Here is a 144,179-nt window from a genome sequence, read left to right as displayed (position 1 = left end):
TGGAATGTCAATGTGTCGGTACGAGGTCAAAGGTCAATGCGTCGGTACGAGGTCAAAGGTCAATGCGTCTGTACGAGGTCAAAGGTCAATGCGTCGGTACGAGGTCAAAGATCAATGCGTCGGTACGAGGTCAAAGGTCAATGTGTCAGTACGAGGTCAAAGGTCAATGCATCGTTACGAGTCGCTGAATCACGTTCCGTTTGTCGTACGATGTGTTTTATATCACACGGTCGTACGATGATGTGATGTCATTCCTGATGATGTCATTGTGAATGGTGCTACTCAACCTCCATATTTGGTCATATTGAGGGAAATCAAGGACGGATGGTTTCCTTTTCCTTTCAAGTACAAGTTGTTTGTCTCTCATACAAGTACAAGTTCATTGAGACACTTCAGCTCAGATTGACCATAAATAATTTATTGCAAAGCTATTAGTATGGCGGTGTGGCTCTTCTCATGTGATATCAGATGATCTGTGCACCGAGACACAGGTCTGATATCACATTTTGATATCTCCGATTATCTGTGGACCGAGACACAGCTCTGATATCAACGATCCCACCAGAGCAGAGCCAAAGATACAATAATCCATGAACAACAATACACAGTGATAAGACATCAACACATGATTCAACACAATGAATCTACACAATCGCAAAGAATACAATAATATCCCATAACCCCAGGACTAAGAACTACAGGGAGGAGGCTGGGGAGGTGGGGGACATTTTCACACAGACGCTACACGAGCTGCTTGACAGCTCAGCGTGGAGAATGAGTAGTGAGCCGAGGCTGCCTAAAGGGATCCCTGGCTAATAAGACAAATATGCCTTAAACCTCTTGAGCCCCATTGCCCCCGCCGGCGGGGGCAATGGGGCTCAGAACCTCTGAAAAGCGCTCAGCGGGTCAATGGAGACCCAATTGGTCTCCGGTTCCAACTCCGATGTTGCGGATTTTCCCCATGGACCCCCCTGGGGTTTAAGAGGTTAAAACATTATACATGTTGATTTCGTCGACTAGAACTGAGACGAAAAATGTTCGTCGACTACCTTTTTTCACTGACGAAAACTACATCAAAACTGTCGACAAACCACCTGAAGCTCAACCTGGACAAGACCGAGCTGATGTTCCTCCCGGGGAAGGGCTGTCCGCACCGAGACATGGCCATCACCATTGATAATGCTGTGGTGACCTCAACTCGGACTGCGAAAAATCTGGGTGTGACCCTGGACGATCAACTGACGTTCTCGGCAAACATCGCATCAGTGACAAGGTCCTGCAGATTCCTCCTCTACAACATCAGGAGGATTCGCCCCTTCCTCACGGAGAAGGCAGCCCAGGTGCTCATCCAGGCTCTCGTCATCTCCCGCCTGGACTACTGCAACTCCCTCCTTGCTGGTGCTCCGGCATCTGCCATCAGACCTCTGGAGCTTGTTCAGAAAGCTGCGGCTCGTCTGGTGTTCAACCGCCCCAAGTTCTCCCACACAACCATCCTTCTCCGTTCTCTACACTGGCTCCCCGTAGCGGCCCGCATCCAGTTCAAAACCCTGGTGTTAGCCTATAGGGCAGTGAAAGGAACAGCTCCTTCCTATCTCCGGGCTATGGTCGATGCCTACACCCCTGCCCGACCACTTCGGTCTGCCACCTCGGGGCGACTGATTGCCGCGTCACTCAAGGGTCCTTCTGGCCGATCCACACGGTCACGACTCTTTTCTGTTCTGGCCCCACAGTGGTGGAATGAACTCCCCACTGATGTTAGGACAGCAGAGTCACTGCCCATATTTCGCCGCAGGTTGAAAACCCACCTCTTCAGGAAACACTACCCTTCCTCTCTGCCTGACCTACTTGTTGTTAACTAGTTGTACGAACGTTTGTTTTCTATTGTTGTATTGTTTATTGGATCTTGTTTAGTCGATACACTTAATTGTTTTAGCTCATGCTCATTTGATTTAGCTATTTTGTCTCATCCGGTTAAGGAAATAGGTAGCTGATATATTGCACTTTTACCTTAGCGCTAGGTATACTCTTGGTTGCTTGTTTTTGCAGAAAATGCACTAAAGACTTCTGGTGATTAGTAGTTTTTGTTCCCTACCTATGTTGAATACACTTATTGTAAGTCGCTTTGGATAAAAGCGTCTGCTAAATGACTGTAATGTAATGTAATGTAGTGGACAAGAGATCCAGTATAAGTCATTTTACACTTTACACTAGCAGATCTACAAGCCCTGAGCTTGTAGATCGGCTATTTTCAGCAAGTGTAAAATCAGTCATTACGACAGCATCAAGGCCCGCCAAAATACATTTTAGTCGACTAAATCAACTGTAGACTGTAGATAGACTGTAGATAGATAGACTAAAATCTTATGATATTTTGGTCAAACTTAAACATTCCAGTTGACTAAAATGTGACTAAAACTAAATGAGAACTTTTCAAAAGACTATGAAAATTAAAATTTGCTGCCAAAATCAACACTGTCTCTCATACAAGTACAAGCAGGGACATGTTGGTGCGATCCGTTCCGCACATAGTTTAGATTGGGAGTGAGTCTGTAGTTCTAACTGCAACGGGAAGTCCATTCCATAGTTTAGATTGGGAGTGAGTCTGTAGTTCTGACTGCAACGGGAAGTTCATTCCATAGTTTAGATTGGGAGTGAGTCTGTAGTTCTGACTGCAACGGGAAGTTCATTCCATAGTTTAGATTGGGAGTGAGTCTGTAGTTCTGACTGCAACGGGAAGTTCATTCCATAGTTTAGATAGGGAGTGAGTCTGTAGTTCTGACTGCAACGGGAAGTCCATTCCATAGTTTAGATTGGGAGTGAGTCTGTAGTTCTGACTGCAACGGGAAGTCCATTCCATAGTTTAGATAGGGAGTGAGTCTGTAGTTCTGACTGCAACGGGAAGTCCATTCCATAGTTTAGATTGGGAGTGAGTCTGTAGTTCTGACTGCAACGGGAAGTCCATTCCATAGTTTAGATTTACAATTTACAATTTACAATTTAGGCATTTAGCAGACGCTCTTAATCCAGAGCGACTTACAATAAGCAAGAACAAAAAGCATGGGAATACATCACATATGTAAAAATGCATTTATCGCGAAACATGCGTAAGCTAAGAACGTGACTAGAACATATCTATATAATGACACTATACATATAAACTATAACTAGAACATATCTATATAATGACACTATACATATAAACTACACATATATGCTATACTATGCTGTACATATATACTATATATACTATGAAGTGCTATGACTACATACAATGCACTTATTGTGCTGTCTACATGACATGCTATAAGTCTGTTTCAAATGCTATATAAGTCTAAGAAGTGCTGTCTAAGGGGGGTAGGGTAAGTGCTATGGGCCATGATGGAGTCTGAAAAGGTGGGTTTTCAGACTACGGCGGAAGATCGGGAGTGATGCTGCAGTTCTGATTGCAACGGGAAGTGCATTCCACAGTTTTGGGGCCAGAAGGGAGAAGAGTTTGGGACGTGTGGAGCGTTGTCCCGGCGTTTTTAGTGAGGGTACTTCCAGCTTCCCTGCGTTGGCTGATCTGAGTGCGCGGGAGGGTTTGTAGGGTTCAATCATGCTGGCAAGATTGGGAGTGAGTCTGTAGTTCTGACTGCAACGGGAAGTCCATTCCATAGTTTAGATTGGGAGTGAGTCTGTAGTTCTGACTGCAACGGGAAGTCCATTCCATAGTTTAGATTGGGAGTGAGTCTGTAGTTCTGACTGCAACGGGAAGTCCATTCCATAGTTTAGATTGGGAGTGAGTCTGTAGTTCTGACTGCAACGGGAAGTCCATTCCATAGTTTAGATTGGGAGTGAGTCTGTAGTTCTGACTGCAACGGGAAGTTCATTCCATAGTTTAGATTGGGAGTGAGTCTGTTAGTTCTGACTGCAACGGGAAGTTCATTCCATAGTTTAGATTGGGAGTGAGTCTGTAGTTCTGACTGCAACGGGAAGTCCATTCCATAGTTTAGATTGGGAGTGAGTCTGTAGTTCTGACTGCAACGGGAAGTCCATTCCATAGTTTAGATTGGGAGTGAGTCTGTAGTTCTGACTGCAACGGGAAGTCCATTCCATAGTTTAGATTGGGAGTGAGTCTGTAGTTCTGACTGCAACGGGAAGTCCATTCCATAGTTTACATTGGGAGTGAGTCTGTAGTTCTGACTGCAACGGGAAGTCCATTCCATAGTTTAGATTGGGAGTGAGTCTGTAGTTCTGACTGCAACGGGAAGTCCATTCCATAGTTTAGATAGGGAGTGAGTCTGTAGTTCTGACTGCAACGGGAAGTCCATTCCATAGTTTAGATTGGGAGTGAGTCTGTAGTTCTGACTGCAACGGGAAGTTCATTCCATAGTTTAGATTGGGAGTGAGTCTGTAGATGTGGTGTATAGTTTTTTTTATTGGCCTAAAATATTGTCTATATACAGTAGTAGTACATACATTCATGAAGCCACTTGCTGACCGGCTGTCGGTATTGAGCAATTTGTTTTATAGGGGTTTATATATTTTATATTTTAAGGCAAAAATGTAAAAATGTCAGGTAGCAGGTAACTCAAACTAGGGGGTTTTCATGATTCTGAATCCATTCCAAGCATTAGTTTTGCATAAAAAAACACTCCTTGGGCTAAAAACGGACATAGCCGTCATCACAAATGTGATGAGGTCAGCACATTTTGGACACATTTGGGTAAGTGGTTACGGCCGTTTTTAGCCCAAGGGGTGTTTTTTGTGCAAAACTAATGCTTGGAATGGATTCAGAATCATGAAAACCCCCTAGTTTGACATGTCACATGGTACATAAAGCATAATGAAAATGTGAAAATCTTGCCTTATATAGGTAGGGTCACAAATATCCCCCTATAATAAAATATTGCTCAATACCGACAGCCGGTCAGCAAGTGGATTCATGAATGTACTGTATGTATATACTGTAGACAATATTTTAGGCCAATAAAAAAAACGATGTACCAAGTTTCCCACTTCAAACAAAAGAAGCCTGTCGGCTGCCGGACCTACTTTAGTAGTTACTAATAAAGTATCCTGGGAGCTCAAGAGAACAGTGTGCGGACTGCCTTCCTTTTTCATTATTCCATACTGTTGCCTAACTATAAATCCACAATGAATCATTATTTCATAGTGAGAAGACTCTAAGAATGTAATATTTGGAAGGGCTCGTACTATAGCAGATCTACAAGGTCGTAGCACGGCACGAGTGCCGCGCTACGACCTTGTAGATCTGCTATGAAGTGATGAAGTCGTCCACATGTGCTTTTGAATTAAGTTTAATTCGGTAAATAAAACACTAGAGGGCACTGAAGGCCTGTGAGTAAAACAATATTGTTTTTTCATTGCACACTTTAGAAGTGGCTCTACCTGCCACTCTGCCCCTGAGCCACTGCTGCCTTGTATAGAACTGTACTCACTGTGCCTTGATTTTTTTTTGCAAATTGTTAATGAAGTATTCAATCAATCAATCAATCAATCAATCAATCAATCAATCGCAGCATGAATGCATTTCTTTAACCCATTCTGGGCGAGAACCCCTTTTGGTGTTTTAAGCATTACGTTATACTTTAGCTATTGAAAAATAGCAGATCTACGAGCTCTAAAAAGATTTTTTGAAGAATCGTGAAAATGTGGCACAAATCTTTGAATATTATATTCTTTCAGAGTGAACGTTTTAACTCAAATCTTTGCTTCTGGGAGGTCCCTGGAACAACATATTTTCAGATGGGGGTCGGCTGCCAATTACATATAATTCTAGGGGCCCTTGAAGACATGAAATAGTTTGAGAACCACTGACCTAGAAACATAGGGTTTTCAGAAAACTGTCAGGATTTAGAAGGCATTTTGTCATCGTCCTCAGGTCTAATTGGGTAATATCCAGGACAGTGGACTATAAGGGATTTTAAGAGAGTCTTCATCCACAAAGTAACATCCTCTGTGTTAAATGTGTGTTGGGCAGAGAACAAGATACAGTATGTAGACAGATGCCAGGTCATTATTAGGGTGACCAAATGTCCCTCTTTGCGTGGGACATTTCCAAGACTTTTCACATTGTGACCGGCAGGCAATTGCATCAGTGTTCAAATGCCCTAACAGTTAGTCCCCTAATAGTTGGCCTTCTGTTGTAAAGCTCTCTCATTGTCTCTTCCTGCAAAATGTGTTGTTAAGCCTGTTAAAATAGCATTAAAAAATAAAGCATGATTTTAGAACAAAATGTGAGACACCAGAGGAGTTTATAAATGATAGCCAATAGGCCTATGGTCGAATATGACATCAAGGCATTTAATAGCAACTCAAGTAGTTTTCGGGTCATTGCTAACCCGGTACTCCAGTATCGCTTGTGTGGGACAAGTGGGATGGGGCTTGTCCCACACAAGCGATACTTCTGTCCCTCAAATGAACAGTTTGGATCTGGTCACCCTAGTCATTATTGATCTGGCATTCTATAGTGTTTATAGTTTCACTGTACTCGATATTCTACTGCTATATTCTACTGTTAGACGGATTATAGGTTCTTAATTTATTTACGGTGTGATCCTAGATGACTATTTCTATGCATTTTTCTGTCTTTCTTTCTAACCTTTATTTATACTCGGAATACAGTTGAGGGCAAGCCCTCATTGTCAACGTAGCCGAGGTTACAATACACTAAATACAGTCACAAAACCATACATCAAACAACATTATAAATCAGGGTAAATTACAAAGGAACTTTATCCAGAACAACCATCAGTAAAATAAATCAATTGAAGCAGGAGCAATCACGGTGAAAAATATTCTGGAGTTTTGGAATTCAACCCATGAAGTTGGGCCATTGACAGAAAAAGCTGTCTTGCCCAACTCTGTCTGGGTCTGAGGAACCTTGAGCCTTAAGAAATCACTAGAGCGGGTCTGATAGGTGCTATTGTTCAGTTCCATCATGGAACAAATATAGTCAGGGAGCATCCCAGCAATGGCTTTATATAAAAATAGGTGCCAATGCGTATCTCACCTCTCAGTCAGAGAGGATAAACCTGAGTTCTCATAAAGTGCACAGTGGTGGGTACCATAACTATCACTAGTAGTCCACCGCAAGGCGGAGTGGTAGACAGTGTCTAGCCGCTTTAAAGTGAAGGAGCAGCAGACCTATAAATAATGTCCCCGTAGTCCAGGACCGAGAGGAAAGTGGTCTCAATAATAGCCTTTTTACTGGAATTTGGAAAACAGAATTTATTGCTATACAGCTATTTGATTGCCTTGTGTTGTTCTTGCTATATTCTAAATCGCTCTGGATTAAGAGCGTCTGCCAAATGGCGAAAATTATAATTGTAAATTGTAAGATCTTTGACAGTCACACATGTCACACCTTAATTCAACAATGAAATTAGGATTGTTTTACAAACCCTTGTTGAAAATTATGATTATATAATGTAGCCTGTACTGTCGTGTCCAGTAACAGGTCTAGGCAAGGCAAGGCAAGGCAACTTGTATAGAACATTATACAACAAACTACCATATAAACAAATTATTGTTATGCAATTTAATTTAATAGCCTCTTATTTTCTTTGATATGTTTATTTTGAAAGTCATAATATGCATCAGTGCTGGATAATGCTGTCCAAAAACTCTCTTATGTGACGACGAGTGATGTGCATGACTATGTCTGTCCATCACTGCACACTCACACTCACAGTGCACATTTATGCAAAAATAGCAGATCTACAAACTCAAAATGCGTCGCACTGCGAAACATTTTGAGCTTGTAGATCTGCTATTGTTGCTATATTTTAATTGAAATCTTGATTTATTTTTTATTTTTTAAATGCTATTTTTGAATTGAATCCTGAAAAGTAACATTTTTATTTAATTTCAAACCTCTTATCCCTAAACTTCTTTAGCTTTTTTTTTTTTTTACTATTTTGAAAAACATAATAAAACACATCTTGTGCCCAAGACGTCTGTGGACGTCCTGGGTATTGCGCAACGTGCATAGCCCAAGACGTCTGTGGACGTCTTTTTTATTATTTTTTTTAGTAAAAAAAATCAGAAAAATCAAAACACTTTTTTTTTTTTTTTTTTAACACGTGGTGCCAAAGTTTGTTTTTTTCGCCATTGAGAATGCATTTGGCGTTTAAATTAAATAACTCAGAAACTATAAAACATTTCAAAGTAAAAAGTTCCAGCATGTGTCTCCACAGTCAGCTGAATTATAAAAAATGTGAATAGATTTTCTAGGTGAAAGTGATTTTGGGCAGTTAAGCGTGGGCTCTCAATGTTTAAAAGTGTTCGATCTACATCAACACGTTGTGAGCTTGTAGAAACAAAGAAGAGCTGATAGCAAGCATCGAGGAAGCCTGGACAATGCCACAGGCTGATTGCCTCAATGCCACGGCGTATCGAGGCAGTGATGAAGGCAAGGGGATTCCCAACCAAGTATTGAAGACTGACATTTCTGTTTTGAAAGTACCATATTTTGATTGATTTGATGTACTCCTAATTTCTTAATGTGGCATTCAGATTAAAAAACATGCATGCTCTGCAAAAACTGAGGAGTAAATGGTGATTTCTTCACAGTATTCAATTTTTTAGAAATTCTGTTTTAGTGGGTTTTATGAGCTGGAAGCCAAAATTGTGTAAAGATAAACAAATTGAAACCATTTACGTTGTGTGCATGAATCTATAATCTATGAAAGTTAAACTTTTTGAATGGAATTATGGAAATAAACCAACCTTTCCATGATATTCAAATTTTTTGGAAAGGTGCTGTATAGATTGATGTTGATTTTAACTATTCAAAAATGATTTTCAAAACAGTAAAAAGGCAAAGAAGAGGAAAATAGGGCCCTGGGCCTCTATCTAGCCTTAAAGACATGAGGAGCTCCAGATGACCCAATGTGCACATTCCACTGCATCTCCCCCAGGATATCAGCTCCCCAGTCGGGCCGCACCTCTGCGTGGCCTGGCCTCCCCTCCAGCAGAGCGTCAAAGGGAATACGTTTCCTCCCCGAAGTATCTCACTGTACCCCACGCAGCAAAGTTTCCATCATATTTTTGGCAAGACGAGACACTTGTTATCATAACAGAGGAGCGAAGGGAAGAGCTCATGCATGTGACCTTGTTGTGTATATTATATTTGATATTGTTGTTTTGTCATTTGAGATGATCCTTTTCTTATGATTATCTCTTGAACTTCATTTTGTGAAAGCTTGTAACGTGAAATAATTTCACCCACTCTTTTACACCAGTAAAATATATGATGTGACAATAAGCTTGGCGTTGAAATTGATGCGACTATATAGGAGAGCCATAGGATGCAAAGTATAGGCTTAACAGAAATACAAATACAAAGAGTGAACTGAAAATCAATCAATTTCGGAGGGTCAACGTCCATTGCTTTGAGATGGCAGGAAAGTAGACGAGAGGATAATTGAGGAGAATTTGTGAAAGGACAAACTGACTGAAACACTTGAAGCGTGGGAAACGTCTCGTTGAGTGACCCGAGTGGAAGAGGAAAACTGTGCTATATCAGTGACCCTGCAGGGTGCTCAGGGCTCAGACCTTCTGTCCCCATGCAGCGAGCACACACACACACACACACACACACACACACACACACACACACACACACACACACACACACACACACACACACACACACACACACACACACACACACACACACACACACACACACACACACACACACACACACACACACACTTCAGATGCCGCATGTCTGTTGCGTCATTCACTCTCCTGATCATGAGATCGTAAAGAGTTTTCAGCTGCTGTTTTGTGACATTAACGGACATTGCGGCTAATTCAGTTACAGTAGATTATTATGAACACTGTTTCACTGACCATTTTTATTAATTTGACTTTATAGAATATTTAAACAAAGCATTTCAGTTTTGTTCTTTAGATTTGAAGCTGCTTATGTTTTCTCTCATACATTGGCCATAGTTGTAGAATAGAGGAATTACAGTCTGTACATATCCCACACTGTTCAGTTTCTGACATACAAACATGTGCGCCAATGGTTCCACAATCTAGATGAGAACCTGACTGAACTGTAGGGTCAGTTATTGACTGTAGGGTCAGTTATTACAGCAACGATTTGACCCCGATGCCCTACACATGAACCTGTACATAAGGTTACGTAGTACAGCAGAGCAGGTAGGTACCATAGGTACCCCAACGCTAACAAACATCTGGCTAGCACTGGAGCTTCTTGGCACTCTCAACACCTGCTTGACCTAAACTCAGATGAGGACAATCAGCCATATAAACAGAGTGTAAACATCTGTCAACAGACTACCCATCCATCCAAACATCCAAGATTAGTTTAGGTCGGCTGATGTCGTCCATCCTGATAATCTTTGTGTGAATTCAACACACTGTATGCCATTCAGCTTCTTTTACTAAATTAATAATTTGTTTGTGAAAATGTTAACTTGCTTAAAGGACCACTTCACCACTTTTCAACCTATCTTCATATAGTAGGTCCTCACTAATAATCATGATAAAATGGCACGATTTTTTTCTACTCAGTCTGTGTCTCATAGGAGGGCTGTGGGCAAAGTTATTAGTGCAGCCGCGCCCAGGGCAGCCAGCAAAAACTAAAGTTCTCAACAGGCCCGAAAATTAAGGCCGGGCCCTATACCTGGGCCCTCATCAAACCCTGTACACTCAAGACACTGCCCTCGCTGCCACCCTTAGATTTCCATATATGGAGCTGACCTGTTCTGACATTCCATATTATGTTGGTCTGACCTCATCAAACCCTGTGCACTCAAGACACGCTCCATATATGGCCAGACCTCATCAAACCCTGTACACTCAACTCAAGACACTGGCCCCGCTGCCTCCCTTTTGGGGCGGTGAGGTCGCTTCTCCCACTGGGCAAATTCAGTTTCAGCTTCACCAGCGCTCAGATGGTCATGATGAGCGCTCTGGGGGGGAGGGGGCGGGGGGTCAGATGTTTGGGGTTAAGCGTCTTGCTCAGGGACACTCCGACACTCCGACACGGGAGGCCAACTGCATGGTGACCTTCTGAATACCAGACGGTCTGTCTCTCTCTCTACCCACTAATCTACGGCCACTAATCTACGGCCGCCCAAGTATGTGGTTTAAGTGGTTTGCCTCAACCTTGACGATGGTCAACATAGATGTACTGTAGGGCAGGCCATACTGTAACATTGAAAGATACAAATCTTCAGTGCTTTTAGTGTTTGGTTCACGTATTAAGGCTTTGAACACCTGCCAGATCTAATCACACGTGGTTTAAACACAATGATCACACTGACATATTTCAGTTGTAGACGCAATAATGAAGGCCAGATGTTGGAACAAAAACAAAGCCTGTCATCCGAGTACGAGGATTTAGCAGAGTCTGTTAGATATTGGTCAGTCGAGGGGTCCTTTATTTCTCCTGAAGCTGAAAGGTCTTTTGTCATATTTTCATAATAAGCGGGTTCTGTGTCTTGTCTTGTCCTAGAGAAAGTAAGTTAGGATAACTCACTTTCTCTATAGGTCAAATATTTATAACATCAAACAAACATGGCTGTCTGGTTCCGTAGAAGTTGGAACAGTCAGTGAAGACATCAACGCGTTAGAAACCGTTTTCATGCAGTACATACAGTACTGTAGGCCTAGGTAGATTACATACAGTACTGTAGGCCTACCGGTAGATTACTTTGCCCACTACTTTGCCCACTAGCCTATTTCCAACATGCCAACTTCAGTGGCTATACTTTAACAGCAATCATGCAGCCTAATGTTAACCCATTTAGGCCTGACGTCGAAATAAATAAAAAAGTCTTCTGAAAGAATATACGTTACATTTTCAAAGATTTGTGCCGCATTTTCATGATTTTTCAAAAATAGCAGACCTACAAGGTCGTAGCGCTATGAGCTTGTAGATCTGCTATTTTTCAATAGCTAAAGTATAACGTAATGCTTAAAACACCAAAAGGGGTTCCCGCCCAAAATGGGGTAAGACATGATAATTGACTTTGATGTAAATACCACCATTAGACAGACATTAGCACTGCATCATTATCCAAATATTCTGCTTATTGCATAATCAACCATAAAACCACTCAGTTGCTTCCCATGTACAATACTAGCACTCAGGGGTCAGGTTAGCTCTGTTTGGAACCTCATATCTAAGCTTCAGCTCCGTGTCAGGATATCCCTGCATTGGTAGAACGGGGGTTGAGGAGCCATCCAAGAACAGTGGTGAAAACTCCTTTCACAGTATCGTTTCCAAAAAGTACGAGTAAGAGAACTGAGCTACAGATGATAAACTTAGCACGTAACATTACGGATATTGAAACAACCGCTTACAAAGCTTAGGAAGTCAGCCAGTACCATGTTTTCCCAATGCAATCTTACGGAAGCAGTACTGCGCATGCGGATGGGGCTTGACTGGACTCAATTTTGATTTAAGCCTGATTTAAGCAGTTGTTTCACCCCCGTCCTAAGATTGTACATGCCTATCCTAAGTTTATCATCTATAGCTCGGTTCTCATACCTTTACTTTTTGGAAACGATACTGCGAAAGGGGTTTTCGCCACTGTTTTATGGACGGCTGAACCCCATTTCTACTCTTGCAGGGATATCCCGACACGGAACCTCTTCTCGGAGCTAAAGCGTAGATATATGAGGTTCCAAACGGAGCTAGTTGTCATCACTGGTATCAATACGCACTTAAGCAGTGACCTCTATTCACAGAGCAATCTTACGAATATATTTGTATAATATTATTGATATAATAATTTAAATATGACACTTTTTGAAAACTAAGTGGCCACCTCTGGCAACCGCTAAACGTTGTCTGAACTTAATTTCCAAAAGCATCCACTGCAGCAATTAATATGTTAGTTTACAAAACCTCTGTCAGACTTGAGAAGCACAGACATAATTCTTTGGCAGGAGGACAATTTCCTCTTCACTGACTGGGACCAAATCATCGTTACAGTTCCCACGTGGGAGTCAGTTTAGACGACCGGCACATAATATACACAGAGCACAGCTAAATTAAACCATTCTGGGCGGGAACCCCCCTTTGGTGTTTTAAGCATTATGTTATGCTTTAGCTGTTGAAAAATAGCAGATCTTCAGCTATTTTTGAAAAATCGTGAAAATGTGGCGCAAATCTTTGAATATATATTCTTTCAGAGTGAACATTTTTAACTCAAATCTTTGCTTCTGAGGGGTCCCTGGAACAACATATTTTCAGAAGGGGGTCTGCAGCCTATTATATACTTTTTGGGGTCCTTGACATGAAATATTGAGCACCACTGATACAGAAACATACTGTAGGTATTTCAGAAAACTAAAAGGATTTAGAAGATTTTTTTATTTATTTCGACATCAGGCCTAAATGGCTTAATGACGCATTATATCTCTCAAAAAAGTTGACAAAGTGGTCATAGATATCACATCTCTCATTGATGTGCTCCTTAGTGCATTAACCCATTTGGACCTGGGAACGATTCTACAAATGTCTTCTAAATCCTGACAGTTTTCTGAAAAACCCTATGTCAGTGGTTCTCAAACATTTTCATGTCAAGGACCCCCAAAAATATATGTAATTGGCCGCTTACCCCCATCTGAAAGTATATGTTGTTCCAGGGACACCCCAGAAGCAAAGACTTTAGTTAAAAATGTTCGCTCTGAAAGAATATATATTCAAAGATTTGCTCCACATTTTCACGATTTTTCAAAAATAGCAGACCTACGAGCTTGTAGATCTGCTATTTTTCAATAGCTAAATTATATAACAATGTTTAAAACACCAAAAGGGGTTCCCGTCCAAAATGGGTTAACCCCTCCTCCATGTGAAGCTGCCGAACACACTACTATGGAATTCTAAGAGTCCTATATGGCCTATAGTATATCGGCCAACAACAAGCCATTTAAGATTTCCCACCATTGGAGCTAATATTACGCAACCAGCTCCGGTCTTCCGTTCACTGGCCACGTCCAGCTTCACAGATGCCAACAAGCGGTCACTTCAAACTAGTGCTATTTTCCATCGTGCAGGCTTATAGCTACAGTGTCCAGTTTGGTTTGGCCAGTGGTTATCAGTGTAAAGGCTATTTCTGCTGGTTTCCCCCCCAAAAAAACAACCTATGAGAAAACCAAACAGAGTTATCCCATTTTGGGCGGGAACCCCTTTTGGTGTTAGCATTATGTTATACTTTAGCTATTGAAAAATAGCAGATCTACAAGCTCGTAGCACGCCACCGAGTGGCGCGCTACGAGCTTGTAGGTCTGCTATTTTTGAAAAGTCGTGAAAATGTGGTGCAAATCTTTGAATATATATTTCAGAGTGAACATTTTTGACTACAATATTTGCTTCTGGGGGGTCCCTGGAACGACATATTTTGAGATGGGGGTCCGTGGCCCAATAGAGATAATTCTGGGGGTCCTTGGCATGAAAAAGGTTGAGCACAACTGACATAGAAACATGGGTTTTTATCAGTCCAAAATGGGTTAAACTACAGTGTACAGACTTAGACTGAGAACTTTGCGATAATCACTTGATGTGCAGTTTGAGGTTATCTAGTTCATCAGAAGCTGATGTGGAAGTCTCTTGATTGCACAAACCAACACAGCTTTGCAATGTTTCTTTTAGATTTCTATCCAGTGTGTACGCCACTTTTTGCAGCTCATTATTATAAAGCACTTAAATCATATTATTAACTGCAATAGTTATTAACAGGGTTAGTAGTACTACAATATCTGTTATGTACTGAATATATAAAATCACTCGCATACATTCATTATTTTATGTGGTATAAGGTATTAGTGTTACATTAACACTATACGGACGAGCAAGATTGACTGTTAACATTTTTTAAATGGAAAAAAATGTTTTTTTCTCTGAATACAGAATGTAATTTATTTCTCTAAGCCTGGAATAATAAGGAACACACAATTATTTAGACTCAGATTCAAGTTCACCCCTTAATATTCCGGCCTGGTTGCATAACAGACAAAGGCATTGTAATGCAAAAGAAAACAGCTTCTGTAGCTCTATCCTACTCTGTTTAAGAACCAGGTTTACCGGAAAAGCCTTCGCAAATAAACACGTCTTTGTGAAAGCAATTAAACTGTGCTGTGGGAACATCAGTTTAATTTCCTTTCGCTTCCTCTGGACACACAGCACAGAGAAACTGGACACGTACCTTCTCTGGCATTCAGCCTGATGTCCGAAGACCAAGCATCAGAACACAAAAAAGGTCATCTTTTTTTTGGCTACATTTTTTATCCCACGATTTTGTAACCCATTTTTTCACCCAGTGTCAATTATCGAATGTAATCCTGGGCGCTACACTTCCTCTGCCAACGTTGGTGGGCAGCGGACTGACCTCATGCTCCTTTGATGCATGAGGAGTCCAAGCTGCTTCTTTTCACCTGATGGGAGAGTTTCCCCGGCCGGACGTAGTGTGGAAGTGGAACACGTTATTCCGACCAGTTCAGCGGTGGAACACGTTACTCCTACCAGGGGTAGCGGTGGCCTAAGGGTTAGAGGAGCGCCCTTGTTGCCGAAAGGTTGCCGGTTCGATTCCCCGGACGGGCAGGAAAAATCTGGGTGGGGAAGTGATTGTCATCACTCACCCAACACCGCTGAAGTGCCCTTGAGCAAGGCACTGAACACTGCTCCCCCTGGAGCTGCTTAGTGGCCAACAGTATAAGATTGTGGTTGTACTGGTCAGCTCCCAGGTTTTAATGTGTGTGCATGTGTGTGTCTGTCTGTGTGTTTCTATGTGCAGGGCGTTGCTGAAAATGAGCACCTGTGCTCAGCTACTTCACTGGGTAAATAAATAATTTTATTTCAGGCGCCCCAGCTGGCCAGGGGGAGGTAGTTTAGAGACCAGGATTACTGCATGTTTTTGTGAGGGTATCTACCCTAGGGGACACGGAGAGAACATGCAAACTCCACACAGAAAGGCCCTTCCGCAAAAAAGAACATCCACAGTTTGACAGTAGCATCACGATATCAGTGAAACATACAGTTTTTTGTTTTCCATTGACTAGCATGTCATAATTGGTAAATAAATGGTAAATGGTGCATTTATACAGCGCTTTTATCTAAAGCCATAAAAAAACATCAAAGCAAGCCTGGGAAAGGCTCAGGGTGCCTTCTCCCAACTCTGTTCCATCTGGAGATCAAAACAATATAGCCTATAGCCTTAAAACGAAGATGCTCCTATAACAGCAATGTCAAGTCTGTTCTGCTGTATGGTTCTGAGAGCTGGAGAGTGGTCAAAACAGACACTAGGAGAATAGAAGTGTTCCACAACAGATGCCTCAGACGTATATGCCAGATCTTTTATATCTTATCTTTTAATACAATCTCAAACAATTAACTGTACAAACAAGCAGGGTGCCAGAGCATCACACAGTACACGCCTGAGATGGCTTGGACATGTACTGAGGATGGAGCAGGACCACATCACAAAGGTGGCCTTAAGATGGACACCACCAGGCAAAAGAAAACCTGGGAGGCCCAAAACAACCTGGCGCAGAACTGTGACACAGGAGCTGGAACGGATGAACCTGTCCTGGGGAGAGGCGCATGCTGGAACATGCTGCCAGGGATCGGATGCAATGGAGAGCGCTCATTGAAGCCTTATGTCCCATAGGGGACGAAGAGGAGTAAGAAAGTTTATCTAAAGCGCTTTCATAGATTGTGCATTACGTTCACCCATTCACAGTTCACACGCACATTTATACACCGATGGCGGAGGAAAGCATGCAAGTCACGAACCTGCACATCGTGAGCAATTAGGGATTCAGACTCTACCGGCCACTCTAACCCTGAGCCACTGCCACAGGCTAGGCAAAGGTTCCGTAAGAATAAAACATCAAGCTCACATTGTGTTGCAAATTTGCACGGAGTGGCAGTGGAGTGTCAAAATGATGTCATTTGTATATAAATATACAAGCGTTTGTCTGGCAGGCTGTTGGAGGATCTGTGGACTGTCAGTATTGAACAGAGCAGCTTTGTTCATTTGATCACAGAAACCCTTGGCCTGGTTTCCAGGCTGGTTCGCTGCGTTCCGTGAATGTATTTTGTCACTTCGAAGTGACAAAATAAATACATTGAAGTGATTGAACACAGCGAATCAGCCTGGAAACCATAGGCTATAGGCTAGTCTGACATTAGTGTTGGTCCAATAGGCTAGTCTGACATTAGTGTTGGTCCAATAGGCTAGTCTGACATTAGTGTTGGTCCAATAGGCTAGTCTGACATTAGTGTTGGTCCTATAGACTAGTCTGACATTAGTGTTGGTCCCATAGACTAGTCTGACATTAGTGTTGGTCCTAGGCTAGTCTGACATTAGTGTTGGTCCTATAGGCTAGTCTGACATTAGTGTTGGTCCTATAGACTAGTCTGACATTAGTGTTGGTCCCATAGACTAGTCTGACATTAGTGTTGGTCCTATAGACTAGTCTGACATTAGTGTTGGTCCCATAGACTAGTCTGACATTAGTGTTGGTCCTAGGCTAGTCTGACATTAGTGTTGGTCCCATAGACTAGTCTGACATTAGTGTTGGTCCCATAGACTAGTCTGACATTAGTGTTGGTTATAGGCTAGTCTGACATTAGTGTTGGTCCTATAGGCTAGTCTGACATTACTGTTGGTCCTAGGCTAGTCTGACATTAGTGTTGGTCCTAGGCTAGTCTGACATTAGTGTTGGTCCCATAGACTAGTCTGACATTAGTGTTGGTCCTATAGGCTAGTCTGACATTAGTGTTGGTCCTAGGCTAGTCTGACATTAGTGTTGGTCCCATAGACTAGTCTGACATTAGTGTTGGTCCTATAGGCTAGTCTGACATTAGTGTTGGTCCTATAGGCTAGTCTGACATTAGTGTTGGTCCTATAGACTAGTCTGACATTAGTGTTGGTCCTAGGCTAGTCTGACATTAGTGTTGGTCCTATAGGCTAGTCTGACATTAGTGTTGGTCCTATAGACTAGTCTGACATTAGTGTTGGTCCTAGGCTAGTCTGACATTAGTGTTGGTCCTATAGGCTAGTCTGACATTAGTGTTGGTCCCATAGACTAGTCTGACATTAGTGTTGGTCCTATAGGCTAGTCTGACATTAGTGTTGGTCCTATAGGCTAGTCTGACATTAGTGTTGGTCCTATAGGCTAGTCTGACATTAGTGTTGGTCCTATAGACTAGTCTGACATTAGTGTTGGTCCTATAGGCTAGTCTGACATTAGTGTTGGTCCTAGGCTAGTCTGACATTAGTGTTGGTCCTATAGGCTAGTCTGACATTAGTGTTGGTCCTATAGGCTAGTCTGACATTAGTGTTGGTCCTATAGGCTAGTCTGACATTAGTGTTGGTCCTATAGGCTAGTCTGACATTAGTGTTGGTCCTATAGGCTAGTCTGACATTAGTGTTGGTCCTATAGGCTAGTCTGACATTAGAGTTGGTCCTATAGACTAGTCTGACATTAGTGTTGGTCCTATAGGCTAGTCTGACATTAGAGTTGGTCCTATAGGCTAGTCTGACATTAGTGATGGTCCTATAGGCTAGTCTGACATTAGTGTTGGTCCTATAGACTAGTCTGACATTAGTGTTGGTCCTATAGGCTAGTCTGACATTAGAGTTGGTCCTATAGGCTAGTCTGACATTAGTGTTGGTCCTATAGGCTAGTCTGACATTAGTGTTGGTCCTATAGACTAGTCTGACATTAGTGTTGGTCCAATAGACTAGTCTGACATTAGTGTTGGTCCTAGGCTAGTCTGACATTAGTGTTGGTCTTAGGCTAGTCTGACATTAGTGTTGGTCCCATAGACTAGTCTGACATTAGTGTTGGTCCTATAGGCTAGTCTGACATTAGTGTTGGTCCTAGGCTAGTCTGACATTAGTGTTGGTCCAATAGGCTAGTCTGACATTAGTGTTGGTCCAATAGACTAGTCTGACATTAGTGTTGGTCCAATAGACTAGTCTGACATTAGTGTTGGTCCAATAGACTAGTCTGACATTAGTGTTGGTCCCATAGACTAGTCTGACATTAGTGTTGGTCCTATAGACTAGTCTGACATTAGTGTTGGTCCTAGGCTAGTCTGACATTAGTGTTGGTCCCATAGACTAGTCTGACATTAGAGTTGGTCCCATAGACTAGTCTGACATTAGAGTTGGTCCCATAGACTAGTCTGACATTAGTGTTGGTCCCATAGACTAGTCTGACATTAGTGTTGGTCCCATAGACTAGTCTGACATTAGTGTTGGTCCTATAGGCTAGTCTGACATTAGAGTTGGTCCTAGACTAGTCTGACATTAGTGTTTGTCCTATAGGCTAGTCTGACATTAGTGTTGGTTATAGGCTAGTCTGACATTAGTGTTGGTCCAATAGGCTAGTCTGACATTAGTGTTGGTCCTATAGACTAGTCTGACATTAGTGTTGGTCCTATAGGCTAGTCTGACATTAGTGTTGGTCCTATAGGCTAGTCTGACATTAGTGTTGGTCCTATAGACTAGTCTGACATTAGTGTTGGTCCTATAGGCTAGTCTGACATTAGTGTTGGTCCTATAGGCTAGTCTGACATTAGTGTTGGTCCTATAGGCTAGTCTGACATTAGTGTTGGTCCTATAGGCTAGTCTGACATTAGTGTTGGTCCTATAGGCTAGTCTGACATTAGTGTTGGTCCTATAGACTAGTCTGACATTAGTGTTGGTCCTATAGGCTAGTCTGACATTAGTGTTGGTCCTATAGGCTAGTCTGACATTAGTGTTGGTCCTATAGACTAGTCTGACATTAGTGTTGGTCCTATAGGCTAGTCTGACATTAGTGTTGGTCCTATAGGCTAGTCTGACATTAGTGTTGGTCCTATAGGCTAGTCTGACATTAGTGTTGGTCCTATAGGCTAGTCTGACATTAGTGTTGGTCCTAGGCTAGTCTGACATTAGTGTTGGTCCTATAGGCTAGTCTGACATTAGTGTTGGTCCTATAGACTAGTCTGACATTAGTGTTGGTCCTAGGCTAGTCTGACATTAGTGTTGGTCCTATAGACTAGTCTGACATTAGTGTTGGTCCAATAGGCTAGTCTGACATTAGTGTTGGTCCTATAGGCTAGTCTGACATTAGTGTTGGTCCTATAGACTAGTCTGACATTAGTGTTGGTCCTATAGGCTAGTCTGACATTAGTGTTGGTCCTATAGACTAGTCTGACATTAGTGTTGGTCCTATAGGCTAGTCTGACATTAGTGTTGGTCCTATAGACTAGTCTGACATTAGTGTTGGTCCTATAGACTAGTCTGACATTAGTGTTGGTCCTATAGGCTAGTCTGACATTAGTGTTGGTCCTATAGACTAGTCTGACATTAGTGTTGGTCCTATAGACTAGTCTGACATTAGTGTTGGTCCTATAGACTAGTCTGACATTAGTGTTGGTCCTATAGGCTAGTCTGACATTAGTGTTGGTCCTATAGGCTAGTCTGACATTAGTGTTGGTCATATAGGCTAGTCTGACATTAGTGTTGGTCCTATAGGCTAGTCTGACATTAGTGTTGGTCCAATAGGCTAGTCTGACATTAGTGTTGGTCCAATAGGCTAGTCTGACATTAGTGTTGGTCCTATAGACTAGTCTGACATTAGTGTTGGTCCAATAGGCTAGTCTGACATTAGTGTTGGTCCTATAGACTAGTCTGACATTAGTGTTGGTCCTATAGACTAGTCTGACATTAGTGTTGGTCCTATAGGCTAGTCTGACATTAGTGTTGGTCCTATAGACTAGTCTGACATTAGTGTTGGTCCTATAGGCTAGTCTGACATTAGTGTTGGTCCTATAGGCTAGTCTGACATTAGTGTTGGTCATATAGGCTAGTCTGACATTAGTGTTGGTCCTATAGACTAGTCTGACATTAGTGTTGGTCCTATAGGCCAGGGGTTCTCAACGTTTTTGGCTGGGGACCCCCGGAAATAACCTGACTCCGCCAGATGGGGCAGCAGAGAGTTCCCCCTCCTGCTCCCATCTGGGAACTCTCAGGCAGACTTGATGCCCGGCCACAAAACGGCCTGGCCAATCAGCAGCAGCTATCCCGCCTCTAGCTGCTTCTGATTGGCCAGGCCGTTTTGTGGCCGGGCATCAAGTCTGCCTGAGAGTTCCCAGATGGGTACAGGAGGGGGGAACCCAGTGTACTCTCTGCTGCCCCATCTGGCGGAGTCAGGTTACCCCGGAAATGCTTTGACCATGTCTCGCGACCCCCTGCCCCGCCCCCCTCCCATGCACCCCCAATACAAACTGACTGTAAAAATAAGCAATGATAGAGAAAATATATCAAATGAATACTGAAACCAGATATAATCATTAAGGAAAGTTTATGCATGTACTATGTGTAATATGTAAAGTCTTCATTTCCATTTTCCAGCCATTCAGTTGCCACTCTAGATAGGCAGCACCCGTAGCTGGCATTTGTCTCAGAGTTCACTATTGTTGACCTTTAGCCATGAAGGGGGAAGTGAGCCAAACGTCACGTAGAAGTAGAACTGTCTGCGGTCTCCAAACCGCTGAGCCGTGGAGTCATAACAGCCCAGAGAGATTAGTCTACCATCAGTGTTCATTGGCATTTCTCGAATAATGTCAGGCAGAGATTACGTTTTGCCTTCCTGCTTGGCTAAAAGTGTTTGTTTTATGTTCTCCCCTGAAAGAGAGCGATTATATGGCCAATACCACCTGTTATTGCACTCGGACAAACAAACAATAGTAGCATACTGCAAATGTACCCGTTATGTGACAATGTTCACACAGTGGCCATTTTTGCTTTTATCTAATCTTCCGTCTATGGCATGAGAAGATATGTACACTTTGTACAGTACATAAAAACACAGAATTTGAGGTTAATCATGTGAACGCTTTTTGGTGGAAAACGACCATCCAAATGACACCCATGGTTGTATAACACGTTATACATCTCTTCATATGATTCCATCCATACTATATGACAGCGATGATGACAGCATGCTGGAGACCATTAAGTCTTTTATTATGTTAGTTGTGCTTTCAGCTGCCGACTCCCTTTCTGAGGGGCGAGCTGTCAGTGGGGTAAACACGGTGCCCCGGCTGCCAACTGCTCCCAGTTTATTTGAACAGTACTCAATGCAGATGCCATGACGCCTGAGCACACATCCACTCAGAGGGCTTTCTCCTCCCGACCCTGCGCTTCCCGTAATTCAGTAGAATGAAAACAAACTCCCGTGTGTGACATTGTATGCCTGACGTGTCTGTGTGCACCGCTATACTTTGGCTTTTGTCCCGCTGCTGCAACTAAGCAAACAAACATCGTTTTAAGTTGCCACAGATCAGTGGTTTCCGATTCCGAATCTTTTCTGGATCAGGGCGCACTTGAAAATCTCAAAAGTGTCTGTGGCCCACCCACCTGACCACTTTAAAGGCGGCAGCCGTGTTGAAGGGTCAGATGGATCAATGGAAACAATGGAGTAACTGTATTTTAAGTTCCTATATAAGTTCCTATCGAAAAAATTCAACAGCACAATGCTTTGTTTTTGAGCGGTGCCTCCGCTCCATTACGGAGCTATGTGTGTCCGTATGTCATAATGTCTGTATGTCTGTCTCTGTGTCTGTCACTAGCAATAACCCCATCCTTCAAATACCTTGGCAGTATCCTTTCAGAGGACTGCAGCATCGACTGTGAAATTCAGAACCGGGTCAAGCAGGCGTCGGCTGCCTTTGGGAGACTACGGCGCCGGGTCTTTGAGAACCAAGGTTGCTGTCTACAACGCTGTCTGCATTACCACCCTCCTCTATAGCTGTGAAGCATGGACCACATACAGCCGGCACGTCAAGACCCTTGAGCGCTTCCATATTGGATGCCTACATCGCATCCTGGGCCTCACCTGGCGTGACCGTGTGCCACATACGGAGATTCTGGCAAGAACAAGCTGCCATATGTAGTATGGAGGCTACAATCGCCCAGCACCAACTGCGCTGGCTTGGACATGTAATCCGGATGCCTCAAGACCGACTTCCCCGCAGAGTGCTGTATGGCCAGTTACACCATGGTCGGCGCCTGGCAGGAGGGCCAAAGAAGAGGTACAAGGACCAGCTGAAGACCTCACTGAGGAAATGTAAGATCAGAGGCTGGAGGAGGACAGGACTGTCAGAAGACAGCAACAGAGACACAGGAGGAACACACCCATGGCTGCCAGTACCACTACCACCACTACAACCTACCCATGCCCCACCTGCAATAACAAATGTGGATCCAGTATTGGTCTTGGACTCTTTAGCCACCAAAGAACTCACCGTTAAGGACATAAGTGGACGTCATCATCGGAATCGATGGACAACCATAAGCAAGTAAGCATGTCCGAGCACGAAAAGCAGAGTAAAGTGGCACAGAGTAAACTACAGTACGAGCCCTGGGTCGTTCCTGGGGCTCTGGATGTTCAGGGGGACCCCCGCACGGACCCCCCAGGGACCCCCACATGGTAACTCTGTCATTTCTCGACCGTTTCAGACGTGGGTCAGCTCGTTTTACTGCACTGAACTGATTATATTACCGAACTCAGCATAATGTATTCTTCTTCTTCTTTTGGCTAATTTCCACCAGGAGTCGCCACAGCTGATCATCTTTGGTTCGGTTTTCTGCATCTTCCGTGATTCCAGCCACCTGCCTGTCCTCTCTCTCACCATCCGAATCCACAAACCTCCTCTTTGGCCTTCCTCTTCTGCTCTTATACCTGGCAGTTCCATCTTCAGCATCCCTCTCCCAAGTTCCCTCATCTCTACAAACCATCTCAACCTCGTCTCTCGTGGTTTATCCCCAAACCTTCTGACCTGGGCTGATCCTCTCGTGTAGTCATTTATCCCCAAACCTTCTGACCTGAGCTGATCCTCTCTTGTAGTCATTTCTGATTTCCTTCCTCAAGTAGCATCCACATTTGTGTGCTAATTTGGTGCATGCATGACACAAGTATAAACAAAGAGGCAGAGGGAGACGATGCACAGACGTTAACCATTTTGGACTGAGGTCGATTAAAAAAACATTTTTCTGAAAAACCCATGTTTCTATGTCAGTGGTGCTCAACCTTTTTCATGTCAAGGACCAACAGAATTATCTCTATTGGGCCACGGACCCCCATCTCAAAATATGTAGTTCCAGGGACTCCCCAGAAGCAAATATTTTAGTTAAAAATGTTCGCTCTGAAATATATATTCAATGATTTGCACCACATTTTAACGATTTTTCAAAAATAGCAGATCTACAAGCTCGTAGCGCGCCACTCGGTTGAGCTTGTAGATCTGCTATTTGTCAATATTCAGATCTGCTATTTGAAACACCAACAGGGGTTCCCGCCCAGAATGGGTTAAGACTGAATAGAGCACTTATACACTGATGAGAACCACTCCAGTTCAAGCATGGCTAATGTCGTCCATCGTGATTCATCATGAATAATATTTCCAGACAGTCTCATTGAAACAGTCAGCTCGGCAGAGTGCAAATAACAATAACAGGCTACTGAAATTTTTCCCAATAGTCCAACTCCAAGAAAAACAGTCCAGCAGCAAGAACACACATTCAACACATTGTTGGCAGTGTAATGAAATAATAAGAAATACTAGACAGGGGGGGGGGGGGGTATATGCCCACCATGCACCCATGCACCCACCCAGCCACAACATGACGCCCTCACTGTAGGGCAGTTTTGGGCGGGAACCCCTTTTGGTGTTAGCATTATGTTATGCTTTAGCTATTGAAAAATAGCAGATCTACAAGCTCATAGCGCGCCACCGAGTGGCGAGCTACGAGCTTGTAGGTCTGCTATTGTTGAAGAATTGAAGAACGACTGACATAGAAACATTGCTTTTTCAGAAAACTGTCAGGATGTAGAAGACATTTTTAGAATCTGATCTCAGGTCAAAATGGGTTAATCACTCAGCACTCGGACCAGCCAGAGACCACTGTGGCAGCACTCGGACCAGCCAGAGACCACTGTGGCAGCACTCGGACCAGCCAGAGACCACTGTGGCAGCACTCGGACCAGCCAGAGAACACTGTGGCAGCACTCAGACCAGCCAGAGACCACTGTGGCAGCACTCGGACCAGCCAGAGACCACTGTGGCAGCACTCGGACCAGCCAGAGACCACTGTGGCAGCACTCGGACCAGCCAGAGATCACTGTGGCAGCACTCGGACCAGCCAGAGACCACTGTGGCAGCACTCGGACCAGCCAGAGACCACTGTGGCAGCACTCGGACCAGCCAGAGACCACTGTGGCAGCACTCGGACCAGCCAGAGATCACTGTGGCAGCACTCAGACCAGCCAGAGACCACTGTGGCAGCACTCGGACCAGCCAGAGATCACTGTGGCAGCACTCAGACCAGCCAGGGGGGCTGCCGCTCCGGTTCGGCCTCTATCCTTTTACTCAATGCAATCAGTCCATGTTTCAGAGGCAGGAGGTCAAACTGGCAGGGCAGTTGACCAGGCTGCCCATGCATGCACCACTGCCCTATATATGGCGAGGGTGTTACGTTGTTGGGGCAAAGTGGGGGCATTTTCCTGGCATGGTTTGGGTGCACTTCAGGGCAGGAAGGGTCATTGCCATTGATCACCTTTGTAGCCTACTATGACGGAAATGTTCTATCCTCATGGGAGCGGTGTCTCTTACAGCAGGGGTTCTCAACCCGTGGGTCGCGACCCCTCGGGGGGTCGCCAAATTATTTTAGGGGGTCCCCAAATTATTTTCAAAAAAAAAAAAAAAAAAAAAAAGATTGTTTTTTTGTTTTTTTTCACGATTTTTCAAAAATAGCAGACCTACAAGCTCGTAGCGCGCCACTCGGTGGCGCGCTATGAGCTTGTAGATCTGCTATTTTTAAATAGCTAAATTATAACAATGCTTAAAACACCAAAAGGGGTTCCCGCCCAAAATCGTTAAGGTTATTGTAGCAGTCAATTTATATTGGGGGTCGGGAGGGGGCGGGGCGGGGGTCCCGAGACGTTGCCAAAGCATTTTCGGGGGACCCCGGCCAAAAACGTTGAGAACCCCTGTCTTACAGGATGACAATGCCCTCATCTACAGGCCCACGATCATATACGGAATGATTTGATCAATATGAAATTGATGTGAATCATACAGTATGCTATATATAGCCTTCGCAGGCACCAGATCTCAACCCAATTGCACACCTGCTCTCCACCACCATCATCATCAAAATGATGGACATGAGAGGGAATGACCATTGAATGGTGTTCCATCTCTCCAGTAGAGTTCTGGAGACTTAGGCCAAGGAAAAATAAACATTGGTCTCCGATTGGCTGTCATTTTTGGGCTGAGTAGGTAGGGAATTTATTTTATTTTATTTATTTATTTATTTTTTCGTGGGAAGGATGGGTAGCAAGGAATTTATTTTATTTTATTTTATTTTTTTATTTATTTTTTTCCCCCATCGGCAATGATGGATAGGCTTCTTTTTTAATAACTTCAATATGTGCCTGAGTTACCATCTTTTAAATAATTCTAATTAGGGATGCACCGAAAGGGAAATTCTTGGCCGAAACCGAATACCGAATATAGTAAACAGTTGGCCGAATACCGAATAGCCGAATACATCTTTGTTGTAAAGCTACCTGATTTAGGTATACAAGGCACAAATGTATTATATGTTCATATTCATTATGAACACCTGCAGCAGAGTTGGATGTAAGTTGGGTGTTTTAATGAAAAATTAGAAAATATCAAAAGCCTATGAATTAATTAAGGGACCAAGCCCGAAGGGCCTATGGTCCCTTATTGTATTTGCCCGGATTTTTCTTCTCCCTTCTTCTTCCGCCAAAAAAAAGGCAGCAGGGGCGGCGGTGGCTCAGGGGTAGAGTGGACAGATGGTTCCTTGAGCAAGACTCTGGTTGGTGCCTTGCATGGTTTCCTCCAGCATCGGTGTGTGAATGTGTGTGTGAATGGGTGAATGTAATGCACACAATGCACATCTATGTAAAGCGCCTTGCATAAAGGCGCTATATAAATGCACCATTTACTAATTACTAACTTAACATAACCAGCCAGCGGTGTTGTTGAGCAGCCGGCACCGCTCAGTTCACATGGGTGTGATTTGTCTTATTGCTTGTTCCCGTCTTAAGGTATAGCTTGCAGCTATATTTCATATAAAATGTTGTGGTAAGAATGGGGCAAGGGAGAAGTGATTAACTTATAACTACGGTCATTTGATTGCTCAAAGGGTGTGTTGCAGACTCTGCAACACACCCTTTGAGCAATCAAATTACACCCTCTACAATGAGGGTGTGATTTCTCATAAAAAGGCCAACTGTATAACTTCTGAACAGTTCCACATGACACAAAAATGGGAGTGCTGGGCTGCTCACTTTTGGCCACTGAGCATACAATACTACGCACAGCAGGGCTGGACTGGGACAAAAATTCGGCCCGGTCATTTTCGCGTGAATTTGGCCCAGATGTAGTCACTACGACCACAAATGTCCCAAGAAACTAGCTAGCCTAGCCACCGAGTTTGCTGCACTCTGGGAAAACTCTTTGGGAAAATTCTTTGTTTTGATTAGGTGTGGAGTGGTGCTCGTTTGAACCACGGCTAGAAGGCTGTTTCAACCAATCAGATTGCTTCCTCGAAACGACCTGTTGTATAATATCCGACGTATGTAGGCATATCTTGACAATTACTGTATATCTAGGATTCCCGGAGGTATATGCACTGAGTGCCAACTTTCGAGTTTAAATACTGTTTGGAGCTATAGCCTCAAAGCAGGTTATTACAACCTACATGATGAGGTGCACTTTCTGAAGGGCACTTAGGCTATATGCCAAGAACTAAACTAAACTCTCCTTGATGGTTTCTGCCAACAGAACACACCACTCACATTTAAGAACACTGCTACCCAAATAACTATGTTCATGAATTGGCCTTACACATTGTAAATTATTTAAACATGTTCTAAACATTTTCTAAAGATGAAGTTGTGTTAAAATTAGATGCCACGTCACGTGTCCTTGTCTTTATGATGGCCATACTGTAACTATTGATAATTGGATTATATGAAGACGATTCTGGAGTCGACTACAATGTATAGATGTGTTTTAACTGAATGCCATGTCTTGAATTAAATCTCCACCGAGTTAAAGTAATATTTTGCAGCATTTAACAGAACAGTTTACTCCTTGACACATCTACAAGGGCCAATAATATTATTGTCATCATGCCCTATATGAATTACATATAGTTTAAAAAAATGTTTTCTAAATCCTAAAAGTTTTCTGAAATACCTCATGTTTCTATATCAGTGGTGCTCAATATTTCATGTCAAGGACCCCCAGAATTATGTGCAATTGGCCGCCGACCCCCATCTGAAAATATGTTGTTCCAGAGACCCCCCCCACCCCCCGAAGCAAATATATGAGTTAAAAAAAGAAAGAATATATATAAAGATTTGCGCCACATTTTCACGATCTTTCAAAAATAGCAGACCTACAAGCTCGTAGCGCGCCACTCGGTGGCGCGCTACGAGCTTGTAGATCTGCTATTTTTCAATAGCTAAGTTATAACAATGTTTAAAACACCAAAAGGGGTTCCCACTTCCCGCCCAACATGGGTTAATGTTATGACCACTACTCTGATCCCAAATCAAACACTTTGGTTTAACACCTCCTCTCCGTTACCGAAAGCGCTCACTAAGCAGTGGTGGAAAGTACTCAAGTACTCAAAGTTTGTACTTAAGTAAAAGGTATCAGTATTGCAATATAGAAATACTCTGTTACAAGTGAAAGTCTGGAATTCAACATGAACTTGAGTAAAAGTACAAATAATCTTTAGAAAACAGCAGATCTACACAGGCTACTACAGGCTATTTTCAAATGCCCGAAATGTATGTATTTGTTATTTTTTTATAATATAATAATAACAAATACGTGACTGCTACTTTTTTCTGTATTACTATTTGCTGGCATGTTGTTGATTTTTTTTTTCCCTCTTTTTGTACGTCTTTGTAATGTAATGCATGTTTATAATTTTGTGAAAAACCAATACAAAATATTGAAAGAGAATAATCCAAATCTACAAAGTAGCGACTGTAGTAATCATCAAAAAATAGGACTATCATCAAACAATAGCTATGCATACTGTAGCTATGCCGATATTCCTTTTTGGTGTGCGCCAATAAAGAAATGGAAATGTGAGTACTTTGTCCGCCGTTTATTCAATTTTTGGATGTGCTATACCTTTTTGGAATTTTTTAAATTCCTATTTTTTTTTTTATGTATATTGGATTTGGTTTCAGCACTCCACTGAAAACCATTGCTGATGCACAACCTCTTTTTTTTCATTTAGCTATACTGTAGTAACTAAAGCTTTCAAATAATTGTAGTGGAGTAGAAGTAAAAGCATTGGAAATTGGAAATACTCATGTAAAGTACAAAATGCCTCAAACTTCAACAAAGTACAGTTACTTACTAAATGCATTTAGTCCATCCCACAATGTTCCTAGCCCATTTTGAGTTTTCTGAAAAAGCTGTTTCTATGTCAGTCGTTCTTCGACTTTTCAAAAAATAGCAGACCTACAAGCTCATAGCGCGCCACTCGGTGGCGCGCTATGAGCTTGTAGATCTGCTATTTTTCAATAGCTAAAGCATAACATAATGCTAACACCAAAAAGGGGTTCTTCCCGCCCAAAATAGGCTAGACCAGTTGTTGTTTAAGCCCTTCCTTCCCATCCACACAAACCCAGGAGCCACAGCTGTTTGTGACTACAACAACACAGCAGCGATCCTAATCTGATTGGTTTAGCGGTTGGCCCAGAGCCCACAGGGCGTCTGGATGTATATATACTCCTCCTGGAAGGCACTATCAGAACTATAAGGAGACAGACTGAGACAACTTAAGCACTTTGTTTCGTTTTTCATTTTTGGATTTCTCACTAAACTTTGGAACTGAGCGCGTTTGGATAATGTGTAGAGGATTAGCAGCCTTACCCCAGACATGTCTGGTTAGGTGAGCTATGTCCTTCATGTATTGCTGTTTTACTACTATATTACTACTATTACATACTATATGCTTAGATGGGTGTATTTACTGTATTACTGTGGGTTTGTTGGACCACTCTTTAATATGTGTTGATATTTTACTCCATTATGTTTATCCCATGAATGTTATTATATTGACTAACCTTGTTTTGAAATGATCCTAATTACTATTTCTTTTTTTTTATGAAAGACAAAATAATAGAGTCAAGTTATAAAACGACATGTTGCACAAAATGAGTAATTCAATGGGTATGGATTTCATGCTCTTATTTCCAAAGGGTTCTCATTGTATATAGTTTTCTTTCTTTTTTTTTAATCATTTTCCATTTATACGAAAAAGTCCTTCTGCACACCTACAAAGGACAGGTGCGTCGGATAACAGGAACTGATAGGTAGAAAAAAAGGAGAATCCCGCACACTGTCTTTGGTTAGGTTGGTTTTTATTGCAACGTTTCGGTCGTCAGGCATCTGCCTGATGAAGGGTCTGCATGACGACCGAAACGTTGCAATAAAAACCAACCTAAGTGAAGACAGTGTGCGGGATCATTTTCCATTTAAAAGTTTCAGTTGTGATGAAATGTGTATCATTCTACATATACAGTACTAAATTATTTAACAAAAAAATCAAATAACGATGAACAATTTTACATTTGACTCGTGAACATGTTTCGCATAATAAATAATATCATAAATATAATTATACTATAATAATAGTATAAATGTAAAATGTTGCAGATTTTTTTTGTTCTACATGTTGAACATAAAATAATCATACATTACGAAGCGCCAATGGCCTAGCGGTTATGGCACGGCTCTGTTGCAGCCTGACAGGGTTCGATTCCTTTTTGTCACTCTCTGAATCTTTCCCCGTTTCCTTTCATGTCTTCACTCAGTCCACTATGAATAAAGGCAGATGAGCCCCTAACTACTGGCCCAATAATTTAAGATTCGCCACTAATGTTTACCTCGTTCCTTCAACTTTCAAAACTAAACTACGTTATTTCATATAAATGCTTTATTCTGTGACAAATTTAACATGATTTTACATTATTTCTCTGCCCTCACTTTGAGCATTTCGTAGGACCGATTCACTGAAGAAACAAAGACTGCATCATGCAAGAGTCACCATGGTATCTTGTCTTCTATTTCCCATACAGGGCTAAAGAGATTAAGAGTAAACTGGGAGTTTTTCTCCAGAAGCCAGATAATGCCATTGACCTGATCATCCCCTACCCGGAAAAAACCGAGAAGAAGCCAGAAAAGCTTCTGAAGTAAGTACTGTACTTTCATCTCTCTGCCTAATAAAGAGATAGTGGTGCCTGGTGGGGTACAGTATAGACATGTACTTCTGTGCGGACAAGGAACCTCGACTTTACATGATGTGATGTGGAGATCCATGGTTTGAAACAGCATCTTCTCATTCACACTCCACAGGCACTGGACACTTTGTATGGTTACAGAATACCAAGGTGGCATCTTGGTATTCTGTAATACTACCATGTGGGAATGACCCGGGTCAAAATACATTGATTTATAACAATATGTGACCAGATTTGACTGAGAGACTGCCATCGCGCAAATTACAGCTTTTCACCAGAGGAGAAAAACTTTTCAAAATGAGTTAATAGCACAGGCAGACTATTCACATACTAGAACATGTCTGAAATAAGTGTGAAATTGTCATGTAAATATGAAATAAATGCCCAAACATGTAGCTACTAGCTAGGTGTAAGGTGAGAGACCACAGAAGTGAACCTTTCAAGCCTGTTTTCTCAACTCGCTGTTTTCTGCAAGACATTACTCTATAAGCCATATCTCCAAAACTGGTGGGTCAAACTGAACAACCAATATGTCAATTTGAAGCTATGATTCCCTGAAAACGAAAATTCTAAAAAATCCAATGGCAGTCCCTCAGTCAAATTTAGTCACATATATATATAAATGTTATTCTACGGTATACAATGCACACTATATGAACAGCCATGTGGCTATTTATCTTTGAGGTTTTCATACTATGTTCTACATTTTAGCATTTGTCACATTGCGCTCACTTGCTAAGTGAGTATACAAAAATGTAACTTCTAATAATATGCCAACTGTTATGTTTCTAGACCTACCGCTGAGGAGGCTGCTCTATGGCGCGAGTCACTGGACATGGTTTTGTCCCACAACTGTAAGTTTGACTGATACTGTACTGCGCACACACACACACACACACACACACACACACACACACACACACACACACACACGCACACGCACACACACACGCACACTCACACTCACATTTTGACTTTGATAAACGATCTACAGTCTCTCAAGAGTTATTTATCAAAGTTGTACACATATATATATACACATAAGGGTTTAATCACCTTCCCAGTCATCACTTCATGTTACCGCGGCAACCTAAGACGCTATTCACACATACAGTACGTACACATGGCTAGGTATGCATTACAAGCTCATAAAGTGGCGCTGAAATGTCTGTTTGATGTATTAATGCACTGTAATGCGTGCTTGGCAGGAATTAGCCCTTGTATAAAGACAGTACTATATATAGTAGCTATACGGTACGCAGTCCCATGGGAGCATTGGTCAGTAGCCCATTTAGGCCTGACGTCGAAATAAATAAAAAAGTCGTCTGAAAGAATATATATATTCAAAGGTTTGTGCCGCATTTTCACGATTTTTCAAAAATAGCAGACCTACAAGCTCGTAGCGCGCCACTCGGTGGCGCGCTATGAGCTTGTAGATCTGCTATTTTTCAATAGCTAAAATATAACATAATGCTTAGTTAAAACACCCAAAGGGGGCCTGGGCCATGGTTCAGCGGTCCAGGCACCTTGGCTGGTAATCCAGTCTGGCAGTGTGCCGCAGGTTCGACTCCCGATCCTGACGGGCTTTACTGCATGTCTTCCCCCCATCTCTCTCCCCATTTCCTGTCAGCCTACTGTCTGTCCCTCCATAAAACATATAAAATAAAGGCGAAAGCAAAAAAAAAAAAAACATTAAAAAAAAGAAAGAATATATATTCAAATATAATATAATATAATTTTCACGATTTTTCAAAAATAGCAGACCTACAAGCTCGTAGCGCGCCACTCGGTGGCGCGCTATGAGCTTGTAGATCTGCTATTTTTCAATAGCTAAAGTATAACATAATGCTTAGTTAAAACACCAAAAGGGGTTCCCGCCCAGAATGGATTAAGAGAAACATATAGGAGTTAAACCTTGGGAAACAAGCGCCTGTGTACTGTAAGCCAGAGACCAGACACCGGCTCTGGTGTTTACACCTGTTGTCGGAAGGAAAGCACACAGAAAGACCCCAGAGCAAGTGGGATTGATCGTTAACTCTTCCCAGCGGTATGCGTAAACTCTCCGCTATACAACACGCTCCCTTTAATAACTTCTGTGTGTCTAAACAACCTTGATTCCATGATGATAGGGACCAGTAACAATATATACAGTTGACATGGTCTAATTCTTAAACTGGATTTTGTAGTATGCTTATCCCATTTTGGGCGGGAATCCCTTTTGAAGTTAGCTTTAGCATTATGTTATGCTTTAGCTATTGAAAAATAGCAGATCTACAAGCTCATAGCACGCCACCGAGTGGCGCGCTACGAGCTTGTAGGTCTGCTATTTTTGAAAAATCGAAGAACAAGTGGGATTGATCGTTAAGTATTCCCATTGGTATGCGTAAACTCTCCGCTACAACACGCTCCCTTTAATAACTTCTGTGTGTCTAAACAACCTTGATTCCAGATGATAGGGACCCGTAACAATATATACAGTTGACATGGTCTAATTCTTAAACTGGAAGTATGCTTATTTGGTGTCACATCTTATGCTTATTTGGCATAACATGTGTAAGTGAGTTCTCTGTTACACCGTCCATGTATTGTATTGCAGCTGTTAGGCTGTTTAAAAAGCCGCGAGGAGCTAAACACGAGAGTTAAAGGGACACTGTATGACGCACGCACACGCACAAAGAATTCAGGTCCACTCCCAGAGGGGCGGCAGATGATACTAGTGCCCAGCAGGTGAACGGCACTGGGAAATAGAGGGGGCATCCGTCCTCCCTATTGCTTTCCTAGAAGCCCCCGGGGCTTGCTTCTAGGAAAGCAATAGGTAGGGGCCAGAGACTAAATGTTTTTATAAAAGAAAAAAGTTGAAAAGAAAGTTGATTTTTTTTATTTTTTTCGTTTCACACTAAACCCAAGCGTTTAGGTTCTAAACACTTTTTAAACGTGTCACAGTGTTTAGATTATAAACAGAAGAGCATGTTTAAATGCCATGATTGCAGGCTAGTCCTGTCCGCCTCAGCAGGTTCTGTGTTCTGTCGCTGGGACGGCGGCAGGTTTCAACGGCAGGCTGGCATCGCTGTTGCCAGCCAGGGTGTTCTTGCTGGTGGTGGTTTCATTGTGAACAAGTAGCCTAAGCAGAGTACAGTACAGTACTGCATACCCTTACCTATCTGGCAGGTGAAAACAAGCACCCAAATTAGCATTTCAATGCCTGATCTGCATGTGTACAAGAGGATAGGAAACGCGGTCCACCACCCACCACCCCCCGCCCCGGACAGTGAGGAAAAAAGAGGTGTTAAGGTGCCAGACTTGGATGGTTAGAGCGGCGCGATTACATACAAAGTCAATGCAAGGCGAATATATATATATATATATATATATATATTCAGGTCCAATTCCTCATGGGGGCCGAGATCCCTGGTCCAATTCCTCATGGGGGCCGAGGCCCCCACAGACTCACTGGGTAGGGCAGCTAATAGAAATATAGCAAGCTTAATTACGCATGGCCACTTGGAAGCGTGCATTCATTTGGGCTTATAATTATGCATGGCCACTTGGAAGCGTGCATTCATTTGGGCTTATAATTATACATGGCTACTTGGAAGTGTGCATTCATTTTGTGTGTATCTTTACCACAGACATTTTGTGTGTTGTGGTAACATTGTGGCAACATTGCTTTCCTAGAAGCCCCCGGGGCTTGCTTCTAGGAAAGCAATAGGTAGGACGGCTATTAGAAATATAGCAAACTTAATTATGTATGGCCACTTGGAAGCGTGCATTCATTTGAGCTTATAATTATGCATGGCCACTTGGAAGCGTGCATTCATTTGAGCTTATAATTATGCATGGCCACTTGGAAGCGTGCATTCATTTGAGCTTATAATTATGCATGGCCACTTGGAAGTGTGCATTCATTTGAGGTTATAATGATGCATGGCCACTTGGAAGTGTACATTCATTTTGTGTGTATCTTTACCACAGACATTGTGTGTGTTGAGCTAGCTCTGGTCCATAGCCTTCTACTGCTTCTACGATTCTGCCCTGCAGTATAAGGCTATGGGACTTTCGGTTTTAAATCTCAAATCGAAATCAGACCAGCCTCTCCTCTTTAGCATATTTAAAAAAAAACGTTTTTGCTACTCACCAAAACAAAGGCGGGTTGTGTCATTAGAAAGCCTACTTTCCTTAGTGGACGCACTCTGAGCCCCCCACCACACGTATAAACGGTACTTTTTGGCCAGAAAGGGATTTTTTTTCACCGGAGGAAAAATATTCTCTATGAGGCAATTCTCTGGGCAATATCGGTAGAGGGCGCATTGGAGTAACTAAAAGTATTTTTTTTCCGGTGGAAACAAAATCCCTTTTTGGCCAAAAAGTATCGTTTATACGTGTGGTGGGGGGCTCAGAGTGCGTCCACTAAGGAAAGTAGGCTTTCTATTGACACAACCCATCTTTGTATTGGTGAGTAGGTCAAACGTTCATGAGATTTCCACTAAAGAGGAGAGGCTGGTCTGATTTCGATTTGAGATTTAAAACCGAAAGTCCCATAGCCTTACTAGTGTTGTGGTAACATCTAAAGCAGGGGTGCCCAAAAGGTAGATCGCGATCTACCAGTAGATCACAAAGGTTGTGCAGGTAGATCACATGACATGCCCCTAAAGAGTATTTCATTTAAATATATTGAAGAAAACTATTTTCAGCAATGGTATAATAATTGATTTGGTGGGTAGATCTTGCCGAGCTGGTCATTTTGAAAGTAGCTCTCAAGTCAAAAAGTGTGGGCACCCCTGATCTAAAGGCTTCTCACAGCATGATGCATTACCACTTTCATTCTTTACATTACATTGTTCTTCATGTGTGCTCATGTTCATTCTTAATGCATATGGGACGCTAAGATGTGTGTCTCACATCTGGAAATACAAACAAAGAAGTGGATAATTATATACAATATTGCTATGCTACATAATGTACCATACAGTATATTGTCCAACAATAGTTTCATCATATATTTCCAGTGTTTACGCTTCTTTTTCAGGCTGATACAGTAGGCTATACAAGCTGTTGTAGAATAATGCAGTGAGTATTATTGGAATGCTCTAATAAAGAACAATTCAACACCCATCTATGTGTGTATGTTATAGTGTGTCAAGTACATACAGTATTGGTAAGGTCTGGTATTAACACTAATTGATTGATTAATGTAAATAACTCTGTTGACTAAAAAGGAAAAAATATAGAATAAAACATGCATCATGCCAATAGTTTGCAGGAACAAACGACGGTAACGTTTCTTCTCAGGCGATAGACTTGCCTAAACAGTGCTGAGCATACAGTCAGTGGAGTTATTACAGTGCAGTACAGGAGACAGCGGCCGACGTCAAAGCGAGCATTCGGCGAAAAGCCGATCTACAAGCTCAGAACACATGGCTACTTCTTGGCACGTTGCGAGTTGTAGGTCGGCTAGTTTTGGTGGAGAGACTTGGTATAGCCCGGAAAAAGAGGAGGGGAGCCAAGTAGAGAGCCCTGTGTGACCCCGGTCAGCTATAGGGTTTAAAACAGTTCACTAAACTGAAAGTGGCAGAAGGCAGGTTGATGAACAAACCCGAACTGATTTATTGCAAGGACAGTGTGAGAATATTGTGCAGATAAATTCTGTCGAAGGTTGTGGACAAATGGACGGACGGACACAGACAGACAGACAGACAGACAGACAGACAGACAGACAGACAGACAGACAGACAGACAGACAGACAGACAGACAGACAGACAGACAGACAGACAGACAGACAGACAGACAGACAGACAGACAAGACAAGACAAGACAAGACAAGACAAGACAAGACAAGACAAGACAGACAGACATACATTATGTCTGTAGTGTGCACGTATATACAAACAACCTCTTCTAAGGAGAAGAGGATGTTTTTGTGTTCTTGTAACCTTAAGAAGTGCCAGGTGGTCATGTGCGATTGTGCGTGGGACCGTGGGGTGTAAACTGTGTACTTTGGCATGGTTCTGACGCCAGTGACGCCCGGTCACTTCACAGAGACGGTTCTGACGCCAGTGACGCCCGGTCACTTCACAGAGACGGTTCTGACGCCAGTGACGCCCGGTCACTTCACAGAGACGGTTCTGACGCCAGTGACGCCCGGTCACTTCACAGAGACGGTTCTGACGCCAGTGACGCCCGGTCACTTCACAGAGACAACAATTTGCATTTAGCAAAGCATTTTACTCTGAATTTTCGCAGAATGCTCGCCTTGCTGTCGCAAGTAAGTTTCACAGTTACTTGGTATCCATAGCAACGGAGTCCACTTGAGTGAGAAGAGAGGTTGTTAGTCACATACGCACTCACACACACAATTTAATTCAATTCACACACACACACACACACACACACACACACACACACACACACACACACACACACACACACACACACACACACACACACACACACACACACACACACACACACACACACACACACACACACAGGAGTGTGTTTTTGAGTGGGTAATATGGGCATGTTTTAATGAGCTGCCCTCGGTTACCACTCAGTCCTATTTTGAACCAAGCTAGCCGACTAGATCACAGATAAATGCCCGAAGGAGTTACAGAATGCTTATCATCATCAGCATGTGTTTTACAGACAATGGGAAACGTCATGGGTATTGTGTTGCATTACAATGCTCCATTGGCACGCGTTTACACACAATTCCAATCATATGTAGTCTAGCTGCTATTTTAAACTATGTTCTAATCTATACACTTTCCAGCATTCTTTTTTGTTTCTGTAGCTGTTTGACTATAATTCATCACAGTTAAAGTCTGGGTTTTTGGGATGGTGCAATTTTAATACCCATCCTTAGATTTGTTACTAAAATGCCAATACAAAAATTCTGATCAAAAATATATTTTTGTCTCCACCAGGCCGAAGGCATGGGGAGAGAGTATGTTTTGCACTGTCCGTGTGTCCGTCCATCCGTGTGTGTGTCCGTCCGTCCTGCTAATCATCGGCACCGTTAACCCGGTCGATGCCAAATTTTGCACACACACTCCCTGGATGCCAACGATGAACCTCTGCCCCAAATGTTCCAGAGCGGCCTGTTATAGTGCCACCAGGAGACTTTTGTAAAACACATTTTCCTCCATATTTTGTCCAATAATCCCGCAAATCGTTACACAGTATCTCAATAGTCATGTGCTCAAAACAGATCTGTCCGATATTTCATATGCCATCCTGATGGGCTAACATTGGCTTTCAAAATTTGCAGGATTGGCCCGTTTTGAACAAAAAGCCTCAAATCATGAACGCAGCGTGCAATTTACGTGAAATCTTTCACAGACGTTCCTACTAGGCTGAGCAATATATCCCACCCTTTTCACATTGGCATGTTTTAGCACCACCAACAGGTGGATTTTTGCAAAACACATTTTTGGAACAAAATGCCTCAAATCATCCAATTGCCATCCAAGGCATAAGAAGAAATGGCACCCTTTTCACATGGGCTTATTATAGCGCCACCAGGAGGCCACAAGAAGAGACACAGGAGACCTGTGCCCCGAGGGGCACTTTTTGTAGTTTAGAATTTCTTTTCACCTCTTTAATCTCTGTGCATTTTAAGTGGATAGCGTTTAAGTGGTCAGACCCTCCTTCCAATTAGTCAAATTTGGACACATTTCTATGGTTTAGTGTTGACTCCAACTGGTGTACTCAAAGAGTTCAATGTTTGAGAGAGGAGCTTGTGTGTGACAGGGCCGAGTCACTTTAGAACATATGCCTGCTTGTTTTGTTTTCCATAACCAGGCAAAAATATATAAAAATGTCAAACAATGTCAAACAATATCAGCAAACAGAATGCTGAAGTCTCTAAACCCAGCTGTTTTCTATTCATAACATTCTAAATTACTGAGACAACTTGCCAACTAAGTGATGTGTTCATTTTACACCTCTTAGGCCTATCGTGATTGGAAAACAAAGAATGTTAACACTAGGACGGTTTCAACTATAGCAACATCCCCATATATGTACTTCTCCTACAGTATCTGTCTCTGTTTACACTTATGTATATATTTCTCTCTCTCTCTCTCTCTCTCTCTCTCTCTCTCTCTCTCTCTCTCTCTCTCTCTCTCTCTCTCTCTCTCTCTCTCTCTCTCTCTCTCTCTCTCTCTCTCTCTCTCTCTCTCTCTCTCTCTCTCTCTGTATCTCTCTCTCTCTCTCTCTTAGATGGAGTGGCTGCCTTCCGTACCTTCCTGCAGTCTGAGTTCAGCGAGGAGAACATTGAGTTCTGGGTTGCCTGTGAGGAGTTCAAGAAGACCAAGAACCCAGTGAAGATGGCCACCAAGGCCAAGAAGATCTATGAGGACTTCATCCAGACCGAGGGGCCCAGAGAGGTCAGACACTTAACAGCGCAGTGTTGTTTTCGCCGACTACCTTTTTCCACTGACGGAAACTAAATGGAAACGAAATGAAAACTAAGCTATGGTGACTAAAACTAAGACTACATTTGCTGACAATTTCGTCAACAAATAAAAACTAGACTAAAATGTTAGGGACTAGTGCAAGCTCACAACACAACTATTCAAGAGACTATGACTAAAACTAAAATTTGCTGCCAAAAAGTGGATTCAGAATTATGTCAGTCAGTTTCACATGTAACTGCCAGGTGAAAAACAAGACTTTTTACATCCAAACGAACCGGCCGGCATTGCCGTCCTTCGCGCCCTTATTTGACTTTTAGTTTGGGAACACCGTGTTGGGCCTTGTTGGACTAGGGCACTAGCGGCGCTAAAAAGTGAAAATGAAGTGGTTTCAGGTAGTGTTCCCGGATCTACTGTAAGTCTGAAGCTCCAGTGTATCCATCGGGTGTCTGTCAGCGTTGCGTCATCGTCAGGGAATGTTCCCTTTTTAATCAATGAAGGGTGCTCCACCGTTGCGCTTGGACGGCGTCACCCATTCGCCCCGGTTCTTTTTTTTTTACGCCGCCAAACGCACTCATACTCAGTGGAGCCCCGGCGTAAGGGATTTACAGAACATTGCCTCAAGGTTGTAAAAAAATACATTAGTGATTATCACATTGTTGATGGAAGGATATGAAGGCATGGACTTTCTACATCTTTTTAAAACTACTTTCTGTGGCATTAAATCAGCAGTCCTTCATGAAAGACATACTGTACATGTTGCACTGAGACGGCCGGAGAGACAGAGTGAGTTTACGGTGCAGGACTTTGAGGGAGACTGATAGTGTCGTGAGAGGAAGGTGCCATTGTAAAACAGGAAGGGATAAACATTTTCAGGAATTATTATGACTCACGGAAAAAAGATTTAAATGCCCTTGAGTGCACTAGACTCTAAAGTCAGCATCCTTTCCAAATGAAGCCAAACTTTCTACATTTATCTTTGATCCATTAAATCAACGAGCAAAGCGTACCGTTTCCAGTTTCCTCTTGGATTACTTTTAGATTAATTCGTTTGGGATTAGAGGGCAATTGCTGCAGTGATAATGATGACAATGATGATGATATACTGATGATGATGTATATGAGAGGCCCCTACTTTTCCCTCGTTCTTCTCTCCAGCATCATCAATAATATAGTTGTGAACACCAATCATTCTGGTCATGAGCGTTATCATTTCTGTGCCCATTAAATTCCATCTCTCCGATCCTGTCAACTACTGTTTTTGAATTCAAGTTAACTGCACATGTTGACCACCTGTCCTGTCCTGTCCTGTCCTGTCCACATAGGTGAACATTGACCACGTCACCAAGGACGTGACCCTCAGGAACCTGGTGAACCTCTCCGCTGAGACCTTTGACGTTGCCCAGAAGAGGATCTTCGCCCTGATGGAGAAAGACTCCTTCGCACGCTTTCTCAAATCTGAGCAGTACCAGGAGCTCCTGGTCAACTAAACCAGCCAAATGGGCTGCGTGTGTTGGGGTGGTGTGTTCCAGCAACAGTTATGCACATAACTAAAACTAAAAATAAACTAAAAATAAAAAAACAGGAAAGTGATTTGAACAAAATTACAGATATCATGGAACATTAGTCCCAGATTAAGTTTCGGATGCACTATTACATTTCAGAAGTAATGTAGCCTATAAGGTATTGTAAATGGCCTCTGAAAATAAGTAATGAAGTGGAACACCCCACCCATTCACACTTGAGTGTTATGCCTGAGGGGACAACATCTAGAACGCTAAAACAATTAGAAAACAAAAACAAAAAAAGAATCTTACCCCTTATGGCCATGTTCTACTGTATTTAGTGTTTTCATCACACAGTTTGTGAAACTGGTTCCCAGATTGTATTTAAAAAACAATCCTTAAATTGGCCATTAAAAAGGTTCAACTGAAAAATGACATGATTTTAATTTGTTAACCGTCAACCTTATCAGACAATGACAACAATGTAATCCTTATTAATTATATCCACACACAAGAAGAGTTTTAGGATTCTTACATCACCGCACGGCAGGCAACGTCACATGCCAAAGATTATTATATGTAATTGCTTATTACAACGGAGCATAAATTCAATTACTGGGTATTTTTCAGACAGGAGACGCAGTGATAATGACATAGTCTACTTTGTGTATAGCTTTCTCAAGGAGGGACGTGTGAGTTTCTGGGGTTTCTGGAGAGGTTAGTATAATCCATTGGTCCAGGGACCCATATGGGTACTTCAAGTTCCAGGGGGTCCCTAGCTAAATTAGAGAGGAACCAAATGGACCCTTGTGGGTCTGTAACTCAGAGAGTGTACAAATGGAACCAAGTGGACCCTAACGGGTGCATTTGGTTCCATTTGTACACTCTCAAGAGTTAAATTAGCTGTGATTTGAAATTGGGGTCCCAGTGATATAGAAATGCCATTAAATGGGGGGTCTGAGGCCCTGAATGCATGTCAAACTGGGGGTCCTTGAAATTTAAATGGTTGAAAATAACTGCTAGAGACGTAAACATCTTCACTTATGGGGGTCCGTGGCCTAATAAATGTGGATTTGGGGGGTCCTTATGGGGGTCCGCGGCCTAATAAATGTGGATTTGGGGGGTCCTTATGGGGGTCCGCGGCCTAATAAATGTGGATTTGGGGGGTCCTTATGGGGGTCTGTGGCCTAATAAATGTGGATTTGGGGGGTCCTAACTGCTAGAGACATAAACATCTTACTTATGGGGGTCCGTGGCCTAATAAATGTGGATTTGGGGGGTCCTTATGGGGGTCCGTGGCCTAATAAATGTGGATTTGGGGGGTCCTTATGGGGGTCTGTGGCCTAATAAATGTGGATTTGGGGGGTCCTAACTGCTAGAGACATAAACATCTTACTTATGGGGGTCCGTGGCCTAATACATGTGGATTTGGGGGGTCCTTATGGGGGTCCGTGGCCTAATACATGTGGATTTGGGGGGTCCTTATGGGGGTCCGTGGCCTAATACATGTGGATTTGGGGGGTCCTTATGGGGGTCCGTGGCCACCGAGTGGCGCGCTATGAGCTTGTAGATCTGCTATTTTTCAATAGCTAAAGTATAACATAATGCTTTAAAACACCAAAAGGGGTTCCCGTCCAGAATGGGTTAAGCCCTAGATTACACAAATAGTGAAAAAAGACGATCTACAAGCTCAAAACATGTCACGATGCGACGCGTTGTGAGCTGGTAGATGTGCTAATTTCACTATTTATTTAAAAAAAAATCTCGAAAAATCTTATAATTTTATTTTATTTATTTTGAAATCTTTGAAATCAAAAAACTAAAATTTAAAAAAAAAACATACCCGTGACCCACCAATAATGGGTCCGTCCGTGACCCAAAATCAGGTTCCGACTCAGTGTTTGGGAAACCACTTATCTAGTCCATCCAAATCCTTCTGTCTGTGGGTGTACAGTACAGTACAGTACAGTACAGTACAGTACAGTACAGTACAGTACAGTACAGTACAGTACAGTACAGTACAGTACAGTACAGTACAGTACAGTAGGTGGGATAACGGATGGGGAAATCTTTTGTATCCTCTCAGTATTACATTCACACAAACCTTTTCAAGCAGTCAACGGGAAAGTTATGGATTTTTCCAACAATGACCACCATATAAAATCTAAAGACTAATAAAAATTTAAATAGATGTACTTCTCTCGCTCACGCACACACAACACACACACACACTCTCTCTCTCCCTCTCCTTGGGAACAGTATACCGGTAGTGTAGTTGGAGCAGTGGTTAGACTTGTTGACTTTACCACGACATTGCAAGTTGCTGAGATGGGAAAACAAAACCGAGCAGGAGGGAATCTCAGGATAAGAAGTAGAACACAGCAGTGGATTTACAGAAAGTTATTTCCCCCCTTTTCCCATTTGAGTCATAATAATTAATGCTATAGTCCTTCCTTGTAGTTACTCAAGACGGCAATACCCAGATATACCCAGATATAATCCTGTTCTACAGTATGGACATGTAGTGATACTAAGGAAGAGCAGATCAGACAAACGTTGTCAGAACCAGTGTTGATTTCGTCGACTAAAACTAAGATGAAAAATGTCCGTCGACTACCTTTTTCCACTGACGAAAACTAAATGGAAACTAAATGAGCTATGATGACTAAAACTAAAGACTAAATATACTGACAATTTTGTCAACAAATAAAAACTAGACTAAAATGTTAGGAAGGGACTAGTGGACAAGATATCCACAATAAGACATTAGTTGTCTTATAGACAATTAGTTGCATGCTGAAAATAGCCGATGTACAAGCTCACAATGCGCCGCGCTGCGACGCGTTGTGGGCTTGTAGATCGGCTATGTTCAGCAAGTGAAAAAGCTCATTACGACGGCACCATGCAAGGCCCGCCAAAATACATTTTGTTCGACTAAATCAACTGTCCATTTAGTCGACTAAAATCTTATATTTAGTCAACTAAAACTAGACTAACACTAAGACATTCCAGGTGACTAAAATGTGACTAAAACTAAATGAAAACTATTCAAGAGACTATGACTAAAACTAAAATAAAAATTTGCTGCCAAAAAACAACTGGCCTTTGCTTAGGAGTGTGTTAAAAGGCCTATAGATAACATTATATACTCTGCTCTTACCACCAACAAGGACCCTTTGCTAATCCCCAAAATAACAATAAATGCTACTTATAATAACAAAAATGATAATTACGCAAATAGCTACAAATGTTTATTTTGTCACTTGATTGTTTCACAATTGACTATTACTAGTAATAACCTATACTGTAATACTACGTTACTTATTTCGTTCAACGATTTGAGATGAAAAGGATGGATCCAAGAGTGTTGGCATGCAATATGAAAGAATATTCTCACTTATAAATGTAGCCGTTCTAACTGTAATTTGTTGTGATTATATTTACTGTTGCATGCTTTTTAATAAGCATCTGTCACATTCATTAACAAGTATATTACTACCGTATCTAGCATATGTTTAAATCTTAGTTGTCACCACAAAATTAAGTCACAAAGTTATTACAAAATTCCTTGCATTTTAAATGTACAGAATTACGCAACCATCCAAACACATTAAGTAAATCCGAATGACAGACATGTTCATGTTCCATGCTTTAACTTTATTTTTTTACTGATTATAATTTTCGGTGGTATTGATGAGGGTTCCCATTGGCACAGATTAGCCACTCTGGTGCTGCAACCCACTGTCAGTAGTCACCAACAATGGAAAAGAAACTCAATAAGGATTTATTCAATGCTAGGTAGTGGGTAGCCTACACATTATTTGATATAGCCTTTGCATGTATGTTTTGTAGTCAACCACATAAAAGACAAATGCATTAAATTCCTGAAGATGTATTTATTTTTACATGTAAATATCTACCAAAAATAAGTGTTTATGTCTTAAATTATTCTTAAATTCCGCATTGGAATCCGTAGCTCTCCAAAATGGAGCACCGTGAGGATCATCCATGGAGGAAAAACATGTCTTTTCACTGTCATAAAAGAAGAAACATCAACAAACAACTCAGTCTCTCCATTGTCACTTTGTATTTTTCTTCTCAAATATCAATTTTAACCCATGAGATCAAAATCTAAAAATGTCTTCTACATCCTGACAGTTTTCTGAAAAAGCTATGTTTCTATGTCAGTCGTTCTTCGATTTTTCAAAAATAGCAGACCTACAAGCTCGTAGCGCGCCACTCGGTGGCGCGCTATGAGCTTGTAGATCTGCTATTTTTCAATAGCCAAAGCATAACATAATGCTAACACCAAAAGGGGTTCCCGCCCAAAATGGGTTAATGTATCTTTACACAAGCAATCATGAGATATACAAAACACATTAACTATTTGTTTAATCAGTTAAAGGGATACGATTACCAGAATGGTAATCGTAGGAGAATTAAAGAATTCAATTAAAGAATTAAATATTAAATATTTGAGGTACACAGCAATTTGATTATTTGTTTTAGGTTAATCAGTAACCAAACCAAAGCAATTAGAGGGAGATCTATACTCCGCATCTGGAAATCATTTCTTTCCTCACTCAGCCACAGGTTATTATAGGCCTATTGTTCTGTGAAGAAAGTATAACAATATAACAACAACTAGAAAGGTGCAATTCTGGGAAATTGCAAGTGTCACGGTTGCAATGGTTGAGTCGCGAGGAATCCACTGGCAACTCAATTCCGTCTTACCATTTATGTTATATATTGTGGTGTCATGTGAAGCATGACGACAGTGAAAGAAAGCAAGGGCTCGCAACTCACTTTGATGCTCCAAAAAACTGCGACACTGCAGGCAGGACAACGTTTCGATTGTTAAGTCTTTTTCAAGTATATATTCTTCTACGTTATCCGTCTTTACAGTTTGGCTCAGCACCAGGAATGGAGGATGTGCGTTACATTATCTTATTCTGATAGCATGACAACAGTGACAACAGAGTGTGAAGCATGACTTAAAAGCTTCCCCTTTCAACAAAAAGCCTTTTAACAAAAAGCGCAGTTTCACTTTGCTGGCAAAAACATTCTCGGACCAAGAGGAACAATGATGTGTTGCCTATTTGTAGCAACCACACTAATACGAACAACAATCCTTCTAGGGACTGTACCGGGCGCATGGCTCAGAACAGTTCATATAACAGAAAGGGCATCATGCGGGTGAACTTTCTGCTTAAAGGACCACTTCACCACCTTTCAACATATCTTCATATAATAGGTCCTCACTAATAATCATGATAAAATGGCACGATTTTTTTCTACTCAGTCTGTGTCTCATAGGAGGGCTGTGGGCAGTTTAGAAACCGTCCTCCAGTGACATCATCGTTAGGCAGATTTTTTTTAAACAATTTTCTTTACAAAAATGTTTAGATTTTCATTATCGTGAGAACGGTGGCTTCCATTTTCGCATTGCAACTTTTCAGGACTAGAAAGCCGGCAGTTTCTATTAGCTTGTATTCCCCATCGATGATGTCACTGGAGGACGGTTTCTGAACTGCCCACAGCCCTCCTATGAGACACAGACCGAGTGAGGACCTATTATATGAAGATAGGTTGAACAGTGGTGAAGTGGTCCTTTAACGACTGCACCACATAGTCTGAAAACGTCAAAGGGCTGTGAGACGGGAAACAGATGTACTGCTGCATGAGCGGTTGTCAACACAAACACTGTTAGACAGACACTAGCATCCATGGATTACTGCCACAGATCCTAGAAACACTGTTAGACAGACACTAGCATCCATGGATTACTGCCACAGATCCTAGAAACACTGTTAGACAGACACTAGCATCCATGGATTACTGCCACGGATCCTAGAAACACTGTTAAACAGACACTAGCATCCATGGATTACTGCCACAGATCCTAGAAACACTGTTAGACAGACACTAGCATCCATGGATTACTGCCACAGATCCTAGAAACACTGTTAGACAGACACTAGCATCCATGGATTACTGCCACAGATCCTAGAAACACTGTTAGACAGACACTAGCATCCATGGATTACTGCCACAGATCCTAGAAACACTGTTAGACACTATAGCATCCATGGATTACTGCCACAGATCCTAGAAACACTGTTAGACACTAGCATCCATGGATTACTGCCACAGATCCTAGAAACACTGTTAGACACTAGCATCCATGGATTACTGCCACAGATCCTAGAAACACTGTTAGACACTATAGCATCCATGGATTACTGCCACAGATCATAGAAATAGATGACGGATCAAGGCCTTTATAGGTCCCCAAAGGAAGTAATGGCATTTCTGACAAACGTCTCGTAGGGTTTAGGCAAATAACACATTTGTTTTACCTTTATTTAATCAGGGAAGACCATTGAGAGCATGCTCTCTTTTGCAAGGATGCCCTGAGTACAACATGATCACACATACAAAACAACAAATAACACAATTTTACATAAGGTGAAATATAGATGAGCAATGTTAAAAAATATCATATAATGCTAATACACTGGGGCTACAAAAAACAAGTACAGCAGTCGCTACGTGTTGCATCCTCAAGTAGTGTCTTAAACCCATTTTAGGCGGGAACCCCTTTTGGTGTTAGCATTATGTTATGCTTTAGCTATTGAAAAATATCAGATCTACAAGCTCATAGCGCGCCACCGAGTGGCACGCTACGAGCTTGTAGGTCTGCTATTTTTGAAAAATTGAAGAACGACATAGAAACATAGCTTTTTCAGAAAACTGTCAGGATGTAGAAGACATTTTTAGAATCTGATCTCAGGTCAAAATGGGTTAAATGATTCTATACCAGTTTGGCATTGCTTGTATTACGTGCGCCATCTTCAATGTTCTCCAGTGTGGCCAGCCACCTTGCCTGGCACACTTTGAAACAGGGAAAAGTCCACAAAAAAAACCTGAACTGCTAACGCAGATAAAGGATATATAAATCAAAAGTGACATTTTGACTATATGATGGATAATAGAACTTTATTAATCCCTACTAAAATTATGAGGGGCTGATGTGAGAGCTTTTTTCCCCCCTCACTCCCCCCCCCCACCCTTTTAAGTCTGACATATGACCCCTCCTGTTCTACCAAATGAACTAAGAAGATACCATCTTTCATTTGAGCTGAGAACACAGGGCTGACGGCATTACCTGATAAGATCATCACAGAGAGGGTTTGGAGGGACTGATTTATGCGCTCCGCTCTGCCAACAATCACTATTAGCCCTCTATTAACAAAAGGGAGCTGCAGACATGTTTTTAAAAGAATGCCTCCCGGTTGGAGGGAGCAGTAACTGCAAGATAAGGAGCCACACAAGTTGAAGGACATGACACACCGTCCTCAGTACTGTACTGAGTGTGCCAACATTTTCAGTACTTTTACTTCTACTCCACTACATTTCAGAGGCAAATCTTGTGCTGTTAATCCACTACAATTATTTGAAAACTTTAGTTACTATAGTTACTAAACTAAATGTTAAACTAAATGTTTTGATGAATTGAACAAGGTAAACAAGTGTAAACAAGTGTAAACAAGTGTAATGCTTAATTGGGTCGTCCACTCACAGTTAACAGTCTTTGTATTGAGTTTGTGCTTGAAATATAGTACTGTAATTCTGCAAACTGTTAATAAATATTTCAATCAATCAATCAATCAATCAATCAAAACATCCATTAAACACTTACATTTTGGCGATTAGAAAGCTCACAATGCGTCACGATGCGACGCATTGTGAGCTTGTAGATCTGCTATTTTCAAAAGATTTCTTTTACACATTTCAACGGGACATTCTGCAATAGGAGTACTTGTACATCTAGTACTTTAAGTACATTTTGATGCCAATGCTTTTGTACTTTTACTCAAGTACATTTTGAATACAGGACTTCTACTTGTAACGGAGTACATCTGCATTGAATTATTGATAATTTTACTTAAGTAAAAACTTTGAGTACTTTTTCCACCACTCAGGAACTCCTCAGGAACTTGGAATTCAGTGTAATTGATTTATGGGTGAGAGACTAAAACAATGACTTTTTTCACTAAATAAAAAAATTGCCATGATGACTAAAACTAAGACAAAAATATACTGTACAATTTCGTTAACAAAAACTAGACTAAAATATTAGGGAGGTACTAATTGTGAGCTTGTAGATCAGCTATTTTCAGAGTGCAACCAACTGTAAAATCAGGCATTATAACGGCATCAAGGCCCGCCAAAACACATTTTAGTCAACAAAATCAACTGTAGATTTATTCGACTAAAATCTTGACATTTAGTCAACTAAAACTAGTCTATTATGACTAAAATGGAATAAATGGAATTTTATTCAAAGGATTGTGACTAAAACGAAATACAAATTTGCAGTCAAAATCAACACTATAGTGAGAGGGCAGAATGCACAGTCACACAGGAACGGAAGTCTAAAAAAAAAATATTCCCATTAAGATTTTTAGAGGGAAAACAAATTGTGCTTATCCCCAGCCTGCAGCGTCTAAAATTAGACTGCGTTGATGTATTGAGACCATTACTTATTATAGACTAGAGTATTGTTAATGTTTGCTCAAGCGTCATAAAAGGCAGAGGCCATTGGCTAGCATGGGGTACCCTACTGTGTAGGGCCGGCTCTGTGACGCCACTCGAATCAGATCCTACAAGAGTTTGGCTCCACTTAAAAGACAGGAATGTTCTGAGAAACTTTGATAACATTGTATCCATGTGTTCTCATGCGCTTCTTTTTTGTTTTTTTAATCAAAACCATCCATTTCAGACGTTTGAAGAAAAGGCCTTTGTTTGACATTAATAGTTTAATATTGACTAGCTGTCGGCGTCAATTTGGTATTCTACAGGAAAAATGGTAAACGTACAGCTGGGTACGATGACACACCTTTAGACATGTAAGCGTTGCCAGTAAAGCTACAGACTGTATAGACCAGTGGTTCCCAAACTTTTTCGTGTCAAGGACCCCCAAATCAACATTTATTAGGCCACGGACCCCCCATTTGAAAACATATGCCAGTGACCCCGATAAGGGAGGATTTTTACGGCTCTAGCAGTGATTCCGAAACATATTAATTTCAAGGACCCCCAGTTTCACACGCATTATGCCACGGATCCCCGATTTGGCATTTCTATCTCTGGTACCCCAGTTTATATTGTAAAACCCATGTTAATTTAACTCTGAGAGTGTACAAATGGAACCAAATGAACCCACTGGGGTCCATTTGGTTCCATTTGTACACTCTCTGAGTTACAGACCCATAAGGGTCCATTTGGTTACAAACTATCATTTAGCTGGGTCCCCCTTGGAACTCCCTCAAGTACCCCTGGGGGTCCCCGGACCCCACTTTGGGGACCATGGGTATAGGCAACTTCTTATTTATAAAGGCTTTGTGATTTCAGAATCAGTTTTATTGACAAATCAGGTTTAAATATAGGTGAAATGTGTTTCTGTGCAAGCTCCAACATGTAGTCGTTTTCCAGGAAAGAGAGAAAGGCGATGGGGCAGAGAGAGAGAGGAGAGAAAGGAGAAGGAGAGGAGGAAAATAAATAAAAGATATCTACACATCATTGTTTTCGATGAATCTATCATGGTTAAAATGGAGTTTGAAGTTACAAAGGGTTTGTATAGCTAAAATGGCAGCTAAAATGAATATCAAATATCTAAATACCGAATCAAGGAACTTGTTGGGGGTGTTCACATAAGCCTGAATAGACTATAAAATGACCAAACGTTTTTTGAAAGTGAAATATCCCTTTTAGCCTTGCTGGTATTGAATGCTGAGCTGTAGTCCATCATGAACAACATAGCTTATATGACTACGTTCTTGTCCAATTGATCAGTTTTGACAATATGAAAATTGCCACGATTGCCAGGTAGCATTTGCTGACTTTTGGGATGAGCCTGACAGCCTGGTCTCTAATCATTCAGGAATGTCACTTTGGAGTGCTTGGGTATAGGTGGACATTTGGAAGCCTGAGGGGACCACAGAGCCTGGGAGATTGAGGGAGAGGTTAAAATGTCTGCCAAAAAAGAAAAAAGAGAAAAATCTCCCACCAGCTGGTCTGCAAAATGTTGGCCTTGGGATCCCGTCAGGGCATGCAGCGGCCTGACAGTGACGGATGTGACACAGTGAAGTCTGTGTGCGCGCACGTCGGCAGTGGTGGGAAAAGTACTCAAAATGTTTTACTTAAGTAAAAGTATCAATACTGCAATTTAGAAATACTCTGTTACAAGTAAAAGTCCGGAATTCAAAATGTACTTGAATAAAAGTACCAAAAGCAAAAGTACTCTGCAGAATGTCCCATTTCAAGTTTTCAAATATTTTGAAAATAGCCGATTGTGAGCTTGTAGATCAGCTATTGTCAAATGCATATAGGCCTGAAGTGGTTCTGAGAGGGTACTGTTAGATCGGCAATTTTCGGCAAACGGTTTGTTATAGAGATGGAGGAGGGAGAGGGCCAAGTAGAGACCCTTGGGGACCCTGACTAAGTATAGGTTTAAGTGGTTTAACTACAGTAAGACGCTGTTATTGGTGAGGACTTTTATTTTAAAATGACATTGCACACAAAGGGCCGCGAATACAAGCGGCTGAAATTAGTTTTCTTCGACGGGTGGCTGGCATCTCCCTTAGAGATAGGGTGAGAAGTTCAGTCACACGAGAGAGACTGGTTAGGATGCCTCTCGGGCGTCTCCCTAGGGAGGTCCTCGACGCACGTCCCACTGGGAGGAGACCCCGGGGCAGACCAAGGCGCAGTTGGAGGAAACACATCGACTCACTGGCCTTGGAACGTCTCGGAATCCCCCAGGAGGAAGTCACTAATGTTGCTCTGGAGAGGGAAGTCTGGAGCACTCTGGTGGAGCTGTTGCCCCCATGACCCGACTACGGATAAGCGGTTGAAGATGGATGGATGGATGGACAAAGGGCCTGTTAATGTACCGATGAGTCACCTGTGTGATTAGAATCTGCCAGACAATCCGCTTCAATAACGTTACAGGAATAATAGGACAGGGGGGGAGGGCGGAACACACCTAAGAGATACGAGTCATTTCAGATACCCTGCAGTGTCTCTGTTCTCTCCACTGGACACTAGACCAGACATCCAGACGCATCCCGCATCTCATCCAGTGCTGTACAGTGTGTAGACTATGTACAGAGTGCGTGCGTGCGTGCGTGCGTGCGTGCGTGCGTGCGTGCGTGCGTGCGTGCGTGCGTGCGTGCGCTTGTGCGTGTGTGTGTGTGTGTGAGTGTGTCCGTTCAAAGTGCAGACAGTATGATGTGTGAGCTGTGTGTGAAAGAGTGAGTATACAGTAGGCTATGTATGTGGACGTATGTATTTATATAGCACCTTTTTCCAAAGCACCTTTATCCAAAGCACCTTTATCCAAAGCACCTTTATCCAAATCACCTTTTTCCAAAACACCTTTATCCAAAGCACCTTTTTCCAAATAACCTTTATCCAAAGCACCTTTATCCAAAGCACCTTTTTCCAAAGCACCTTTATCCAAAGCACCTTTTTCCAAAGCACCTTTATCCAAAGCACCTTTTTCCAAAGCACCTTTATCCAAAGCACCTTTATCCAAAGCACCTTTTTCCAAAGCACCTTTTTCCAAAGCACCTTTATCCAAAGCACCTTTATCCAAATCACCTTTTTCCAAAACACCTTTATCCAAAGCACCTTTTTCCAAATAACCTTTATCCAAAGCACCTTTATCCAAAGCACCTTTTTCCAAAGCACCTTTATCCAAAGCACCTTTTTCCAAAGCACCTTTATCCAAAGCACCTTTATCCAAAGCACCTTTTTCCAAAGCACCTTTATCCAAAGCACCTTTATCCAAAGCACCTTTTTCCAAAGCACCTTTTTCCAAAGCACCTTTTTCCAAAGCACCTTTATCCAAAGCACCTTTTTCCAAAGCACCTTTATCCAAAGCACCTTTATCCAAAGCACCTTTTTCCAAAGCACCTTTTTCCAAAGCACCTTTATCCAAAGCACCTTTATCCACCTTTTTCCAAAGCACCTTTTTCCAAAGGACCTTTATCCAAAGCACCTTTATCCAAAGCACCTTTTTCCAAAGCACCTTTATCCAAAGCACCTTTATCCAAAGAACCTTTTTCCAAAGCACCTTTATCCAAAGCACCTTTTTCCAAAGCACCTTTATCCAAAGCGCTTTACATAGATTGTGCATTTCATTCATCCATTCACACATTTCCACACATTTCTTTATTTGAATCCACAAATTACAATTAATTTTACAAGGAAACAAATATAATGGGGTTGACAGTTCATGTTCACTTAAGGATACACATGGCACCTCCTCCTCCACACAGACATACTGCCTATAACAGCCGAAACAGAACATTATTTGGCAAGTTGTTTGGCTTTGCTTTTTGTCATGCCAGCTATTCTTAGGCCACTCATGGTCAATTTATGCACATGGCCCAGGCTTCCGAATATCAGTATGGCAAATATACAGCGATACCCCAGGTTTGTTATACTTCCAAGTAATGGTTGATTGCACAGCTAAACCAATCTGGTAACACTCTTGAATGTTTATACATTGCTGCACTAGATGGCACATACTTTCGAACTGCATCAGACACTAGGTCAACAATCCGGTCGTGGCGAGCAATATACACATTTTTGTATGCACTACATCCGTTTGTTATGTGTGCGATGGATTCTAGGTGTTGTTCAGAATCATGATGGTTTATACAGTGGACACACACACACACACACACACACACACACACACACACACACACACACACACACACACACACACACACACACACACACACACACACACACACACACACACACACACACACACACACACACGTTTATATTGTTCCTAAACATTTTGGCCATTTCACACACACTCCTATCCTCCTGGTGGAGACCTGTGCCCAGAAGGGCACTTTTTCTAGTTTTTGTTGTTTTTCTTCTTTAAATAAATGTCAATGGGGAAAATGCATTGGGAATTATTTCCTGGGCCTGGCGTCGTCATGAAAGGGGGTAGGACTGCGACGCTCTATAGCCCCCGAGCCACCGCCGCCCCGTGCTACAGTACGTGCTTTCCTGCATGGTAGCCTGTGTGTGTGATCACATTAGACCCACAGCAGCTTCTATTAACACATTTTGACCTGGGAAAAGATTCTACAAATGTCTTCTAAATCATGACAGTTTTCTGAAAAACCTATGTTTCTATGTCAGTCGTTCTCAAACATTTTCATGTCAAGGACCCCCAAAAATATATGTAATTGGCCGCCGACCCCCATCTGAAAATATGTTGTTCCAGGGACCCTCCAGAAGCAAAGATTTGAAAAAATGTTCGCTCTGAAAGAATATAGGCCTATATTCAAAGGTTTGTGCCACATTTTCACTGGATTTTTCAAAAATAGCAGACCTACAAGCTCGTAGCGCGGCACTCGGTGCCACGCTATGAGCTTGTAGATCTGCTATTTTTCAATAGCTAAAGTATAACATAATGCTTAAAACACCAACAGGGGTTCCCGCCCAGAATGTGTTAAGGTTTAATGAGCAGACCTTACTGCATGCTGCCTGGAGGGACAGGTCAGCTGGACACAACAAAGAGAACAGAACATGCAGAGATAAATCACCTCAGCGCTTCTGGGAAGAAAAGAAAAGAAAAAAACATGCAGACCAACGTTAATTAAAGAGGATGAAGCTTTAAAGTTTGCACCATCTGAAACCTCAAAGGCAATTGATATTGATTCATCAGTAATAAGCTATTTACATTCTGAAATACATAATGTGCAATTCATGAGGGTGATACCTTCCTTCATTTGAATTCCTCATATTATTATTATTATTATGTTGTTTTTTTATGTATCATAAAATAATCTGCAGTAGGCTACTTGACTTGACTGTACTATTCTTTACAAATGACCCACTCGGAATGGCTGGGGCAGGGATTAGGTTTTCGCTCCATGATGTTGTCTACTATGAATCTACTATGAATCTATGAATCTCCATGATGTTGTCTACTATGAATCTACTATGAATCTATGAATCTCCATGATGTTGTCTACTATGAATCTACTATGAATCTATGAATCTCCATGATGTTGTCTACTATGAATCTATGAATCTCCATGATGTTGTCTACTATGAATCTACTATGAATCTATGAATCCCCATGATGTTGTCTACTATGAATCTACTATGAATCTATGAATCTCCATGATGTTGTCTACTATGAATCTACTATGAATCTATGAATCTCCATGATGTTGTCTACTATGAATCTACTATGAATCTATGAATCTCCATGATGTTGTCTACTATGAATCTACTATGAATCTATGAATCTCCATGATGTTGTCTACTATGAATCTACTATGAATCTATGAATCTCCATGATGTTGTCTACTATGAATCTCCATGATGTTGTGTACTATGAATCTATGAATCTCCATGATGTTGTCTACTATGAATCTGTGAGTAGCAAATTCTCCGACACCGTATAATTGGACCGGTCAGTGTGAAACTTTGTACATATTGTACATTTTGGAATCATAGTGTTTTGTTGAGGGGCCTCAATTAAAGAGTGCACCTCCCAAAACCGCTTTCACGTCTGCCCATAGTGGGGGCGCCGCAAACGCAAACATGCTGTGCCATCTGTCATTGAAGCGTCCTCGCTCGTGTCATGGCTGCATACAACTGACCCAGCTATGGTGGAGAGTGGAGAGGAGACCCAGCTATGGTGGAGAGTGGAGAGGAGACCCAGCTATGGTGGAGAGGAGACCCAGCTCTTTGCTCAGAGCAAAGCACTTTTCTAGTCTGGACCTGCAGTCTGTGCAACACCTGTGCTTGATTACAGCCCTTCCTTAAATACCAGGGTGCAGTGACATAATCAAACTGGCTGATAAGAACATGGCTCAAATGGCTCATACACTCATCCATCACCAAAATTAATTTTAATCTCTCATAATGAAGACATATATTCTTTGTGAACTATATGCACTTATAGGCTATGGGTCCGGTTTGTAGACGAGGTGAAGGTTTAAATTGAAGATGACCCAAAATGGTATGTGACATAAGATTTCCTTGTTTCTCACACACTAGCCACAAATTAGCTGAGTCTAATAGATGCATTTCTAGACAACATCACACTGATAAGAACCTGTATGAGGCCACAGGGCCAAAAAATAAACGATCGCTCATTAGATGCAATGTAAAAGTGGTCGCAGCAGTCATGTGTAAAAATGCATCCCATCAAAGTTCAGATGCCGTTTTCCACCCAGTGTGGAGGAAGAAGGTTTAGGAGGAAGATGTCTCGCTTTTGAAATTTGGCATGTTGTTGTTGTGTCTTAACATGTAAGCCCTATAGGCTATACTTTGTGTTATGGGTTGGCTGTTTTCTCATACCCCCTACTTTATGTGTCTGGTCTGTCTTGTGTTACTTACTGTGAGCGTACTAAACTAAGTGTCTTCCCGAGGCATGAAATTTCAATTCCTCGATGACGTGGTTCACACTTGGTTTCCAGCCTGATTCGCTGCGTTCCGTGATTTGTTTTGTCACTTCACTACTCGGTCTGGCCTGTTTGATTCGTATTTAATAACGTCACCTGTTATGTAGCGACACTGTTGCTGATACGTCGTTAGCCAGCGTCTGCACTCTGTCCATGGTTTTCTCACTGTTGAAAACATTAGCACCAGACCCGAGAGTAAAACAGACGGTAAAAAGTATACACTAGTTTGATTCACTAGTCCACTATGTCAGATTCAGTATTACCACTGAATGAACTGACTGCTGGGCGAGCGCCAGCGCTCGCCCAGCAGTCTGCCGTCACCCAGGCGGATAAAGGGCGAGGCCACTTCTCGCCCCCAGGGCGTTTTATTGGTTGTTTTAAATTTTTTGTTTTCATTTTGTCAAACTATAAGTTCTGAAATTCTTTTTTGTTTTCTTCTGTTTTTGCCAGGTGAAGCCTGGCCTATTTCTTTTCTTCTATTTGGTCTGTAACTAAGTTACATTTATAAAAGGTTAGGCATAATAAAGCTTCAGCTTCAGCCTACACCTTTTCTGTGTCACCTCTGTTTATGTAACAACTGCCGTCACCAACTGTAATTGTCTCCACCAGGCCGAAGGCATGGGGAGAGAGTATGTTTTGCACTCCGTCCGTCCGTCCGTGTAGGCCGAAGGCATGGGGAGAGAGTATGTTTTGCACTCCGTCCGTGTGTCCGTCCGTCCGTCCGTGTGTCCGTCCGTGTGTCCGTCTGTGAACAGCTAATCTCTGGCACCGTTGGCTTGATCGCAGCCATACTCTGCACACACACTCCCTGAATGCCAGAGCTGAACCACTGCCCCAAAGTTTTCACATTGGCCTGTTATAGCGCCACCAGGAGGCCGCTTTGTGCAAAACAAATGTTTTGACAGTACACCTACAGATTTTGTCCAAACATTACGCAAATTGGTACACAGTCTCTCTAGAGCCATTCAACGAAACAGGTCTTTCAGATCCTGATTGGCTAAGATTGGCTTCCAAAGTTCGCAGGAGTGCTCCGTTTCAAACAAAATGCTGCAAATCATGAACACATGGTGTGATTTCCGTGAAATTATGCACGCACATTCCCACTAGGTCGAGGAAGAAATGCCACTTAAATATTTTCAACTCAGCCTCATGGTGGCGCTATAACTGGCCGATTTGTGTTTTTACCTATAACTGCACCGATCTGTGTAAAACCATGTATGCACACTCCCTAGAGGCCAAGGAAAAATCTTTGCCTGGAATTTTTCACACCTGCTCTTTATAGCGCCACCAGGAGGCCGACATATGTAAAACACATTTTCTAATATTACTCCTTCAGATTTTATCCACATTTCACGCAAATCGGTACAAATGCTCTCCATAGTCATGTGATCATGTGATTTGTTTGATTTCTCATAATTATCCATCCTGATTGGCTACGATTGGCTTCTAAAGTTTTCAAGAGTAGCCAGTTTTGTACCCGTTTTGTACAAATCGCCACAACTCCTCAACGCAGCGTCCAATTGCGGTGAAACTGTGCATGCCTATTCCCACTACTACGCTGAGGAAGAAATGCCACTTGACAGTTTTCAAATCAGCCTCATGGTGGCGCTACAACAGGCCAAGTCGCGTCTCACACACACACACACACACACACACACACACACACACACACACACACACACACACACACACACACACACACACACACACACACACACACACACACACACACACACACACACAAAAACAAATAAACATGTTTATATTACTCCTAAACATTTTGCCAAACATCACACACAACGCTATCCTCCTGGTGGAGACCTGTGCCCAGAAGGGCACTTTTTCTAGTTAAGTATGTTTTTAACCATGTAATTGTAAAGCACCGAAATTAACTATTCATTCGTTAATTCACTCATGGTTATGTGTACAGCGCGGACATGCTTATGTATTGTCTTGGTGTTATGTGTTTCTGTGCTACGTGTTGTGTCGTTGTGAAGATGAATATCATTAGGGACAATAAAGAGTATGATTATATAGTCACTCACAAAGCAAGCCACACTTTGCTTTTAATTATCACGTTGTTCTGACCCGTCTCGATGACAGAAGTCAAGGGGGGAGGGAGGGTGTTGATATAATCGAGAAAAGGAGAGGAGAATAGACAAGAGGAAGGGAGGATTGTTGAGGACACAATGCGTTGCTCGCTGCACGAGACACCGGCGTGCAACAAAGTATAAATCAGGCATTACTGATTCAGACTCTAAATATAGCCTGTATCCAGGCTCCTTCTCATCGGACAGTTTCAAGAAACCTCTGCAACGGACGAACACACCGAAAGAGCAAGTGTAAATATTTAGGCATATTTGTCCCCGTTCGGTCTGTTAAAGTCAGATTTACACAAGAGCCGGAATTAAACAAGCACATTTATACCAATTTTATTGGAGGGATAAAAGTAAGCATGAGGTTGTGCATCACAATACACTGTCCTTAAATAGGCATGTGATGAAGACTTGTGTGGATGCGAATAGCTCAAGGACCACTCTTCGTCGTCATGGAGGTAAACCTAAACTAACATGTTGACAAGTTAAACATATCAGGCTCTACCCATAACTGAACTGCTTTTGGTTATATAGCTGGATATTATATTTTAGGTTGCGACTTTTATTCCTTGTATAGTAACTTAATTTGACATTGTGGAACCATATAAGTAGGACTATACAAACTCGGAGTGATAGATTGATTTTTTTGAACAAAGCAGGCAATACAATGAGAAACAATTTGCCAAATTGTGAAATCTGTATGGTCTTTATATTTTCAATGGTTGTGTGTGTTTGTGTGAGTTCCAGGGCCGGATTAACCCCTGGGCACTGAAGGGGTCACATGCACACGTAAATCTTTGTGCGCGCGCATATTGTGCGCGCAACATTTTTGCTGTTTTGGGCCGATTTTATGCCGTTATATTGGCCTATTTCCGGTCGCCTAACCCCCCCCCCCCAGAGTGACAGCCAATCTAGCGCATTGTTGCTGCTTTACACACAATTGCACTTTTCACCACCAACAATAAAACACTAATCTTTTTAGACACCATTTATTTCATTCGGATTAGCACGTGCCCAAAGTGCCCATATGGTAGATCCGGCCCTGGTGAGTTCCTGACAGATACACGTAGTGTTGGCTCCCAAAGCACCAGTTTGCTGGCTGGGAGCTAGACTCCTGGGTATCTGTGGCAGTGGCCAGCCAGCCTCATTCTCCTGGCAACCATAAGTCATTCTCTCTCACCCTTGCTAACCGGCCATACAATTGCTTGTTGTATTGGTGCTTACGTAACGTCGTAGGCCATATTTTGTTTATTACATTGTGGACATCAAACCAGTCGATAGGGGAACAAATTGTCATCCCCGATTTGAATGTATTTAACTTTCATAAGGCTAGGGTAAGGGTTATGTTTAGCATTAATCTGTTAGGATTATGGTTAGGTTGGTTATGGTTAAGGGATACAGAACTAAGTCCCTAGGAGGTTGTACATTGTAAAGCAAATGTATGCGTGTGCGTGTAAGAGCAATGACTTCAAGAAGGGGAGGTGACAGTTCAAATGACATCCCGTTCCATCCAAATTACATAACTCATGTTGTCCATTTACAGGATCTATAGCTGAATGCACGTATGATGGGTGTTAAGGATGGGATTGTTTACCTTAGGTCCGACACTTTGTCATTCAAATTGGTGCCATTCTCCAATACAAAACGGACTAATTTCATCATTCATTCATCATCCAATGCAACGTGATTCAAAACATTACTAGTCCCTTTATTCCCTTGAAAATACTGCCGCACAACAGAAAAAGACCCAAACCGGTTTTATCAAGAATTGTGGGGGCGTGCATATCCTACCTCTTTTTAGCAACAGAAAAAGCTCCAATCACAATCTGACACATTTATTTTTTTATTCATAAATAAGTCATGCACAGTACACGCCAGATACAATTGTACAAAATACTGTAATGAATAGCAATTGTACTATTCTTCTGCAACATAATCCTATTCGCGTACATCCTACACACATTACTGATGCATGACGACATCCAAACAGTTAGATGAAAAGAATAAAACAGAGATATCACATTACAACTTTTACTTCAATTGTTTTAACAATCAAATATGAGCTAATGATTACTGTATAATATTGAAATGTGCTCAGCATTATCAATAAGATGATACAGAGGAATACATTGTCAGGTACAGTACGGAATGTTTAGATAATTTCACAGTATCTGTGTGCTGCGTTATATTAGGCTGCACCAGGGCATGCCGTTACCATCATGACATGTCATTATGTGGAAAGTCTACTTTGTAATGGTTCAGACTAGGGCATTCACTTCTAGTCATTTTTACTAATTGACTAGTTTACTAGTCGACTAGTTGTTTAACTACCTATTATGTAAAAAAAAAAAAAAAATGGAAATAAAAATGTGTACATTTAAAAACTGTGTACATTGGTGACTATAACTATAATCTACCTGATCTTGAGGCCTACACAATCGAGAAAAAAAAACGAAAAAACAAACAAACTTTCTTTTCTTATCAACTAGTACCAACAAGGTCGACTAGTGGATTTACTAGTCGACCACTAGTTGAATAGTCGACTAGTTGCTTAATGCCCTAGTTCAGACGATGCATAACATGTTGTTCGACTGACATGATTCGACAATGCCAATTAACATCGACACATACAGTATTGTAACAGACAAAAACATTTTCCTAATACAGTATATCTGTATATTCTCTCTGTCTCTCTGCGTGTGTGTGTGTGTGTGTGTGTGTGTGTGTGTGTGTGTTATAGATACCCACTCTGATACCCATAAAGGTGAATTTCTGCAGCATACAAGATTGTATTATTATTATTATTATTATTAATGTTTTACTTTTTTTTCATTGTTTTAAGATTTATTTCAGATAGGACAGGGCAGAGAGAGGAAATACACGCGAGACAAGACAGGTCGTCAATTCTAACTCTCCTTAAGATCACATGATCTGTAGACCAACTACAGGAACACCACGACAGCTACGACACACACACTGGATGCACTAGGATGGCTTTAAACAACGGCTTGCTTTCAAAATGGCATGACGGCAAAAAGATAACGGCTAATTTATACTTTGCCACATGACCTTTTGGATGTGTAAATGCTGCTCGACTGAAAAAGCACAGACATTTATTCCAGTTGAAATAGCACCATTCACTGAAATAGCACCATTCACAATAGCATTTGAGAGGGCCAGATAACCTTAATGTTAAACCACGATACGAGACAGCGGGGAGCTCTCATTGTGCATCACATTCACATGGATTGTTGTCCTTAAAGCAAGTTTAGATTCATTTTCTTTACAACACATTGGTCATAGAGCAAATAAACATATCCTGTTGCCTTTCTAAAATATCTACCATCTCACTAACATACACATTTTCCATCTGTTGCATGTCATAGCCTGGTCTGTCTTATTAGGCTCCATCGGTCAATGCCTCCCTCTTATCTACAAAGTGTCTTTTCTTCCTCTCCTGACTGGTCAGAGACAGTTCCTGGATCAGTTTGGAGTTGAGGAAGCGCCTGTATGAGTCTTTCTCCATCAAGGTGTAGATTTTACTCTGAGCCTCGTCAAAACAAGATGGATCAGCATTCTCAAGATTCTGCCTAGTCTCGTCTCTGGTCACAGCGTCCAGATTTACCTTCAAAGACACAGGGATACAGGTTTAGATGATTCACAAAATGTATATAAGAATGGGCAAACAGTTGCAAATCTTCATGCCAAATGTGCTTGAAGTAAATCCAGGACATAATCACCATAGCCATACGCCAAAAATAATGAAATGTAACAAAAATGAAGAACAGCATTTTAGAGTTTGTGTGGAACATGGTCATTATCGGACTCATGTTTGACAAAAGCTGAGATTTAATGTGCAAACTATCACTACTATACACTATAAGTGTAGATCAACTTTGGCTATTCCACTTCTGGGGGAAAGCTGGAAAAGTATTTTCAGTATTTATTCAGGGCAGCCAAGTGTTGTTCAGGCAGCCAAAAATGTGTCCTTAGCACACCATTCATATCGAATCCAAAGCCTTCAAAACTAGAAGATTATGTGCTGAACGATTGATTATGTTACTGCCACATTTATAGCAGTACCTTGTAAATACAGTGTAACACCGGCTCAGAATGAAGCCATTATTCTTATTAATCAGTACCGTAAGCTAGTAGTGGTTAATAGATGTTCTGCTTACCTCATTCGGTGCCTCTACTGCAACAAACTGCTGATAGATCTGCTTGGCTCTTTCTCCCATGCTGTCACAAGCAGGGTTCTTCTTGTATTCCTGGCAAACCTTCCAGAACTCCACGTTTTCCTCGCTAAATTCTGACCTCAGGAATTTGGTGAAGACCACACAACCGCCTGGCAGAGAGGGAAACAAAGGATGACACCGTTAACGAAATGGTTAAGAGATACACGTATTTGATGGATGATTTCTTTATCCAGAGGTCGATATACAGTAGAGGACCACAGGAGGAAATAGCTCGACGGGATGGAGCACAATCCAGCACAACGGAGCACAAGCTTGCCGATCAGCTATTTTCGGGGCCGCCGGACCCAGCAGTCTTTATTTACTGGAGATGCGGTGTAACGACATGGATTTCAAAACAAATTAGTTCAAAAAGCAAAAGGCAATTCTCTCCTGAATGCTGCCTTTTCCGGTATATGGCATGGAAAGGAGAGGAGGGGCATTTGCATTTCTTTCACCATAGTAAATGCTGCAGGGCAGTTGTTCTACAGACGGGGTAAAAGGGGCAGGGGCCGAACTTAGCCCCCTTTGATGTCTATGTGTGCACGTGCCTGTGCCTGGTAATGACGCCGATGTAAATAAGCAAAGGACGACAGGGACGGATGAGGGGGAAGTTAACGGTAGTTTTGGGAAGAGCGGGGGGGGGGTAAGACATCACAGTGTCGGGGATCAGTGGCGGAGGCTTCGGAATGCACCAGGTCAAGGCCCAGCCGGTTCTCATGAGGCCGTTGCTCCCACTTTGTGTCAACAGCCCCCAATGCTCATGGGGACTGTCTGACATGCACGCACGCACGCACGCACACACACACACAACGTTGCAGTTGGCCTTTAGGGGCCACCGATGCAGTGTCTCCAGACACGTAGGATGCATCCTAGTATGAGAACGCATGAGTGTCTACGCGTCTGTGCGTGCGTGCGTGTGTGCGTGCGCGCGTGCGTGTGTGCGTGCGTTGAATTAGCATGTGTTTGTACTGTATGTGGTCCAGCCAAGTCTCCATTACTTCCTATTAGCGTCATGAATAAGATCCCAGTGCATGAGAAGGTCCATTATTACCCAAGAGACCAAATAGGGATGCAAATTTAAAGGAATTGTCATCAATATTGTTACCTGACAAATATGCATTAGTTAATACAATAGATAACATGAAAGCTAAGTATCTTATGACATACAGAATACAAAATGTAAAAATCACAGCTTATAGGCATTTTAAGCTCCCGGCAGTTATCGTGGAGGCCATCTTGAAAATGATGCCTTTCCAGAGGTAATTGTTTCCTAAGTTTTTGTATGTTATTTGGCATACCCAATAGTAACGGAATCCATTGAAAAATATCTTCTATCAATTATTTGGGGTTTCAACCATATACTGACCTGTCTAGAATTGGATTCATTGCAAACCGACCACTAGGGGGGCAAGACCATGCCAAAAATCTAAAAGTAGTCTATAAGTGCACGATTTTTTACATTATTCCTTCCCAGCAATTATGTAAGGGTAATGTCTGGCTAGGTGGTCATTGTTGGGAGATAATTATAGCCAGACATTAACCCGCTTATTACACGGCTACTTAATACAAAAATTAATAAATTGTATTTCCTTGCTTACGGTAATGAAAGTATTGCCCCACAGAGGCAACGAGTCGCCTCAGAAACAAGAAAGTGAGTGTTGATCAAATGGAATAAATTTCGGGTAGAGCATCGTCTATTTCTTGAAAGCATGTTGTTTAGTTAAATGACATTGTGTGCTAGTTTACATGGCATGTCATGTTGGGTACAGCATAAAATCCAAGCAGTGCAGCGGCTGCAGCCACAGGCATGGTGACCATAGTGCCTGTGCTTAGCCATCACAATAAATTTAAATGACAAAATCAGACAACAAACTGACGGGAATTTTAAAGACGTAGGGAAATGAAAAACACGTGTTTATGTAATTCTTTGGCTTTTTTTTCCTCCTTCCCCCCCCCCCCCCCTTCCATTCCATGGGTAACCCAATGTATACAGTAAAGTGTGTTGACCACATATATAATTGCATAACATCCGGCCGTAGCCAGATTGGACCAGTGTTTAGCTCGTGGTCCACTTTGATAGATAAGCACACCGCCGCTACGAGCAACTTTGGGGCTTTTAGTGGAGCTCATAAAAACGTTGAGTCTATTTGAACAGGTGGAGTGTGTCAGCGGGACACTTACTTTCACTGTTCAGCAGGTGGTTGAAGGACTGCTTCCATTTCTCCACGTCAGCTGCCAGATGAACTCTAAAAGAAAAACAGAGAACATAAAACGGGTTATGGAATGGAAAGTGACAGTGGTCTTTTTAAATTGCATGGCAACGTGTGCATGCAACTGAAAGTACAATAGAGCACGCACATCCACTCACTGAACACCTGGTACCGGGCCCAGTTTATAACAGAAAGGCTCCGCACACTGGAATAAGCTCCAAGGCTTCAAAATATTTATTACGGTTCCTTACACCATCGTGTCCACTATGTGTAAGGAACCTTAAAGGGGCATTCCACTCATTTTCAACATTTGACTATGTCATTAATATACCTTTGTATACGAGCTGTTGTGTGGAAATAATAAAAAGTCCCCCCATTCTGTGTTTCCTAGAACTGGAGGTCTGAAAAAAATCATTAACATATCATCAAGATGTGATGTTAATGCTTTTTTATCATTCTTTTTTATCATTCTTTACCAGAATGGGGGGACTTTTTTTTTATTATTTCCACACAACACCTCTAAGGTATATTAATGACATAGTAAAATGTTGAAAATGAGTGGTATTTCCCTTTAATATATATATATTAAATATATATATATATATATATATATATTTATTTATTTTTTTAAAGCTTTGGAGCTTATTCCAGTGATCATTGGCAATCCCAGTGTTGTGCAACTGCACACATGTGTGTGGGACTGTCTGTCTATCCACGGTGTGTACTGTACAGTACCTGCAAAATACACTGTGCTGTACAATGTACCTGCACATCAGGTCAGTTTAACAGACAATTGCATCTTACTGTTATACACAGAAAAAAACAAAAACATCTGTAGTATTATTGTCAGCTACCGACTGCAGGGAATGTCAGCCTAGACACCATAATATAATTAATGATGAACTAAACCTATTTCGTGAACTGACATATATATTTTTTAAATGTTTTTTTGTGGCTTTCGCCTTTATTTTATATATTTTATGGAGGGACAGACAGTAGGCTGACAGGAAATGGGGGAGAGAGATGGGGGGGAAGACATGCAGTGAGGGCTGTCGGGATCGGAAGTCGAGCCCGCGGCACACTGCCAGACTGGATTAACCAGCCAAGGTGCCTGGACCACTGAGCCATGGCCCAGGCCCTGACTTATAATATTACTCAATATGATATAACAGTAATAATGTAATGCATGATAATATGTATACAGTATCGTGTTGGGCATGTTGTAAACAGGAGGATGGATAACGTTGCTGCTTAGTACATGTGGTTATTATGGGATGAAGTGATTACTGATGATTATCTCTACTGTAATAACTACAGTAGGTAGAGGGGGGTTCTTTGTTGAAAGGCTGGAAGGCTAATCCGTCCGTTGCGGCAGTTTATCTGCTCAGAGGGAACAATAAAAGCTTTCTCCTCTGTACAGATCCCGAGGACTGTCATAACCTTTCCATTCTGAAATAACCTAATGCTGAAAATAAACTTAATGGCCGTAATTGGACACTTAGTCGATGCTCTAGTTCAATTAAAACAAAGGGCATATTGTATTGATCGAATCTGGTCCCACATCCATTGCCTGTTAATTAACTCAAGTATGGATCTTTGCCCTAAAAGAGTTGTTAATGGCTTTAGCATTTGTGTATGTTTCTTTTCCAATATTAGGATATGAGATTACATGATCTGTAAAGTTGTAGTTCTGTGCCTGATGCCACACTGTTTCTATGCATTAAGATCCTCAGAATGTAATTGCCAGCGGCGGTGGCTCAGGGGTAGAGTGGCCGGATGGTAACCGCAAGGTTGCCAGTTCGTTGCCCAGGCTCCCCCAGAGTTTAGTGTCGAAGTGTCCTTGAGCAAGACTCTGAACCCCTAATTGCTCCCGATGTGCAGGTTGGTGCCTTGCATGGTTTCCGCCACCATCGGTGTATGAATGTGTGTGTGAATGGGTGAATGTAATCTATGTAAAGCGCCTTGGATAAAGGCACTGTATAAATGCACCCTTTACCATTTACCAGTTTTAGAGTCTTACTTCATTAATTTGTAACTGGGAATGTAATGTACACTCTCTCAGAGTTAAATATAAGAAACACTAAACGACTACATCATATTATTATGTAATGCGGGTGTGTTAACTGCACCACAGGACGAAGAGTTGCAAATGAAATCTGAACAGACCATAACAGATGAAGGAAAAAGGAGGTGTTGTTTGTTTCCGCTAACCTCTTTTCAGCCTTTGTTGAGCCTTTGCTCAGCGTCTTCTTATCATCTCCGTGTGCTTCAGGTTTCTGCAGCAAGAAGCCAATCTTGTGCTTGATGTCTTTGGCACTGTGAGAGATCAGCAGATAAATCCAGTTAGACGTGTGAACTGAAATAGAGGCTTAGTGCATGTGAGAGATCAGCAGATACATCCAGTTATACGCGTGAACTGCAATAGAGGCTTAGTGCATGTTAGAGACTACGTGAGAACTGCACTAGAGGCTTAGTGCATGTTAGAGACTACGTGAGAACTGCACTAGAGGCTTAGAACTACGTGAGAACAAACTGAACACGTTGCTGAAAGGCGATGGCATGCAGGGACATATTGTCAGAAGCGCTCCGCAAACAAAAGGAAGATTGGCTGGAACCAAACAATGCGTTTTAACCCATTTTGACCTGAGATCAGATTCTAAAAATGTCTTCTACATCCTGACAGTTTTCTGAAAAAGCTATGTTTCTATGTCAGTCGTTCTTCGACTTTTCAAAAATAGCAGACCTACAAGCTCGTAGCAAGTATGAACTTGTAGATCTGCTATTTTTCAATAGCTAAAGCATAACATAATGCTAACACCAAAAGGGGTTCTCGCCCAAAAATGGGTTAAGGGGTTTATTAATAAATAACTCATTGAAGGTGCTCAAACTCATAGCAAAAGTAACCGCTGTGAACAAAGAAAAATGCAAACGTAACCACCGTGAACAAAGAAGAATACAGTAAATCAAATAAAGCAAAATAAAGCGGAAGAAGTGGTCAACAAGGGGTTGACCCCCCCCCCCCCCCGTCTCTCTCTCCCCACCCCCCAGCAGGTGAACAGGTGGTGCATTTTTTAGGTAACCTACGCCCGTCAATCAATCTTCCCCATAACACCAGTGACAGCGCATTCATTAACCAAATAAACCTAATCAACATAACCAAAAAGAAACATTACAATAAACCAATGCATGGCTCCTACAATGCATGTGCAAACGCAATCTAATCAATGAGATTAGATAGATATAGAATAGAATAACTATGGTGTATAGATTCTAGATTCTTTAAGAAGTGACATTATTATTCTCTTATTATCACCAATGAAGAGTTAACCCAGTATTTGTAACCGTCAAACATTTGATTACAAAACGGAGAATGACCAACACTCATAGAATCAATCTATAATCTCTACATTTAACATCACTGATTATTATGCAAATGTCCCATGATTTAATCAGAGATCTAAAAGGCTATAGGCAATCTTTAAAGACAACCAAAACAAGTCTTACCTTTTCAAGCATGTTGCCGGGAGTGCTGCTAATCCTTTGCACATGGTTGGACTACAGATCCAGGATCCAATGGACAGCAAAGATATTATATATTACACAAAAACTGGTTGACAGGAACAATAATAATATGGGTGGTGGTTGATTACAGGCTTGTACTACAATCTTCTTAGTCAGTGAGATGATGATGTGTAGACTCTCCGCCCACCCAAAGAGTGGTTTTATATATATCAGTCCTCCGACTCAAGTGAAGTCTAGCGTCCAATCACACCAGCCCTTTCATTTTTGTGTGTAGCCTATGTGCGAAAGAGAAAAATACAGAGAGGGAGAGAGAGAGAGCGAGGGGGGGGGGTGTTGTTGTCATCTTCTGTTGGGGGAAATGTACTGCAGGCAGGAGAGTACTGTGTCTTTCCACTCAATGAGAGAATTGATCTAGAATCATCTTTGTAACAACATTATACTCTGAGTCAGACATATACGTTACGTACTCCGAGTCTGACTAAGACTTTCCAAAGGTGGTTATATTTTATAGTCCAAGTCTAATGGCGATCATTTGTGAGCTCACAAAATGTCAAAGTTTAAGGTTAACCGTTGTTGAATTCTGTAGGACAATCGTATAGCCGAACGACTCAACATCGGGCACCGCGCTGATGACATTGGTCATAACGTCCATAGACTTGACCACACACGTCACGGGCGGAACATACAAAGCAAGACATTGGAGGGGTTAGCGGCCTAGCGCCTCTCAAAAAAATACACACACAGGATATCCATCTGGTACAGTACATGGGGTTCGATATAAGGTGCATCAACATAGCAATTATCGTGTAATGACTGTACATGGTATTAGTCTGACATGAAGAGTGGCAGTGGCTCAGGGGTATAGTGGCCGGTAGTACGGCCAGATGGGAAGTTCAATACCGGGCTCCCCCAGAGTTAGTGTCAAAGTGTCCTTGAGAGTGTCCAGATCTACAAGCTCATAGCGCGGCACTGAGTGCCACGCTATGAGCTTATAGATCGGTCAGGTATTTTTTTTAAATCGTGTAAATGTGGCACAAACCTTTGAATATATATTCTTTCAGAGCAAACGCTTTTAACTCAAATCTTTGCTTCTGGGAGGTCCCTGGAACAACATATTTTCAGATGGGGGTCGGCACTTGGCGGCCAATTACATATCATCTTTGGGGTCCTTGAAATATGAAATATTAAGCACCACTGATATAGAAACGGGTATTTCAGAAAACTGTCAGGATTTAAAAGACATTCTTTACATTTCGAATTTAATAATAATATATAATAATAATATCAGATTCAACGCGTTGTACTCAAGATTAAGGTGCAGAGAGAGTGACAGGGCATGGTCAGGTCAGGTTCAAAGCAAACCACACAGTTCACAAAAAGGAAGCTTTCACTGGTACAATTCCATATGGTAAAACAAAAACAAAACAGGGAGAGGGAAAAGTCCATGGCCAGTCAGCTCTACGTAGCCAGGCTCACCAGTACAATTCCTGCCTGTGAAACGGAGATGCACTGTTTTGGGATAAACTATACCCTAAAGCAAGAACACGCGAAGACAGACGATCTCCCCTTACGTCTGCACTGTTGACCTCGTAGGGGCTTGAAGAGGGTGGAAACAATTCAGAAATGTAAAAAAAAAACACCCCACACCCGTGTGAAGTAAGTGGTGCAACTCCGTGTGGGCGTCCCCGGGAGGGGGGTCCCCGGAACTTCCAGACCCCGCAGGAACGCACACGGCCAGGGTGCCGGCCCGGTTACGGTGAGCCGCCCCGCGTCCGAAACAGTTAAGAAATGACAGAGTTACTGTCTGGTGGTCCCCGGGGGGTCCCCGGAACTTCCAGATCCGCAGGAACGCGCCTAGGGTGCGGGTCCGGTTATGGCGAGCCGCCACGCGTCCGAAACGGTTGAGAAATGACAGCGTTACCGTGTGGGGGTCTCTCTACTGTACTGTACTGTACTGTACTGTACTGTACTGTACTGTACTGTACTGTACTGTACTGTACTGTACTGTCACATCCAAAATCATCATATATACAGTTAATATGTGTGTTTGTGTTAGGCTGCGCAACAGTGACACTTGTGAAAACCAACCAAACGCTATTTTCGTGCTCAGACAGACCCAGCCAGCCAGCCAGGGACTAGCCTGGGGTCCGGGAGATACACAGCTGCGCGACGTGAGACTTATTAATTAGAGCGACAGAGAGAGAGAGGCGTGTGTGTGTCAATTTAAGGTGCAGAAGATCAGAAATCAGCAGAGAGTGATCAACATTTGCGCTACTCTATGCCGAATTGAAGTGGACTGGTCCCAGACTTTTTTTTTTTTTTAAACGTCTGGGTTTCCGAGGCTAGCCAGGGACAGACCCAGCCAGAGACACACACAAAGCTCCGTAATGAAGTCGTTGCACCACTTAAAAATGGTGCACTGCATGACATTCCACATTTTGGTGGCATAATAGTAAAATGAATTAATCCACATGTTTGTGCTGAATCAGTGGAGTTCCCTCTGGTTTTGTCACTCTATTGAAGTAGTTAAACTGGTAATGGTAACAACTGATGAGTGCAATGCAACCAGTGTTGTTTTTGGCAGCAAATTTTGATTTTAGTTTTAGTCGTAGTCTTTTGAATAGTTTTAATTTAGTTTTAGTCACATTTTAGTTACCTGGAATGTTTTAGTGTTAGTCTAGTTTTAGTCGACTAAATCTACAGTTCGTTTAGTCGACTAAAATGTATTTTGGAAGGCCTTGATGCTGTTGTAATGACTGTTTTTACACTTGCTGAAAATAGCCGATCTACAAGCTCACAACGCGTCGCGCTGCGACGCGTTGTGAGCTTGTAGATCTGCTATTTTCAGCATGCAACCAAGTATAAAATGACTTGTACTGAATATCTTGTCCACTAGTCCCTTCCTAACATTTTAGTTTTTATCTGTTGACGAAATTGTCAATCCATTTAGTCTTAGTTTTAGTCCTCATAGCTTAGTTTTCATTTAGTTTCCATTTAGTTTTCGTCAGTGAAAAAAGGTAGTCGACGAACATTTTTCGTCTTAGTTTTAGTTGACGAAAACAACACTGAATGCAACCCAACAACCCAACAAGGCCACTTGCCTCCACATTTCTCAGGGACTAGCTCAGCCTCCTCCACTGCTCCGATCATAACCCACATAATAAACCTCTCCTTCAAACAGGGACAGGTCCTTCAAGATTTTGAACTTGCAAAAGTAACCCCCCTGCACAAGAAAGAAATTAGACCTCGGCAACTACCGCCCTATTTCTATTCACTCTCGATCTCAAAAGTGATGGAAAAAATAGTCTATGAATTCCAATCTGGCTTCAGAACGTCCCACTCCACTGACACATGCCTTCTCTATTTGAATGACCACATCAAACATGAGGTGGATACTGGCAAATACTGTGGCATGGTCATGCTGGACCTCCAAAAGGCTTTTGACACTGTAAACCACTTAGCTTTTAGCTTATTAATCATACTGATTAATAAGCTAAAAGCTATTGGTTTTGATAGCACATCAGTGAGCTGGATGCAATCCTACCTGGAGGGGAGAGAACAGATGGCGGAGGTGAACGGAACACTGTCCCCCCCCCCCCCCCCTTACCAACAGCCGTTAAGAAATGTGAATCCCTAGACTCCTTCAAAACCGCTTTCAAAGAGAACTTACGGGCGGCTGAAATTCAAAACTAGCCCCTGTAAAAATATTCAAGTCCCCCCTCCCCCTATTTTTCTATACTGTACACGTTTTCCCTTTTTTTCTAACTGTGTATGATGATTTCCTTTTTTTGCACATGAGTGTATATGTGTATGTCTTCAAATGTTCTGATAAATTGAAAAGTATTTTTCTGGTTTTCTCTTTATAATTTTTATCCCACGATTTTGCAACCCATTTTTTCACCCGTGTCAATTATCTAATGTGATCCTGGGCTCTACACACCCTCCGCCAACCTAGTCCCCATATATGGGGGACACATTGGGGAGAGCAACGGACTTGAACTCATGCTTACTTCATGCCTGAGTGTCCAAGTTGCTCCTTTACACCTGACAGGGGGGAGTTTCCCTGGTTGGACTGGTTTATCCTCTTAGCAGATTGTATTGGCCTGTACTTTCCTTGAACTGTACCCATTCTACAAACTGTTAATAACAATTTCAATCAATCAGTTTGACAGGTACATGGGCACTGGTCCCTGGAGGATCTTGAAAACCAGGCCCATTGCAAGTTGCTGTACTCTCTCGACCCTGAGCCATCACACTCTAGCATAATGAGCAGGCGTTAGGCGAGTCCTAGCTGTGAGCTCTCGTGATTCGTTTGTTTTGAGAGGCCTGTACATTATTATTGTGTTTGTTTACAAAGACCCCCATTCAATTCAATTAATTAAAACTATAATCATAAATTAGGATTCTAGAACAGCCATTTGACACGCAGCTTGTTCACTCGCAATGACACTGGTCAACGGTCTGCACCTTAAACTTACAAAAACGATGAGTAAAAGTACAAGCCAACACCAACTCTGCATTCCTGGATCGCTGACCTGCTGTCCGTCCATGTTACATCAAGCGCCATTCGCAGCATTCTTGTGTAGACGCCATGCAGGGCATTTTCCTATTGTGGAGTGAGTGTCCATATGTCTCTGCAGCACTTGTTTTTACCCCACGATTTTTGTAACCCATTTTTTTCACCCAAGTCTCAATTGTCTATGTACTCATGGGCGCTATACACTCCCTCTGCCAACCTGGTGAGAGCAACGGACTGACCTCATGCTTCCTTCTATGCATGAGGAGTCCAAGGCGGCGTGGACTTATTTTCACCTGCTGGGGGGTGGGGGAGTTTCCCCGGTTGGTCGTAGCGCGTGGAGGAACACAGTTCCTTTCCCCTCCATCAGGCGCCGCCTGCCTGGCCAAGGGGGAGGCAGTTTTAGCGAAAATGATTACTGCATGTTTTTTTAGGGCATTTACCCTATAGGGTACACAGGGAGAACCGATACGGCAGTACTGATTACTTACTGTATCCACAAACAGCCGCCTCTTGAGGTCATCTACCATTTTACATTTCCAGACAGAATCGGACCCATTCACCGAACATGTTTTGGATGACACGTTTCACTTATATCCATGTAATCAATCTCAATCTCCCTCTCCCCCTCTCTCTCTCATGTATGACCTCACATCTGAGCCCATAAGCTCCCTGCATAGACCCTCTCCTTTAATCTCCATTCCAAGAATCAGGCCAGATTCCTTCCTGGCTGATCTAAGAGCAGTGTAGCTGAACCAGACACACATTCCTACCTCTCTGCAGTTTAGCAGGAGAACCACATGTTGGCATTTACGCCCTGGAAGGGTGCCACACAACCCACCTATAACCTGATGATCTTACACACACACACACACATGGGCACATGGGCACTAGGACAACGAAATAATGTGTGTTCTATCAAAATGGATTCATAAAAATGTCTGATATGCCTTGAAGAAGGCATTTTATATGTTGAAACGTTATCTTTCCCGTGGTCAGCCCCTCCCCACTATTGGCTATTGTTTTTTGTCTAAATGTCTAACAACCAAGAACCTAGCATCTGTCTAACAGTAGAAATTCTGTACAGTAAAGCCATGAGTATACAGTACACTATAGAGTGCTATATGTCTACATAAACATTCTACCTAAATGACGTATGTCTTTGCATACGCCTGTAAGGTCGTCAAGGTTATAGGGTTGCTATGGGCTAAGATGGAGTCTGAAGAGGTGGGTTTTCAGCAACATTATAAAGCATGACATCTTAAGAGCAAAATGTCATTAGCACTCAATGTACCTTCTGCTGTACAGGAAATGACCTGGGGCGGGGGGGCATAGCAAAATGTCCTTGGAGAGAAAATACAGTTTGAGTCATAGAGACTATGGAACGAACGAACGAACGAACGAGCACACACACACACACACACACACACACACACACACACACACACACACACACACACACACACACACACACACACACACACACACACACACACACACACACACACACACACACACACACACACACACACACACACACACACACACACACACACAAGTTCTTTTTTGCACATGTGTAGTGTACACTACATCTAATCAGACATTTCAGCCTAATGGGATTTCAGTCCTTTTCACTTTGATCAAGACTGCATTTTTCACACAGCATTGTGTGTGGGGGTAAGTGTGTGCCTGCGTGTGTGCGTACGTGCGCGGAATGTGCTTCACTGATTGGCTGAGCACAGAATGTGATGTATGATGATGTATGATGATAAGAGCGCCCCTCGCTGTGAGTGTGATTTGTATTGGCCCGGACGGTTTAGCTCAACCGTCTGGGCACCTAGGCTGCTGAGCCAGCCTGACGGCGTGCCGCGGGTTCGACTCCTGATCCCGACGGCCTTTGCCGCGTGTCTCCCCCCCCCCCCCCCCCCCCCCCCCCCCATCTCTCTCCCCATTTCCTGTCAGTCTACTTTAAAAAAAAACTATCAATAAAGGCAGAAAAAGCCAAAAAGAAATATCTTAAAAATAAAAGTGTGATTTTTATTTATTTTATAGTTTCATTAGCTACTGTGCCAGATGTCTTTACTGATGTACAGTAGGTGGTCTTGCAGTTTGTTTGTTTTTTTCTTAACCCATTTTGATCAGATTCTAAAAATGTCTTCTACATCCTGACAGTTTTCTGAAAAAGCTGTCAGTCGTTCTTCGATTTTTCAAAAATAGCAGACCTACAAGCTCGTAGCGCGCCACTCGGTGGCGCGCTATGAGCTTGTAGATCTGCTATTTTTCAATAGCTAAAGCATAACATAATGCTAACACCAAAAATGGGTTAAATGTACTACTGTACTGGTTCTAGGTAGTCTTTTAAAGGGCAACTTTAGTTTTTTTCAACCACGGTTCATGTTTAGGTTGTTATTAGAGAAAGTAAAAGATGAGTGTTCATTTTTTTTCATTTGCTGCTTTCTTTCGTTTTAGCGATTTTAGCTATTTTTGACAGGGGGGGGGCGGGGGCATTCGAACATGGTGCTAAATACGTCTTTTTTTTTTTACAAAATATTATGGCGATTTCTTTTTTTATTATTTACTATAGTCCTACTAGACCCCAGGAAATTACATCTGGCCACAAAAGATCACAGGATCTACTGAATGTGAAGGTAGCCTACTGGGGGGGAAGCCACACTTATAGGCTCAATATGTCAGTTTGACACATTGACCATTGACCAGTGCCTCCGCTCCATTACGCAGCTATGTGTGTCCCCGTATGTATGCGTGTCCCTATATATATATATATATATATGTGTGTCCCTGTGTCCGAGCACGCGGGAAGGCGCGCCAGAACAGGGCCGGCCCCCTGGGCGTGTTCTTTCTCATCTCGTTAGTTATGTCTGTCTTTCAAACAAGGTACTATTCTGTGATCTGAATTCCCAGCAAATACAAATAAAACTCACTCTTTGTATCACTTCTTATTGCCGAACTTTGATAGATGCTAAAGTAACTACAAGGATGCTGGTTTGATCATTTACCCTGCTGTCATCTGTTGGCTCATGTCGCTTACTCTGATCTTTGGTCACTTTATTTAACTTAAAACCAAAGTGATTATTTGAAACTTAACTTTATGGTTTATGACTTTGCTATTCTTCAGACAGTTATTTTATTGTTTCTTTGTTAACAAAAAAGCATGGGAATACATCACATAAATGCTTTTTTATGTGATGTATTCCCATGCTTTTTTGTTCTTGCTTAATGTAAGTCGCTTTGGATTAAGAGCATCTGCTAAATGCCTAAATTGTAAATTGTAACTGAGAGACAAGGCGGCTGAACAGCAGCAACAGCAGGATATGGTTGTAAGGAGCAGTGGCGTGCACAGATAGACACTAGGGGGTGCTAGAGCACCCCCTGCCCTTTTGGCAATGTGCCCTTTTGAAAAGAAAAAGAAAAAAAACAAACATTTTTTTCTCTTTTTTTTTTTGATTTTTCAAAAATAGCAGACCTACAAGCTCATAGCGCGCCACTCGGTGGCGCGCTATGAGCTTGTAGATCTGCTATTTTTCAATAGCTAAAGCATAACATAATGCTAACACCAAAAGGGGTTCCCGCCCAAAATGGATTAAGGCAACCGGCCGGTTCCACGCGCTGCACAAGGTGCCCTTTTTTAACTTGAGCACCTGCCCCTCTAAATGTCTGTGCACGCCACTGGTAAGGAGTGTTTTGTTTCAGGAACACCTGCCTGCCTGCCTGATAAAACCTCAGCAGCAGCAATGGCCTTCTCTCAACAGTCTCCTTTCAGCTATAGGGCTCCATGCATACAGTGCCTCATTGTGTCTGAGTACTGGGAGGTACGGAAAAGCCTTTGAATTTGAGGCAGCTCATTTCTGAGGTAAGCTTATATAAGCTTACATAAGCTTTATACGACTAGACTAGAACTAGAAATGTGCAGCTCTCCTCGGAGCACAGATCTGATCTCCACCAGGCCTGGTGGTCGCCATGGCTGTGTGTGTGTGTGTGTGCGTGCGTGTGTGCGTGCGTGCGTGCGTGTGTGTGTGTAGGGGGAGGAGGGGTCTATAGAGGCTAATGTGGCATACGGGTGTAATACATGCTTTTGGCTCTGCGTAGTTTGGAGGTCCTTCGATGTGTGATTCTTTTTTTTTTTTTTGTAAATGGTGCATTTATATAGCCTTTATCCAAGGCGCTTTACATAGATTGTGCATCAATTCACCCATTCACACACACATTCATACACCGATGGCGGCGGAAACCATGCAAGGCACTAGCCAGCACATCGGGAGCAATTTGGGGTTCAGTGTCTTGCTCAAGGACACTTCGACACTAACACTAACTCAAATCAGTCGGACGGATCGGTATGGAATATGACAAATCTGTATGGTGTTATACACCTAGCCTAGGGGAGCCAAGTATACAACAAAAAACAGGGGAGACGCAGTTTTCAAAAACAATATTAATTTATTAAGTAATCAAAAATAAGGAATTAAATCAAATCAAACCAAATCAGGATCAAACAGATGAGGTGTGGAAATCAGTAGTCAGTAGTGTAGTGCGTGTATGAATGAGTGGAAGGTATGAGTGCATGTTGAATGTATTAACAAAGGTGTTGGAGAAGGTGCATAGTGGGAGAAGTGCAAGAGAGCACTGAACACAACAGAGCTGAGAACAGAACTGAGGAAGGGACTGGGGAGACAGGCTTTTATACAGGGCGTCGGCACCCGGGCCCAGGTGCCGCCGCTTGACTGATTGTCATGATCATCAGCGCTGCTCCCCAATCCACTGCAAGAATAAGGAGAACAGAAATTAGAGTAAGCAAAGCAAACCATAAACTAACCAAGTGTACTATAACTATAATATATATAAAGCTACACCAGACCACCTAATATAATTACCATACTATATACCATAATACCATACACCCTAACATATAGTACAATACAGGGGGCCGTCACACCCCCCCCCATAAAGACGGGGTCCCAAGGGGATCACCGGACCACTATTTACATAAACATCCTATCTACCATACTGAACCTCTACTCCAAAGGCCACCATCACCCTGTCACAGGCTTCCACCCCAGCAACCGAATTCAATGAAGCATTTTTAAGAGGTGAAAGACAGCGGCACGAGGAGGACCACTGGAGACGAGTAGGACTAGGACCTCAGTCATGAGGAGCCCGTGACAACGCATCGGCCACCACGTTCTCCGTCCCTTTAACATGACGAATGTCCAAGGTATAGGATTGCAGGAACAGTGACCAACGGATCAACCTCTGGTTTGGACACTGTAGAGAGTTGAGGAAAGTCAAAGGGTTATGGTCTGTATAAATGACAACAGGGGTACTACCACCTACATAAACGTCAAAGTGTTGTAGAGGTAAAATCAAAGCCAATCCCTCTTTTTCAATGACTGAGTAGTTTAGCTGGTAAGAGTTGAATTTCTTGGAATAAAAGCTAACCGGCTTATCTATTCCTAGATTGTCCTCCTGCATGAGTACGGCCCCCGCACCCACATGACTGGCATCCGTGTAGATCGTAAACGGTCTGTCAAAGCGTGGAGCCGACAAAACAGGAGCGGTACACAAGAGTGCTTTAGCCTGCCCAAATGCTTCCTGGCAAGTAGGTGACCAGTCAAACTGTACCTTAGACTTCAGTAGGTTAGTAAGAGGCGCCACAACAGTTGAAAAGTTCCTACAAAAACTACGATAATAACCTATTAGACCCAGAAAGCGCATAAGCTCTTTCTTCGTAGTTGGAACCGGATACTGCTCAACAGCTTGCACTTTAGCCTCAACTGGACGAACTTGGCCCTGCCCAACCACCCGACCCAGGTAGGTTACAGTCGCCTTTGCGAACTCACACTTTGCAAGATTGACCGTGAGCCTTGCCTCCCTCAGGCGACTGAACAGCTCCCGAATGCGCTCCAAATGAACTTCCCAGGTGTCTGAATAGATTACCACGTCATCGAGATATACTGCACACCCTGGCATGTCCCAAATCACTTGATTCATAAGGCGCTGAAAGGTAGCAGGCGCATTACGCAATCCGAACGGCATGACCTTGTAAGAATAAAGACCATTAGGTGTAATAAAGGCGGCTATCTCACGAGCTCTCGCTGACAAAGGCACCTGCCAGTAACCCTTCAGTAAATCAAATTTACTCACGAACTTAGCGGAGCCCACCTGATCAATGCAATCTTCCATTCTAGGAAGTGGGAAAGAGTCGGGTTTAGTGACATTGTTCACTTTACGAAAATCCGAACAAAAACGAAAAGTACGGTCTGGTTTAGGAACCAATATACAAGGTGAGGACCAACTAGACGCACACGGTTCCGCAATACCGTTTGTCAACATGTAGTCAACCTCGGCTTCCAAATATTGACGCTTGTCTGCATTAACCCTGTAGAATCTCTGTTTTATTGGCTTTGCATCGCCAATGTCAATGTCGTGTTCAATTAAATGAGTACAAGTCGGTGTATCACCAAATAGGCTTGGAAACTCTCGGATTACCTCTGCAAGTTCCTCCCGGCCGGTCGCAGGCAAATGAGCCAACATTGTATCAAGACACGCAAGCGATTCTGAATTTTTCAGTCGACCGTGCACCAACGCTGGATCCGGTGTACCCAAACCATCTTCCTCTACCTCCCGACTAGGAGACAACACCGGAACTGCCATGCAAACTGCATGAGCCAAGCCAACCTCTGGCTGCACACACACAACACTGGTGTTTCAGAAGTGCGTGCATAGTACGGCTTAAGCAAGTTCACATGGCAAAGCTGGTTTGGCTTCCTACGTTTAGGCGTTGAAATAATGTAGTTTAGCTCTGAGACCTTTTTTACCACAGTGTGTGGACCAGAAAATTTTGCCTGAAAAGGTGAAGTGACAATGGGGAGCAGGGCTAGCACCTGGTCTCCCGGAGTAAACACCCGGCGCTCGGTTTTAAGATCAAACAACTGTTTCATTTTACCCTGAACTGATGCTAAGTTTTCTTTAGCCATCACCCCAGCTGTGTACAGCCGATGACGAAAACCATTAACATAGTCAATCAAATTTTTGGGAGGCTGTGCCTCTATCCAATCTCCAGACAGTGCCGCCAATGGACCTCTCACTGTATGAGCAAAGACCAGCTCGTTTGGACTGAACCCTGTGCTCTCTTGTGTTACCTCTCTAGTAGCTAGCATCAGCCACGGCAGCCCCTCTTCCCAGTCTTTACCCATCTCAGTGCAGTATGCGCGCAGGATAGCTTTTAACGTTTGGTGAAAACGCTCCAAGGCCCCCTGACTCTGAGCGTGGTATGCAGAGCTTTGATTGTGGCGCACACGCAACTGTTTCAGGACCTGAGAAAACATATGCGAACAGAAGTTCGAACCTTTGTCAGACTGAATGACCTGAGGAACGCCGAAAATAGAGATAAACTGAGACAGAGCACGCACAACTGACCGAGTTGTAATGGTGCGGAGAGGATAAGCGGCAGGGTAGCGAGTTGCCTGGCACATTATCGTTAACAAATAAACTGCTCCCGACCTTGAGGGCGGTAGAGGACCAACACAGTCTATGATTAGATGTTCAAAAGGCTGGCTTATGGCCGGAATGGGGTACAATGGAGCTGGTTTCAACCTCTGATTAGGCTTGTCAGTTAACTGGCATGTATGACATGTTTTAATGAATGTTGCCACATATCTCTTCATACGAGGCCAAAAGAAATGCCTAAGCAGCCTGTCATACGTCTTTCTCACACCAGCATGTCCAGATTCATTGTGTGCTACCTTTAACACTGACTGGCGGAGTTTCTCTGGCAACACAATTTGAAACACAGGTTCACCCACAAACCTTCCATTATGTGGCAGCCATTTTCTCACCAACAAGGAATTCTGCAGAAAATACCCACAAGCACTGTCAAGAATCTCATCCTCTGGTCGCACCAGCGGCACCAGCCCCTTCAGAGACGGGTCCGCCTGCTGCTCTGCCACCAGATCTGAACGTGTTATGGACAGTGGAAAATCAGCAAGAGGTATTGCAAACTTGTCAGACACTTTAGACTTAACTGATTCTTGTGACTCAGAGTTCCCCTTTAACTTAGCCATTGCACGTGTCACCGCACATGCTGAGAAAACCTCTGGAAAGTCACGTTCACTTTTATCCATCCCCCCAGTTAACAAAGGAACAGACGTCACCACTGCCGGTGGAGGAACCGTTGCCCACACCCGAGCACCAACCAGGTCGTTCCCCAGGATCACAGTCACCCCTGGGATCGGCAGCGCTGGGCGCACAGCAAGCTTCGCTTCCCCCTGGAATAATTCACATTTGAGGAAAACATTATGCAAGGAAACCCACAGAATATTCATATCTATGCCACGGATAGGCACCTTGTCACCCGTGTCAGAATCCTGAGTTAAAGGGAGAACACCAGCCTGAATAAATGAGTCAAAAGCACCCGTGTCCCTCAAAATAGTTACTGGCACTTCCCCATTTTGCAGCAAAGCCACAGAGCCTTTCATGATGAACGGGCGGTAAGAATCCAGTGCTGCAACTGACGTATCCTTATTTGGGCCGCAATTAGGTGTAGCACAAGTGGACACCGGACGTGGAGCACCAGCCCCTTTTGGTTGCGAATGTCCTGCAAAATTTTGAGTCCTGGGGTTTCCATTTAACTTAAAACACTCAGACTTCCAATGGCCCCGTTTATGACAGTAATTGCAAACCTTGTCTGGCTCACGCAAATTACCACTGCCATTAGAATGACTTTTAGCTTCAGCAGGAAGAGGTTTATCTGATCGGCCACGAGACTCACTAGCAGTGTTGCCACCGCCCGCTTTAAACTCTCCACGGTGCGTCAAGACAAAATCATCAGCGAGCGCCGCCGCATCTGTTGCGTTGCGCGCTTTCTGCTCGTTGATATACGTCGCCACACGAGGTGGGACAGAGTTTTTGAACTGCTCCAAAATCATTAGATCACATAGCTCATCGAAATCCGTTACCTCCGAGGCGTTATACCAGCGCGTAAAACTCGTAGTCAGATCACGTGCGAATTCTAGATGACTCTGCTTGTCATGTTTCTTCCAATACCTAAAACGCTGGCGATACGCCTCGGGTACGAGCTCGAACGACTTCAGCACCGTTGCCTTGACACGAGCATAATCTTGGCTGTCAGCCACGCTCATTGCCGAATAAACCTCCTGCGCCCTGCCAGTCAAAACGCACTGCAACAACAATGTGCGCGCAGAGTCAGGCCATTTACGCACGTCGGCCATACGCTCAAACATGGCAAAAAATGCCTCTGGATCACGTTCATTAAACTTTGGGACCAACCGTAAATTACCACCTATATCGAAACCCCCTGTGGACTCAGCAGGTTCTGTGGTGGACACTTGTGCAGCAACTGAAATTTTACCGTCCCTTATCAGGTCAAGCCTGTTTTGCTCTACTTGCCATTTAGTTTGTTCAGAGTCATGTTTCATTTTCTCAATCACATATTGCGCATCTAACCTCGCTCTTTCCTGGTCAGCCTGCATCATCATCAACTCTTTTTGTTGTTCAAAAGTTAAACCTGTCCCTGACATCATTACTGTAGGCACCGCCGATGCGGCGTTAAACGGAGGAGGAGACACCTCTGGCTCTGCAAACTCCTTCTTAAACAAATGGTGCCTCAAAACCACAGCTATGGATTCCTTTGTCTTCTTATCATTTGAATCAAGTTTAATCTTATAGTGGTCTGCTATTTTAATTAGTTGGTCTTTGGTGCATTGCATTAACAGGTCCTCAGATGGACCGGCGATAAATGCCTCTAAAGTTACCATCCTGGCTGTGCGCGCTCAAAGATCCCAGCTGGTAGGAAAAAAAACAAAAATACAAGTGCCCCTCTAGCCTATATAATCCCCAAGCTAACTCCACCCGTCTTCATGCCGGTTTGCGGAAGGTACTTATGCACTGAAGGCCACCGCAAAGGCCTAGCTGATACCGAGAGGCAGGGAGGGCAACCAGAAACTGGCGACCCGCATGCACCTCTCAGCTGTGCCCCCGAGACGACCGTGCGTACGCACAGCCGCTACAGCCGCACCTTGCACCTAAACCACCCCCCGGCCTAGACCCAGCGAGCTACTTTCTATTCCCAGAACTAAACGCGCCTACTAGAGACACTCGTATACAAACAAAAACAAAACCAGCCAAGCAAACTATATATATATATTTATACTATAATAATAATAATTATTATATATATATACACATGTTCATCATATGGAAAAATATTTAGTAGTATAGCAAAACATTTTTTGGATAAAACGCGAAATGGCAGAAAATCTATAGTTACGGCGAAATGGCCGTGGTGTAGATGGAGAGCTGGGTCGTGATCCAAGGGAAACAAATGTTGATTGGATGACTTAAAGCAGTGGTTTTCAACCAGTGGTCCTTGAGGGGGTTCCAGGTGGTCTCCAGCTAAATGATGGAGTTGGTAACCAAATGGACCCTTAAACCATTCTGGGCGGGAACCCCTTTTGGTGTTTTAAACATTATGTTATAATTTTTCAAAAGCTAAATTATAACATAATGTTTAAAACACCAAAAGGGGTTCCCGCCCAGAATGGTTTAAGGGTCCATTTGGTCCATCCAGATATGGCTGCCCATGGGTTGCCAGGTATATGAAGATCTTCAGCATCCAGTGAGAACACGTTATTTGTTCCACTTGTTTCTGTTGCTAGTCATGGTTGCCAGTTCCCACCTGATGTCGTGTGGGAGTTCAGACTGATCCAGACGGTACAGAATTACTGCTAGCTTACATAATGTCTTGAGGCTCGGACTGAGGTCTAAGACATGCAGGTAAGTGGATTTTTTTCTTTCTCCAAAGAGGAAGATACGATCTCCCACCATGCAACAGCACATATTATTCATCCTTTGTGGGCGTTTCCCCTTGGGCAGAACCTTCTTCCAGGAGAAGTTCTCTGGAAGGAATTGCCACACATAATTGAGGAGTCTTCCCCTGCATTCACCACCAAATATGTACAGCTCTCCATTGTAGGTATAGGCTGAATGATCACTGCGCCATTCTGGAAGACGCTGTGCAGAAGTGGTGTCGAGCCAGAGGTTGGTCTCTGTGTCAAACACTCTGATGGTGTTGTAGTACCCAAACAGATTCCTCCCCCCACCCCCAAATACAAACATCTTTGTCCCGATGATGGTAGCAGAGTGATATTCTGTAGCATGAAGTGGAGTTCCTCTGGTGTTAATTAAAGTCCAGACCATTGTGGTGGTGTCCAACTTGTAGATGTCATTAGTGCGTTCAGTCTGGGACCTGGTACATCCTCCATGAATATACATGACCGTCCCCAAGACACAGGCTGAGTGGTGCCACCTCCCCTCTGGTACATCCTCCATGAATATACATGACCGTCCCCAAGACACAGGCTGAGTGGTGCCACCTCCCCTCTGGAACGCTCCCAGAAACCTGTGCTTTGAACCATGTGTGGGCGTCGACATCAAATGCATAAAGAGCGTTGCTGAGACCTTGGGTAGTATATTTGTATCCTCCCCAGAGGTAGACCGTATATTCAATCAGCACAGCTGTGTGCCACGCACGCACTGAGGGAACCTCTTTGTGGTGTTCCCCTGTTCCAGATGTCACCGGTGTCACCTTCCTCCAGAATAAAGTCACTGTATTGAAGACGTTAACTTCAATGTGATCTCTTCCCCTCTGGTTTCTGTCTCCTCCAAAGCAGTAGATCTCGTGTCCGACCACCACAGCAGCCTGGTCCTTCCTATGTTCTCCTTTCAGATGTATCGTCCAGTGAAACATTTCACACAGCAGCTCCACCGTCAATGAGTTGACAACTAGTTTACATATGAACTTGTTAGGATGAAGGTAGCTCGGTTTCATCGTTGCAAGTCTCTAACTGATGTTTAGAGTATCGGACAAGGCTTTATAAAGAACAATTGTACGGTTGTGATGTCATTGCATGATTACGTCATATTGTCACGCAATCTGATTGGCCATAGGGCCAGAACAACCTATGTCAGTACTATGACGTCAATCCTCCATATTTGGGCACATGGACGGAGAGAAAGAAACACCGACAGGTAACACCCGGAACCGGACTGTTTCTAAGGAACAAGTGATGGGAGACTAATCAGCAAACACATCGGTATCCGTCGATTCATGTATTTTGATTAATCGGCATCGGCCTGATTAATCAATCGGTCCGATTAATGAATCGGTCTGATTGTCTTTACAGATAAACAAGCCCAAAGTAACTTGTAGGTCTGCTATTTTTGAAAAGTCGTTAAAATGTGGCGCAAATAATTGAATATATATTTCAGAGCGAACATTTTTAACTAAAATATTTGCTTCTGGGGGGTCCCTGGAACTACTTTTGAGATGGGGGTCCGTGGCCCAATAGAGATAATTCTGGGGGTCCTTGACATGAAAAAGGTTGAGCACCACTGACACAGAAACATAGGTTTTTCAGAAAAATGTTTTGATTCAGAAGCCTTTTTTTATTGACCTCAATCCAAAATGGGTTAAAAGATCATTAACTCTTGAGTGTAAAATGAAACCAAATGAACGGTGCGGGTTCATTTGGTTTCATGTTATGCTCTCAAGAGTTACATTATTGTTGATGTAACTCTGCATTACTTAATTTACAAGAAGTCTACACAATTAGAGAATGTAGAAGAATTGTTATTGTTGATCAACGTTTGCCTGTTATCTATTCTCCAGTGGTAACAATATGGAATTGTGGCCAAAATCACATCCAACGACAACAACATATTCTCTAGTTTTCTCCAGATTTCAGTCATTTCCCTCAGAGTGAGAGAGGGGCAGGGCATTGGCTGTATGATTTGCCGATGGCTCATGGCTCCAAAGGTCAGGCAGACAATTATAAAGCAGCGCCTGCCCTTTTGACCGTGCTATCAGCACTAAGACGCACGCCTCACAAAGAGCCTCATTTGACAGGGAATGGCTCCCTGCAAAGTGCCGCGGCCGTGTCTGTGAATCACATCTGCGGCTACACCTCGACACGTCTTCTCGCCTCCTCGCTGATGGGCGACTTAACAGCAGAGCCCCCGTGCACACTCACACACACACACACACACACACACACACACACACACACACACACACACACACACACACACACACACACACACACACACACACACACACACACACACACACACACACACACACACACACACACACACACACACACACACACACACACACACACAGCCTTTTGCTTCATTACAGGTGCAATGGATGGAGCTCCATCACCAGATAGAGTGCCTGTTAACATGACATATGCCTGTCACAGCAGGGATGAGAGGAGAATGACAATGAGAGAGGAGGGGAAAAGTGGCGCTCACTGAGAGATTCATTGAAGCACAAGATAAAGGTTGACATTGAGGGGGAAACCAATTATTTCAGTTTTCTTATTTGGCTCACGATATTCTGAAAAATAACGTTGTGATAATATGTAGCGTGTTTGATTCTCAAAGAAATTCATTTTCATGCGGTACTGAATAGAAAAGGTAAACATTAGGCTTCTTTGAAGACCAAACAACCACGGTATGCTTTGAGAAGTGTTCTCTGTTTCCAAGATAATACTGTCTGGAACAGTTTTATTTAGCCATGTATAATTAAAGATGAAGTGCCACAATTTCTTTTCCAGTTTTACATGTGTCTATGAGGTGACAGTACTGATTAGACATCCTGGAGTCGTTTTTATGTACAACTAGAAAAAGTGCCCTTCTGGGCACAGGTCTCCACCAGGAGGATAGGAGTGTGTGTGATGTTTGGCAAAATGTTTAGGAGTAATATAAACATGTTTTGTGTGTGTGTGTGTGTGTGTGTGTGTGTGTGTGTGTGTGTGTGTGTGTGTGTGTGTGTGTGTGTGTGTGTGTGTGACAAGGCTTGGCCTGTTGTAGCGCCACCATGAGGCTGATTTGAAAACTGTCAAGTGGCATTTCTTCCTCAGCCTAGTAGGAATATGCATGCACAGTTTCACCGCAATCGGACGCTGCGTTGAGTAGTTGTGGCGATTTGTACAAAATGTGTACAAAGTGGGCTACTGCAAACAAACCCGTCTTGATCACATGACTATGGAGAGCATGTGTACCGATGTGCGTGAAATTTGGATAAAATCTGAAGGAGTAATATTAGAAAATGTGTTTTACATATGTCGGCCTCTTGGTGGCGCTATAAAGAGCAGATGTGAAAAATTCCAGGCAAAGGTTTTTCCATGGCCTCTAGGGAGTTGGCATACAAGTTATACACAGATCCGTGCAAATAAAACAACGTTTCGGCTAGTTATAGGAGCGCCACCATGAGGCCGAGTTGAAAATGTTCAAGTGGCATTTCTTCTTCGGCCTAGTGGGAATGTCCGTGCACAATTTCACAGAAATCACACGATGTGTTCATGATTTGCAGCATTTTGTTTGAAACTGAGCACTCCTGCAAACTTTGGAAGCCAATCTTAGCCAATCAGGATGGAGTCTGAAAAATAAAGACCCTTTTCGTTGAATGGCTCTAGAGAGACTGTGTACCAATTTGCGTGATGTTTGGACAAAATCTGTGTACTGTCCAAAAACTTGTTTTGCACAAAGCGGCCTCCTGGTGGCGCTATAAGAGGCATGCCTCGGCTGGAGGTATTGATGAATGAATCCCATGATCCCATTATTCCCTTCCCTTTTTAATACCAGTAGGAAAAGATGTTACGTATAGGTAATCAAAGAGCAAGAGGATGTTACGTATAGGTAATCAAAGAGCATGGTGCAAGAGGATGTTACGTATAGGTAATCAAAGAGCATGGTGCAAGAGGATGTTACGTATAGGTAATCAAAGAGCATGGTGCAAGAGGATGTTACGTATAGGTAATCAAAGAGCATGGTGCAAGAGGATGTTACGTATAGGTAATCAAAGAGCATGGTGCAAGAGGATGCCACACACACCAATGTTACGTATAGGTAATCAAAGAGCATGGTGCAAGAGGATGTTACGTATAGGTAATCAAAGAGCATGGTGCAAGAGGATGCCACACACACCAATGTTACGTATAGGTAATCAAAGAGCATGGTGCAAGAGGATGTTACGTATAGGTAATCAAAGAGCATGGTGCAAGAGGATGTTACGTATAGGTAATCAAAGAGCATGGTGCAAGAGGATGTTACGTATAGGTAATCAAAGAGCATGGTGCAAGAGGATGTTACGTATAGGTAATCAAAGAGCATGGTGCAAGAGGATGCCACACACACCAAATGTTACGTATAGGTAATCAAAGAGCATGGTGCAAGAGGATGCCACACACATAGGTAATCAAAGAGCATGGTGCAAGAGGATGCCACACACACCAAATGTTACGTATAGGTAATCAAAGAGCATGGTGCAAGAGGATGCCACACACACCAAATGTTACGTATAGGTAATCAAAGAGCATGGTGCAAGAGGATGCCACACACATAGGTAATCAAAGAGCATGGTGCAAGAGGATGCCACACACACCAAATCCTTCAAGAGACAATCTCCAAGAAACAAGAAAGTGGCCACACACACCGATAGCCAAAGTGCCAATAATTTATTTTAGGACAGAGAAAAAGTAGGCCATGTAAACTAAATTGATGGTGCAAGTCCGTCATCTTCCAATACTATCAAAGCAGCTCAGGTGTGCCTGGACCCATTTACTCCCAGACACCTTTGCACATCCCCATAATCCACTGCAAAATATTCAAGATGGCGGTATCCGTGAAAAAGGTTATGTAAACGGTACACTCCGAGTGCATAACAAATCAATTAAATTACATAGTTATGACCAAAAAAGGTATAGGCTGAAGCTGAAGCTAAGCTGAAAACAAATGAGCGAAAAACAGACTACTACAGACTACTGTACATTCAAGCCATCACTGGCCAAGACACACCACCGCCGATAAACATCAGCAGGCACAGCTCCGAGGTGCATCAATAATAATAATAATAATAATAATAAAAATAATGTTTAAGTTTATGAAAAGGCTGGATGTGTCAACAAACAGTATCATTGTAGCGATTTCAAGCCCCTCAGTGAGCTGTTCAAGTTATACATCAAGATTAAGGGTACACTGGCTAAAAGGCCTGTATGTTCTGCCTGTGGGTTAAGTTATGTATTTGTTTTACATTCTTTTATGATTTTTATTGCCTGTTGTATCTCTTGTATGTTAACCCCGTGTATGTATCCCTATGGACCTGAGTCTGCTAATAAAGTTGAATTGAATTGAATAGCTTGAATTTATATAGCAAACCCAAGGACGCTTTACAAAATGTACCAACAACAATCAACAACTGAAATGAAATGAAATGAAATCTATATTTACCCAGGGTATCTGGGCTAAGCTCAAGAACTTGTTTCCAGCCAGGCCCTGCTCATAGAACACATTTCATCGTAGTGGTTCAATGCCTTGTTCAAGGGCACTTCAGCGGTGGTAATTTTAACGTGTCGGACGGCTGATTCGAACTAGGAACCTTCCGGTATCAAGACCGCGCCGCTATCCGTTCGGCCACCGCTGCCACTATATGCCATAAGCCTGAGAGAATAAGTGTCTTTTCAAGGCAGCCTTAAAAGAGTCCAGTGTTGGAGCATGGCGAATCTCTATTGGGAGAGAGTTCCACAGGGTGGGGGCTGCCACACTGAACGCTCTGTCCCCGAAGGTTCGCTTGACTGCCTTGGGGACAGAGAGGAGGTCCAGGTTTGTGGACCGCAGGTTCCGTGTCACAGGAGGCTTATGGAGGAGGCCTTGGGCCTCATTCACACGTACCAAACACCAATCAAGCAATGTTTGGTCGTTTTTTTGGGCCACCACAATGCTTTTCCAATGGGAGTCACATGGTTTGATCAAACATTTGTGTTTGATCACTGATTGCTGATTGCTCCCCCCTCATCAAACAAAAATGTTTGGTCAAACCATGTGACTCCCATTGAAAATGAATTGGAGCAGCAATCAAACAGCAATCAGACATCACACACGGACCGAACATTTGTTGTGTAGGTGTGAACTAGGCCTAAGAGGTACTGTGGAGCTACAGGGCTTTTTGACATTTGTAGGTGAGAAGGGGGAGTTTATAATTGATACGGAACTTGACAGGAAGCCAGTGCCGTGGTCAGTCATACTAACGAAGAAATCAAGAAACAAAATCAAGCACACACTCACTGTGTTTTTGTCATCGCATACATTTCACTGAACAGAATCGGATTAGTTTCTCAGAAATGCTCTCTACCATGAGCCATTTGTGCAGGTGACAGTTCAATGGTTGTGAATGATGCATGTCCTCCTGGCACTTGACACACACCACCTGGGACTAATAACAAGCTGACCACTAACAGACTTACCATGAAGAAGGCTTAGATTACTGGGCCTTGTTGTCCGTCTTATTGACGGGAATTACAAGGAGGAGAAAACAAGCAGAGCAAACTTTTCCAGCTTCTATACCTAATGATCCATGAAACGGCTTTGGTGAAGCTGTTGTTGTGTGATGGAGGAACAGGTTGGGGGGCACATGTGGCCACGGTTTATAAGCCTGTGTATCCTCAGGAGCTGTGTGTGTGCACATGCTCCGCTGAGTGAGCCATAATGAGCTGTGATGTGTGGCTACGTGTGGAACAACACGTACGCCCCCCCATACTACCTCCTTTGATGTTCGGAGAGCAAGATGATGGATAGTGTGTGTGTGTGTGTGTGTGTGTGATTTTCTTTCGAAAGTTTGACATTGACGAGCTGATCTCACACCATTTGGTTAAGTTAAAGTGTGATGCTTGGTTGTGACCAGCTCGTTGTGGCCTTGTGGTTAGTACCCAGAGCCAAATTAGCCATTTTGGGCCAGTGGGGCCGTGGCCCAGGGGCCCTTGGCTCTCAGGGGCCCTTCGGGGAAATTGAAGGCCCTAAAAAGGGCTCCTGCGGACCTTCATTAGCTGTTGATTTTGTTAAATTTAGGTCAAAAAGATAACGAAAACACCAACATTTTGCACACACATGCGCTATAGGGGCCCCAAAGAGATTACCGGACCAGGGGCCCTCGCGGGGGTTAATCCGTCCCTGTTAGCCTGTGTATCCTTAGGAGCCGTGTGTGCACATGCTCCGCTGAGTGAGCCATAATGAGCTGTGATGTGGCTACGTGTGGAACAACACGTACGCCCCCCCATACTACCCTCCTTTGATGTTCGGAGAGCAAGATGATGGATGGTGTGTGTGTGTGTGTGTGTGTGTGTGTGTGTGATTTTCTTTTGAAAGTTTGACATTGACGAGCTGATCTCAGACCATTTTTGTTAATTTAAAGTGTGATGCTTCGTTGTGACCAGCTCGGTGTGGCCTTGTGGAATAGTATCCAGAGCCAAATTAGCCATTGGGGCCGTGGCCCAGGGGCCCTTGGCTCTCAGGGGCCCTTCGGGGAAATTGAACCGCGAGGTACTGGGTTTGAGGCCCTAAAAAGGGCTCCTGGGGACCTTCATTAGCTGTTGATTTTGTTAAATGTAGGTAAAAAAGATAACAAAAACACCAACATTTTGCACACGTGCGCTATAGGGGCCCCAAAAAGATTACCGGACCAGGGGCCCTCGCGGGGGTTAATCCGTCCCCGTTAGTACCTGGCCGGAGACTGGACGGGAGGCCAGGGTTCAGTGGGCCACTGGCCAAGTGGTCAGGCTACTTACTTCAGTGTGTAATATAAAAATCCCATGATACATCATACAATTACAGTGATACAGCAGACGATAAACAATAAATACTAATATTGCGCAGCCCAACTCCCCAATCAAGAATGTGTGTGCCTGTGTAGATGATATTGATTTCACTGTTTTGTTGAATACTATTGTGAGTTTTTTTTAAAGGTCTCTGCACAGCACACATTAACCCATACTGGGCGGGAACCCATTTTGGTGTTTTAAGCATTTATGTTATGCTTTAGCTGTTGAAAAATAGCAGATCTACAAGCTCATAGCTTGTAGGTCTGCTATTTTTGAAAAATCGTGAAAATGCGGCACAAATCTTTGAATATTTATTCTTTCAGAGCCAAAGTTTTTAACTCAAATCTTTGCTTCTGGGGTGGTCAACTTATTTTCAGAAGGGGGTCGGCTGCCAATTACATATAATCTTGGGGGTCCTTAACATGAAAAATGTTTGAGAACCACTGACACAGAAACATAGGGTCTTTCAGAAAACTGTCATGTTTTAGAAGACATTTTGTAGAATCTGAGGTTATACCTGCTCTCTCTCTCTAGAGCCGAACAGCTCCCGGATACAGCATGGAAGTAGATTATGTGCCTTAATGCATAGAGTGACTGCAGTGCGACTGTGGCTCAAGAGGTAGAGCAGGTTGTCCAATGATCCATGGGTCGGCGGTTCGAATCCCGGCTCTTCCTGGCTACATGTCGAAGTGTCCTTGGGCAAGACACTGAACGCCAAATTGGTCCCGATGTGCTGGTTGGTACCTTGCATGGTTTCCGCCGCAATCGGTGTATGAATGTGTGTGTGAATGGGTGAATGTAATGCACAATCTATGTAAAGCGCCTTGGATAAAGGCGCTATATAAATGCCCCATTTACCATTTATTTACCATTTGCAGTCGAGGTCAGCAAGATCGTGCCATTTTGGTTTGACTGAATGAAAAGTGGATTTGTTGGTGCATACGTACGTAGGTAGTAGTACGTAGTCGTCCACATGGTTGACAATTCTAAATTGCTTTCTTTTAGAGTAGAAATATTGTTCTATAGTTGTCCCCCCATACTTCCACTGCACAATAAGTACGAGAGGGCAATGCAGTAAGTAGAGTGAGTTCTGGTCCAAAATTGCTTTCATTTATTACAGTATAGATTTGCTCTTAAATTGTTTATGTGTGGTTTGACACGTACTGTACTGCATCCATACCATGTGACCACAAGATATGGGAATAATCTTTCATCTTATGTAACAACTCTCTGGCTAGGATAAATGTGTGAGTGGGTGTTCAAGTGAATGTTCCACGGATGACGTGCTGCTTCCGTTTGTATATAGGCCACTATAGTTTGGTCCAAGAACAAATATTTTTCTTTTTTCTTCACCCCCAGTGTCACACTGTGTCCAGTGATGTCCCTGAGGAACAGCACAGAGCATCATCACACAGGGATGGGAAACTAAGATGGCCCTCCATTTATATAAGTGGTAATTAATTATCAGAGAAATAATCAGTAGCTACACTAATGTGGTAAATGGTAAATGGTGCATTTATATAGCGCCTTTATCCAAGGCACTTTACATAGATTGTGCATTACGTTCACCCATTCACACACACACATTCATACACCGATGGCAGCGGAAACCATGCAAGGCACCAACCTGCACATCAGGAGCGATTAGGGGTTCAGAGTCTTGCTCAAGGACACTTCGACACTAACCCTGGGGGAGCCCGGGTTCGAACTGGCAACCTTGCGGTTCCCATCTGTCCACTTTACCCCTGAGCCACCGCTGCCGCGCCGCGTGGTAGAATATGAATTGCAATATGGAATTACGGATGCAGATTGTACACAGTATACTCAGTGTTAATATAGTTCTGAGTTACGGTGGTGGAAACTGATAAACGAGGCTGGACTGGTCACGAGATCAAATGTTTTTGAGGCCACCTGGTGTCAACACTATGATGGTGAGAACCTCCATTCACTGCCCTTTCCCTGCTCATAATTCCACTGACCTCTCCGACCCCACTGACCTCTCCGACCCCACCGACCTCTCCCACCCCACCGACCTCTCCCACCCCATCTTCCGCCCCCTGGTATAAGTCACCGTTTTCCTTTTTATGTCCAGTTAAAAACAACCCTGCCTTGACATCTAAGATCTGTCACGGTTCCCATGTGGATTAGTCCTTGCATCATAGCCACCGAGTGGCGCGCTACGAGCTTGTAGGTCTGCTATTTTTGAAAAATCGTGAAAATGTGCCTAAATGGAAAGGGACACAGATAGACAGACAGATAGCCGACACTACAGAGATCTCCAAATGGAACACAGTCAGACTCAGACAGCAGGTACAACAGGTGTTGCAGTGGGCATGTGTTCCAAACAAACAGACATTGATTGGCCTAGTCCTAAAAAAATAAAACTGTGAAAATTGAATATTTGCAGCACGGTCATTGTTAGATTGGGTGGAATGTGGATTGGCTATTTTCACATTTATTTTTTATTTTAATTGAATCAAGCTCAAGTGGTTAGTTCACATTATTATTGTTGTAGGTTAGTATTATTGTAGGTTTGGGTCCAAGGCATCCCTTCCCAGAAATGTAGTGGAATCAAAAGGACAGCCTGAAAAGTAGCAGAATGAAGGTCTTACATAAAAAAGAAACAGTTTTGTTTTGAGTTGTGCTTGAAATGTACTGAAATTCTCCAAACTGTTAATAAATTCACCAATCAATCAAGAATCAATCAATCAAACCACAGCTCTGGTCTTAATGCACTTCTGAATGCAAGTGCTTCATGACTTGAGTTGTTGTCCTGACAATGTTTAGAACTATAGCACCACCTTGTGTTTGACATTAGGTAAGGCGACCTTAAAGCCAAGTATTTATTAACAGTTTGGAGAATTACAGTACATTTCAAGCACAACTCAATACAAAACTGTTAACTGTGGACGACGCCATAAAGCATTACACTCGTTTACAATAGGGTCAACCATGTTCAATTCATCAATAACATTTAGAGATGTACGAATATACACTTCTATTATAGCCAAAAACAGGAAATCATCATAGAGGTAAAAAGGGAGAAAAGCATGTCCAAGTGAAGAGAATTTATATTAGATTTAAAACAAACCCTGTAAATATCAGTGGTTTTGCATAGACCATAAAGCATAGTAATAGTCTCCAGTTTGCGTTTCAGAGTTACACTGAGAATACATGGTTGTGATTAGAAATGTGCCAAAACCCAAAAGGTAAACGTCTAAACGCATATCATTATCTCATAAACATGTAGATTTGATACGTCTTATATATTAAGACTGCATGGGTGGGTGGTCACAAAATGTGTCACGAACATCCGGCTTTGATTGGCCAATAAAAAACCTGTTTACCTGTTAAAATGTCCAAGACTATAGTCTTTGTTTTGTTTGTCTGTCTGTGTCTGTGTCTGTGTCTGTGTGTGTGTGTGTGTGTGTGTGTGGGGGGAAACAATTGGATGTTTACTCGGAAAGAAATTGGTCCGTGATCCACAAATGGGCCCACTGTTTGGGAAACAGAGCTTATTGATTGATTGATTTATTAACAGTTTGCAGAATTAAAGTACATTTCAAGTACAACTCAATACACAAACTGTTAATTGTGAGTGGACGACACCATAAAGCATTACACTTGTTTACAATAGGGCCCACCATTTTCAATTCATCAAAACATTTAGACGTACGAATATACACTTCTATATAGTCAAAACAGGAAATCATCATAGAGGAGGTAAAAAGGGAAAAGAAACATATACAGATTAGCTTAGACAACCACATGGCTGGTAACCTGGGGGCGGGGCCAAACAGCTGTCTGGAATTGTCAGCAAAGTCCAGGGAGACAGCGATCTGAGCGAGCGAAGCACAGGTATTTTGGAAAAACGCTTGGCCCATTCTTTCACAATGATGTGTACCAGACTGACTACCAGTGTGTAAAAATGGCATTGAACCCAAGAGAAAAATTATTTTCATATAAAAGATACTGTATAATATTATTGGAGAGCATCTATGTATTGTTGATGTAAGTGTATTGTTCTGTGTCGACATGTTTAATGTATTGTGTTGTCTATGTACTGTATTCATTGTGTTGTGCCCGAGGACCCCCTCTAAAACCAGATGATACATCTCAAGGGGCTATCCTCTAAAGGAAATACAATTTAAATATATATAATGTGCAGCGAAGTAGCAAATTCTTATCTGATCCAGGCTACAGATACACCAAATTAAAATCGCACAAAGCACACGTTATACTTTGACATTTGAGTTGTACTGAAAACATCCACTACTCCAGAGTGTAACAGTTTTAATAGTGGCCGAGCATCGGCCGACACATCGCCCAATCATCGCTCGAAAAGATGAATTATTTTTATCTTTTTGGGCGACGTTTCCGACCATCACCCCCGTTAGCCTGCTATCGCCGGTAGTCGCCAGGTCCCATACACAAATAATGCACTTCCGGAAAATTCGTCTGGCTGTCGCCCGCTGTTAAAACGTACTGTAAGAACAGCTAAATCATCAAACTTACGTATTTTCCTGCAAAATCTCTCCTTGTGAGCACTTGCTAAATATCCGAGTGCACCAGAGTATGTACACCAGGCTTCCTTTCCATAAATACCCATCCTTATGTGTATCAGAAAATAAAACACACCCCCACACAAGCTCACTGCCAGCCAGACAAACACACTCAGGCCATGTGTATATATGCCACCAGGTTTGTGCATTTACTTTTGGGCGGGAACCCCTTTTGGTGTTAGCATTATGTTATGCTTTAGCTATTGAAAAATAGCAGATCTACAAGCTCACCGAGTAGCGCGCTACGAGCTTGTAGGTCTGCTATTTTTGAAAAATCGAAGAACGACTGACATAGAAACATAGCTTTTTCCGAAAACTGTCAGGATGTAGAAGACATTTTTAGAATCTGATCTCAGGTCAAAATGGGTTAAATGGGGATATGAATAGGTATGTAGCATGCATGCCCCGATGATTCTCTCTCTTATATAACTGTCCCAACTGACAGTTATTGCAACAGCAGCAGAAAATATATTGATTTTTTTTGGAAAGTTCTGTAGGTTCCAGGGACTGTTTGTTTGGTTCTTGCAAAGGTCAAATGATTCACTGCAGCTGTGCAAGATATTGCCTCGTCAGGCTCGTCTTGTATCCGAGTTGTTTGGTTAAAAGCGAGGGCTTTTGGGGCACCCGAGGCATTTAACCCTGCGAAGGCCTGGGTTAAACAACTGAAGTCCACAGACAATCAATATCACTCTGGTAAAAATATGTAGCGATATAGCAGTGGGTATTGTGTCATCATCTCTTATAATAAAAATCACACCCGTGTGAAGTGAGGGGCGCTAATATATTAAGGTCTAACTCATGTTGATTTGGTGATGTGGTGTGGTGTGGTGTGGTGTGGTGTGGTGTGGTGTGGTGTGGTGTGGTGTGGTGTGATGTGATGTGATGTGATGTGATGTGATGTGCGGTGCAAATGCAAACATTAGATGTCATTAACAATAGAGAGACAATATGACGTAATGAGTTACAAAATGACGTAAGTTTTCCCTTCATTGTCAATGGCGTTTATTAAAGACAAACATTAAACCTGTATATAGGAGGGGCTAGCGCTATATAAATGCACCATTTACCACTTTAGCCGAGGCCGCAGGCTGCAGTACAGCGGTGTGAACAGTTAAAGTGTGGCCGGAGTGATGAATGGCCCTGGTGATCCACTCAGCCTTTATTTACACACCGTTTCTCATATATTCCCTGGAGGTAAATGTTAATGACTCACTGTCTGTATAGCGGAAGTTCACAATGAGGATTCATGAGCATTGAAATATCTGCAGTGCTGTGTGACGTAATCAATACCCATGTTGTCTCCACCTTTACAGAACAGGGGGGGGATACTCAATACAAGCCTGATGATAATAGCAATTAGTATAGTCTAATTCTTACACTTACACTCGCAGTCCCGCCCCCTACCAGGGCCCAGGAAATGATTCTATGTTCATTTTCCTCAGACATTTCAGAAAGTATTTATTTAAAGACGTTTACGCGGCGGGCAAAGCGCCGTACGAAGCCAACTCGAGTCGTGACAAATCATGACAACACACACAATATTTTGGACCAAACAAATAATTACATAGAAGAAAAACAACAAAAAAAGTGTTGTAACCTGCCGTTTTTTTCTACTTTCTAATTATTTGTTTGGCCCGAAAAATTGTGTTTGTTATGATTTGTCACGACTCGAGTTGGCTTCGTACGACGCTTAAAAGGTCTTTAAATAAATACTTTTTGAAATGTCTATGGGAAAAATGCATTGTGATTCATTTCCTGGGCCTGGCGTCGTCATGAAAGGGGGCGGGACTGCAACGCTCTATACTGATAGGTATAGGGCCTATAAAATAAAATGACCTACTTTAAACCAGATTCAACGGTTACACAGTGAAGTTACTAAAAAAAGGATCCTCTGAGCATTTGTCAAGCTATTAGAATGTCTAAAATGTGTCTAAAACCGGGTTATATAACTGGTTCACTTTTAGACCAGTTGCTGTGTGTGTCTTTTAGCAGTGGTCTCTAGGCAACCTTAGGCACCAGTGCCAACATTGGCACACAGGAGGGTGATCACTGGCACACTGGCAAGTGTGTGAGAGTCTTTTTGGTTTTAAAATAAACTATAAATAAAACTAAGTCCCTCACATGTGTGTGTAAATTACATCCTGCATTCTACATTCATTAAACCTGAACTCTGTTATGGCCCTGAGTCATAATGATCATTATAACAACGGGAAAGGAAAAGCTTTATATTTGTGGACAAGCAAAATATGTTGGAATTTTTCACGTGGTGTCATTAAAATTAATTAATGTTGATATGGCACACTGGCATACTGGCATACTTTAGCTATTGAAAAATAGCAGATCTACAAGCTCGTAGCGCGCCACCGAGTGGCGCGCTACGAGCTTGTAGGTCTGCTATTTTTGAAAAATCGTAAAAATGCGGCACAAATCTTTGAATATATACATATTCTTTCAGAGCGAACGTTTTTCTATGGCACACTGACGATCTGTAAAATAAAAACATGGCACTTCATTTAAAAAGGTCGCAGACCCCTTGGTCTAGGCTCAGAATAGACGTTGAAACAACGGCATTTCAACAGATATATATAGACGGTCTACATATACAGTATAGATGGTCTATGTAGAGTTGTAGACCTTAACAGCTAAATATAGACGGTCTACAGTAGATGGTCTATGTAGAGTTGTAGACCTTAACAGCTAAAATATAGACGGTCTACAGTAGATGGTCTATGTAGAGTTGTAGACCTTAACAGCTAAATATAGACGGTCTACAGTAGATGGTCTATGTAGAGTTGTAGACCTTAACAGCTAAATATAGACGGTCTACAGTAGATGGTCTATGTAGAGTTGTAGACCTTAACAGCTAAAATATAGACGGTCTACAGTAGATGGTCTATGTAGAGTTGTAGACCTTAACAGCTAAAATATAGACGGTCTACAGTAGATGGTCTATGTAGAGTTGTAGACCTTAACAGCTAAAATATAGACGGTCTACAGTAGATGGTCTATGTAGAGTTGTAGACCTTAACAGCTAAATATAGACGGTCTACATATATAGACGCTTAAAAAACAGCATATCAATGTCTAAGCTGCTAAACAAAATCACTTTAATAGACCAGTTATAACAAGGTTTTAGACAGAGTCAGACATCTAATAGCTGACTACAGACTTTATAAACGGGCTTCACTCAGGCTAGCTACAGATTACTGACCTTAGCCCATGTAAACAATCACTACAGATTACTGACTTTAGCCCATGTAAACAATCACTTAGATTACTGACCTTAGCCCAAGTAAACAATCACTTAGATTACTGACCTTAGCCCAAGTAAACAATCACTTCAACTAGTGAATCAGCTCCTAGGAGAGTACGTTATGCAGGACTCAGGAGCCTGTCCCATATAGGCATATTGTACTATCAACGTATGATACTGCTCAAGGAAAGAGTGTATGTCAACAATACTCAATTAAACAATTTAATTACAGAAGTCAAAGAATTGGCTCAAACTTGGGACAATCAGGCCACTTTAGCTTAATCAAACAACTGCATTTCCACCAACTTTTAGACATTGATTTCCTGTGTGGAAAACAAGGAAGAGACAATTGGATATGGGCTGCTATGGCAAAACAGTGTATCTGGATTCTCCCACTCTCACACTCAACAAACATTGACACAGCACAGAGCACGTAACATTGAGCTCTTTGTTATGAATTGGTGCAATTTACTTTGAGCACTTTTCTGCACTTTGTACTTTGTAGTACTGCATTCCCCCATGTCATCCTGTGGAGAATATGAACTGACTTGCCTTTTACCTAGAGATGGAGCTGCATTCAGGACTGTTGACCCTTTCTTTTCCTTTTTTTTTTTTTTACTATATCCTCATAATTCCTATATATTCCACCTGGTACACTATCTTTATTGTATACTCTAAACCTACTATACACACATCATGTACGGCATACATGTGTTCACTGTAGACTGCATTATGTAACTATGAAGTGTTCAACGATCGATCCACACAATGAGAATGAGACACCCAGGGTCATTCCACAGAGTGAGAGGAATGCTGCAGGGCTGATTTACTAGGTTGATGAGCTCCGTTTGCAAGTCTGTGCAGCAACTGTGAGGACATCTACTGATTGATTGGCAGATAGATGGATTCAACCAGCACAGAATTCCTGCGCGTGTGACTGCGCGTGCGTGCAGCGTTTGAGTCAAAAGGTCAATTTGACCTAGAGGCAGGAAGGGTACCCACTGAGTGAGTGTTTACAGGACCTGAGGGGGAGGTTTGGCACTACAATCAGAAGGAGAAGGAACAGACAGGACATAGGAGGAGGAGGAGGGGTACAGCGTTGGGGGTGGAGGGGGAGGAGGAGGAGGAGGGGGAGGGGTACAGCGTTGGGGGTGGGGGTGTTAGAGGGGCCTATCAGCAGGAGCAGAGTATATAAGACCCTCCCTTTCCTTCTACATTCATCTATCCAACCAAATTATTTAGTCAGTGTGTGCGTTTGTGTGAGAGAGAGAGAGACACAGAGAGAGCTCGACAAAGACATACAGGTCTACCACCATGAAGCAGAGTACGTTGTCCCTGTTGGTGCTGGGGCTGATGTGTGCCCATGGCGCGCCGGTGGAGCAGGGAGGTGTAGGCGTGGAGCAGGGCTCGTGCCAGGACGCGCAGGCACTCGGCGCGGCCGGCCTAGCGCTCACGGAGATCAACAAGGACCGCCAAGAAGGCTTCATCCTGAGCCTGTACCGTATGGCTAACGTCAACATCATGAAACACGTGAGTGTCCAGGATTTTACTGGTGACCGAGACTGAATCAGGGATGTGCTGTGGATTTTTTTAACTAGTGGTGCTATGTCGCGGCTTTGTCGTGCGCCCGCGAGCCATCACCGATTGAAATAACCTCTTAACCCATTTTGGGCGGGAACCCCTTTTGGTGTTTTAAACATTATGTTATAATTTAGCTATTGAAAAATAGCAGATCTACAAGCTGGCGCGCTACAAGCTTGTAGGTCTGCTATTTTTGAAAAATCGTGAAAATATTTATTTCAGAAAACTGGAGGATTTAGAAGATTTTTTTAAATTTTGAGGTCAGGCCTAAATGGGTTAATGTAGACCTATTTATTAACCCACAATATACTGTATATATATATATATAGTTATTCTATTTACTTGCATAATGGGTAAACCGTTTCTTCGTTTTGTCATACTTATGCATTTACCATGCAAACGTCACCTCTGTAATTTAATTATTAGTTCATGAATCCATCAGCCACACTGTAATTACCCATTTTGGGCGGGAACTCCTTTTGGTGTTTTAACTAAGCATTATGTTATACTTTAGCTATTGAAAAATAGCAGATCTACAAGCTCATAGCGGGCCACCGAGTGGAGCTTGTAGGTCTGCTATTTTTGAAAAATCGTAAAAATGCGGCACAAATCTTTGAATATATATTCTTTCAGAGCGAACGTTTTTCTTATTTCGACGTCAGGCCAAAATGGGTTAACTATGGGTCTGACTATTTCAGACAGAACATGACACCTACTACTAGGCTACTAGTAAGCTAATTAGCAAGTCGACACAATGGACCTGGCCATCACCATTGATATGCATCCAAGATCGACACAATGGACCTGGCCATCACCATTGATATGCATCCAAGGCCGGTCATTCCTATTGTTTCAAGCTGTGACACTGACACTCAGCGTCAATAGGCCGGTTTTAGCCAGGTGAGAAAGCAAATGGCTGTGTGGGCTTATCTTCAAAACTACCAGGACAGCGCCTTGGCTAGCCCTAGCGTCAGCTCACCCCCTCATCGAGATTATATAAGAAATACAGCGACAAAACGCAGTAAAATGCCCAAATTGTGTAACCCGAACACATTCTTTGGCCCGTTGCAAATTAATTACGTGCCATTATTTAGTACAGGACAGAAGGAGGTCTGTGAAAGGCTGGAAATTAATGTCAGAATTCATGAGAATTGGAGGTTTCTCATCAAACGTCTCCATTTTGCAGGGAGAGACAGGAGTGGTGTTCTACTTGACACTGGATGTTGTGGAAACCGACTGTCATGTTCTCAGCAGAAAGGACTGGAAGAAATGTGAAGCTCGCACTTCTGATCAAACTCCGGTAAGTACGCACACAAGCACACACACACACACACACACACACACACACACACACACACACACACACACACACACACACACAATATGTAAGTACATGTTGTTCCTATCCTCCTCAACAGATTGGATCTTTAGGGAGTACATTTTTTAGGTAGTACAATTGCTGACTTGGATTATTTTGGTTTCTTTTTGCAAGCCATTAGTAACATAGTGGGGAAGATGTGTATTGGATTGAAAATGTTTAGCTATACCGGCGGTACACCAATTGAAATCCACCTCATCCAGCATTAACTTCATGTTTTCTGCATTGTACATGTGTATGGACAGTGCAAAGCATCCATTAACTTCATGTTTTCTGCATTGTACAGGTGTATGGACAGTGCAAAGCATCCATTAACTTCATGTTTTCTGCATTGTACAGGTGTATGGACAGTGCAAAGCAACCATTTTCATCAGTAAGGTGCACAGAGTGGTGCGTCTCTACAAATATGACTGCATGATCAGACCAGGTAAAAAAATAAAAAATATATATTTACATTTATAACCTAGTGTGTAGGCTTTTTATTTTTGTTAGCACTCAAATTGTACTCAATGAAATTAAAATGAAAGGCAGTAGCTAAATACACAATTACCAATGGTTTTTTTTCACGCTCCATTATCCCATTTTGGGCGGGAAGTGTTAGCATTATGTTATGCTTTTGCTATTGAAAAATATCAGATCTACAAGCTCATAGCGTGCACGAGTGGCGCGCTATGAGCTTGTAGGTCTGCTATTTTTGAAAAATCAAATTAACTGACATAGAAACATAGCTTTTTTAGAATCTGATCTCAGGTCAAAATGGGTTATTCAATGTACTCCATCTCTCTCCATTATTCAATGTACACCATTTCTCTCCAACTCCAGTTCCAGCAGAACAGGTGACTCAGGTGTGCCCCGACTGCCCCTCCCACATTTCCAAGGACAACGAGATGATCCTGAGCACAGCCTCCCAATCCCTGGAGAAGTTCAACAAGGAGAGCGGGCTGGCCAATCGCTTCGCTCTGCGCAACGTCACTCGGGCAACCGCCTCGGTCAGCACTCGACACGAATGACCTGAAACGAATATCTGCCACGATTTGTGTGTGCGACATTGTATCTAATGATGGTGTGTGTGTGTATTCTCAGATGGGTGGTAGTGCGATGTTCTACAATGTAGAATACACCGTACAGGAGACCAGCTGCGCCAACAGCGCCGACTCAACAAAGGCGGAAGAGTGCCCCATAATGGAGTGCGAGTTTGCTGTAAGTCACAATAGTTTGCAACCGAGAGGGAATGAATCGACTTGGGGCGGCGGTGGCTCAGGGGTAGAGTGGCCGGATGGCAACCGCCAAGGTTGCCAGTTTGAACCCTGTGGGCTCCCCCAGAGTTAGTGTCGAAGTGTCCTTGAGCAAGACTCTGAACCCCTAATTGCTCCTGATGTGCTGGTTGGTGCCTTGCATGGTTTCCTTCGCCATCGGTGTATGAATGTGCGTGTGAATGGGTGAATGCAATGCACAATCTATGTAAAGCGTGCTATATAAATGCACCATTTACCATTTTACTTTATTGTCACAGTTTTACATGTGAAAAAGTGGGTGAAATTCGTTTTTTGTGCGTAGTTCCCATCGTGCCATTTTTCCAAGAAATACAAAACAGGGAAGAAGAGGGGGGGGGGGGGGGGTAAGCTAAGGCGATCAAGGCAGGAAATAAGAAAGTTTAAGCACTTTCGTGGCAGAAAGTACAAGTAAAGGGTTTTAGATAGGTGAGAGGGTGTCAACATTTAGTCTTTTACAATTTAAATTCAAACAAAGGCACTTAACTCAGCACAATTAATTAACGATGGGTGGTGGTTGTTTTTGTATGTTGTTGTTTTGTATAATATAGGCTAACAACAGTGATTTTTCATGGAGATTTCAAATACATCATTTCTATTCTTATAATGTTTTCTCTACTCCTCTCCATCTCAGCACAAAGGGCATTGCAAGGGTACCTTCGCCCGTCATCCCGGTGGTGAAGACGTCGACGTAGCGTGTGAGATCTACGAGCCTGAGGTAAGATTTACAACTGTAGCTGTTGAAAAATATGCCGCGCTATATGAGCTTGTAGATCTGCCATTTCTTGAAACGCTTTGGGGGGGGGGGGTCTAGGCCTGGAACAACATATTTTCAGATGGGGGGGGGGGGGGGGTCTAGGCCTGGAACAACATATTTTCAGATGGGGGGGGGGGGGGGGTCTAGGCCTGGAACAACATATTTTCAGATGGGGGGGGGGGGTCTAGGCCTGGAACAACATATTTTCAGATGGGGGGGGGGGGGTCTAGGCCTGGAACAACATATTTTCAGATGGGGGGGGGGTCTAGGCCTGGAACAACATATTTTCAGATGGGGGGGGGGGGTCTAGGCCTGGAACAACATATTTTCAGATGGGGGGGGGGGGGTCTAGGCCTGGAACAACATATTTTCAGATGGGGGGGGGGGGTTCTAGGCCTGGAACATCATATTTTCAGATGGGGGGGGGGGGGGTTCTAGGCCTGGAACAACATATTTTCAGATGGGGGGGGGCGGGTCTAGGCCTGGAACAACATATTTTCAGATGGGGGGGGGTCTAGGCCTGGAACAACATATTTTCAGATGGGGGGGGGGGGGGGGGGGGGGGGGGGGGGTTCTAGGCCTGGAACAACATATTTTCAGATGGGGGGGGGGGGTCTAGGCCTGGAACAACATATTTTCAGATGGGGGGGGGGGGGGGTTCTAGGCCTGGAACAACATATTTTCAGATGGGGGGGGGGGGGGGGGGTCTAGGCCTGGAACAACATATTTTCAGATGGGGGGGGTCTAGGCCTGGAACAACATATTTTCAGATGGGGGGGTCTAGGCCTGGAACAACATATTTTCAGATGTGGGGGGGGGGGGGGGGGGGGGGGGGGAACTTGCATGTAATTCTGGGGGTGAATAGTTTGAGAACCACTGATATAGAAACGTAGAGTTTTCAGAAAACGTTTGTAGAATGTGGTCCTCGGGTCACTTAGAAGTCTTCCATTCTACACTGTTCTTTGTTCCGTATATCAGTGGTTCTCAAACCTTTTTATGTCATGGATGGACCCCCGAATTGACACTAATTAGCCCGCGGACCCCCATTTGAAAAGATATGCCAGGGACCCCCATAAGAGAAGGTTTTTACGGCTCTAGCAGTGATTCTCAAACATTTTCATTTCAAGGACCCCCAGTTTGGTATGCAATTGGCTACGGACCCCCCATTTAATGGCATTTCTATCTCTGGGACCCCAACTTATATTGTAAAATCAATGTTAATTTAACTCTGAGAGTGGTCCCGTTAGGGTCCATTTGGTTCCATTTGTACACTCTCAGAGTTACAGACCCATAAGGGGTCATTTAGCTGAGTCAAGGACCCCTGGGGGTCCCCGGACCCCACTCTGAGAACCACTGCCGTATGTAACTTGCTGCCCTTTTCCTCCAGACTGCTGAAAAGGAGAAGAAGCTCCACGTGCTGGGAGGAAAGACGGACCACGGCCACACCGACGCCCATGCGGAGGGCGGCGTGGACCATACGCACGACGCGGCGCACGACGCCACACAGGGCCACCCCCACGACCACGCGCACGACCACACCAAGAACCACGGGCAGCACGAGGCGGAGCACACACACGCGGAGGACAGCGAGCACCACCACACGCACGACCACGAGGGGGGCCTGACGCACTCGCACGCCCACTCCCACGACCACGGGCACGGACACGACCACGTGCACGCCCACCATGCCAAGGCGCACGACCACAGCGGCGACCTGCCCAACCAGCACCACGTGTACCACGCTGCCGCCGACGCTCACACGCACGAGCACGACCACGAGGTCGCCCTGGACCACGAGCACAAGCACGCTCACCTGCACGAGCACGAGCACCACCACCACCACCACCACGAGCACACGCACGAGCCTCACCGACATCCGGAGGGCATGGTGAGAGTGCTGCCCGCCCTCGGCCAGCCCATGACCCTCCCCTCCTTCCCCGACCAGCCAGTCGGAGGCGAAGTGGGAGTCACTCTGCCCCTCGTCCAAGACCCCGAGATCCCCGGTCAGCAGGAGCCCACCATCGTGCCCTTCCCCACGTCCGTCGCTCCAGACTGCCCGGCAGCGGCCCCGACCAATGAAGGAATAGACCTGGTTGCAAAGCTCTTTGCTGAAGACCCGATGTTCAAGGCTGCTGCGTGAGGATGCTTCTCCCTGGGGAACGCAACTGATCTGAACTGCAACATACACGTCCTGAAATATGCTGCCAGTCTGGCTAACATCTGATCTGAACACATGCGTGCAACAAAATAAGAAGAAAGGCTAGATGACTCACCCGCGCTGCTGGCCAATGGAGAGCGACGTCAATACGTGGCGGCCATCTTACTTCGGTGCAGCATAACATTGTGTCTATGGGCATGTACTTTTTAAATATCCATAACTTGCTCAATTTTCAACGGTTTGGTTTGTTACTGTATAAACGTCAGAGACGTCCGCATACATATGCTTTTATATGACGTTCATCTAAAAAATAACATTAAGCAGACAAGCATCCTGAATCACAGCCACGTTGACAACGTTTGAAATAAACCAACCCGTTTGTAAATCTGTCAAGATTTGAGCGAGTTAGGCTACTATTTGAGCTGCCATAGAACATACTGTAGGCTACTGTATCACCGAAGCAAGATGGCCGCCGGGTGAACTACGCCATCTAGCCTTTATATTTATAATGGTCTGGCTAACCAGGACTTTAACAGAGGGGAAGATGGATGAGGAGAGAATTATTGATTTCAACGTGTCTCGAGTCATTGACTATGATTGCCGTCATTCCATTGCTCTCCTTTATACAATGCTTCCACCTACCTCACATAATAGTCTGCAAAATCTAGAAGGATGACTAATATGATCAACCCATAGTGCCTCTCTATCCTAGAAGGATGACTAATATGATCAACCCATATCTCTATCCATCACTAAACTGTGAATTCCCTATTCACCACATCATGCAGTCTAGCTACTGCACAGTGAATAATAGAATGCCTAATGCCTTACAGCCTTACATTTAATAAAGTCATTGAATGTCTCGGCATGTTCCCAAGATTACATCAATGTCTCATTGATCACATCATGACACAGCACAGATCTAAGTCATGGTGTTTCACCTTTCAGTCAAAAGCGAGTGTGTCTATCCTCTTTCCGATGTGCTAGACCCCTGGGAGATGGATTGCTGAGGTGAGGCGCCGCACCTTGAGCTCCCGGTACTTTACTGCACGACTTAGTTACCCAAGCTAAGACAACTTAAAACATGCTTAGAATGCAGATTCATGCCTATGCATGCTGGTAAACATTTTCATGTTTTTTATCTTGTTCATGTTCACGTGATTGACTGCACAAACAATAAATACCAGTGACACTGACTCAGCTGTTTTGAATTTGTTTAATGTACTTGACATTTATGAATACGGTCTTCATGTTTTGTTTCCATGTTGCTTTGTGCAGGAAGACAATACAAAATTAAAATGCCTTTCTAAAATCTTTCTGCCTACAGCTACAGCCTTCAAAATACTAATCCATCATCGTTTTACAGAGATGATAGTTCCGTGCTTTGAGGAAGTAGCCTGGCGTGGCAGATTCGTCTAGTGCCAGGCTATTGAACAAGTGTATTAATTCCTCATGACAACAAGTATCTAAAACCAATTCACTCTGGAATTAAAAAATAGTTACACAGCAATAGAGGGTATGCGCATGACATCATCATCATACCCGGAAGTTATGCGGTAACGCCTACTGAGTGGCAAAAAAATACTTTTCTGGCCTTGATAGCCCATATACATCCAAACAGAAAAGTCCTAACTGAATAAACTGATTCCATTAAACAACGTTAAACGACATTAAACTCACTTTTCCAAGTCACTTTGCCACTCGATTTCCCTTTCCCTTTCTGCACGCGCATACCCTCTATAGGAGGTGTCCTGTTGCTACATTATATTGACAAAAGGTGCTTTGAGTGTGAAGTAGATTTGAGTAAAAAAACATTGATGTCTCATGTCGGATAATGCGGTATACATACATTGAGGCCTGTTTTAAAATAATATGGCATGTCAGTTTGTTATTCATTTTGAGATTTGTTTTACCACCTTCAAGAGACAGGAAAGATATGGCAATGGGGGACCATATATGTTCCCCAGGTTCTATGTTCACCACCCCACAAAAAAGGGTTCTTTGTTCCACGCTTACAACAATAAACCTAAACCTAGCCCTAAATAAGGTAAGTGGGAGTCATCCATACTTACGGATGTACACCATTTTGGGGTACACTAGTATACACTAGTTTATAGTGAACTTGAGTCAAAAGCTCTACATTATTTATTATAATATCATTATTTAATAGCCACAAGATAATCAATGCAAATATCTCCTAGCTGTGTACTGATGCACAGCTTAGAAAACAGGCCAACCACAACTTGAAAAGCAGCTTTTGCAAAGCTTTGTAAGGTGGGAAGTGGTGTGTGTACGCAGTACGCACTGTGCACATCCATGCATGCCATGGATGATAGATAACAGCACCACCAACTGGTGGGAGTGCATGGAGAGGAACAGTCAACGAGAGAGACATAGAGAGGGAGTGAGAAAAAAAACCCTTCTGGTACTTTTTAATAGCGTGTCGGCGTCAAGCCTTCCTCAGCTTGTAAAAAGTGCTCAGTGATGTTGTGTGTATCAGGAGGGACTGACAGACAGACAGACATGACAAGGACTTCAGCTGCTGCGACCCCTTACTAACTGTACCCCTATTTTCAGAGTAATCACACTACTGCACTGGTGTATTATAGTGACCAGCTTTGTGTAATTGCATCATTGTAAATCTGTGTTTATGGTTGCTCTGAAACCCTTTCTGGCATACTGTAGGTGCTGAATTATGTGCATGCTCCTTGGCTGACAACCACCCCGCTGGCTGTAATTCTTAGGTTTAGTAACCCTAACCCCCCCCCCCCCATAAACTAAACCTAAGAATTACACATTAACACAATTATTTTCATGGCTCACATATATATATATATATATATATATATTCAGACCCAAAAGGTGTCACAGAAACCAGCCTGCATTTTGTGTGCACACGTATACAAATAATAATTCCATCGATCAATGAATGATACTCCCTATATACACATGATTCAAAACACCTGCTTCTTAGCCTATGAACTATCCTTGATGTTAACTAATGTTCCTATCGCGCCCTGACTTTAAGACCTCTGTCCTCTCTCAAAATGTTGACTCAGCAATTTACTTGTGTTTTGCATCGAAACTCAAGTCTAGTCACGACGATAGCCTGATTGGGCTATTTGCTCTATGATGACATTCTGCTCATTTAACAAACAACCATGATCTGATATACATACTATTTACGTTGCTCGCACCCAGTGTCCCATGACCCTGTTCTGTTAGGTTATCAGACCAAGCCATTGGCCTATAGCAGATAGCCGCTGTTTGCTTGTCCTTTGGGAAAGGGGGAAAAGTCCAGCAGTCCCCATCAAGCAATTTGTAGCCCAAAACACATCTTTCTCACATGTTTAGCCGTCAGAATAGCCGGGCTGCTGTCTGGTGATTAAAACTAGCATTACAAGATAAGAACTAGCATTAAAAGATCTGTGCCAAAGATTGGCATAGGCCTTCCCGGTCATTAGCATCGATGCTGTAGCTGCTGAAGCTTCAGGGTTAAGTTTCAGAATAAACCAGCAGCTAACAGTTAAGGTAAACGGACAGCTTTTTGTGTGTGTGTTTTTCGGGATGACTGTGAATGTGTGGCTGCTGGCCCTGTGTCTGGCTTGGCTGTGGCCGGGGACCAGGGCCACACCACAGCCAGGGACCAGGGCCACACCACAGCCAGACAGCCCTGGCTGTGGGAACCCGGAGGCGGTGCGCGTAGCAGAGGAGGCCCTGGAGCAGATCAACCAGGATCGGACGCAAGGATACATCCTCAGCCTCAACAGACTGTATGACATGTCACACACCGCAGCTGAAAAGGTGTGTACAATGACGCACGCACACACTGCATGCCAACACTGCAGCTTTGATCAATAAATAACTCCAACACATGGGATTGCAGTTCACACACACACACACACACACACACACACACACACACACACACACACACACACACACACACACACACACACACACACACACACACACACACACACACACACACACACACACACACACACACACACACACACACACACACACACACACACACACACACACACACACACACACACACACACACACGTCTCAGTCAATGACAAAAGGAAAATGGAGAGTGGCAAAGAGAGTGTACTGTAAACTATTAAATCAAGCTACAACCAACCCAGTGGACCCTCATTTGTGTGTGTGTGTGTGTGTGTGTTCAGGAGAAAGGTGGCCTGCTCTACAAGTTGACCATAGACGTCTTAGAGACCAAATGTCACGTGACCAGCAGGAAGCCATGGAAACAGTGTGAAGTCAGGGACATTGGTGCAGTTCCAGTGAGTATCCAGTAGGGGATGCTACCGTATCACTCAAACAACACACACACCAGCAGTTTCTCTGAGCCTTTTCTAGTTCATGAATGATCCAAAGTCCTACTCCTCAAAATAGCCTGCTCATTCAGAAAGTTAGTAATTGTCTTCACCAGGCCGAAGGCATGGGGAGAGAGTATGTTTTGCACTCCGTCCGTGTGTGTGTCCTTCCTTCCTTCCGTCCGTCCTTCCGTCCGTCCGTTATCAGCTAATCTCCGGTACCGTTGGCCCGATCCATGCCAAACTGTGCACACACACTCCATGGATACCAACGATGAACCTCTGCCCCAAATATTCCTCAACGGCCTGTTATAGCGCCACCATGAGGCCGATTTAGGCAAAACACATTTCTGTAGATTACCCGTACACATTTTATCCATACATCACACAATTCGGTATACACTATCTACATAGTCATGTGATCAACACGGATTTGCACCATTTCCCATCTTCCATCCTGATTGGCTAATATTGGCTTCCAAAGCTCACATGAATGGTCCGTTTCGAACAAAATGCCACAAATCACAAAAACAGTGTGCAATTTCCGTGAAAGTATACACGCACATTTCCACTAGGCCGAGGATGACATGCCACTCATTATTTTCCAAATCATCCTCATGGTGGCGCTATAACAGGCCAATTCCTGTTTTTAGCTATAACTGCATCAATCTGTATACAACTTATGTATGCGCACTCCCTAGAGGCCATGGAAAAACATTTTCCCTGCATCCCTCCACATCTGCCGGTTATAGCGCCACCATGAGGCCGAATTCTGCTAAACACATTGCTTATGTTAGTTGCACAGATTTCATCCAAATCTCACGCAAATCGGTACACACGATCTCTGTAGTCATGTGATCAAGACGAGTCTGTTGGATTTCTCAGATTCTACACTGATTGGCTAACATTGCCTTCCAAAGTTTTCAGGAGTGGCCTGTTTTGTTCAAAATGCTGCACATGTCCTGCTCATCCAGAATTCTATCCTCAGAGATGCTATGAGTGATTTGGCTCTGCATTTCCTCAACAAAATGAAGAAAATTGTTGCAAAAAACAAACAAACAAAAAAACCTGTTTATATTACTCCTAAACATTTTGCCAAACATCACACACAGTCCTATCCTCCTGGTGGAGACCTGTGCCCAGAAGGGCACTTTTTCTAGTTACCTTATAGTTTCAGTTCCTGCGCACGTGTGTGTGTGTGTGTGTGTGTGTGTGTGTGTGTGTGTGTGTGTGTGTGTGTGTGTGTGTGTGTGTGTGTGTGTGTGTGTGTGTGTGTGGACAGGTGTATGGGGAGTGTCAGGTGTCCATTCATGTTGATACTGAAGTGGAACTACAGAGCTACTCGTGTAAAACTCGTCAAGGTACAGACTATACTACAGTGGTGAACAGGATTAGATAAAGGTTATGAATGATAACACCAGTGTCAGGTGACTTGAGCAACTGATTTAAGGGTATTTTGATGCCGTACTAAGTGGTAATGAGGAGTAGAATGAAGAGCAAGAAGCCGCAAGCTCAGGAATGTCATGTATTTATCTGGATATCCAGAAATCAACAAGTAAACACAATCTGAAAACAATACATCTCAGAAGTGGCTAGAGTACTATAGACGAATAACAGTTTAAGTCCAAATTTTATTCTGACCCCTCCACGAAAAGGCCTTGTTGTCCTGCCCCCTTATCCATCATTTATAAATGATGGATAATTAGTGTGGACTTAAACTGTTATTCATCTATAGTATTAGTGTCACAGAGGAAGGTTTTTCCACTGTTCAATTAGGCATTGCAGGAAATCCAACAGTGAAGGGATCAAGTCAACAAATCAACTTGTCAGATGGTACAAAAGCATGTTTTTTTGGGGTTTTTTTTTTACCAAAGAGTACTTAGGTCAGGAATCATTTATTTTAGAACAATGCACACAAAAAATGGTATTATCAGACGGTTTGACATGTCATTAATTTAACTCGTTGTGTTTTAGTTCCCGCCACCGCGGTGGTGGACACGTGCCCCGACTGCCCCACAGCTGAGAACCTAAACGATGCCATCGTCATGGATACGGCCAACCTGTCACTGCAGAGGTTCAACACGGAGAGCCGCTTGGCCAACCTCTTCACCTTGGAAAACATTACCAAGGCCAGTTCACAGGTCAGCTTTCAACAAACTAGGGATGCTCCGATCAGGTTTTTTGGGGCCGATCCCGATCACCGATTGTTTTTCTCATGATCGACCGATATGGCCGATACCGATCTTGTGCGTAAGAGGCTAATTTGAATATTTCCAAAATTATTATAATTATGTCAAAACCCACGTCAAAACTGTCCCTGTGTGTGAGGAGGAAGAGGAGAATGTTTAGGCCTGTCACAAAAATGCAAAATGATATTACACTATATATCTGATTGACATTTATACCACTTAAATAGTGTAAATTATCGGCTTCATTAGAGTCTAGATAGGGTAAATTGCCCATCAGCGATCGGTGGCCGAGCTCCGATTGGTGGATGATTATCGGAGCATCTCTACAACAAACTAACCAACCTCCTCCTCACACAATGAATTCTTGTAACCCTCCTTTTTACCGGTAGTTATTGGGACCCTCTACACCTCCTGCCTGATGGTAATAGAGGGTATGGGCATGCGTATAGTAAATGGCAGATCGAGTGGCAAATAGAGTGGCAAAGTGAGTGACAACTTAACTGAAGTGAATTTAATTTTGTTTAAAGTAATTTAATGCAATCAAATAGGACTTTTCTGTTTGGATGTATGGGCTGTAAAGGCCAGAAAGTAGAGGGTGGGTAGAGTCATTGCAAACCTGAATTGCCCTTTTGGTTATGAAGCGGTTGTATAATTATGTCCTGAAGTTGCCTTTGTTTCTCCCCAATGATCCAATAACATTCCAGACCCAGACAGGAGACAATGTTAAAGTGAGAGCCCTCTCAGTGAGAACCTGTAGAGTGTAGAGTCTACACTCTACAGGTAGACCATCAGGGTGCAGTGCTTACTAGCATTGAAACTTCTCAGAGTCCTGAGATGATAAAGCCTCTGCCTTGCCTGTTTTTTTTTTTTTTTATATATATAAATGCTACATTATCTGCTGCATTAAGCCTGAAAGGTCCAATGCAGATATCTCACTTATGGACCAAAGTCAATAGACAAACTAGGCCCAGTAGGCCTAGGACTATAGTAGCATGCCAAAGTTTGTGCTATTGCCATTGAGAATGCATTGGGCGTTTAAGTTAAATAACTCTGAAACCACAAATCATTTCAAAGTAGAAAGTTCCAGCATGTGTCTCCACAGTAAGCTGAATTATAAAAAGTGTGAATGGAGTTTCTAGGTGAAAGTGCTTTTTTGACGTGCCAATATCTGCCATTGAGCCCCATTGTGAATTTCTCAAATTTGAAAGCACTATATTTCTAAAACTATGAAACATTTCAAAGATTTATTTTCATGTCCACCGTAAGATTAACCTAAATAGGTTTGAATGGGGTTTCTAGGTGTAAGTATGTAGGACTAGTAGCATGCCAAAGTTTGTGCTATTGAGAATGCATTGGGCGTTTAACGTTGTTTAAGACCAGCAGATCGCAAACGCAATATGATGAGTGGGGAGTCAATGGAGGGTATTGCAACTCTATATTCATCCCATTGTAAAAAAATATAGAGTTGCAAATTGCGGCTAGGGTATAACAGATGCTTCTCTAGCATTCTTGTCATAATTTCTCCCCCCTCCCTATTCCAAAGCCCCCCCAGGTACATTATATATTTAAATTGAGCTGGTCATTTTGAAAGTAGATCTCACATCATAAATGTGTGGGCACCCCTGGCCTACATCATTTCACCTGTGTTTTAAAGATAGGAACCAACAACATAGGAAGCCTCGATTATCTTCAAGACTGACTGCACTGTGTGCACTCTGTCTGCAAGCACGTCATTTCACACTGTGTGCACTCTGTCTGCAAGCACGTCATTTCACTAAATATTCCATCACAGTTCAACATCCAACTGACAGGATGACACACGTCCCTGTGTAGTGCGTGTGCACACACACTCACACGTGTGTTTTGGGGTGTTTGTATTCTCAGTGGAATGAAGGCCCATCATACTTTGTGGAGTTCACAATTCAGGAGACATTATGCTCCAAGCAAACAGATCCTGAAGAGCTGACCAACTGCACACTCATGAACTGTCAGTTTGCTGTGAGTAGGCACGCACGCACGCACGCACGCACGCACTCAGCACACACACACTTTAACAACTTCCATATGTGCAAGTCCAACTATTCTGTGTCGTCTCCCAGCATAGGGGCTTTTGTTTGGCCTCACATACAGCCCATGAGGACCAGTTTGAAGCAAGAATGCCTGCCAACGTTAAGCAGAATAGACAGCCAGTGGAAGTGCAGTGTGAAATCTACGAACCTGAGGTACCCAAATCTTTTGCTACACTTTACATATCTGACCACAGCCCAGGTTACTTGTGTTACCCATATGGTTGTATGCATCCATGTATGATTATAAATATGTTTAATATGCTATAAGATGCTTCAATTATGAACATTTATTTTTGTTCCCAAAGTTATTTAAGATGTTCTATTTGCTACAGTACTTTACAGTACTGTAAACCGTAAAGAACACCGTAAAAAATGATTGTAATAATTCACAAAAACAGAAAACAGAACTTCTGAACAATGAAACAATGAAAACTGTTCAGTTTCATCTTATTGCTTCCATCACATTTGGGTTGTATTACAGTCGGGGACCTGAACAAGCACTTGGTGTCAGGACCGTCAGGACCTGACAAGTTGTGTTCAGGCTCTTTCTATCGTTCTCTCTAGGCTGCCGCGGTGGAGGAGCGGGCCCACAGTACCAAAGCAGACAACGGGCTCAGTGGACTTCAGCAGCACAACCACTTACATCTGCACTCTCACGAGCATGTCCACCATGCAACACTCACTACCACCCCTGGCCCTGGCCTGACCAAGCCCAGGGGCTCCCTGGGGGCTATAGTTGACTTTCCTGCCTCTTCAAGGTCTTCCCCAGTAGCGAGCTTCTGTCCCGGCTCTCGCAGGCATCATTTGGGATTGGACAGACTTAAACTCTGATTAGCTGTACCGGAGCTTGTTGGCCCGGTTGTGGGTCAAATGGATGTTCCCGATTAACTGTCCAAACTACAACTTTCCTATCATAAACTGGAATGAAAAGAGAGAACACTGCTGTGATGAAATGCACATGGGGGTAATACGAAGTTGGGGTATAACATAGCCGCAATTTGCAACTCTATATTTTTTTACAATGGGATGAATATAGAGTTGCAATACCCTCCATTGACTCCCCACTCATCATATTGCGTTTGCGATCTGCTGGTCTTAAACGACGTTAAACTCACCAACATTGCAGCTGTAGTCCAAGCTTGAATTATGCTCTTTCAATCTGCCGAGCTTGTTTTTCATAAAAATCCCCCGTATACATGTTATGAGCTACTTTCTGTCCAAAATATTCCACAAGTGATATTCCTGCCGTAATATTCAACCTGCCGTAAAACAAGACGTGTGGGAGAGCGCTTGTTTAATAGAAGGCCGTGCGTGACGGGGCGTCGCGCTGCGTCGGCCTCTTCTTGGGTGTCTTACCTGCGCAGGTAAGATTCTATTAAACAAGCGCTCTCCCACACGTCTTGTTTTACGGCAGGTTGAATATTACGGCAGGAATATCACTTGTGGAATATTTTGGACAGAAAGTAGCTCATAACATGTATACGGGGGATTTTTATGAAAAACAAGCTCGGCAGATTGAAAGAGCATAATTCAAGCTTGGACTACAGCTGCAATGTTGGTGAGTTTAACGTCGTTTAAGACCAGCAGATCGCAAACGCAATATGATGAGTGGGGAGTCAATGGAGGGTATTGCAACTCTATATTCATCCCATTGTAAAAAAATATAGAGTTGCAAATTGCGGCTAGGGTATAACAGATGCTTCTCTAGCATTCTTGTCATGAATTGAATCCAGTTTGATCACCAGGTAGTACTATCAAATTACCTACAAACACATGCACTGTACACAGGCATACAGACATATTGTACATATTAAAATAACGAATTAAGTGAGGAGCACCTTTTTCGCTTTTGTAGGCTACATCACAGGGGTCCATAGACTTGGCTGCCACTTGTTTGAAACAAAATTAAAAATAGATTGATATTGGTCACAGGATGACATCTTACGTCATCTTTTAGTGCCCTAAACAAACATTAAAGTCCATAAACTTGGCCGGCGAACGATTTACATCATATTATAATGTGCTCCAAACAAACATAAAAAAAATGATAAATCCCATAGACTTGGCTGCCATATGACGTAATCTTCAAAAGCCTTGTAAAGAGGGTATGCGTGTGACATCAACATCAAACCAGGAAGTTATGCAGGAACGCCTACTGAGTGGCTAAAAACTACTTTCTGGCCTTGACAGCCCATACATACAAACAGAAAAGTCATATCTAATTACATTAAACGACATTAAACAATGTTAAACTCACTTTGCCTGTCACTTTGCCACTCGATTTGCCATTCACTTTATGCATGCGCATACCCTCTTATTGGATGGGCTCATGGGATAGCGCCCCTCAGTAACAGTCAAGCAGAACTAATTAGGGATAATATACTCGACACTCTAGTCTACACAATATACTGTGCATACAGTTAAACTGTAAATGACAGAATTTACACAGATTAAAAGAGAACAGCAGCAGCACTGATCAGCTCAAATTTAATTGTCACTTATCTTGTTTCAAATAGCCTTTGGTAAGGCCCTTATTACCTCCCTTGGCCATATTATAAAAGTGTCCAAAGACCTGTCAGAGGGGAGGGGCCGGGGGTTAGGGGGGTTCACTGTTTACACACACAGACTGGCCTAAGTATCCTTTTAAATGCGTGTGTCAGACAGTGTCACAACATTATGCCAGCCAGAGCACAGCCATGCCCTGCAGCCCTACACATATTTATCAACAACCACTTTTATTATGTGGCAGCGGTGGCCGAACGGATTACGGAGCGGTCTTGATACCGGAAGGTCGCCAGTTCGAATCAGCGGTCCGACACGTTAAAATTACCACCGCTGAAGTGCCCTTGAACAAGGCATTGAACCACTACAATGAAATGTTCTATGAGCCTGGCTGGAAACAAGTTCTTGAGCTTAGCCCAGATACCCTGGGTAAATATAGTAATCATTTCAATTCATTTCATCAAAACAACCACAACAACCACGCATCATCAAGCAAAGCAAAATCAATGAAAATACACACATATAATCCATGCCCTAACAACGTCTGTCATGTACAAATGAAATAAACAAAACCAGCATAGAGACATAAACAGTGTCTTACCTATAGGCGTCTCTTTCTCGACTTCCTCCCTGCAAAGTTGCCACTATTCATCGAAATCTAAGGAATTATAGGAACATGAATCAATTTAGCCTCTTTTGCTTCTTTTAGCTAGCTCTGGGAGTCTGGGGCCCTCTGGCTTTTCTGCATCCCCTTTGAAAGTACCGCTCATCTGTAGGCTACACTTTTTCTGTGATCCATATCCGTCCCCACTCCCCAACAGTCAAATTTCCCAAAACTGTGAGATACGCAACAATTTGGAAAACGCACGCTGCAATCAGTCCCATGATCTGATTGGACCAATCACAGACAGCCTAGACAGGCTTGTGCCAGAAATACATTATTTCATGCGCAGAGTAGGGAAGCCTTTAATCATTTTCAATTTGCATTGAAGACGTGGGGACCCAACGCAGCTCCTCCAAGGAAAACAAACAAATTAACGGAGCTGAACGTGAATCCCCCCCACATTGAGTTTGTGCTTGAAATGTACTGTAATTCTGCAAACTGTTAATACATTCTTCAATCAATCAAAAACAAAGTCAAGTGAAGTGTGTTGTAATGTAATGTTACAATAATAAGGTTATCAACAATGCAATCACCAGTGTGGGGTGGTGGAAAGGACAGTATCCTATAATGAGTTTGTTCTTTTCCCCATAGATTAATTAGGTATTTGTGATTATTATTATAAAGGACCAAGCAGTCCTGAAAGGACTTGGTCAAGTTGGTCCTTTATTGTTATTGCTATTTTTTCCCTTCTCCTCCTTCCGCCAAAAATAGCAATTCTGGCTGAACCGTGCAGTCGGTTTTCGCGAAATTTGGAGATATGGTAGAGGACCATGACCAAAGAGGACCATGACCAAAGCCCACAACCATTGGCCAAAGGGTGGCGCTATAGCACTCAATTGAAAATGCAAACTTTGACATGAGTTTGCATGTCAACGGTTCATAGCATGAACCGTTTGACCAATGAATCTTCGATACACATATGCGTCTCCTCATGCCGAACAAGTATCGTGCTCTTACTTTTGACCTCTGACCTCTAGATCACCCGCCATTTTGAATATATATTATATATATGAAAATCAATTAAAATGCATCTCCTCCCAGGATCTTTGATCACAATGCACGTGAAAAAATGAAGGTTTTATGAGCCAATGAAAATTGCTGTTTTGTGAAAATTCTTCTTTTGTCCCAAATACATGCAGCGTCATATGCTTTTGCAACTTTACAGTATGGTAGAGGGTCATGCCAAATAGCACTGAAACCAGCCTTTAAAAAGTGTGTTTTAACAGCGACAGGACGAAAAGATGATTTTCTTAAATATTTTCGGGCGCCGTTCCTCCGCTCACTTTTCGACTATGGGCCGTTCGCCTGTTATCGGCAGTAGTCGCCGGGTCTCATAGACAAATAATGCACTTCCGGAAAATTCTTCTGACTGTCGCCCGCTGAGTGTTTTTGTCCTACACAAAGAGGAGAATTTACATCATATGTAGACGAGCAAATTGGCTATTTTGATCCTACACAAAGTAGATAAATTAAATTCCCATTAACAATGAAGCAATAGATGATAAGAGCACCCCTCACTTCACACGGGTGTGATTTTTTGTTATGGTCAATGGTGTTGACCGTGCCCTCCCGCACGGTAGGTGGCGTAAAGCCTCCACAGTTGTCTCACAACTCTGCTAGAGAAAGTTGGGCCCGGAAGGGAGATTAGTGCTCCGTTCATTCAACAGATATTGGATTTCAGGTCTATGAGCTAGCATATATAAGGTTTCCGGTTGCCTTCAGAATAAGATCATACGTTTTTTTTAAATGGAGATCTAAGGCCATACATTTTAATAATGCATTTATGATTGGTAATATTATTAGAGCGCTCATGTGCCCTAACCGGTTATTGCTGATTTAAATTGGCTGTTGATCCCCATTAAATGCGCACATGAGACATTTTCCTACCCCCTAGGCCTTCTACTGTGGGGTGTGGGGCTTATTGCGAATTTGCGACCAAACCTGCAAAACCTGTCAGTCCGTCACGCCTCCATTTAGAGGCCCCCTTTCATGACGAGGAGCACCCCGGAAGACAATTTGCAATTAAAGACCTGCTGTAGAAGGCTTTGTCTCTGCCCAGGTGCGGAATGTTGTCACTGATGGGCTTGTTAACAGTCTATTCAACTACTAGTTGAGTTGTTGTGGATTACTCTCCTCACACTCTGATACAGCAGGACATGGAGAGGCTAACCATAGTTGTTACAGCTCAGTAGAGTTTAATTTCCCTTACCAAGTGAGGAATATAGTCTACTTACACACGATAGTCAAAGCAAAGAGATGCAAAGTGTCAGATTTCATGATGGCTACATGTCAATTTGCCATTTTGGATATTTTTGATAAAATAATGATTGCATTTTTAACTATTTTCGAGTGGTTTATTGGGTCTTTTTTTCCACATCTCATACCAAACGTACCAGTTGTCACTTGGCTTTGTTTTCTAGACTGTTTATTGACATAAATTGACTTTATTTGTATTACAGTTGTAGGCTACAAGACGTTTGGTAAACATTGCTAATATTTTTGCTTCCTCCTGTCATTGAGATGGTGTAATTATAATTCTACATTGAGTGATTACTTAAATGGTCAATTAAGGCAACAAGGTTCAAATTCAGGGTAGAATAGGAAAGTTACATAATGCAGCTTTAACTTCATTATGTTTTACAGAATCTGATCGTCCTTTTATAATGTTTAATTTGCTCAATGTTTGATTAACAACAAATTGAATTGCCTTGCTGTTGGGAGCAGTGATTGGCCGTGTTTTGTTCAATTGTTGGTGTGTCCCGCCCCCTCACTCTGATTGGAGCATCAGGGCCCTCTGTTAGTATTTAACAAGAGTTTGTTGTGCTTTGTGTCACTTACTTTAATCTCTGCTAGTTGTTAGGACCTGAACTTCTCCTTTATGCACTAGCTGAAGCATTTAGTTTTAGTTCTTAAAAAACTAGTATCAGTTTGTTTGGGCAGGTTTTGAGTTATGGCTTTACTACAAACATTGAAGTCCTTGGTCAACCAGAGACTATCTGCTGCTGCTGAAGAGATATTTGGGATCATTGGAAGAATTCTAACGGAGTACGAGGATGAAGCTTTCCACATCAAGCAAGAAACTGACCGCCAACACAGACTACTGGATATGGTTTTACAACCAATCGTCAAACTACACAGAGCAGGTTGGTAAAACCTTTACTATGTTAAAACACATTTTGTGCCCAAAACGTCTGTGGACGTCTTGGGTATTACCGCACGTGCATATCCCAAGACGTCTGTGGACGTCTTTGAAAAAAAATATGTATATATATATATATTTCTTTTTTTAATTAAAAAAAATCAGAAAAATCAAAACTTTTTTTTTTTTTTTTAATACGTGGTGCCAAAGTTTGTGTTTTCGCCATTGAGAATGCATTTGGCGTTTAAATTAAATAACTCAGCAACTATAAAAGTTCCAGCATGTGTCTCCACAGTCAGCTGAATTATAAAAAATGTGAATGGATTTTCTAGGTGAAAGTGATTTTGGGCAGTTTTGCGTGGGCTCTCAATGTGTTAAGCTTGAACATGTTTGAACACAGTTGGAACTCAATCCATTCATGTTAGGGTTAAACTTGTAGCAATAGGTTGTAGCTAATAGATTTGAGGAAAAAATAGATTTGAGGAACAGGGAGAGGCTTGGAGTGAAGCATTGTTGAGGTAAGAAACAATCATTTGTGACACACTGGAATCAAAACAACATTAGGACAGATATGGAAATAACAGCAGAAGTTTCATGTTCAAACATGTAATAATATTTTTCTCTTCTCTATCTTCTGTCTAGACTCCATACACCTCCTTGTGTGTAAAGAGGAGGTATTCACTGAGCAGCAGGAGAGAACCTCTAGTCTGGTCCAGGAGGATCCAGAGCCTCCACAGATTAAAGATGAACAGGAGGAGATAACCTCCAGTCTGATCAAAGAGGAACCAGAGTCTATACAGATTAAAGAGGAACATGATGAGCTACGTCAAAGATCAGATGAGGATGGTGGATCAACAGAGATATTACTGTCAGTGAAACACGAAGATGATGATGAAAACATCCAAACAGAACCTATAGCCAGCACCTCATCTAAACACATGGAAACACAAGCTGATGTAGAGGACTGTGGATCATCACAACCAACTAGTGATGATCAGCTCCTCTCTTCACACTGTTCTGAATCTGACATCACTGAAGACAGGGATGAGACCATGAATGACCAGCCAGGTTTAAGCACACTGACATCACACAATACACAACACATGGGAGGAAATAGTTTGTCTTTGAGCAACACGCTGCTCCATGACTCCATGCTCAAATCACCCAAACAAAGTCACTCCACAAGAAGTCACATAGGTAAGAAATGTTTTAGTTGTGCAGATTGTGGTAAAATGTTTAATCGCAAGGGAACTCTGAAGACGCACACAATGATTCATTCAGGGGAAAGGCAATTTGTTTGTACAGTGTGTGACAGTGGCTTTAATCAAAGTAGTAGTCTAAAATTACACATGGTGACTCACACAGAGGAAAGGCCCTTTATGTGTACAGTTTGTGGCAAGGGCTGTAGTCATAATGGGGCATTAAAAGTACACATGAGGATTCATACAGGGGAAAAACCCTTTACGTGTACAGTTTGTGGCAAGGGCTTTAGCCAGAATGGGGATTTAAAAGTACACATGAGGACTCATACAGGGGAAAGGCCATTTGTTTGTACAGTGTGTGACAGTGGCTTTAATCAAAGTAGTAGTCTAAAATTACACATGATGACTCACACAGGGGAAAAACCCTTTACGTGTACAGTTTGTGGCACAGGCTTTAGTCGAAAGGATAATCTAAAATCACACATGATTAATCACACAGGGGAAAAGCCCTTTACGTGTACAGTTTGTGGCAAGGGCTTTAGCCAGAATGGGGCATTAAAAGTACACATGAGGTCTCATACAGGGGAAAAACCCTTTACGTGTACAGTTTGTGGCAAGGGCTTTAGCCAGAATGGGGATTTAAAAGTACACATGAGGACTCATACAGGGGACAGGCCCTTTACATGTACGGTTTGTGGCAAGGGCTTAGTTCGAACGGCTGATCTAAAAATACACATGAGGACTCATACAGGGGAAAAACCATTTACGTGTACAGTTTGTGAAAAAGGCTTTAGTCATAATCGCTATCTAAAAACACACATGAAGACGTGTCATAAAGAGGAAAAAGCTGTTAAATGATGAGTGTTTTTTTTTTCTTCTTCAAAACATGATGGACTATACATCAATTATTTTAATCAATTTTCAACTTGCATAATAACCTGCTGATATTGATATAACAATAGCAGTGTTAATTCAAATGTCACATTCATTAATATTCACGGACTAGTGGTGCAATTGTAACTTGTCTCTGTGTTGACATGTGGTATTTGGACTAACATATCATCATAGTGTATTTCAATGACTTAGTTTGATTATATGTTTAAATTCTCTGTTTTATGTTGTCTTCATAAAATTGTAACAGAAAATATTTACTCTGTAAAAAATACTGTCCGTAATTTCTTTTTCAAATAAAGGGTTGACAGCTACACATCCTTTGTGTGTTCATTACAGAAAGCTCACCACAACACATGTGCTTCATGTGTGTGCGGTACGCACGCACGCATCCTGACCACGCTCTGTCATTAAATGGGAGACAATGCAACGCTATAGGCCTGATGGCTCTGTGTGTTGTTATCACAAGCCAGACAGACAGACAGACAGACACAGAGTGGGTTGTTGTAGGACCGGGCAATTAAAAACTACTTACCGGGTAAGTAATTTTGTTACCCCAAAAAGGGGGAAAGTGCCCTCAGTACCCTCATACCTGTCGAACTACTTCTCCAAAGTGAATGACGCCAGCACCCGAATTTAGAACAATTGCATGGTACAAGTATTATCATTCTACTGTTCTGAACACCAGAATGTGGAATGCCCTTGTTTCTTTCAGGAGGCTAAAAAGTGGGGTAAATGTAATATTGCCATCTCTTTGAAACAGTGTTTTGTATTTGTTGATTATTGTGTAATTTTGTTATTACATAAAACATGTCTTTTCAGATTGACCAATAAGCCTATCTCACAGAATTTCCCCGCCCCCCTAAATACGCCCCCTTTCGGGGTTAGTGGTGATAGGGTGACGTCACTCCATAGACGCTACATGTTAACAGAGGTTATTTAAGAAGTCTACAACTTTTGTTTTCTCAAGGTAAGGTTTGTTCTATCTGCTCGACCTGATTTACCATCTTGTTTGCTTCATAATAATATTGGTCTGTCACATTTTTACATTAGAAAATGTACTTAGATTCTCCAGAGAAAGAAACGTGTAAATGCCCATGTTAAAGTCACCACCATTGTGGCAGCGGTGGCCGAACGGATAGCGGCGCGGTCTAGATACCGGAAGGTTCCCAGTTCGAACCAGCCGTCCGACACGTTAAAATTACCACCGCTGAAATGCCCTTGAACAAGGCATCAACCACTACGATGAAATGTGTTCTATGAGCAGGGCCTGGCTGGAAACAAGTTCTTGAGCTTAGCCCAGATACCCTGGGTAAATATAGATTTCATTTCATTTCATTTCATTTCACTATTTACCGGAAGTGGGCGTGAAAAACGGGCTGTGAGATAGGCCTATCTTGATACGGTGGACTATTGAGTCAGTTGTGTGTAGATGTGTGTGTAGTTTACATGTACAATAAGCAAGATGCTACTGTACAATACCAGTAATAATACAAAGTATTCCATTATGTCTGGTGGTATAGGCTGTTTAAACCAATACAAATATTAAAAGTGTCAGAAGACCCTGGTTGTGGAATGTTTTGGGGGATGTCTGTCCCATTGTTAACAGACAGGTGATAATGGGTAGAGGGTACTCTTATTTTGAAGTGATCGTCCACCGGAAGTCTTATATCTGCTAGTTTATATCTGCTGAATGAACACTGCTGCTGCTAAAACATCAACAAGCAGCAAATGCCCAATGCCTCACTCAGCAAATGGGCACAAAAAAACAACTTTAGTTGTCATTGAAGCCGACGAAATACACGTTATTAATTTAGCCGATATAGGTCGAGTTTGCTTACGCTAAATGCAATGTTATGGGGCGAAGAAAACTCACATTCACACACCGTTAAAATGGTATGTTGTTGTATGCTGCTCCAACTCTGTGGCTAGTTTAGCCACTCCAAAGGAACTAGCTAACTTTTGGGCCAGCTGATTTTGTGAAAGTCATTCAAATAGGGGGGCTTCAACAAGCAAACCATAATCTTATAATAATAATAATGCACTGTAGTTTTAGTCAAGTATTCCTGGTAGTGTGGTTGCAGCGTTAACTGGCTGCTGCTGTTGTCGACGCGTCGGTCGGTCGGTGTGTTTGCAATGCTCCTGCAGCAGCAGCAGCTGCTGGAACCTGTCAACTAGCTGCGGCTCCATCGCTTCTCTTCTCTCTAAATGGCCCACTGCAGCTCCTCTGACCCGACAACAACACAACCACAACATAACACCGACATGATGGAAGCGGAGGGGGCCCCAGCTGGCCCTGCCGCGGTACTAGTAGACGCGGTGGTGGACCAGAGCATGAAGCCGGTCCTGTTCGAGATATTCGGCGAGATCTGGAACGTCCAGTCGCGCCTCGGCCAGGGAGTGTCGGCCTCCGTGTACCGGGTGAGCTCCGGCAGAGCCACCACCACCACCGCCGCCGTCAAGGAGTTCACCGCCGACACTCAGGGAGGAGATTACGGGTATCAGAAGGAGAGGTCCGTGCTGGAAGACATCCAGGGGCATAAGAACATAGGTAATCCTATAAATCACATTTCCTTTACTGTGTTTATTTTTTTTATATATATATTTTTTAACTCTGTTAACAAATTAATACATTTAGGATTTGAGTATCCCTAGGATGCCATTCGCTGTTCCTGACCAGGGCAATCACAATCCAATTCTGCTGAATTTGGAACCCATCCATCATAATGAAAATATGGCCACACTTTTATTGTGTGACGATTGAAAATTATGCCATGACATGCCATAGTTTAAACAGAAAGTCAAAGTTTATGCTATAGTAATCGTAATATAGTTTTCCATTGTTTAATTTATCTTTATTTTTTTTGCCAGTGACACTGTATGGTGTGTTCACCAACCACAGTGGTGTCGGTGCGTCGACGCGCTGTCTGCTGCTGGAACTGTTGGATGTCAGTGTGTCAGAGCTGTTGGTGAGAGGTATTGCTCTGGCAGCCAGTAGTGACACCGAGGGTGGCAGGTAGGACATTGTTTCTTATATGGACTTAATAATTATGATGATGGGTCACAAAATCCGTTGCGTCCATCATCACTTCCATAGCACTTGCCGTAACACTCACCCTAATAAATAGCCTTGACGACCTTGCAGGCATAGGTAAAAAGCATAGAAGCCAGCATGTCTTCTATGGAAAGTAGACAATCTATAATCTCTCAATGATTTATTCACCTGATTGGCAGTACAGTATGTAGAACAGCAGGAACAATATTATGTGACGTTTTAGTAATATAATATTGTTCCTGCTGTTTTTACATATCGTGGTTTTTTTAGATAACGGTTTAAGAAACGGCTCCTTTCACACTGTTTCACAAATTGCACATGATCAGGACACCACTTTTCAGTTGCGAGATTTAACCCATTTTGGTGTTAGCATTATGTTATGCTTTAGCTATTGAAAAATAGCAGATCTACAAGCTCATAGCGCGCCACCGAGTGGCGCGCTACGAGCTTGTAGGTCTGCTATTTTTGAAAAATCGAAGAATGACTGACATAGAAACATAGCTTTTTCAGAAAACTGAAGACATTTTTAGAATCTGATCTGTTTTTTTCCGTAATCCATGCAGGGCCAGTCAAGGCCACTCCATGTGGATGGTACAGCACTGTGCCAGGGACGTCCTGGAAGCTCTGGCCTTCCTCCACAGGGAAGGGTACGTCCACGCCGACCTGAAACCACGCAACGTCCTCTGGAGCGCTGACGACGAATGTTTCAAGCTCATCGACTTTGGCCTCAGTTTCAAAGAGGGAAACCAGGTGTGTCTTCTTGACTTGGACTGCGTTCGTTCGTGTGTCTGGTGTGGGAAAGTCAATGAAATCAAAATATTAATCAATCAATCTCCCCCAGGATGTGAAGTACATCCAGACAGACGGGTACCGTGCGCCAGAGGCTGAGCTCCAGAACAGCTTAGCCAAGGCTGGAGTGGAGATGGAAGGGGACTCGGGCGGCACTGCAGCCATAGACCTGTGGAGCCTTGGCATTATCCTACTGGAGATGTACTCAGGAATCAAACTCAAGGAGACTGTCCGCTCCAAGGAGTGGAAGGTAATGCTAAAGCCTAGATCATGGGCGGACATAGATTGATAGATGCATTGTTTTTAAGGGGAGCTCCTATAGCCCCTCCTATGCACAGGTTTGTGTGTTTGTAGCACGGAATGTGTTTTGTAGCATGGATTGGAATGTGATGATTTGATTGGCTGATTTATGAGGCTAATGCCCTAATCACACCAAAGGGTCAAGACTGTTTTAGCGTTGTCCCTGCAATGTCTTGTTACACATTGATTGACGCGTGTCGTCCTTAGTGATTCAACACATGGAATTCAATGGACCAAACCACACCAAAGAGTCAAGGCGGGTTTAGCGTTAACTCCTTGCAACTGTTTGGACCCAAGGAGTTGCATGGTGACCCTTTGGTGTGGTTAGGGCTTAAGAGCGCACCTCACTTCACACTGTGTGATTTTTTTTAATATGCACTGGTGCAAAATACAAATTGCTATGTGGCAGTAAACTGAAAAAGAATACAGTGCAATGGCTTCCTATGCTTTGTGTTTTGTGCTTCTTTAGGACAACAGTGCTGCCATAGTAGACCATATCTTTGCCAGTAACAGTCTGGTGTGCCCTGCCATCCCTGTCTATCACCTCAGAGACCTTATCAAAAGGTAACGACAACACACACTTAACACAGCAGGAATAAAACAATACTGCCAATTACTAGAGGCGGCTTTAGATTCATATACCATACATAGCCCTCAAAGAAAGATGTTTGGTATTTAAGATAGCTGTAATGATGCTCTTCTTTCCAGTTGTTATGCTACTTTATATATATATATTTTTTTACCATAAATGTACTGCCTCTTAAGGCTCATACATAGTCTGGATTTTCGGTGGTGAGGTGACCACCGAACTACAACATGACGTCACAAGCCGCGGTGAAGAGCAAACCACCACCACCGCCCCAGCTCTTCTCTCTGTTTTTACTCACCACCGCTCAACATTATTTCAGCTCCAGTGGTCAGCTCACCACCGGAGCGGTGGTCACCCCACCACCGAAAATCCAGACTATGAATGAGCCTTTAGTTGCACAGTTGATTTACTACATCTACATGTTTGTGTTTGTATGTTCATTCTGCAGCATGCTTCACAATGACCCCAAGCACAGATGTACAGCTGAAACTGCCCTCCTGAGCCCACTCTTCAGCATTCCCTTCGGTATGCGTAGGACACATCAAGCACTACATAAAGAACGGGCACACAAACACACTAATGCTCCACTCACCTGAATGCATGTCAGACAGTGGCCTTGTGGTTAGAGTGTCCGCCCTGAAACTGGGAGGTCGGGGTTCAATCTCCGGCCGGGTCATACCAAAGACTGTAAAAATGGGACCCAATGCCTCCCTGCTTGGCACTCAGCATCAAGGGTTGGATTGGGGGTCAAATCAACTAATGATTCCCGAGCGCGGCGCACGCTGCAGCTCACCGTTCCAAGAGATGGGTCAAATGCGGAGAACAAATTTCACTGCGGTAACGTCTGTGACTAATCGTACGACTTTGACTTTGATGTCTTTGCTCTCAGCCCCTCACATCGAGGACCTGGTTCTATTGCCCTCTCCAGTCCTGCGTCTGCTCAACCTGATTGATGACAGCCACTTGCACAATGAAGAGGAGTATGAAGGTAGGTAGCACCTTTACAAAAATGTTGTGTCCAAGTGTCTTTTTTTTAAATCCATGACAAAGTTCTGAAACCACCAAAAAGCCAATCTGGACAGATTTACCGGAGTGTTCTGAAATTATTGATACAATTTACTGTCTTTGTTAACGGCTAATGTCTTGTTTTCCTCAGACATACTTGAAGACATGAAAGAGGAGTGCCAGAAGTATGGTTCAGTGGTTTCTCTACTCATCCCTAAGGAGAATCCAGGAAAAGGACAGGTTAGACCCCTACAGAATCACAATCATTTGTATTGTCATATCACAGGTTTACTGGTGTAAAACAATGTGTTAATTTAGTTTTTGAACAATACAAGAAAGATAAAAAATAAAAAAGATAGAGGGGGAACGAGGGGGAAAAGCAAGAATCAAAAAAACAAACAAGGTATCTATTTTACAAAGCATATGCATCCATACAGTACCATACATGAGGTTCATGAGCATAGCCACTGGTATACAGTATATATACAGTTCATGATGTAGACATTTAGGTGCAACTGCTGTCTTTTCCAAGTGTAAATGAATGCTGACATACGGTATGTTACCTTACCACTTTCACATATGAACACTGGAAAATGTCCATGGCAATCACGGACAAAGACTGCTTTTGTTGTACCTACATATATGTTCTGGCCGCCTCTCACCATCACCTGTGTCTCATTCAATAATTACATTTGCTTCTGTGTTACCTGTGTTTTCATCAGGTGTTTGTGGAGTACGCCACCTCCAGTGACTCCAAAGAGGCTCAGAGGCTACTGACGGGCCGTACCTTTGATGGGAAGTTTGTGGTGGCTACCTTTTATCCCCTTAGTGCTTATAAGAGAGGCTACTTATACCAGACTGTGCAGTGAGGTACCCCACCCAAAACGTTTGATTTATACTTTTGTGTGTTGATGAACAAAAGTGTTTTTTTTATTTTTCTGGAGAGACAGAAATCCAATTATTCTGAATCACAAGTTAATTGCAGAAGTGAGGGAAAAAAAGGGTAACCGTCCCATGTGCTGTTCAACTGCAGAGTATAAACAAAACAAACTTGGTGAGGAACGCAGACAAACAGTTCAGGTATCTAGTGTTGTTGCTATTGTACCACTGCACATCCATTTGATAATTTCCTGACCTGTATCCATTATGTGGAACTAATCTAAAGTCACATCCGAGTAAATTAGTTTAGTTTAGCTATTTATGCAATGAATTCTGGGATGTGATCTGCACATCTACGTGTGAACACAATCAGCTGTGACCCCCTTTGATGAGCAGTTGAGCACATTGTTTTCGGACCCCTCACTCGTGATTTATGAGCTGAAGTGACATCGACTGTGCATGCCATTTCAATTATAGCACCTTCAAACCTGATCTTATCAGCCATGTGCAGACATAGCACACAGTACGGTGTTTTTGATAAAATGCTAAGAATCACTGACTGAACAAAAAAAGGGGCTGCATTTCTCCAAGTATTCGCTTGATCTGTCTTAAAGATACAGTATCTTAAACGGTCTATACTTTTGCATCAGCCACTGTCATTTCATTTCTTAGGTCACTGTACTGAGGCAAAACGTAAAGATATGTGCTTCTCTCTCCCAGCTTGTATTAAGCTATAGCCACTGTAAAGGTATTTTTTACATGCCTGTGGTACTATTGCTCCATTCGAACAATGGAGCAATTACGTCCAATCACTTAAAAAGTCTTGGTGCACATAGAGAATAGATGCATGCCTGATCACTGGACAAGGTGTCCAGTTCATTTGAACAGTACAACGTGAAACAAAGGCTAGTTGTGCTGCAACTGTCATTGTAAAAGTTGGACAACAGATTAGAGAGATAAAGATATTTTCTCATCTCTTGACACCTCCATCCTCCTGCCATTTGACTTGTGTAAATATATAACGGCCTGTACCAGTTGGATGTTTGCAGAAGTAGGGCACAAATGTTACCACAAGTGACAAGAATGTGAGATCATTTATTTGAGCACAAGTCAGATGTGATACCCTGCAGAAACAAACAACACGATTATATTACTGCACCTTACGTCTATCTTATAATGTTGATGGTTTGAAGAAATGTTAACACTATTTATACCGTCAAGGATTTTAACAATGCACATGATCAGAAATAATGGAAATGTCATGAATCCAGCAAGACTGTCAAACACAGAGTAAGATAATTTATTTGTCTTTAGTTAAAATATAAGAATAGGTTGATACATCTGATCCTACATGAGATAATGACTCACTAAGTAGTGAATATATCTAGAATCTAATACATGTTTTATCGTCTTGCTTAACTCCATCTAGTGGTAGCATTTGGTAGCATTTGTAGCACCAGTTACAGCACTGCTGTCCCATTAGTGGAGCAGATTACTGAAACGATCGTTCACTTGATGGTACAAGCACCAAATTTGGCACACAAGTGCTTCAGAACCTACTCTCTCAGAAAAGTACGTTGTCCACTTGAAAAAACTAAATGGCCACCATTTTTCAAGATGGCCGCCTTTCAAAATGGTTTTAAACAGTGTTTGAACTATAGTTTGATTGAATAATCCTATTGTGATGGCCTATACATCGAAATGTATGTTTCTGAGTATGATAAATCCAATTCTGCATTTAGCAAATCAAAATTATTGAATATTATGATGATACAATGGGAATTAAACAAAAAGCTGGGGCAGATTAAGTCAATATTCCATAAGAATCTTTCACTTGGTGGTACAAGCACCACATTTGGCACACATGATGTCCAGGATGTACTTTCTATGAAAAGCACGTTATCCAGCTGAAAATCCAAGATGGCTGCCAGTTTTCAAGATGGCCGCCTCGTCAAATGCAAAAAAACAAAACAAAAAGGTTTTCGAAGTAAAATTGTGTTAATGATCCAAACATCAACATGAATGTATTCTGATTGTAAGAACTCAATAGTGTTGGAATTGAATTCCAATATGGCCGCCAGTTTGCAAGATGCAGCTATTACGTGACTCAAAATTTGCGTTTTCGGAAGCTGTCTGATCATAGATATTGTTGAAGGGCAACATCATTCATTGATCATGCATTGAAATGCTGTGGTCAAGCTCTATTGGTTTGTATTTTTTATTATTATATAAGAGTGATGTCAAAGCACAACCAGGAACACACTGGTGACATCACTGCTGTTAGACTCAGCATGGGGTTCAGTGCTGTAGTTGTGGTTTACTAACTGTTGTAGTGTACTCACTGTAGTTTGTTGTATTCTTTAGTGTCCTAATGCTAATTAGCCCCTGTATATATCTCCACTAGAAGTTTAGTTAGTTGTAGTATTGTAGTTAGATAGCCGCACCTGAATTGACAAGATGTGCCACCGTGGGAGAGCTGAGACAAGGGTAACGGAACTTCAGTTACATGGATGGTGTACAGATCGTACAGGACTTAAAAGGAACTGGATGAACGGTCGTGCTAGGTGTAGGGCACCAGATGCTTGAACCTAGATCAAGGTTCAAGGTTGGACTTTATTGTTACTTTATTGTTACTGTCCTGTACACATCTTGTGTACAGGACAGGTACATAAGAGTAAAACTTATTTTAGTTTGGCTTCCTTACAGACAATGCAGCGGCATAGATGGCAAACAACAAAAAACACAGCAAGCACAGCAAACGAAGGGATAGAATAAAGAGTGCTAGAAAAATAGTAACATATACATGTGCATGTTTTCCCTGTTGTAGCAAAGTTAGGTAAACTTTCGCCCCGGTTCTTATCAGTTCGTTCATGTATCTGATTGTTTGGGGAAAGAAGCTTATTTGCAGTCTATTTCCAGTGGCTTTGAGACTGAAAACGTTTTCCATGTGGCAGCATCCGCAAGCATCTCTGCGGTTGGGATGGCTTGGGTCCCTCATAAGTCCACGAGCTTTGCTGACACAACGATCGTCATACAGGGCTTCGATGGGGGGAGATCACATCCACTGCACTCTTTGAATTTTTGCATGTCCATCACCAGGATCATTCTGAATTTCAGCTGCTCTCTTAGTGGAAAACTGGAGTTTCCGTTGCTAAACATTTGGCCGACAATTTTGGTACTTTTTGGTACTAACTAACCTTGTCCTGTTTTGCTTCAATGTATCTTCACTGCCACCTCCATCATCCAATCTGGATGAGTCTAGCATGATGGGCACGACCGTTATCACTGTATCGGATAGGCAAAATCAACCGTTATCAGCACCTTGGAATACGGCCAATATGGCCATACTGGCATACTCACCCTTGGCTGAACGTGTCATTTCCAACTCTATTGTCGGCGCATGGAAACTAGGGGCTACTATACTATCCTCTGCCTATCGGGACGTAACTCGGACGGTGCTGAGTCGGGTCTGGTGGCCGTCGCAACGCTCAGCACGTTGTCTCACGTGGCTCAAGGCCACCAGACACAGCACGCCTCCGTCATTGACATCAGTGACACAAAAATACCATTATCACCCGTCACAATAGGTGATAATGACATACTGAAACAGTGAGTATGCCAGTATGGCCATATTGGCCGTATAAAGGTGCTGATAACGGAGGATTTCGCCTATCCAATACAGAGATAACGGTCGAATGGGGTGGAAATACGGGGAGACTTCAACTCCTCTTTCGTATCTGTTTGACACACTTCCTCCAATCAGTTTTAGTAGCGAACATCTTGTGTTATACGGTTAAAGGCTGAGGGTATATATCCTTTTACCACCCAACCGTACAAAGCACATTGAAATATGGGATGCATCTAGGTTCAAGCATCTGGTGCCCTACACCTAGCCCGACCATTCATCCAGTGCAAGTCCTGTGCGGTCTGTACACCATCCAGGTAACTGAATCCCTGTTACCCTTGTCTCAGCTCTCCCATGCTGACACATATTAGATAGCATTTAGGACACTAAAGTATACTACAAACTACAGTGAGTACACCACTACAACAGTTAGTAAACCACAACTACCTCTAGTACGCTACAAGCATACACTGAACCCCATGCTCATGCTCCATGAGTCTCACAGCAGTGATGTCACCAGTGTGTCCTGGTTGTGCTTTGACATAACTCTTATATACAAAATTACAAACCAATAGAGCTTGATCACAGCATTTCAATGAATGATGTTGCCCTTCAACAATATCGGTGATCAGAAGGCTTCCAAAAACGCTAATTTTGAGTTGCGTAATAGCCGCCATCTTGAAAACTGGCGGCCATATTGGAATTAAATAATTGACACCATTGAGTTCTTCCAGTCAGAATACATTCATTTTGATGTTTGGATCAATGTGTGGATCACACATTTCTGTTCAGTAAAGTTATACGTATTTATTTGACGAGGTGGCCATCTTGAAAACTGGTGGCCATCTTGGATTTTCAGCTGGATAACATACTTTTCTTAGAAAGTACATCCTGGACATCATTTGTGCCAAATCTGGTGCTTGTACCACCAAGTGAAGGATTATTATGGAATATGGACTTAATATGCCCCACTTTATCGTTTAATTCCCATTGTATCATCATAATATTAAATAGTTTTGATGTTCTAAATGCAGAATTGGATTTATCATACTCAGAAACATATATTTCGATGTATAGGCCATCAAAATAGGATTTTATAGCTCAATATAGCTCAAACACGGTTTAAAACGACCTCGAATGGCGGCCATCTTGAAAAATGGTGTCCATTTTGTTTTTTTCAAGTGGACAACATACTTTTCTGAGAGAGTAGGTTCCGAAGCACTTGTGTGCCAATTTTGGTGCTTGTACCATCAAGTGAACGATTCTTATGATATATTGACTTAATCTGCTCCACTACATGCTAAAGGCCAGATGGAATTTGCACAAGTTCCCCCGAGACTCACAAGCTAGCTAAATAACCAAAATGTTGCTACAGCAGCAAAGCTGTGCTGCTCTTGTGTGCATAATTACATTATGTAGCCCAATCCTCTGTGGATGGAAGCCTTAGAAAACCATTCCCTTGTGAAGTCTGGCCCTGTGATAAGCAAAGCATTGTTTTTTTCATTGTTTTTTTTTTTTCTCGTTTTTCTTAATAATAGAGTAGCGTATAATGCAATGGGATTTCTACATATCAAGCTGTAGAATTTGTGAAAGTTAGTGATCCCATCTTGTGTAGAGCACAATTTACAGTGCTCGAGTCCTATCCTGTCAAATTGTTTTGTATGACCAAGGAGATTGAATGTCTGTTATATGGATCCTGCCAGTCTTGTTCAGCAACAGCTGGGTGTAGTTATGGCCTATTATATTCATACTCTACTTTTAGGTGACTTAAACCATTTCGGGCGGGAACCCCTTTTGGTGTTTTAAGCATTCTGTTCTACTTTAGCTATTGAAAAATAGCAGATCTACAAGCTCATAAATCGTGAAAATGTGGCGCAAATCTTTGAATATATATTATTTCAGAGCGAACGTTTTTAACTCAAATCTTTGCTTCTGGGGAGTCCCTGGAACAACATATTTTCAGATGGAGGTCGGCGGCCAATTACATATATTTTTGGGGTTCCTTGACGTGAAAATGTTTGAGAAACACTGACATAGAAACATGTTTTTTCCCCGAAAACTGTCATGATTTAGAAGACATTTGTAGAATCGAGCTCAGATCTAAATGGGTTAAGGTGCTTAGTAAAAACCGAGAGATGTGTTCGGGTGAGCAGTGAGTCGCGTCGTGTAGTTTCCGGTGGTCACCTTTATCACCTACAACTGGAGTATGATTAGAATAGGCCTTAAGTCTCTGTTCAAAACCCAATGTTGAAAAAAGTTACAATGTCATACCCTCCAAAGTACAACATGTTATTTTATGTAGCCTACAGTATATAAAGGTACCACTAACTTTTTGTGGCCTAACAGTGCGTTTTAACAGTGGGAAAACAACGGCAAGCGACAATTGAATTTCATTGGCTGTCGCCCACTATCTAACTAAGATGAATTATTTTCATCTTTTCGGCCCGCCGTTCCTCCGCCCACTTTTCGACCATCGCCTGCTATCGCCTCTATCGCCAGTAGTTGCCGGGTCCCATTGACAAATAATGCACTTCTGGAACATTCGTCTGGCTGTCGCCCACTGTTAAAAACGTACTGTAAAGGTCCCCAGACTCCCCACACACTGAGCACGTTTTTTGGATTTTTAGCTGCGTTTCTCCATCGGTTTTCCGAAAAACGCGTCCAGTGTGCAACCACCTTAAGGGTAGAATCATAATTTGTTCCAAATTAGACTCCACCTGAATATAGCACTTTTTTGCCTATCCATCTGTGGTACACTACATAGGTAAAAATACACCTATTTTTGTATTTTTTTTTAAACATATTTATATATTGTATTGCCTGCAGTGCGTTCCACCCATATTTATTGCAGATTGGTGTGAAAGCTAGGTTGGCCAGCCATGATCAGATCTGAAACAGATCTTACAGTTGCAGGGTGCTGTTATAATAATATCTTTGCAGTATGTAAGTCTGAAGTTTGAATGTGGAGAGAAAGAAAGGAAAAACGGATACCAAGGCATTCAAAGTTTGGCATAGTAGTATGCTAAACGGAATATGTGTTTCACATGGAGCTAGATAGCATCTCTAAATGAACACAAACGGTCAGGGTATGTATTTAGTTTTCTGTAGCAATGCTGATCGAGCAGCTTCACATCTCAGTTAATGCTAACCTGGAAGGGCAAGCAAATAGGTTAGCATTGTCTTGGCCAAAGTTAGAACATGGGTCTTCATTGGCTTATATTGTGCTACGGAGAGAAGGTTAGGACTTGTGTATTTAAGTTTAAGAACACAAGTTGGGGGGAAATTAACTTAATTCATTGCTAGTGTATGAGCTTTTTTCCCCCCATTGTCTGTTGTGATGTTTTGATTGATAATGCATGACATCTATGTGTGGATGTTATGCTATTGATCAGCCTAGTGTGATTGTCTTATTGAGGGTGTGTTTGTACGTTGTCGTGAACTGGAGGATGTTGCATGCACTGGGATATATATGTTTTACAGTACCGTCAGACAGCCATGCTGTTTGTGACGTCACTGAATATGATCTGAAAGGCGTGCAGACGTAATGTATGCACAGCACTCTTGGTCATGAGAGGCTTGGCAGTGTCTTGAGAAGACTTGTGTTTGCATATTTTCACCAGCACAGATATATTGCGCTTTGAAATAATTCTTCCTTGTACCCATTCGTAGTCTTCCACTTCTGAACTGAGCTTGTCTTCCACAGCTCTCTCTATCCTACCTGGTAGTGGTACCAGCTCAAACACTGATGAGGTTGTCCCACTTCATGTTAGCACTGATCCTCCGTCAAACCCCAGAATACATGAGCACAGGGACAAACTGTTAAAAGGATCCCTGGCTAATGAGACAAATATGCCCTAAAACATTATACTTGCCCTCTACAACTAAAATAAGAACATAAATCGAGAATCTTTCACTCAATAGGGACTTCTCCTGTCAGAAGTTGATGACTATGGCCCTATGCAGCCCTATGGAATGCATATGCTAATAAAAAACAACTCTATATGGATAATATGAGCATCAAAGCAATATTTTAAATACTTTTTATTAGCACGTGCATTCCATATATTCCATAGGGCTGGTGCACACATGGACATATGGCGTCATCAACAAAGTATAATGTTTTAAGGCATATTTGTCTTATTAGCCAGGGTCTGAAGTGTTGGGTAGTCATTATTTTATCAATGTATTGTATCATACTGTACATGTTTCCTTTTTGTGTGACATAACTACCCATTGAATGTCCACCTTTTAAAGCACGCTGCATTTAAAAAAAACATATGTTTATTTATAAAATGCACTTCTGGAAAATAAAAAAATGCAATTTGGAAAGAGAACATGCTGTCATTTAAAACTGCAATCCAACCCTGGAATTAGATTCTGGGTTTCCCAAACAAATAAGATGGAAATAGTGCCCAATAATGCCTTGTTGAGACACCAGTGATGTGGTCCGATCAGCACCTGGTGTGCTACTACAGTAGGACTGTTGCTTTGTGCCGCCTTGGATAATTCTCACTTTCTCATTTTATCAGGTGTGGAGCTGGCCTTGGAGTGGCTGAATAGTACTGTAGTACTGAATCGCATATCCTCCTCTTTGCTTGCCTCCATCCTCTGCTTGATATTTTTCTGTTGACTCTCCGGCTTTTTCAGCTCCTTCTCCGTCTGGAGGTTTTTCCGCTGCATTTGGACGTACAGTACGTACTTGATAAACTGCTGCCCACCAAGAACTCCCTGCCGTGCTCGTGTTGCCATGCCTCAAGAGCCTTGGGGGTCTTCTCTAGCTTGGATAGAGATTTCTGCACATCAGACCTCTGCTTCTGTTCTTTAAGGTTCCCTCCTCTGTTGTTCAGGCCTGGAGGGATCATTGGCCTTTTTCAAGCTCCACCAACAGTTCCCAGTTTTCTTGCCAGTGTGTGACTCCCTCAAACAGCTCTCTGCGATCTTTTAGTACTTCTTGAGAATCACTACCTCTTGTTCGTGCAAGTTGAGGAGCTCCTCTGTGAAGTCATCACCATAATAGGGAGTGAAGGCCTGTCGCTGCTTCTGTCCCACAACAAGACCTCCGCTCTGACGTCCTCAGTGAAAGTTTTCATGCTCTTCAACTTGAGTTAGTCTAGCCGCTGGAGCTCATCTTCGAGTGCCGCTCGATTCCTCTTCTTGGAGTTAACCATGTGGACAGACATGGCGCCTCTCGCTCTTCCTGAGGAAGATGATCTCTTTGTGCCGCAAATGGTTATAAAATGTCTACCACAAATTTGATTAAAGCACTGGTTATTGACCTACAATTTTGGTCCAAATCTGAGCTCGGTTTGGAACCTGCCCACAGTGCCAAAACTACTAGTAACTGGTGTACTGACCATGGTATTACTGTGCTTAACTGACCAGCCAACTGGCCTGACCTGAACCCCACAGAGAATCTAGGTTGTATTGTCAAGAGGAAGGTGTGAGACATAAGACTGAACAATACAAATTAATTTATGGCTGTTATCAAAGCAAACCTGGCCTTCCATAACACCTCAACAGTGCCACAGGCTGATCACCTCCATGCCACGCCCCATTGATGAAATCATTTCTCCAAAAGTAGCCCAGACCAAGTATTAACTGCATACATTAATATACTTTTCAGATGGTCGACATTTCTCGTTTAAAAAAATAATTTTTTAGTGGTCTCATAAAATATTCTAATTCATTGAGATAGGATTTTTAGATTTTCATGAGCTGTACACCATAATCATCAAGATTAAAACAAAAAAAGGTTTTAAATACTTCACTTTATGCACAATTAATGGAGAATATATGAAAGTTTCACTTTTTGAATTATATTACAGAAGAAAATGAACTTTTACAAAATATTCTAATTCAGTGAGATGGAGCTGTATATGGTCCGGTCCTGTATGGGCTGAGAAATGCACTCTCTTGAGTCTTGCGAGTTGCGAGATCAAATGAATGATTTATAATTATCTTAATAGCCTAATTTTTGTACGTTTTAGTTTACGTGGCACAGAGTCTCGCCAGAACTCTCACAGCAATTTTATTGTTATTTTTTTAATTCGAATCTTAATTTAAAATATTCGATTATTTTATTTTTTACATTTGAATATTCATTTGAATATGGAATATTCGTTGGCAGCACTAGTCTAGAATGAGTAGAGCACATAAAGGTTCTCTTGAACTATGGTGGAGATGGACCGCAACACTGATAATACTCACTGATCAAGTACAACTGAACAAAGGAGAGGATGGAGAGTTTTAAGTGTCTCAGACGGCGTAGTGTCATACTTCACTTTGGGCCTCAGGGCAGGCATTCCCTGAAGTGATGGTCAATGTTCTTCCATAATCTCCAGGACAGCCTCTCACCCACGTATCCCAAAGTGCTTCATGTGAGCAACAAGTGGGCAACTGCTCGTCAACCAACGCTGGGCTCTTTACTCAAGCAATGCCTGTCATTGAGAGGAGGTTGTCTGAGGTATTTTAGTCACAGACATCACAGAAATCAGGCCCTGGACTTTTTCTTATTCACTACAATGCTGCCCTCCACTGTCCTGGCTTGATCTGACATGACCTCACAATGCTGCCCTCCACTGATCTGACATGACCTCACAATGCTGCCCTCCACCGTCCTGGCTTGATCTGAAATGACCTCACAATGCTGCCCTCCACTGATCTGACATGACCTCACAATGCTGCCCTCCACTGTCCTGGCTTGATCTGACATGACCTCACAATGCTGCCCTCCACTGTCCTGGCTTGATCTGACATGACCTCACAATGCTGCGCTCCACTGTCCTGGCTTGATCTGACATGACCTCCGAGTCCTGGTCTAGCAGTAGTTTTTAAGTTGGTATGCATAAAACCATGCCTGTGTTTGAACTCTCAGAACTTTGAGAGACTATGGCTTTGCTATTTGGGGCAAGACAGACAAGCTATTTGGATGCAGCAGGAGAAACAGTAGAGACAGGGGACCCTATTAGATGGGAATGGGTTAAGAGCAGCCTGATCCCGGGCTCATGGAGTGATACTGGATCTTAGGTACCAAGACGAAGACGACGTACAGGCTTGAGGCCCTGCTTTAGTTGTCAGTTTTCTATAATCCTGTGTGTGTGTGTGTGTGTGTGTGTGTGTGTGTGTGTGTGTGTGTGTGTGTGTGTGTGTGTGTGTGTGTGTGTGTGTGTGTGTGTGTGTGTGTGTGTGTGTGTGTGTGTGTGTGTGTGTGTGTGTGTGTGTGTGTGTGTGTGTGTGTGTGTGTGTGTGTGTGTGTGTGTGTGTGTGTGTGTGTGTGAGTCAGTCATATCACGGTCAATACGGTGTGTATTGTGTGTGCCAGCATATTAGTTATTTTGTGAAAATGCAAGTTCTGGTAGGCGGCAAATTGGAGATTGCAAGTGCTCAACATCAGGTGGAAAAAGAAAGCTACCCGAAGTAAAGAAAAAAGCCTAGGTAGCCTAACCTGTACTCCGAAGTTATTCTGACATTTTTGAGTGGTGCAACCACTCCAAGGAACAGCAATGTCCGTGTTAACCTACGTGTGTGACTATGTGTTAACCTATGTTTGTGTGTGACTCATCTGTGACTCATGAGTACCAGTAGGGGCGCTGTCGTGCCAGAAACAGAGAGAGAGAGATAGTGCTGCACTGTTGCCTGCTAATGAGAGAGAGGGGGAGGGGGGGGCATCACATCTGTACTCGCCAGGATGTTTCCTTGTCCACAACATTTCATGAACCTACATAGATGGGCAATGGGATTATACTTTGAATGACTGCAGTTCATTGTACCTCCAGAGGGGGGGGTTGATTTGATTTGATCAGCACAAGGGGAGGAAGTTGCATTAGAATGCTGATGGAGGAAATCAATCTCCTGTGTTCTGTGTATCACGATCAGGTCTCTGCAATTTGGCACCACCACATCCTTGACAGTAGCTGCTTGGTTTGGTGCTTTAGTGGTTGGAGTTGATATTAAGTGTGCTGTGATAAACTGACAGGGATAAGAACACACCTTGGGGTGAAGATAATCACTAGTCTGATATTAAGTGTGCTGTGATAAACTGACAGGAATAAGAACACACCTTGGGGTGAAGATAATCACTAGTCTGCTACCAACCACAGTCTGCTGTGATACATGTTGGTGTAAAAGCTTTCAGTTCTTGGAACATCTGGGGGTAAATGCGAGTGGGTAAAGTGGGTGATACCCATTGTGTGGACAGAGAAGAGTCTGTCATGACGGACGGGGGGTTCTTGGACATGCTTTCCCGGTAGAAAATGGTGTGAGTCAGATGTTCGCTTTATGCTTTATATGCTCATTTGTAGTTACTTTTACGTATGTATGCACAAGACGCTCTTCCACTGTCTACTATTGATTTGACCTGTCGGTTCAAGTATCGAACCCATATGACTAGTATACCATCAGATATGTCTATGCTTTTTCTTGACTCTGTGAGGGAATTGGATAATTTGAGGAGTTTGCAAATTGCAATCTCTGTGTATGTGGACATCAGAACTCTTGACTCGTGACATTAAATATGTTATTTTGTGTGTGTGTGTGTGTCCACTGAAGCACTGTTTGCCTGCACTGAGCAATCTTAAGTACAAAGATTTTGTGAGACTAAAATAGAAACTGATGACTGTAATAATTAGGGATGCACCGTGTATCGGCCACATACGTACGGCCGGTATTTGCCATTATCAGCAAATAAAACTGACATTAACCGATAGCAGATATATATTTTCCTTTTGCAAGATAATTATGTGATCTTTATTATGTGCTAGGCTAGAGAAACAAACTGATGTTTGCCACGAATGCTGCAAAGTTATTTGTCTCCTGCAATCGGCTTTCCAGAACAGACAAACCTTCGAGATGTGGATCGCTTGACACAATAGCATAAGTCCACCTGTCTTCTTTGAACCCTTTGAGCTGATTCTGCCAAGCCCGTTCCCTTGGCGGCTTAACCAAGCTGTAGATTCTGAATTTATTTATTTTATCGAAGATGTATTTGTTTCCCTGGCACAAAAGGGGAGATACAAACAACAAAAACTAAATAAACATATCAGTATCAGCTAAATTGTTATTTTAAACATCGGTATCTGCTTTTCCATATCGGTGCATCCCTAGTAAGAATCCATTCCTTTTAACAAAGCACACTTCAGTACAAAACAATTCTCTACAGCACACACAATGGAATCTTTAATGATATGTATAACGTTTCTCAGAAAGGGAACCATAGATTAGGTTCCAGCCATCTCGTGTACTGGATTATCTCACTCAAGTTAAATCTGACCAGTCCTTTTTGACCAGGAAGGCAAAACAACTGATGTAATGTCTTTGGGCGTCTGGCTGGCCACTTCTTTAAGAGCGGGACTGAGTTTGTTTGTGAACAACCCAACTCAAACCTGATGAAGAACTTTTGTTCAAACTTGACTGAAACCGTAATATATCTTTAAACGATATTGTCACATTATGCAACAACAACAAAGCTCAAACCTTATTTAAACCTGACTGTTTTAAGTAATCAATTCAACCTGACATGACTTGAATCTGCTGCAGTCTTGTCTTGGCTTGAGAATAAAACGTCAAACTGTCAGCGTCTGGTTGTCTGAGATGAATTTACAATAAGCGTATTTGATGGATTCATTTGTGAATCTATCTCAAACTGTGTATATAGTCTAGTTTTATCACATTCAAAATTGCTCAATAAAAAGTTTTCTTTGATGCAATTTGTCAAAAGGACGTTCTAATTTCCGTTGTTGCCTTTGCTTAAGTCTTCCCTCGTTTAGTTTATTGACGCCTGCTTGGTTAAGATTGATGAATGTTGTGTTGAGGTTGTATACAGGATATAAATGTGGTGATTTTTCCTTGGAGTGGTGCAACCACTCCAAGGAACAGCTTTGTCCCTATGTGACTGTTACTATGGGACTATGTTTAGAGTACC

General features: G+C 42.7%; 5 protein-coding genes across 7 annotated transcripts; 4 read left to right on the top strand and 1 right to left on the bottom strand.

The window, feature by feature from the left end:
• Positions 1–29,880: 29,880 nt before the first annotated feature.
• On the top strand, positions 29,881–41,993 carry rgs5a (regulator of G protein signaling 5a). The gene is made up of 5 exons (XM_079505051.1): positions 29,881–30,008; positions 31,198–31,311; positions 32,152–32,213; positions 39,581–39,747; positions 41,100–41,993. Exons 1-5 carry the CDS (start codon positions 29,965–29,967, stop codon positions 41,262–41,264), a joined length of 552 nt encoding a protein of 183 aa, XP_079361177.1. The 5' UTR covers positions 29,881–29,964; the 3' UTR covers positions 41,265–41,993.
• A 19,716-nt stretch (positions 41,994–61,709) lies between these two features.
• rgs4 (regulator of G protein signaling 4) lies at positions 61,710–119,009 on the bottom strand. Of its 2 annotated transcripts, none has more exons than XM_079506295.1 (6): positions 118,724–119,009; positions 68,837–69,129; positions 67,544–67,648; positions 65,304–65,368; positions 63,066–63,232; positions 61,710–62,512 (listed from the first exon to the last, which is right to left on the bottom strand). In XM_079506295.1, the coding sequence occupies exons 2-6, from the start codon at positions 68,878–68,880 to the stop codon at positions 62,288–62,290; spliced, it is 606 nt and encodes a 201-aa protein (XP_079362421.1). In that variant the 5' UTR covers positions 68,881–69,129; positions 118,724–119,009; the 3' UTR covers positions 61,710–62,287. The 2 variants fall into 2 exon arrangements, with proteins under 2 accessions (XP_079362421.1, XP_079362422.1); XM_079506296.1 differs by having other exon boundaries at positions 68,837–68,887.
• fetub (fetuin B) lies at positions 101,141–108,205 on the top strand. The gene is made up of 7 exons (XM_079506869.1): positions 101,141–101,407; positions 102,645–102,758; positions 103,176–103,263; positions 103,659–103,825; positions 103,920–104,036; positions 104,742–104,825; positions 106,252–108,205. Exons 1-7 carry the CDS (start codon positions 101,192–101,194, stop codon positions 107,002–107,004), a joined length of 1,539 nt encoding a protein of 512 aa, XP_079362995.1. The 5' UTR covers positions 101,141–101,191; the 3' UTR covers positions 107,005–108,205.
• On the top strand, positions 110,590–116,451 carry LOC306927360 (fetuin-B; the record flags this gene model as incomplete). The annotated part of the gene is made up of 7 exons (XM_079507071.1): positions 110,590–110,826; positions 111,216–111,329; positions 112,645–112,723; positions 113,337–113,503; positions 115,436–115,549; positions 115,651–115,773; positions 116,185–116,451. 7 exons carry the CDS (start codon positions 110,590–110,592, stop codon positions 116,449–116,451), a joined length of 1,101 nt encoding a protein of 366 aa, XP_079363197.1.
• A 6,730-nt stretch (positions 119,010–125,739) lies between the features above and the next one.
• On the top strand, positions 125,740–131,980 carry uhmk1 (U2AF homology motif (UHM) kinase 1). Of its 2 annotated transcripts, XM_079505664.1 has the most exons (10): positions 125,740–125,914; positions 126,241–126,569; positions 126,890–127,034; positions 127,637–127,823; positions 127,915–128,112; positions 128,632–128,726; positions 129,200–129,276; positions 129,641–129,739; positions 129,908–129,996; positions 130,479–131,980. In XM_079505664.1, exons 1-10 carry the CDS (start codon positions 125,865–125,867, stop codon positions 130,623–130,625), a joined length of 1,416 nt encoding a protein of 471 aa, XP_079361790.1. In that variant the 5' UTR covers positions 125,740–125,864; the 3' UTR covers positions 130,626–131,980. The 2 variants fall into 2 exon arrangements, with proteins under 2 accessions (XP_079361790.1, XP_079361791.1); XM_079505665.1 differs by having other exon boundaries at positions 125,740–126,569.
• Positions 131,981–144,179: the final 12,199 nt, after the last annotated feature.

This window comes from Electrona antarctica, assembly GCF_951216825.1.
Source record: "Electrona antarctica genome assembly, chromosome: 7".
Lineage (NCBI taxonomy): Eukaryota > Metazoa > Chordata > Actinopteri > Myctophiformes > Myctophidae > Electrona > Electrona antarctica.
This window is presented reverse-complemented; position numbering and strand designations above follow the sequence as displayed.

What these genes read in the sequence shown, in the direction of transcription:
- rgs4 (XM_079506295.1), bottom strand. Translation starts at nt 68,880, where the DNA reads ATGTGCAAAGGATTAGCAGCACTCCCGGCAACATGCTTGAAAAG. An exon ending in CCGGCAACATGCTTGAAAAG is followed by an intron (nt 67,649 to 68,836) that starts GTAAGACTTGTT and finishes GATCTCTCACAG; the next exon opens with TGCCAAAGACATCAAGCACA. An exon ending in CAGTAGAGGCACCGAATGAG is followed by an intron (nt 62,513 to 63,065) that starts GTAAGCAGAACA and finishes GTGTCTTTGAAG; the next exon opens with GTAAATCTGGACGCTGTGAC.
- rgs5a (XM_079505051.1), top strand. Translation starts at nt 29,965, where the DNA reads ATGTGTAGAGGATTAGCAGCCTTACCCCAGACATGTCTGGTTAG. An exon ending in CCCCAGACATGTCTGGTTAG is followed by an intron (nt 30,009 to 31,197) that starts GTGAGCTATGTC and finishes TTTCCCATACAG; the next exon opens with GGCTAAAGAGATTAAGAGTA. An exon ending in AAGCCAGAAAAGCTTCTGAA is followed by an intron (nt 31,312 to 32,151) that starts GTAAGTACTGTA and finishes TTATGTTTCTAG; the next exon opens with ACCTACCGCTGAGGAGGCTG.
- uhmk1 (XM_079505664.1), top strand. Translation starts at nt 125,865, where the DNA reads ATGCAATGTTATGGGGCGAAGAAAACTCACATTCACACACCGTTAAAA. An exon ending in GTTTCAAAGAGGGAAACCAG is followed by an intron (nt 127,824 to 127,914) that starts GTGTGTCTTCTT and finishes AATCTCCCCCAG; the next exon opens with GATGTGAAGTACATCCAGAC. An exon ending in ACTCTTCAGCATTCCCTTCG is followed by an intron (nt 129,277 to 129,640) that starts GTATGCGTAGGA and finishes CTTTGCTCTCAG; the next exon opens with CCCCTCACATCGAGGACCTG.
- fetub (XM_079506869.1), top strand. Translation starts at nt 101,192, where the DNA reads ATGAAGCAGAGTACGTTGTCCCTGTTGGTGCTGGGGCTGATGTGTGCC. An exon ending in TGACTGCATGATCAGACCAG is followed by an intron (nt 103,264 to 103,658) that starts GTAAAAAAATAA and finishes CTCCAACTCCAG; the next exon opens with TTCCAGCAGAACAGGTGACT. An exon ending in TCACTCGGGCAACCGCCTCG is followed by an intron (nt 103,826 to 103,919) that starts GTCAGCACTCGA and finishes GTGTATTCTCAG; the next exon opens with ATGGGTGGTAGTGCGATGTT.